General features: G+C 36.9%; 2 protein-coding genes and 1 long non-coding RNA gene across 3 annotated transcripts; all 3 read right to left on the bottom strand.

The window, feature by feature from the left end:
- Positions 1 to 66,294: 66,294 nt before the first annotated feature.
- On the bottom strand, positions 66,295 to 102,282 carry LOC127237914 (uncharacterized). Its single transcript, XR_007835886.1, has 3 exons — positions 102,126 to 102,282; positions 99,850 to 99,991; positions 66,295 to 66,406 (listed from the first exon to the last, which is right to left on the bottom strand). It is a non-coding gene; the product is annotated as an uncharacterized LOC127237914 (long non-coding RNA).
- Positions 100,464 to 102,196, bottom strand: Ccer1 (coiled-coil glutamate rich protein 1). The gene has a single exon (XM_051206336.1). It carries the CDS (start codon positions 101,778 to 101,780, stop codon positions 100,581 to 100,583), a length of 1,200 nt encoding a protein of 399 aa, XP_051062293.1. The 5' UTR covers positions 101,781 to 102,196; the 3' UTR covers positions 100,464 to 100,580.
- A 7,202-nt stretch (positions 102,283 to 109,484) lies between the features above and the next one.
- On the bottom strand, positions 109,485 to 140,557 carry Epyc (epiphycan). The gene is made up of 6 exons (XM_051206296.1): positions 140,384 to 140,557; positions 121,978 to 122,152; positions 115,353 to 115,511; positions 115,027 to 115,229; positions 113,814 to 113,909; positions 109,485 to 109,728 (listed from the first exon to the last, which is right to left on the bottom strand). The coding sequence occupies exons 1-6, from the start codon at positions 140,546 to 140,548 to the stop codon at positions 109,558 to 109,560; spliced, it is 969 nt and encodes a 322-aa protein (XP_051062253.1). The 5' UTR covers positions 140,549 to 140,557; the 3' UTR covers positions 109,485 to 109,557.
- Positions 140,558 to 144,179: the final 3,622 nt, after the last annotated feature.

Here is a 144,179-nt window from a genome sequence, read left to right as displayed (position 1 = left end):
GAGGTAAGAGTAGAAATAAATATCTATTTTTAAAATAATACAAATAAGAGAAAACAAGTTATTTTTAAAGAGAGACTGAAACTAGTGGAATTAGAAATTAGAAGGACTCATTGCAGCTAACACAGGACACAGAGTAATTGACACTTCCCCTGATGCCTGAACACCAACACACTTGTCAATAAGTGCTCTACTTTTACACATTACCAACATTGAGTCATAGAGGAAACCTGAGCAAACTATTAATGAGCAAAGAGGATGGAACCAGATGGAAAGTCCAAACAAGAGAAATTCCTGGGCTGGATGACTTCACTGGTGTATTCTATCAAATGTCTAAAGAACAAATAATGAGGATTCTTCTCTGAATAGCTTAGTATTTTTGTGAAAGGATTCTATATTTAGGCATGTTACATTTTGCACTGTTTTTTATTTGTTGGTTTGTTTTGCTTTTGCAAGACGGGGTTTCTCTGTCTAGCCTTGGCTGTTCTCCAACTCACTCTGCAGACCTGGCTAGCTTCAAACTCAGAAGTCTGACTGCCTCCTGAGTACTGGGATTAAAAAAGTGAATCACTAGCCCCTGGCCCATTGTTTGTTTGGGGTTTGTTTTCAGACTGGGTCTCTTGTAGCTCAGGCTATCCTCAAGCACATTATGTAGTTAGATGTTCCTTGCAATTATTGCTCCTATTAACCCTACATCCTGAATAACAGGTATGTGTCACAGCCTGGTTGCTATAAGATCTTGACAGTGACATATCTCCCAAAAACACACTATGATGCCTCAATATCAAAAACAGACAATGAAACAATTATAACCCAGTGCCCCTTATGGATATTAATGTAGGAAGGCATCCTTAACAGAGTACACTGGGTCCATCAGACCACAGAAATGATTGCTCACCGTGATCATGTAGGATTCATTGCAGGGCTGTAAGGATGAGTCAGTATATGCAAACCAATCAGCATGGAACATTACATCAAACAGGTTGAATAACAGAAATCTTAAGACCATCTGAATGATGCAGAAAAGACATTTGGTAAATTTCAATAAGTATTTATGATTAGAAAAATGCTTAACAAATTGGTTACAGGTTGGATATAGTAAAGTCTATATACATTAATGCCAGCATTAACCCACACTGAATGGGGAAAAGTGGAAAACTGGAAGGAAACAAAGATGCTCATTTTATCACCTTTATTCAAGTCTTAGCAGAGAAATGAAAGCAGAGGAAGGGACAAAAGTCATTCACACAAGAAAGAAATCCAGCTGCTGCTGTACACAGATGACATTATCCTATGTGCAGGAAAACATCAGTGACTCCACCGCAAATTATTAGAACTAATAAACAAATTTAACAAAGTTAAGGGCTAAAGATATAACATAAAAAACCAACAGCATTCCTATGTGCTAAGAGCAAATGACCTGTAACATAAATAAAATAAATCAGCCCCATTTACAGTAGCTAATAATCTTAAATTACCTAGATACATATTTAACTAAAGGGGTGCGAAATCTCCAAAATGAAAGCTTCTTTATTAGTTACCTTTCTGTTGCTGTGATAAAACACCATGGCTGGAGGAACTTGCATAGAGAAGTGTATTTTGGATTAGGGTACAAGACTGATAAAAGTCTACCATGGCAGGGAGGAGTAGCAACAAGTTGGAGAGTAAAGCAAAAAGCTCACATCTTCAAAAGCAAGAAGTTGCTTGAGGCTTTTAACTTGAAAGCCAGGCTTACCCAACCCAAATCACATCAAACAGCACCTTTGACTGGGGACAAAGTCTTCACACTCATGAGACTACAAGAGACGTTTTTTCCCCAATCATGACATTGTGATAAGAGTAAATTTAGATAACCTTGGAAAAGTCAGTATTATTTAGTCAATGTAGTTTGTAGATTAAATACAGTTCTTGTCAAAATATCAATAGCCTCCCTAATAGAGGGCATAAAGATTTTTATAAATGTATACAAATAGGCCTATGTTCAGAAAATGGTGCATGAAAATTAAAAATCTATGCACCTTTCTTTAAAGTTTTATCTTCACATAAATTATTTCAAAAAAGTTTTTAAGTGTTTGAAAATGGAAATAGGATAAAAATGACAGACTTTTTCTTAAATTTATGCATTTTCCTTAAAATTGAATAAAAATCCTGACTATTTTAAAATTGAAAAAAAGTGGTGGGAAATATTCAAAGTTGTCAAAAATCTCTTATGGCTATGTAAGTTGTACTTCTGAATAAATAAATATTAAATCTATGCTTTCTCGTCAAACTTAATTTCATAAATGCTTTAAAGCTGAAGTTATCATTTTCCATCCTCGTCATTGTCATAAGTTTTCTTGCCTATGCAACTTTTTACTTCTTCATTCTATTAATTTGAAGCATCATATTATTAAAAATGATTGGGGGGCACAGTCGAGGGAGAGAAATGTTGTGTTGGTATTCCCTGAAGGAGTACTAACCTATGACAGGAGACATGATCCATAACACCAAGAAGTTCTGTTTAGAGGGTATACTGTTCTACCTCATAATATCCAGAGAATAAAAGATAAGGCTATGTCAAAAATAAACCGATTTCCTTGAAGAGGGGATTAGCATCTTGATAGTGCAAGTTCAAAGTGTATTGGGATGACTGCAAGGACTTTTGGCAAAAGGAAAGCATGCATCAGATCAGATTGCCAATTTAAATACAAAGCTGATGGTGATACTGAGGGCTTTCAGGTCAGCCAATCTGGCTGAAGCAGTGGACTCCAGGTTCAATGAAAGAGATTATCTCAAAAAGACAACATGGAACATGACAGAGGAGAACATGTAATATAAAACTGACTTCCAAACATTCATGAATAGGTTGGTTAAACTCCTTATTGAAGAAGGTATGTCACTGGGCTGGTTTTGAGTCCTCAAAAGTTCATGCAATTCCAAGTTAGCTCTTTCCCATCCCCACCTCTAGCTTGTGGGTGGGTCATAAGATTTAAGTTCTCAGCTTCTTCTCTATCATGGGTCTGCTTGCTTGATACTATGTTCCCTTCCATGATGGTCATAGATTCATTCTTTGAAACTCTAAGATCCCAATAGACTTTTTTCCCCTAAAAGTTACCATGATCATGGTGTATCATCATAGCAACAGAAAATAACTAACACAGGTGGGTACATTGCATTTAAAGATTCACTTGATATATTTTAACAACAAGTGTGTACAAACACATAAAGTCATAAAGTTTGAAGTCGGTTGAATCCCTATTACCATGTTTTCCTTGTCTTTCATGTCTGTCTTCTGCAGAGAAGTATCTTCTGTTCAATTCTGTTTCTTGAGATTTTCTCTGACACACATTGAACTTGCATAGTCATTTTCTACTTGCCTGTTCTTTTTTGGACTCAGGGACCACAGCAAGAAATGCCTGCTGTATGATCAGTTTTCTTATTGTCTCCATCTTTGCCTAGGCATTTCTTACATTCAAAAACCAAAACCAAAGACTTTTTCAGGATCTAGTGAAATGATCCTGTGGTTTTTCTTTTTCAGTCTGCCTTATATGCCATTCTAGAGCCTTCATGTAGTAGCTGATGGAAGCAAAATCAGACACTCACAGCTAAACTCTGAGACGAACTCTTGGAATCCAATTGTAGATAGGGAGGAGTGATGAGCAAAGGGGTCAAGACCAGGCTGGAGAAACCCACAGAAACTGCTGACCTGAACAAGGAGGAGCTCTTGGGAAAACAACATAGGACCGACCCAGCCCCCCTGAATGTGGTGTTAGTTGGAAGGACTGGGCAGTCTATGGGGCCTCTGGTAGTAGATCAATAGTTATTCCTATTATACAAATGGACGTTGGGAGCCCATTCCACATAGAGGGATACTATCTCAGCCTAGACACATGGGGAGGACCTAGGCCCTGCTCCATATGATATGACAGACTTTGAAGACTCTCCATGGAAGGCCTCACCCTCCCTGTGGAGCAGAAAGTGCATTGGAAAAGTCTAACTATTCTTTGCTAACTCCACATCACATGATGTACCATTAGTATATCACAGGGTTAACATCCATTAAGGTTTTCCATCTCTAACTTTCCTGGATGTAATGGTTTAAATAAATATGGTCCCATTGACTCAGGTGTTTAAATGCTTGGCCTATAGGAAGTAGCAGTGGCCTAGGAGGAAGTGTGTCACTATGGAAGCAGGCTATGAGATCGCATATATACGCTGGCTATGCAAAGTACGCGTTATCTCCTTCTGTTCCCTGCAGATCAAGACGTAGAACTCTCGGTTTCTTTTCCAGCACCGTGTCTGCCTGCATGCAACTATATCCCACTGTGATAATAAGGGACTATACCCCTGAAACTGTAACCCAGCCCCACTTTAATACTTTCCTTTATAAGAATTGCCATGGTCATGTTGTCAAATCACAATAATAGAACACTTACTAAGACAATGGAGTTCTTCATTTGGCACTGGCCATTTTCTGTTTGTTTAAAGATTAGTGGCTCATATCCTCTGAGTGTATCATGGCAAGGATATCCTTAAAATCTATGTTCTAACCATTAGTGTCAATTTTACTATAGTTAACATGTATGTTCATGTATGTTTTTTTTTTCCTCTCAACTTGTGCTCCAGCTTGCATCTGTTCCTAGAGTTGTGCTATGTATCTGTTCAGTCAAGCTCCAGAGAATATCATGAAGTCCTGTTTTCCCTTTTGCATGAGTATTTTCCAAAGCAACATTTGCCCATGCTAGCTGAATCTATGCCATGAACACAAGCAGTCTTTTTTTCCCTATATTTATTTTTATTATACATATTGGTCCCAGTTCCCTTTCCCTCCCTTCCTCCCTTCTCCCTTCCTCTCTCCCCCCTCCCTTATCTTTCTCCCTCCCTCCCATGCCCCACTGACCACCCTACCCTCCTATCCCTCCCCCACTCCACATGTAGGGTGATGCCTTCCAGGAGGGGTCATCTGAATCTGTCAAGTCATTTGTTGTAGGGACTAGGCCTTCCTTCCTACCTCTAGGTTAAGGAGTATCCCTCCATGGGGAACGTGCTCCCAAAGTCCTTTTGTGCACCAGGAATGCATCCTGGTTCCATGGACAGAGGTCCCTTAGACTACCCAGGCCTTCTAGCTGAGACGCATGTTCAAGGAGTCTGAGTCAGTCCCATGCTGGATTCCCAGCTATAAGTCTGGGGATCCATTAGCTCCTCCTTGTTCAGGTCAGCTGTCTCTATGGATCACAAACATTCTTATTGTCCAGTCTGCTGTCATTCTACTGAGATGTTGCTGCCAATGGCACACTACACTGATGGCTGTGTCCTTCTGATGATTCTTGAAAGTAGACAAAACTTCCAGTTTAATTTATTATTTAAAAATTGCTTTGGGTCTTTAACAAAATCATCTGTGTTTCCCCATTTAAATTTTACTTTTAATACTCTTTTAATTTTCTAAAAACTTCTAGGAACTTTATTAGGCTTGTATTGCTTAAGAAAACTTTACTTAATGACTTCAGACCAAAAATGACTTTACTGATATAAATTAAAAACCATCCAATTAGAGAGACAAAGATTACCTAATTAGAAAAAATATGAGAAACATGTGGGAATTCTGTGAGGTTTTAATGAACTGAAATAAGAAATATTCTTATTTTGTTCTGTTCTCAAAGTTAAAATAGGGCACAAATCTGACTTGGTTATAATCAATCAAAAGAGACTTAATTTAAGCAGTGCTAGCTTTCAGCATGGCAGTAGGTTTGTACAATTATTCCAGAACGATTTCTTTAAAATCACTCATCTATTAGTCTACTATGGAATTGATTTTCCCAGTGTCATATAGCCTCAAGCTACTATAAGCAAATGGATAGGACAACTTGAAATACTTTAGAATAAGAGCCCTGCTAAATCTACAAGCCAGATTTATAACACACAGAAGCATTTTTTAAACAGTTATGTGGCTTTGATAAAAAACAGTCCTGAATTTCTGGCACATTTTCCTAGTAGTGATAACAGCTGAAATCAGAGTTCCCAAAAGATCAACTTTTCTGAAAACATGGTGACATCTTCTGATTAAGAAGATAATAATGAAGATCATAGTGTTGGTAATTCAATCATCTTAAGAATTTCAGAGTAATTATAATCATCACAAAGGTTCTTATAACTGCATCACCCTGACGACTCCATGGGCTCAAATAATCATGTTATTGCCTTTATTTAAATATTTAAGCATTTATTCCAGCAATAAAAGAACAAGATTATTAACATAATAAATAAGCAGGGTCAGGATTATATTACACTAAGGGGAAACGGAAAGGTGGTTGCAAGTAAAGTACATAAAGTACATGCAGAGAAAATCATAAAAATTTGCAAAATAGAATTAGATAATGGGAATAAGTTCTAATTATTTATAGCACAATGCAGTGGCTATAGTTTACAATTATATATTTTGTGAAAATTTAGAAGAGTTCAAAGACTCTGAATATAGTTATTATAAGGGGAAGGTGCTAGTTATGCAGACTTGGTTATTACAAATTGTATATATTATAAAATGACCACACTGTATTGCATAAATATTTATAAATATTATGATAGTTGAAAAGAGAAATCACACACCCAGATATATAGTCACACCTAATTATTCATACCAGCATTTTTCACAAGAGATACAAATAGTAAATTATTCAAAAGTGTTTCAAGAATGGAAAAATAATTACTATTTTCCCAATATAATATTATACAGCATTAAAATGAATGTACTGTGTCTTCATTGACAACATAAACTTCATTGAAAATAATCCATTGCAAAATAAAAGGCTAAAGCTCAACATTAATAAGTTTTATTTTGAAGATCTCAAATTGTTTGTTGGAACTGTTGGCTTTAAAAGCTAGAAAATTTAAGTTGACAAGTCAATAAAAGTTCTCTACCTGAGAAATGGACTGTGACATGAATTCATCAAGAGGTAGGACATTTGGTTGCCCAAGACATCTTAAAACTGAACTAGTGCGACTGGAGAGATTGTTCTGGGACTTACTGCTTCCATCAATCAATGTTAGCTCACAACTTCCTGTGACTCTAACTTCAGGGGATCCAACACTGTATTCTGCCCTCCACAGATGTATGCACAGGCATGCTACATGTACACACATACAGCCAAATCAGTGATACATATAAAATAATAAAAAGAAATGAATAAATTATCTTTACAAAGAGTACTCTAAAAATGCTAATTTGTGTTTATATAAGAACTTATTTGTCCCAATGGCATGCTGTAGTGGATCCTGGACCTTGCTTACACATGTCTGTAAGCTGCTAACTGACTTGTTAAAGGTGATACCTGAAGCTGACATTATCCTGTCTTTTATCAGGAATGGCATTACTGACTCATTAATTTGTATAGTGACTGTGCACTGACAGGAATGCATTAGCTACCTGGGACAAGGCTGATCTTGGCAGAGAATTTCATTTTTTTTAACTCAAATGCTAGGTAACTCTTAGAAAGGAGGTAGTTGAGTAGAACAGGCAGTTCTGCCACTATATTTGAAACTATAGCTTCCATTTTATGATGTATTTCACATACTGTTCAATGAATATCACAGAATATGGATTGTCTCTGTGATGATATAGTAAGAATAACTTACTGTTTTCCTTTTTAATTTTAGGCAGAATATACACAGTAGATTACTTGAACTTGAAAGTTGTGTTCGTTTCTTTCTTTTGAGAATAGTCTTGCTATGTAGTCTTTGTTGGCCTGGCACCCACTATGTAGTCTAGGCTGATCTCATACCTCGTGCCCCAGTCTACAGAACATAGGGTTTACCTGCTCGCACATCATATGCAATGGCTGGTGCTATCACCTTATATGCAGAAAAATGAATTTCTCTGAAGCACAAAGCTGTGAATGATGACAGCCTGTCAAGGCTGTATCTATTGCTTCTTTTAGGACAACCTTATTGTGAGTCTTAATCCTTGTCCTGTTAACTGATGATGCTTTTCTTGAGTTCTACTGTTTGCAGAAAAAAATGGAAACAAATCTTCAGTGAGCCACAATGCCTATCAATTTGGTTATCAATGACTATTTTCACTCATAAGACCAAAACGCCTAAGCATTTGTGGTGTGTGACGTTAGCTATTGTATGAGTATCACTGTTATTGTTGACTTTCATTTTGCATTCATGCTCTTGACAATTGAACGTTTTAGGACTCTGTGTAGCCAACAAAAAGCCTATTTATTATTTTTCTATATATGCACATACCTTTGTGCGGAAGGTGAACTGAAGTGCACCATCCGGATTTAAATAATTATTTCAAAACATTTCTCTTTTGTCATCAGTATCTGCTTTTCTTAGTTGCACGGCGTGTTTATTTTAACCAAACAGTGCAGTCACAGCAGACTGCCAAGGGGAGACTTGAAAGACTCCACAGGATCAGACAGAACTCAAAATGAGCGTATTGAATGATAAAAGCACAGCACAGTAGAATGAAATAATTTTAGATTCACATTTTCTAACCCTTTAGCCTTTCATAGAAAGGTAAATGGCTTAAAATATCTTTTTAAAAATTGTCTAGAATATAAATAACTACACAGGGATTTTCAAATGTGCAAAACAAACACCAGAAAGTCTTTTATTTCTTTCTTCTAAGACATTATAGTATGGAATGGGAAGGAAGCAATAAATTTGCTTTATAATTTCAGGAAAAGAGCCTCTTTAAATGTTCCCCCCACACACACACACCGTTGTCTCTTTCCTGTCATATGGGTCTTGAGAACGGACTGTTTAATTTGTCCTTTTATCTCTTAAACTGCACATAGAGATGTATTAAAGTCAGTTTTTCAAATTTTCCTCTAATGGGTACAAATAATTTGGTCTTTTATTAGACATGTAGCCTTAAACAATTCTGATACCTTATTTTTTTCCTCTGTATGTCTCCAAGGATACATCTATAGGAGTACTTTTTTAATTCTGAATAAAACTGTTAGTTTTGTACCTTGAAGACTGCCTGCTACATTATTAATAGCATTGATTTATTATATATTAATATAATTATTAATTCAAATTTAAATAAACTCATGTCTTTTCTTTTTTCTTTTCGATGACCCAGGTGATCCATATCCAGGTTCTTATATTCTTATCAAAACATTTTGAGAATTTTATAAATGAATAACATATTTACATATTTTCCTCTCTTCTGTTTCCTCTGCAATTTCTCCCACGTCGCTCTCACTCCTCATTGAAGTATCCTCTCTGAAGAAAGCTGATTCTTCCTGTCTAAGAAACCAGTGACTGCCTGAAGTTCTTAATCTAGGGTTGAGTTGAGTGGAATTTTCCCTGTCCAATTTGGCATGGCTTAATGGTATGATTGTTGTAGACATCGTGTTTAGGCAACCATATTGAGAGAAATTTCCTAGGTGTAGCATCCAGGTCCTCAGGCTCTTAGATCTTTCCAGATCATCTTTCTCAGGGTCCCCTGAGGAATATACTGCTGACATTATTCTATACCAACATAATTTCTATTGCTTATCTTTGGACAGACAGCTAAGTGTAGTTCTCATGTATCACCAAAGAAACAGATTTTGTTTGTTTGCTTTCCACCAGATGGAGGCTACTGCAGAGATTTTCAACACAGAGAATGCCTGACTTTAGGGAGAGAGGTACAATTTGGAACTTATTGTTTTCAAGTGACTCAATTATTTCTCTTAAGCACATCATTTTAGATACTGTTCGTGTAACAGGTTATTAAAATAACCTGTTTAATTAATGGTGCTAGAGGCATTACAGTTCCATGTCCTAGTCATAGTATATTTGTTAGAAAAACTCATTGATAATGAAGTTCCCATGACTTTCTATATATAAAGTCAATGCCTAATGAATTTTCAGGAAAGTCATAGTATTACTGAAAACTCAGAGATATAGAAGCAGACCCAAAATATATATCCATCTAGTCTTGGCATAGAGTTGGGTTTCAGAAGTTTCTTCCTGGTGATGTGAACCTTAATTAATAATCCACCTGACTCCAAAACTTCTAACAGTCAACATTATTTTTTAGGTACCTAGGAGAAAACAACAACAACAAAAAATGAAACTTTATATTCACCAAAAGTAGACACAGTGATGAGAATTACAGTAGACCATGGATAGGATCCATGGGAAGCAACTTCCAGGGACAGCTAAACAAAGCAAAACATAAGAGATGAATAGGAAGTACTAACCAAAAATTGGGGAAAAATTGAGTTATGTTGAAATACTAAGCAAACAGAAGTTGTCAATTGTACTGACAGCTATGATTTTCAAAAATACAACAATAAATAAATAAATCCATAACTATTGTGTTCAGTAATTAGGAATTCACTAGAAATAACTATATGTGGTTGGATGTTTTGAGTGTCTTTTATGTTTGACTACACATTTTTCTGAGCTACATAAAATTAAAATGACACAAGCTTATTTTGTAGTTGTGTGAATTGAAAGAACTAAGAACACTAGTCTATCTTAATTTACAGCATATTTTATAATATATGGTAGATCAAACTTAAATGCTTATTCAGTTGTAACCAATATATGAAGTTTCTATGATTTTGGCACCACATTTCTTTTCCTATTCTCAGCTTTCTGTTATTATTTTCTATAACCCAAATACATAGCATTTTTATTTATTTGTAACCTGGTTGAATGTAGGTATTATTATTCCTAGAATCATTAATTTTTGTTGTTTCAATAGATATAAAGAAAGAACTTCTAGTCCAAAGACTTTTATAAGTTAATTCATGCTATACTTTGGCACTAACTGATTCTTGCCAAAGAATTCCAGTTGTCATAACTTCTCACGCCCTTGTTATAGAATGTCAGATTTCAGCAGCTAGTGGTGACTGAAGTCTGTGGCTATCTATATAGAACAACATAGAAAGATACTGTTGTTTAGGCAAGTAGTTGAGAAAACTTGACAATAGAATCAATCTGAAGTGGCAATCAGAACCAACAGATTTGGCCATTACTTCATAGGTCATACGTTTTGTGTTTATTAGCTTAATATTTTTATCTTGGGATGATTTGTTTGATTATCAGTTGTAACAAGGAAGCCAAGGAGTGTTTGATTTTTTTCTTTTAGGTCTCTACCACAGTGTCTCCAAATCCTGTCTTCTTTGTTTGTTTACACTGATACAAATATTTTGGTGATGAAGTTACATAAAAAAGGATAAGCCATTATCACAATAATGGTAAGTCTATTTAAATGAAAAAATAAAGGGTTCCATGTTTTATTACTGTTTATTTAACTCTTTGACATTTTATGTATCCATTATAACTTAGAAAGAATTATTCCCTAAAATATTGTATAATATTGAAAATATGTGATATCTTAATCTATTTTTAAATACACCATTTTTAAAGAACTAATTTTTAAGTTATAGCCTTATTGGTTATTGTGATACTGGGTGTGGAAGCAAGCCAATATATTTTTCCACTATTACATATAATATAGTAATTAGATACCAGATAAATTTTTATGCAATTTATATTATAAAATTATTGTTAGAGAAACCGAAATTGGTTAATTTTAACCCTCTTTTCAATGACATTTCACGTAATTATAGTCAAGATAAAAGACAGATGTATTGTTTTTTTAATGCAATAACTAAATCATCTACAATGATACCAATAAATTCCATAAAAATCCTCATACTTCATTGGAACCAAAATGGATACTATTTCTGAAATTCTAGTATGATATTAATCAGTCTGTTTTAAATATAACTGTTATTTGGGCAAAAGCAGGGCCCTCTCATATGGGGACAAATAAGCATTATGGAAGAAGACAAGACTAAAACATTGTACTTGTACCTATATAGCTCTTTTACTGGTTCTATAAGTGACTTAGCAAATTTATCTCCATGGCACTTGTTACATGATTGCTATACTAATGCATCTGAGAAGTACACATTGTTCCTGATTAAATATTTATGCTCATTTTTAAAAGTTTACTACTAATACTACTGGGATTTTTTTTTATAGATAAACAATATTCACCACAGATTTCAGAACTGGTACACGGGAGGGCAAAGATTTAAACTGGGACCTGTAAGACTATATGCATGTTCTCAATCACTAATGCATCTGATGGTTGAGTTTTGCTTCATAATTGACACAAATTTATATGAAGATCTAACATCTACTCTGGGATTCCAAAGTATTGTCATAGATAAGTGCGGAAAAAATGGACTTGTCGGTGGGACCTATTTCAGTTTGTGTTTTTCTTGTTAATATGGCATAAGAACATATATGAACAAACAATTTAATGTGATTGGAGTAGATCAACATGATGTCATGTAACTTGACTCTCCACTATAATGAGACTATTCAAGATTGATAGAATTTCAAACAGAGGAAGAAATGCCAAATGATACCAACCTTCTTTTAATCCATGCATCTGAGACAAAATAGACAAGCTAAAGATTCATGTAAATTGCAAAATAACAGATGGCTGCTTTTAAAGACATTCTCACTTTGTAAATTGCCACCATAGCCAAAGCTAACAAATAAAAATGAAGATAAAGTGTTCCAATGGGTAGATCATTACATAAGTAAACAGTTGAATTATTTTCTTACCACTCAAACAATTAGAAAAAAATCAATTATATAAAGACAAGGGGAACCATTGTCTTTTTTAAGTAGAGCTCAAAGGACATAACTTGCCTAAGTCATTACTGACTCTTAAATCTTCAGCCTCCTTCTCATCTATCTAACCCTTCTGTCTGTTTATCATTCTGTCTGTCTGTCTGCTATTTATCCATCCATCCATCCATCCATCCATCCATCCATCTATCATCTATCTATAACATTGTTATTATTATCATCAATAATAATTTGTGGCTATAAGTAATTCACAAAGGTTTTCAAATGCACTTACTGCTGCATCTAAATAGATTTATTATTTCCTGAAATAAAACCTATAGAATGATGCAGGTTAAAATTATGTTTTCAAGTCATATCCACTATTGCTTCAGGAAGGGGGCACCTTGGATTATGATAAGATTCAATCGCAAATATTAATTAGTTTATTGGAAAACTCAGTACTATTGACAATTTTCTCTCTGTTATGAATAAACTAATTGCACTGAGATTTTTATTCATAAACTTTCAGTGCTAGGATAGCATGGTGCACTTTTCATTTTCATATGTTCTATTCTGCTCACAAAAACTAATTCAGAGGAACAATTAATAACTGAGAGAAAGTGAGGTTATTTCAACCCAGAAACATTAATTTCAAGGAAAGTTAATGGCATCGGTAGTGATGTCTATTTGTGTTTTGTGTTGATTTGATTGTGCAATACTAGCATTTTATCCTGCTTAATGATGTGAAAATAATTATTATGTCGTAGCTCCTCTGGTCTTCATGTCTATGAACTCTGCAGGCTGTGTATATTTTAGATTGATAGAAGTATGTTCAGAATTCTAGCCTAATACCCCTATGACAGGTCTTACAAACCTGGATTGATGGCTTCTTCCTTCATAACCTGGGTTTACTGTTCGATTACATTGCTCAGAAGTGAATATTAAGGGATTAAATAGAGTCAAAATGAAAGAATTCTATTTTTTGTGTTTTCTCAAATTTGTGTAGTGAATTGAGAAGTGTATATTCACAGACTAAATTGAAACTATATTCACAAACATCCTAATTTTACAAACATTGGGGCATTTCTTTGTGTAGATTATATTTGTAATGTGGAATAAAAATTCGGAGTCCATTTTCCAGGAGTTATTGAAAATCTTAAAGCAAATGCCAATGATATTTCTGTAAGCTTTACAAATGTTAGGCATTTTAGAGATAAAGTAAACCTAAGAGAAGAATAAATACAGTAAAGAATTTTAAATGCCTGTTCAGTTAGAAGAACAAAACCTGTTAAGAATGGTCTTTCAAAAAAAAAAAAAAGTAGTATCACCTGTTATTGCTTATCACAGTTCTAAACTATATTTAACAGCCCAAAGATAGATCAATATATGCAAGTTTTGCCGATATACTCAATAAGGTAAAGCCTTTTAAAGATATATATGACATGATGAAAATTAATGTGTAAGTTCTGGAAAAGTTGTTCTTTTAAAAATTATCATTAACTTGAAAGACTCCAATCAGTTAAGTTGTTATGAAATATCTGTACACTGTGTGAAGGTGTATTACTGTGATTGATGTAATAACAAGCTGAACAGCCAATAGCTAGTATGGAGTTATAGGTAGGATTTCCAGGGAAAGGAAGGAAAGAAGAATAGGAATGTAGGTGATGTAGGTGTGCAGGAGATGCCAGGAGACATAGATAGGAAACAAGGGTATAAGACGGAAGAGAGTTAAGGCCACATGATAGAATATAGATTAATATAAATGGGTTAATTTAAGTTATAAGCACCTAAGCTAAAGCCTGAGCTTTCATAATTAATAATAAATCTCTATGTCATTATTTGGGAGCAAGACTCATTACACTAACTAAATGTATTGCAGGCTTTCTGTTCGATAGATGGATGTCCACATAGACATCCTTACTGTGAATGTCACTGTACAATTGCTTTCTGTTAAATGTAACTTGGATCTAGTGATTTTGTTAAACAAACCGAGTAAGACAAAAGCCAGAGGAAGACACAATCCTCCATTCCCCACTACTGGGATTGCAAACATGAGCCACCCCATTTGAGTACAATGCTTGCTCTTCAGAGAGGCATGAGGTACAGATCAATGCCTTTAGCCGATTACTTTTAGACCTTTTCAATATCTGTGTGAATTATGTTAGACTAAAATTCAACCAAAATATAGTTTTCAATTGCAAATGACCGTAACTCAGTATTCTGAATAATTCTTAAAAATATGTGAACTAACCTAAACTTAGATTATTAAGAAACACCCATTGTAAAATCATGTCTTTGCTATTTTCATGTAAGATTTCAGTAATTTTTATGCAGCAATGACGACTAATATACGCAGTATTGTTCATCTCCAGAAGACCTTAATAATAAACAAATAGTTTATTTAAACATCACACTTAATCAACAAGAGAAAGAAATTACTGTTGATGTTTCTGATATTTAGAAATATTTATTATAAGAAGATAGATTTTCTTCTTTTATTTTTAATATTTTTAGTTTAGTCTATAATTCACACCTGCAGTTAATCTCCATTGCAAACTACCTTGTCCAGACCTTATCTCACTATACTACTTTTCTGACCTTATATCCTATCATTTACTATACTATAGTCTGTTGAGGAGTGTCATATCACACCACAGCCTCATGGTCTTTGAACCTGACGTTTCTGCACTCAGGAATGTGTTCCTCTCTGTTTAGGAAAGGGCAGGTCTCTCATGAGTTTCAACAAAGCATGCCATATATAGTTGCACTAAGACTAAGCACCTTTCCATGTATTAAGGCTTGGCAATATGACCCAGTATGAGGAGTAGAGTTCCAAAAAGCTAGCAAAAGAATCAGAGACAGCCCCTATACCCACACTTAGGAGTCCCACAAGAGGACAAAACTACATACTGTAACATGTATGCAGATTGCCTAGATCAATCAGTTTCATGCAGGCTGCCTGGTTGTCGGTTCAGTCTCTGTGAGCCACTATGACCCCAGTTAGTTGATTCTGTGAGGGTTTGTGTGTGTGTGTGTGTGTGTGTGTGTGTGTGTGTGTGTGTGTGTGTGTGTGTATGTGTCTGTGTGTGTGTGTGTGTGTGTGTGTGTATGTGTTGTCCTTGACTACTTAGACTTCTAGAATCCTTTATCTCCCTCTTCTGCAGGATTCTCTGAACTCCTATTACCAGACATGACTTCAATTAGAGGGAGTAGGTAAGTATCCTAGCCATAAAACCTTCTACCTTCAATCTGTCCTGCCAATGGGATGCATCGGGGCAAGGGTGGCCTAGAGATGGTTGAAGTGACCAACCAATGACTGTTCTAACTTTAAACCCATGACAAGAGAGTAAGACCACACCTGACCCTGCCTGGAGAACAAGGATCCACAGACTAGATGACTCAGAGTCTTAGGATAAAACCAAACCTGACTGGAGGAAAAATATATCAATGTAATGATGCCTAACATCATGCTGCTATACACATATTGGTGCCTAGCCAATCATCAGAGAGGCTTCCTCCAGCAACTTATGGAAACAAATGAGGATCCATAGGCAAACATTAGGCAGAGGTTGTATCATATATCAGCATCTTCACCTAGGAAAACCATCTCCAAGAAATTACTGATTCATCAAATAATTGCACAAAAGTGTCTACTGTGTGTGATTGCAATAAAATAATATATCAGAGAAGCACCGAGTATAGTCCAAGAAGTTGGGAACATTTTTCTCTAAAAGACAGGTAAAACTTTTATGTTCATATGAGCTGGATGTTAAAGGACAGATCTCAAAGCATCAATCAGGTCCATAGCATGCAAGAAAAGTGCTGATCCATCAAGTACTCACATCTGTATCAGGGTCTGCATGCATCATTGCATTCACTATTCTCTGCAGCCCAAAGACTGCAGAGATTAGTGGCAAGTATTAGCAACAAGACCTAATTAAAGAGGTGAGTGGGCTCGTCTCAAAAAAATTTCACTGAAGCCCAATATTCTACTTTTAACCAGATTTCATTTTAAGTTTTGCTTTCTCATTGTAGCTAAAGAAATCATGTGTTAGCATAGACAAACTTTCTCAGTAAGCTAACATTTTATTCTAACATGATTCATACTTCTGTGTTATGGTCTAATAAGATCACACCCCTTTCATTAGCAGAAATTACAAACATGACTTTTTCTTACTATATGATATCTGTGAATAACAAAAAAATATTTTAAGAGAAGTATCTTTGAAATATGTAATATAAGCATGCTATCTCACAACTGTTCTGGCAGATGGACTTATGCAGAACTTCAGAATGGCAATCATATTAGTCATTTAAATAAGACCAGAGATTAATCAAATAAGATTTAAGTGAATGATATTTAATAATGTGAATTCCTTTACAACAACTGTCAGTCTAATATCTGCAGAGTTTTTATTTTGAAAGTAAATTTAATTTGCATCATACTAAGAATTTAGCTTTAGACCAATTTTAAGTTTACTGAAAGATTGGCAAAACCCACAATATTCTCATTTTTCTCTGTATTTCCTCTATCATAATGAACATTTTTTTTTCTTATTTTGCCATCATGATTAGTGTGGTAGAGTTATAATCTCCAAAGTAATAATCGTGTTATTAATGTCAGTCCACATTTTACACCAGGCTTCATCCTACATGGTGTGATATATGGACTGTGCCACTGCCACTATATCATACATATATACCAGTTATAATAACATGCAGAATATTTTTACCACCTTAAAAAAATCCCATATCCTATTTGAGGCCCTGGTTTAAAAAAATATGAAAACGATTGTATGCTCTATTTATATTTTCTAATAAATTATTAAGTACTTGCTTTTACTAGTGATCTCTAACCTCCTGCCTATCTAAAAGTCAAGTAGAGAGGATATCGAATAAGAAAATACATATTTTGTGGCAGAGGTTATTGTCTTACAAGTGGAAAGGGGATAGTCAAATAAAAATAAGCAAGCCAGTTTAAATGTTCAGTACCAATAAATATCTCGTAGACTAACTGAACCAGAAAGACCTAGTACTGGGTGACGTTTATCTGGGAAATACTGTGATATAATGTTAAAGGAACAAAGCAATGATAGGATGATGGGGGCATTTATTTCAAAGATCAGGGTATTCGAACCTGACAAGGCAACTCTGGGTATTCACACTACTCTCTTGTTGCCCTTAAAACACCAGCACTGATTATGTGTTCTCTGTTAAAACAGAAACAAGTGACTGCCACCACCCCAGTACCCCATGCTCTATGTACATGTCCTATACCATTTGATGATAATATGCCAACCTGTATATAAGAAAATAAGAGTTAAGTTTGAAAGTTGGTCCATACATAAACTACATTAAAGAAGTCTCTAATGTCCTGATTCGTTTGTTGTTATTTGCTGTGCTGACAAATTTTGTATCATCTGGACCCAGGCCAGAGTCAGCCGAGAGGAGGAACTGCTAACTGAGAAAATGCCTCCATAAAACTGGACTGTAGGCAAGCTTGTGGGTAATTTTCTTACTTAGTGATTCAAGTGAGAGGGCCCAGCCCATTGTGGGTGGAGTTATCATTGGGGTGGTGGTCCTTGGTTCTACAAGAAAGCAGACTGAGCAAGCCAGAAGAAGCAAGTCAGTAAGTAGCATCCTTCCATGTTCTCTGCATGAGCTCCTGCCTCCAGGGTCCTTTGTTGCCCTACTGCTTTTGATGATGAATTATTATTGAATGGAACTGTCAATGAAATAAGACCTTTTCTCCCTGAGTTTCTTTGTCCATGACTTTCATCACAGCAATAGTCACCCTAAGACATTTACATGATTTTAATTGGTGTGTGTCTGTGTGTGTGTGTGTGTGTGTGTGTGTGTGTGTGTGTGTGTGTGATGACTGACAAATGACCCATATGACTCCTACAAAAAAGATAATGGGACCAATTCTAATACTTTTGTTTCCTTTCAGAGTAATTCCCTCCCACTATGTTAACCTTTCTTCTCAATGCCTCTTCTCTATCCCTTGACTCATGTCTATTATTCATCACATTCTTTCTGTATTGAAAATCTACACAGTAATCTGTTTATGACTAATGCAGAAAAATTGCAGTGGGCTGTAAGGGCAGTCTCTAGACTACGAGAGTCAAGGCATTTGAGTAGGTGTGTTTGACTTACAAAATATCTCCACAAGTGCTACTCTACTTCACAGACACCCCTGTGAGATAGATTTAAAATGTGTTAGATGAAAAAAAAATCTAGGCTTAGGGGTGGTAAAGAGCTCAACTCTAAAGCACATGACACATTTTATAAAAATTTCCTGCTCTTGTTAAAACACTCTGTGTATCATTTTAGTGTGGGATAACCAAGTAATATCTACAAATCCCGAGGTTGTTGAAGCTTTCTGTTCCTACTGGGAGAGCACTTTAGTGCTTTGGCTAGCAGCAGAGAAACTTAGATTTGTTCATGTTACTATTTTAATTCATGTAATTCACATTTTTCCCTCTAATTCACAGTTTCTATTGTTGTTTAAGTTAGGGTCTATGAGCTAGAACATTCCTATATTAAGACCGACCCAAATTCATCTTTTATGTTAAGCTTGCTGGTTAATTTTGGCATGTCTCTATGTTCATCTTTCTACTACAGTATTCAAACAGAGAGGTTCTATCTCAACCTCTCAACCACAGTCTTCTCTTCCCTTTGTGATTCATCCTTTGCATCAATAAACAGCCCAAAGAGCATAACCCACATGTTGCTCATATCATTTTGCCGTTTTGAGATGCTACATTGATCATTTATTCTTCTGAGCCCAGATTCTCTTGTTTGTGTATAGAAGTTACCTGTTTTTTATTTATTTCTCATATTTGTTTAATTACAAGTATATGTCATCTTATATTTAGCTTATCCTGAGCTGATGACTACTTGTGGCTCTGAGGGTCATTTCTCATTCAAACCATAAGATACGGGTATTTGCAAGGACATAGATTATCTTTTTCTTTAAAAAAAAAATAGATAGAGGTATGATTGAAGAGCCATCTGATTGGTACATTTTTAATCTGATACAGAGTAAACTTTTAAATTGTCTTCCAATGTAATTGTCTTTCTTTATATCTCCACCCACAATGTGTGAGACTTTCAGTTACTTCTCATTTTTTTTCAATAGAACTTTCAATTTGTGATTTTAAATTTTATAGCTAATACATTTGATATGTATTGATAGAAAACGTTGGTCTTGACATGCTTTACTATAATGATTAGTGATGATGGATGTTTTCAAGGTTATGTTTGGCATCAGTATCTAAATATTGATGATTTAACTTTACAAATCTGTTGGTCATCTGTAAAATCAGGCTATTTTTCTTATGAGTCTAGACCAATGTTTCCTATGCATAGTAAATTAAAGATATTTATTAGATATTTAAACAGATATGTGTTTTGCTTATCTTTTATTTTAGCAAATGGCTTATATTTTTGTTTCCAATCTTTGAATTTTAATTTTAAAACGTAAAATCTTTAAAATGTATTTAAAAGATCTTTAATTAAGCAAGGTCACAAGAAATTCATCTTGTAATTATTCTGGCTATTTTATTCCTTGGATTTTAAATCTGTGTTTGTTTGTTTGTTTATTTGTTTTAATGTGTCTCCTTTTGTCTTCTTCTTTCTCATTTTGGTACAGATAAACAAAATAATTATTCCATCATCTTTTATTCAGATGATTACTCCTCTCTGTCAGCTTACTCTGAAACCATTTTTGGCACCATTCTAAAATCAACTGAGCTAACCAATTAGCCATTAGAAATTTTTATTGAAAAAAATCATCCATTTTGCATATGGGTTTATTTCTCTATGTTCTGTTGTATGTGATTTACTAATATCTCCTGTTTTTACATAAACACTATGGAACTTTATTAGTATAGTATAATAATATATTATTAAATCATGCTGCTCTTATTTTGAAAATTATTTGATTGTTATAATTTCTACATTTTGTGCATCTACCTTACATTCGGCTATCAATTTCATTTTAAAGTGAAACTTATTGGTCATAAGAGCCAATTTTGGATGAAATTGTCATTGTTATAACTTTGATACCTTTGTTCTTCTAATGCACATATATACCTTGATTTTTCATTTACTTTTTTTTTCTTCAACCTTTATGGTTTTAAGAACAAAAATTGTGACTAATTTGTTGATTTAAAGTTGATTAACTTGTTTTTAATGATCTTATAAATCTGAGTTACTCAAAAGCTCAGATGTCTTTTGACTCTGGCCATTAAGAGAGCATAATCATTCTATACATTCTAGAACATTCTAAGAAATTGCACTGTCTACATCTAATTACTCACTCTTCCAATGATACAGTATACTCATGCTGTACTATGGCGAATGAAAGTGTGAGGAACAGTCAAGAGAGAAGTGTTCTTACTTGTGAGGAAAAGTGGCTGTGTATACCTCCACTAGTACTTGAAGGGTAGCCCACACATGTGAGGGAGTGTAACTGGAGAAAAGCAGAGAAACACTACTGTTCTATATATCATTCTCAAACACCCAGAACAAGGGGAAGTCCTATTTATAAACACCATTGATTCTGGCCATCATTTTGGTTTGATGAAACTAGTTAGACTGATTCTTGTTGCTGCCTGCCAAGAGGGCTCTGAGCTATTAAGTGACACTGTTAATACCCATTTCTGTCCCAATCATGCCAATTTATAATGCATTACATTATTTTTATTCAATGAAACCAAAACTATACAAACAAAATTATGTTAACACAGCATTAAGTGAAAATATATTCACCATTCTTTAGATTCTAAATTTAGGTAGCCAAGCATGAATATTCATAGTATAATTAACTGGATTACATATTCTATTTGCTCTGAAAATTGATAGAGATAAATGAAACTGCCTTGCATATAAATTTGTCTGACTACTTGCTTTAATATTCTGTTGCATTCAAGTCTTTTGAAGCATGAATTATGTTGCTTTTTTCATAGGATGGAAACTTACCCAAGTTGATGGGGTGATGAGAGATGAATTCCATTATTCCATTTATAAATGAGAAAGGGAAAATTAGAAAACTTGAAAGAAAATGAAACAAACAAGAACATAATGGGAATGGATACACTAGGACTGGGGGTCTTTCATTACTGCCAATTATATATAATCAATGTTAAATTTCTAAAGCCAAAGTATCAAAAGAGTTTCACTCTGATGCATAGTAGAATTGAGAAGCGTTACGAGTAGTTTTCCCCGGCCGCCAATCCCACCACTGCGCCAGCCCCAATTAACACACAGAGACTCTGTATTAGATATAAATGTTGTTGGCCAGGTACTAGTTTCTTATCGGCTAGCTCTGTTTTAAGTATTTACTCATTTCTATTAATCTAAGTATTTCCACGTGGTCTCATCTTACTAGAGAGGAGCTGGTGTTGCACTCTCCCAGGTCTCTCCATGCTGACTGCTCCCTACTACTTTGTCAAATCCTCCGTGTCTCCTAGTCCTGCCTATCTTGCTTTCCTATTGGCCAACAGTGCTTTATTCATTAACCAGTATGAGAAACATGTTTACAGAATGCCATCTCCAATCAGAGAAACAAATTAACCAAAACCCAACCAAAGGGACACACACCATCTTTACTACCCATGTTAAGAAAATGCAGGGGCATTTGGTTTTTTACATTGTTTTGTTGCCTTTGTTGCTATGACAAAACAGCTGAGACAACCCCCTTATAGGAAGTCACTGTGGATGATGTTTTCGGGGAATTCTCCCACTGTCATTTGGTTCTGTTGATTCTGAGACTGTATTAAGGCAGACCATCATGTAGGGGACTGTGTGCTAGAGCAAACATTTTCATCACATGGTAGTTGGAAGGTGGGGAAGAGAACACAAGAGACCAGGGCACAAGATACACTTGTCCATGACTCCACCCTCCTATTCCTTCTTCCATAGCCTCCTCAGTGACCAGACAAAGACTTGAACACATGAATCTTTGCCAAACATTACAGATTCAAAGTAAAATACTTATATTGCTTTGGAGCATGTCCTGGAACTCACTCTGTAGACCAGGCTGGCCTTGAACTCACAGAGATCAGCCTGCATCTGCTTCCTGGGTGCTGGGATTAAAAACGTGCACCACCAATGCCCGACTCAAAGTAAAATACTTCTTAATGAGACAATGGAAGCTAAAATGTAGATTTGATGGCAAAATAATGATTTCAATGTCACATTTGTAAATTAGAGGAAAAAATGGTCACAATTGTCATTAAGTAACATTCTTAAATTATTATTTTTCCTGTAATCGATATAGTAACTGATATACCTCTTTAAATTTACTTTATAAAATTTGTTATTGTATACTTTGTATTTCATACTTTAAAATTTGAACCTAATTACTATATGCATTACTTTTGGCTTTTTATCTACCATGTTGAGGCCCTTCCCATTGCCAGGTTAGTATCAGCTACAACTATGGAAACAAGGTCCAGCTTAACAAACACAATTCAGTTCTACCACCTACATCATGCATGGAATGAGACTATGTTATCAAGGGTCTTTAGAATCAAAGATAAGCGCTTTACCAGACAGAGGGACATTGCTGACCTTTGAAAGGTCACAGGGCAAATAGCTATGATCTCATGGCTCTCAGGATTGCTGGATTTCACCATTATCACATTCTCTTTTCAAAGTGGTTGCAAAGCATTTTTCCAAAATGGGTTTAAAGATTATTCCAATTGGAAATTCTGAAAAATAATTTAGAATTCTAAATACATTTATTAGAATTTGGGATTTATAATAATGACTTGGCTCAAGCTTACATCTAAAATTAGAATGTCTTTTCAAATGGTGTTTGAATTCTTCTTTATTCAGCTGCATTCCACTTTTACTTTAAAAGGGAAAATTAAAAAGTGATCTATTTTTCTAATGCCTTCCAAATTGAATAGTGCTAATATTTTCAGCTACAAGAACATATGATTTTTTCTGTTTTATCATCCAAATTACTTTCCTGTTTCTATTTGTTTCATAAATTGAATAACAATCTGAGGGTTTCATATGGAATACATATATATATGTATATATACATATATATATGTATATATACATATATATATATGCATGTATGTGTGTGTTTATGCTGTCCCCCCCCCATTTGCCCCCTAGCTCTTGGCCATTTCCCGTGTAACCCCATTTTCCCTATATGTCACATGTATTACTCTTCTCTGCCTCTTTAAAACCTATGCCCACTCTTTAGCCCCTGTTCTAGTTACATGACCTATACCACACTCATTCCCACAGAAATACATGTTAGCACAAATTCAAAGCGCACATGAGGGATAACATTTGGCATTTTTCTCTCTGAGTCTATGTTACTCTAGTTAACATAATAACTTCAAGATCCACTCATTTTCCTGCCGTTTTAATAATTTCATTTTTCCTTATGTATGAATTAAATTCTGTTATGTGTATGTACCACATTTTCATTATTCATTCATCAGTGATGAACATCATGAATGATTCCATTCCATTTTTTGAATAGCCAACTAAACAAGGCTGTGAAAGCATCTCACTTGTAGGACTTAGAGCCCTTTGGGTATGTGCCCAAAACTTGTGTAGAAAGATCTTAGAGTATTTCAATATTTAGTTAGGTGCTTCTAAAACTTTCATACTTACTTTCATAGAGGCTATACCATTTTATACTGTCAGTGAATAAGATTTCCCCTTTATCCACATCCTGGCCAGTATTCATTGGCATTTGTTTCCTGTAGGATACACACTCTAACTTCAGAGTAGTAGAAATTCAAAACAGTCTTTATTTACATCTCCTTGATGGGTGAAGATGTTGAACAATTTTTAAAAATTGTTGTTCATTTGCTGCAACATTAGGAGTGAGCATAGCTGCATTCCAAACTATTTTCAAAATAGGAAGGCTTTCTGTGAAAAAAAAAATCAAAGCAGAACAAAGAAATAGAGACATTAAAATAGGAATGTAAAATTTTAAAATAATTCATTTCCTTCTGTGGGTTGCTATATGTAATACAATTATCAATTATCACAGTAATTTCTCATGAGTCATTTTGATTGAGCTTATATGAATTTAGGCATTACATGTAGTGTGTTTAATGGCTGTGCTAATGTTCTTTTGTTTCCCATAAAAGATGTTATTGTATCAATTTGTTTTCATTTGATGGTATTTGGAATATAGTAAGATGGTACTTGCTAAGGTTCATATATTCAAGGATATAGGTCCTTAACCACATAGTTCATTTTATCTGTCAATTTGACACAAACTTAAAGTTACCTGGGAAGAGGAACTTCATTTAAAGAATTACCTTTATCAGACTGGCTTATGTCCAAGTAAGCCTGTCACACATTTTCTTAATTACTAATTGGTGTAGGAAGACTTAAGCTATTGTGGGCAGTGCCTTCCCTAGGCATTTGGGTTTGGGCTGCAAAAGAAAGCTACATGAGCAATCAAGAGGCCCCAAGCCAGTAAACACAAGAATATTCAAGTACAGTTTGAAAGACGGTAGTGATATATGAATGAATTTAGACACTTTATGTTAATAATTGCTTTTGTATAGCATGCACAGGAAACATAATTTGAAAGCATTATTGTTTAGGCTCAACGTTAAAAGAAATATGAGTGGATGTCAATTGAAGTCATTGAAAAATACAAAGAAAATAATACTCAAGGGAGGACAGAAAAGTTAAGTCCCATAGTGATATGCGAAACATCTTGGGGGACTTAGGGTTTCATAATGAATGTGTTATTATATGCATTTGAAAGCTGAATTATTCGTCTCATTTTTAAAGACAGATTATGTGATTTAAATACTTCATCACACAGTGACATTTTGGGTTTGTAAAATACCTTTTTGAGTTTCCAAAGTGGAGGCATTAGAATCAACAGTTCAAGATCAGTTTCAGCTATGTAACAAGTTCAGGCCAGTTTGTGCTGGGTGAGATGCCACTTCTATAAACAAGCAAAGAAAAAATTTCAGTTACAGATATTTCTTGAGAGTGGAGCTAAATGAATAAGGAATGAAATAGGTTTCTGGTCTGTAGGTGAATACAGACATATTAACTGTTGAACAGAAACTCCCTTCCATTTGAGGAGTGGGTATTTATCATTTCAGTCACTAATCCATTCGTAACACTGCATACCTGAAGACCAAAATCATTTGTTACACTTCTCCTTTGGACGTCCTATACCCTCCTGTTAAAATACATGGAAATAGACTAAAGCAGAAGTTTTTACATTCATATATATTATGAACACCACTTCTACTGTATGGCATATAGAATGAAATATTTTAATTCTCAGGTTGATTGTAAGGCTTTATAATTTTCACTGTTTTTCTTGGCATCTGTCTCACTTCATTCTGCATATTATATTGAACACAAAAAAAAAATCATTCAATACTAAGTGAATGATGTCATAAGTCAATTAACCCCTCCCATATGCCATTGGAAGACTTGGGAAGGAACTATGGAAGTTCTCTTTTAACTTCAGCAGGTTTAAAGAAATCAGAGATGAATTATCACACCTAGATATAGAGCAGGATTTTATGCAACTCCTCCTATTTAGTGAGAGATGATTATTATAAAGGATACAGTCAGTTTTGGACTGGAAAGATGAACACATTCTTGCTTATACCATTGCTCTCCTATTCAAATTCACTCACTCTTCTGTATCTCAGCATCCTTGGTGAAACAAAGGCTTCATCCACATGATTTCTGAGGCTAAATTTCATCTTGAAGTTTCTCTGGTTCTATCACAGCTAACTCCTACACATTGGACAGGGAAAAGACAAAATACCAGCTATATTAGTCTTTTGCATGTCAGTTTAAAAAAAATCCCGTGTGCTATGGAATTGGGATACTCCTGACTCTTTCCCTGTCCCTCCCATTTTTTCCACAATGTTTTATATTCATGAATGAGGGTGAACAGACTGACAGCACCCATGAGTCTTCATCAAGTTCCCTGGAGGTTTGTATGGGATTAAACAGAATCCACACAGCACAGAAAATGGTAACGATTAAGAGCACAGTTGTGTAGCACAGCCATGGGTACATGTACATCTCTGTTGCAATTGCTCCCATTTATAGACACTATGAATAGCTGAAACATGTTCTCCTTCACAGAGGTCCTTTCAAGTAAATTTTCAAGTAGAACTCCAAATGGCTCTAGATTACAGCCAGACAGCCGCCTCCACCCCATCTCTGATGACAATTCAAGACAGCTGCTAAATTTAACATGCCTTTACTGGAACCCAGGGTTTCATGCACAATAGCAGCCTGTGTGCTGCCAATCCCCAGGATGTACTCAACTTTTGAATTGCTGCACAGCAGCCCCGCTGATCCTTAATCCTTGTGAATACAGCACTGACACGGGGCCAGAAATTTCAGAGGATTCACTTTTAAAGGGAAAAATTGGAACAAAAGGAAAGGAAAAGCTCAGCCCAACATGTTAAGACACATCCTGTGTGGCAACAAAGCAGGAGGATGAACAGGGATAGCTCAGTAAATACAAGCAGTCCTCAACATACAGATGCTTCTTGTTCTGAAAGCTCATTTACCGGCCTGTCATTTGGCAACCAGAATATATTTCTCTATAGAGACACCATTTTTCTTCTTGTCTCAGTGACTTTGCTGTTGCTGTGATAAAACACCAGAAACAAGGCAAATAACAGAAGGAAGAGCTTACCTGGCCTTCAGTTAGATGGCTAAGCAACTGTCATGTCAGGGAGGCATGGCGGCAAGCAAAATGCATGGTCGCAGGAGCAGGAAGCTGAGCCTGAGAGATCTGCATCCTTGACCACATGAAGCAGAGAGAGAGAGAGACAGAGAGACAGAGAGACAAAGTAGCAGGATACAGCTCCCACAGACTGAAGCTATAAGGCAACATAGTCCTTTCCTTTCTTCTTTATATGTTGGTCATCTTATAAGGTCTTTTGTCACAGTGACAGCTGATTACCACAAATTGGGTCATCAGTTGGTAGGTACTTGGATCAGTTGTTGAGGTGATAGCGTAGCACTCACTTAACCCTGCTTAACCCTAGGTTTGCTCACCAAGTAGAACCACTGTGGTGACACAGGGTAAACAAGGATGCCAGAGGAAAAAGAGTTAGAAGTTCAAGGTGATCCTTAGCTACAAAATGAGTTCCATGATAGACAGCTATTGCTTGATTCCAGTTTTTTAAAAAAAAAATTAAAAAATAAGTGCACATGTCTGCTTCCAAGCTAATTTTTTAAGCCCTGTTCATTCTTTAATTCAGAGTATCTTAGCATCATAATTAGTTGTAGGCAGAAGTGATATAGCCAAGGAAACAGGGCACATCGGGAATACTGGAATCTTTTTGCCCTGCCAAGATCCTAGCAGCATGTTCCATTTATGGAGTATAAAGAACGTATTCCAGTAGGCAGTGTTCATATGGATTCCCACAGGGTCTGGGTGGTCTGGATCTCAATTTGTGATAACCAGCTGTCCCTGTGATAAGGCACTAAAGATGACCAAATTTTAAAGAACTGTATATTACCTCAAGGTTTCAGTCTGTGGTAGTCACAGCCTATTGACTTTGGGCCTGTGTTGGCACCATGGATCCAGGCAAGTATGAATAGCTGCTCACTTTATGGCAGCCAGGATTGCAAAGAGAGAGAAGAAACTGAAGCTCCACTATCTCTTGCAGGCTCCTGTCACCAGAATCCTTACTTCTTTCTAGTAGTTAAGATCTCCCCAAGCTCCCTATACTTTGTTAGAGAGTTGGGGACAAGCCATCCACATATGACTATTTAGGGGAACATATGACATAAAGTTATGGGAAAAGTAGTGCTGCTGGTCTTAGGTAAAACTATCAAGAGGAGTAACAGTAATATGACTGGGAAAATCATGGAACTAAATGGTGGTAATCTATCCCAAATTACACATGGAACCATTCAGAGTTTAATTATCCATTACTTCTTACACCTTCAGAAGTTAAAGAACTAGAGTCCCGGAGCTTGTCTTTGTGTCTTGAGTCTGTTGAGTTTTCCCAAAGCAAAATCACTAGGGAAGAAAAAGTCAATTCTTTCTGTAGAAGAAACTTGACTTTACCAATGTTCTTTAACATGTGTTCGTTCTCACTTGTGACCTAGGATCCAATGTATCACCGCTGGGAATGATTTCCTTTCTATTAGCAGTCTCCACAGGCTTGCAAAAGATGTGTTCCTCCTGTGTTTCAAAGTCTCCCATTCAATCTCCCACTAAGTTCTTTTTGACAAGCTTTCAAACTACTAAATAATGAGACCATCTGGGCTTGGCATAATTCCCCTGTGTACTTCTCCAGGTTTCCATTAATGACTAAGGTCCCTTCAACCCTTAGCCCTCACCACCTAACTAGTCACCATAAAAGAACCCTGACCTGTCCAAGTTCTCAAGACACTGATAATAGAAACATGTTCTGCACATATAAAATCATCAGAGTATAAGTAAGTGGTCTTCCAGAGCTTGGGCTTTTTGATGTAGAAGTCTCATAGTAATCCAGGGCTTTGGCAGTGCGGAAGGGCTGGACTTGGCGATACAACCTTCTCAAGTGATTCCTTGTGAGTCCTGACTCCCTATGCCTAGCATTTGTCCTTCATAAAGGACACAAGAAGCAGCATTACCATTTTTCTTTAAAATTTCACCATTTCTGTCCTTTTTCTTTCTTTCTTTCTGCTGGGGCCAAGAATAGCCTTGGAACATTCCTCCTGTACTGTAATCCCAGAATTGGTCATTTTTGAAAATGCAAGGGACTTTTCTGCTACAAGAAAATAGAAATAGATGAGAGGTCAGAGGTCCCTGCCTGTACTATTTTTCTCATTTTTACCCCACTTAAACTCAGCAGAGGAAGACAAAGGCACAGATAAGAGAAAATAATGGGACTCGGAGTTCACAAAGAACAAATTAAAATGTAGCTGCTTCATTTCAGAAGAAATCCATAGTTCCGAGAATGAGCATGCTGGAGGTCACTTTTGTTGCTCTTCCTTTTCTGGATGAATCTCTGATTGGAAGATGAAGATATTTGTTTCAGAATAAGTATTTATCATACAGAGAACATGACAAAGTTTTCAGGGGAAAAGAATTTTTTTACCACCATACTCAGTTTGCAAGGGAAGAGATAGGCAAAAAAAAAAAAACAAAAACAAAAAACCTTAAAAATAGAATGAGATGCACTATGCACTACCAAGAACTTATGAGATGAAATTTAAGCTAAATAAGCAACAAACTCTAAATATCCTCTTGGCATCAGGCAGAAGTGAGTTCAGGAAAGTGTAAGTGAATATGTTTCTACTCATGGATCATTTAGGATCATACTAGGGCTAGGGAAGATTTTTTTCACTTCAGAAAGAACATGTAGGTTTTGCAGGTTACAAAAGTACTAACTGGACTCAAGGTCACTTAGTATAATATATATTAGTATACCTATTTATGAATTAGATATTTAAAAACACTGTGGATTTCTCTATTATAATTGTGAAAGGGCTTAGTGTTTCCATTACAATTGAGAAAGTATTGAAGTCCCAGAGCTTAAACATAATGTGCACAAAGTCATAGACCGAGAAAAAGATCAAACAACTTGAGCCCTGGTTATTTGGGACTGCAAAAACGTGTCATTATTTCATTGCTCTGTGCTAAGTCTGCTCATAAACTACAAAGCAATTAAATCGCATTGATGTACTAGGTTTTTTTTATGCTTTTCTTGTCTGAATACGCTTATGAGTTATGACAAGATAATATAGTTTGAATTTGAAATTCATGCCTTGAATTCTTTTCCATGCTTGTGGCCCTAATTTGAAGGTGGTAGAATCTTCGGATGGCGCTAGACTAGTTTACGGGCTTCTGAAGACTTTCTTTGCAGTTGATTTCAACTGCTCTGCAATGAACCCGGACTTTTTCATTGTTATATGACTTTTTTCAAAAAAAAAAAAAAAAAAAAAAAAAAAACAGAAAAACAGGTGCTAACTGATCAAAGAAAGGAACTCATACAAGTCTTAGGTGTGGAAATGATGTGTTTATTGAAGTTACAAAAGCATTACTAACTGAAAGTTTTAAGCTTGGAATTATAAGAATAATTTGAAGGCCACTGAGATGACTTGGATCTTTCCAATCTTGTAAATTTAGGAGTTTTCTGAGTCTTCTAAGTTTACTTACTTTCTAAGTCTTAAAGGTCTCTCTGTCTTAAAGTCCCTGTATTCATGAGGAGCTCGTCCAGTAATAACCAGGTATTCCCCATACATCATATGAAACAGTCTATGGCCTTATTTTTTTTCTGCGTCATTGCAAGTGACACAACCCTTGTCTCAAGGATAGATGGCTCAATTTTCCAGTTTTGAAGACATTCAGACTGCACTCACCCACTTCCATGTTCAGGAGCCTCATGATCCAGCTTGTGAGAGACTCTCCTGTTGCTTGGGTAAAAGTCTTTTCCATTCCCATTTAAAGAAGTTGAGAAAATATTCTCTCATCGTCATAGTTTCTTTTACTTGGCATGCTGAAGGGTGAATTCCCCCTCCTTGATAATCTCTCACTTCTACCTAATTCTCTTTCTCTTTGCTCTCCAGTTACTCCCACCCATTCTAAGATGTTGAAGCTCAAGAAAGGCTCTTTCAGCACAAATCCAATGTGGACTCTCTTGCATCTTATCTACTGTAGGAAATGCAAGCCAACATCTCCGCCAAAGGATTTCCCATATTCTGTTTGTTCTGACTGGCACATAATATTTGATTGACACATATTTGTGAGTCACCATGTAAAGTTTTGATATGTATACATAGTATAATACTGAACCAGAGGAAGCACCATAATATTATCACTATGAAGATTTCTATGTGCCTAGAACATTTGAAAAAATATATATAAATACTATTGTTCATTATATTAAACAATGGAGAATAAGTAAGCCCCAAAGAAAACTGTAACTGAGTAAAAGAGGTTTTTTTTTTTTTTTCTTTTCTTTTTTAAGTTATGAGTGGCCACTTGCATCCACGGATTTAAAATGCAATCAATCTGAACACTGTGTTGATTATACTAGCAATGTTCACATGTACAGGGTAAACAAAAATATACATAATTAGGTTGCTGCAAAATCAGGGTTATGCAAGTTCAGAACAACAGCAAGAACGAATAGAAAATCCCTTGCAAAGAAAGCAAAGTAAGTGCAGGGATGTAAGTAAGTTTTATTCCATTTTGAAGTGAGAGCAGTGCCAGCCCCAGCTCACTGGGCTGAAAATTGAAAGAAAGCATGGGAGATGCTTCAGCTTTCCTGGTACTCAAGATGCACCCAGTCAACCATTTCATTGTTGCTATCATGTTACCATGGCTTATCTATGGTGGACAATAAAGGAAGTTAAGTAGGTGGAAGGTGATGAATAATAAGAATGTTGTGGGCTGATGAGATGTTTTAGTGAGAGGAAACACATTTATACTGGGGACTTGAGTAAAGAAGAGCAAACTAAAGAGAACAGAAGGCCTGATTGTAGAGAGGCTGATGGGTCAATCAGGTAGGAGGAGTGGGCAACATGACCCAATAGCAACTTGTTTCAGATGAGCAAGTTGTTTGTATAAACCAAATGCTTTTGTTTCAAAGCTAGTTCAGTTCTTTCCTGGGGAATCTGTTGTGAAAGGGAGGGGAAACAATGTTATTTCTTTTTTAAAAAATATTTTTTCTTATTTTACGTATCAATCCCAGTTCCTTCTACCTCCCATTCTCCCATGCCTCCGAGGACTACCCATCCCATTTCCCATCCACTCCCCAGGGCTGGTGAGGACTTCAATGAGGGATCATCAAAGTCAGTCAAATCATTTAGGGTAGGACCTAGGCCCTGTCCCATGTCTCTATGCTAAGGGAGTACACCTCCATGGGGAATGGGCTCCTGAAGTCCCTTCCTGCACCAGGGATACATCCTGGTTCCATTGTCAGAGGTCTAATAGACTGCCTAGGCTTCCTAGGGTGTCTGGGTCAGTCTTCTGCTGGTTTCCCAGCTATCAGTCTGGGGTCCATGAGCTCTCCCTTGCTCAGGTCAGCTGTCTCAGCTGTCTCTGTGGGTTTCTTTAGCCTGGTCTTGATCCCTTCACTCATTACTCCTCTCTCTCTGCAAGTGAGTCCCAGGAGTTCTGCTCAGTGTTCATCTGTGGATGTCTGCTTCGGTTTCCATCAGCTACTGGGTGAAGGCTCTAGGATGGCATGTAAGGTAGTCATCAATCTCATTATCGGGGAAGGGCACATAAAGCCTCTCCACTGTTTCTTAGCTTGTTAGTTGGGGTCATCCTTGTAGGTCTCTGGACACTTCCCTAGTGTGATATTTCTCTTTAAACCTATAATGGCTTCCTCTATTATGGTATCTCGTGTGTGTGTGTGTGTGTGTGTGTGTGTTTATATTCTTCCTCCTGCTCAATTTTACTGCTCCCTCATGTTCTCTCCTCCTCTTTTACCTAATACCCCACCCCTGTAACAGTTTGCTCAGAAAATCTTGTCCCTTTCCGCTTCTGTGAGGGACCATGCATGTCTCTCTTAGGATCCTCCTTGTTTTCTAGCTTCTCTGGCAGTGTGGATTGTAGCCTGGTGATCCTTTCTCTATGTGTAAAATCCATATATGAGTGAACACATACCATGTTTATCTTTTTTTGTGACCGGGTTACCTCATTCAGGATGGTTTCTTCTAGTTCCATCCATTTGCTTGTGAATTTCAAGGTTCCATGTTTTGTTTGTTTGTTTTTCCACTTAGTACTCCATTGTGTAAATGTACCACATTTTATTTATCTATTCTTTAGTTGAGGGACATCTAGGTTGTTTTCAGGTTCTGGCTATAACAAATAATGCTGCTATGAACATAGTTGAACATATGTCTTTATTGCATGAATGTGCATCATTTGGGTATATGCCTAAGAGTAGAATTGCTAGATCTTGTGGTAGACTGATTCCCATCTTATTGTGGAAGGTGCAGTGTGATAAAGTCTACATTTTAGTCAATATATCTTTATTTGCATTTATTCATTGCAATGAGTTGTTGATTTGGTTGGAGGCCTCTGATTTCTGCTATACTATCAATGCTCAATTCTTGGATATCCTGTTCTTTCCCCTTGTCATGGAGATTCTTCAGTTTTGGATCTGTAGGACTGGCCGTTTTGTATGCTCCAGCAGATCATAGATGAAGTGGATGTTGGGATGGGCCAACTCATAGCCCTGGTTGTGGATTTGGGTGGTTGTAGGCTTGGTCATCCTGCCAGTTCTCTCTTATCCTCACCACCAGGGTGAGCTTTCCAGCACTACCTGGCTAGTTCACCCTATGCAGCAGGCAACAAAGGGCGGAGCTGGTTCTTCTGCTTGCCCCAACTCAAGGCCAGCTCACCAGCACTTGCACCACCATGGCCAGCTCTACCTTGCTGCAGCTGGTAAGAGGCGGAGTCAGATCTACTGATTTCATGAGATCAGGGCCAGGTCTCCCACCTGCCACAGGGAGCAGGGTTTGGGGGCACGTCTTTCCCTCACACACACCACTACATGACAGACAAGGCAGCCAGGACTAACTCTGCTCTTGTCATGTACTCAGGAGGGCCAGTTTGCCTGTGCCCCCAGGAACAGGGTCAGCTCTATTGTGCTGCCCAAGGGAGGTTCAGGACCTGTTCTCCCGAGTGCTACACACAGTGAGAGGCAGACCCAGTTCTCCCTAGCCCTGTACAGCCCTATCCTTTCAGCCTTCAGTGATAACAGGAGGCAGACATTGACACAGAGAGAGGCTACAGAAGGGCCACAGACTCAGACATAGGCCTTGACAGCAGCCCATCCTCAGACTTCACAGTGCCCAAGTGTCTAGCAGGCCACCCACCTTGGCCTACTCAAAACTGCCCTCATCCCTTCAGAGCTGCCTCTCTCTACAGGACATGAGCCATTCTGCCTCTCTCTCTCTCTTTATCCCATACCCCAACGTATAATGCCAGACCATCTGGTGCCATAGGTTTCTGGTGGGCCTCTGTTTTCTTCTTGCCACCCAGGGCAGTCACATGGGTCTCATCCTTCTGCTCAGTTATAATGACCAATTTGTTTTGATATTCATTGGGGTTTGGCAGGCAAGGAAGGAGAGATAGATAGATTATAGATAGATAGATGATACATAGAACATGAAATCGGATGGGTAGGTTGATGGGGATCTGGGAGGAGTATGAGGAAAAGAAAGAACATTATCAAAATAGGTGGAATAAAAATACTTTTTAAAATAAAATTATTTTAATGTGCAAAATTAGAAGAAAAACCTTCAACTTATAGTATGATCTTTTAAAAACATTGTTTAGACTCAGCCTTGACAACAAAATGGTATTTTAAGCAAAATTGTAGTAAACATTCACCAAAGACTTCAAATTATAAACATAGCCAGTTAATAAAATAAACTATGTAACTTCAACTCTTTCCAACCTTGTGAAATTATCATCCTGAAGAATACTTGGGGTGACAGTAAGCCAAGTAGTTCATTTTCTACCACTCCTGAATAACCCACACCTTATTTTCAGGTAGAGAAGATAATAAAAGCAAGTTTCCTCTACTGACATTCAGTCAATTTTGCTGCATTTTGGAGCTTAAAAAAATTTATGTTAAAAGCTTAATAAAAATGTTCATAGCCAAGTCATGATTTTTGTGAGTTTGAGTTAAAGGTACCTTAATGAAGTAGTGTGAACATTTGATTTTCTTTACTTAGTGAATACATAAATGGATTTTTAACTGATGAATAGCTTTGAAAAAAACTGAGATTCTTCATTTTTAAGAACAAACTGTTCTTCCCTCATTTTAGCAGATGCTTATACAACTGAACAGAAAGCAATGCCATCCAGATGAACATTTAGCAGTGGAGTGAATTATTTAGTAATTATTGCCGACTTGCTATTTATTAAAATATGCAATTATATTTGAGAATGACTTTTTGAAAGCACTGCTGGCATTATTATGGGTAAGACTAAAGGGAAGAGAACTTTGGGAGTTTGAAAATGAAATTGCTTGTCAACTTTCTTTCTAGAATGTGCTTGCTTGCATGTAGAGCAACCTCTCTCTCTCCTCTCTCTCACTCTCCCTCTCCCTCTGCCTCTCCTTTCCCCTCTCCCTCTGCCTCTCCTTCCCCCTCTCCCTCTCCCTCTTTTCCTCTCTGTCCCTCTATCCCTGCCCCCTCTCTCTGCCAGGTACTATGGCCCCATTTTGTAGAAAGAAGAACTGTGGATAAAACAGACACAGTAACTTTTCCAATGTCTTGCTTTCAGCAGAACTGATGCCCCCAGTTCTGACTCCTGATAACCTTGTTGCATTATTATCAAATCAATCCCCATCTATATACACTACCCATGAAGACACACTGTCATAAACCCTCAGCAATACAGTAGAGAATCATCTGCATTAGAGTATACAGATGACAGTTACACCACATAAGTGTTAGACATGCAAGGCTAGTAGCACCTTTCATGGGTTACAATGTCATTCTCCTTCAGGCCTACAAGCAAGAATGTAAGCACTGCATGGTAGCAGAGAAAGAATGTCTGCCCTACATCAACCTGTCTGCTCCCTAAACTTTCTGTTTGACAGCATTTACTGGAAAATGGCCTTTCCCAGAAATATGACATGCCTTTCTTGGTAATAAGAAAGTCAATATTTACCATGGTTGTTTCATCATTTCAAAGAAAGTTCCAACATTGGCCTTGATCCACAGGGTCTGTGTCTCCTCAGGTGTCTTTAATATTTATAAAAACAATAATAGCCATAATTTTAACAAAAACAAAATAATAATATGAAGCAAGCAACAACAAAATCCCACACTCAATAAAACAAAAACTAAGTAACATAAAATTCTTCGATTGTTTGTGGATCCATTCATTTTCTATCTTCACATATTTCCTCCATATAAAAAAGACATAAAGGTGTTGATAGGACTGGGGACCTCACACAGGTGGTGAGGTGCTTGCCTCATGTGCACAAAAACCAAATTTGCTCTTGAAGTTGGCATTAAAACTGAGTGCAATAACACTGACTATCCTGGGCCACATAGCTGGTTTGGGGCCAGCCTTGGATGCATACTACCTTGTCTCAATGACTCAGTGGATGAACAAACGAATGAACAAACGAATGAACGAACAAATGAATAAGTTAGTAGGGATGCAATTTTTGCTCTCAGTAAAACTCCACCTCTCTTTCTTACATGCTGTCCCTACCTTACTGACGGAACAGCCATTCTGGCCAATTATTTATATCTCATCCTGATGAGCTTAAGTCTGGCTGGCATTTTGGTGCCATATGATACCAAGTAGGGGTCTCTTTTTTGTTATGTGTAATTTAGTCTGCAGGGAGCATAACTCCTAAATTTAAATGCTAGAAACAGGTTGAAAGTAGGACTCCCTTCAGTTTTTCTTTCCAACTGGCCTCAGACTCATCACTTGGGCTCTCAAGCCAGGTGTCTATAAACTTCTCATGAAAAGCCAAAGGTTCCAAATGGAAATATTTCAAAGGTCACCTATCAAAACCTATCAACCTTTGCTGCTCACCTCTGAAATAACTCTCACAAGCACAATTAAATAATGATTGATGTATTGTCAAAAAAAGTAAGATTTTTAAGAAACAGGGACATACACCTTTTGGTTATGCTATGTTCTGGGTACTTGTCAAAAGTCCTGGAACAGTGATGATAAATATCTGGACCACTCCACTAATGAGTGAATGAAGTCAACAAAAAGGTATTAATAGTGTAAAATTTCTCTCTGTTGTAGTTTTTCTCTTGGTACTTCAGTTCTATGTCATGAATCATGGTTTAACATAATAAATGGAAAAGTCATCCAGGTGTAATGGGGCATTTTTTAATTCCCTGACTTCAAAGGTGGATGCAGGTAAAAATCTCTGTGAAGGTGGATGCAGGTAAAAATCTCTGTGATTTTGAGGACATCTTGTTCTACATGTTGAGTTAAGTTAGTTCCAGGACAGGAAGAGCTACAAAGTGAGACACTGTGTTAAAAAAATCATGATCTATCAATCAATCAATCAATCAATCATCCATTCAATCAATAAAAAAACCTTGAAAACTACAGAATGCTCCTAAGAGAGAAGTATTTCATGACTTCTTGTGAAAAAAGTGACTTTACACCTGGGATCTATAGTTTTGGAAATATTTTCAAATATTGGCAGTCATTGCTAGTAATTTAGATAGAATATTTCTTCAACTTATTAACATGTGTAGACTCAGAATGACCAGGAATTACCTTACAAATGTGATCATATGTTATGATTTTGAAATCTTAATAGCTGGAACAACAAGTGTTTTTGGCATGTCTAGCCTTCAACACATTGTATTATTAATTATGGTGATTTAGCATAAAGAGAATATGCTTTTTACTTTTTGACTTTTCCTCCTCAAACATTTGGAGAGGGAAAATTAACTTACAACTTTTAATCTTTCAATTCATTTCCACAGCATAAGGAAATTGAAGTCTATCACATATATTACACACACACACACACACACACACACACACACACACACACAGTATTGGTACTATCCATAGTTTCACACACAAGCAGTGGAGTCTTGAAAAGAATCCCCAGTGTAAAGTGTGACTATAATAGTAGTAGATAATATAGCAATAGCTACTAATTGCCTACTGAAAATTGTCACTTTGTTGGGTACAATAAACCTCTCTTGCCAGTTTGCCTTGGTAAGCATGTCAACATCTGTAAAGCTATATGCAAGTTTGTATTGTTTTAACAGTTCATTTCATTTATTCCTAAAGGCAAATGTGGAAGTAGGTACTATCACCTTATACTATAAATAATGTGATTGCAATAAGACAAAGTGATTTCTCTCAAGTTAAAGATATGTTTGGTGCATTAGGTCCTGGCCTTATGATGGATACATTCAGAAGTGGATTTTAGCTGTAAGACCCTCAGCACTTTACATTCTTTACCTTTACAGCCCTCAGTATCAAGTACTTAACCCATTGATTCTGGAAGTACTCAATTATCTGGCCCTCCAAAGAGATAAAACAAATTTCATAGGATAGAACTCATATAAGTGGCTTCCCAAAGAACTGGAATGGAAGTTACATTCCATACAAAGCAGCTTTGTATACAAGACAAGGGTCCAGAGAAAAGATGGAAAGATTAATAGTTCAAATGACTCATATTGGCATTTTAATTGGTAAGAAAATACTCTGGTTTCTTGAATATAATCCTTTCTACAATCTGATACCTAAAGGCTCTTACTATTTTATAACCCTTGGGTAACACCCATTTTTTTCAATTTTATTAGACTACCTTAGAAAATTCTGTGTATAAAACCTGCCAAAAACCTTCAATAGATTTAATAAATATGGGAACAAATGCTAATCTTAGAACTAAATTTGAGTTGCTTCCTTACAAAAAGAAGTTACAATTTCTATCCAATGAAGTTTACTGTCTATTAAGATAAATGCAACACATTAGTATTCCCAGGGAAATACAATTGATCTACAAAATGATTCATATACTTTAACTTAAACTTCTCCAAACAGGAAAATATGACTCATTCTCAGAAAAACAAGGCTTTCCAGGCATCGATGTTGAAAGATCCCAGATGTCTTACTGAGTATACAAAGAGAGTTTTAAATGATGTTACAACGGTATTCAATCAGACAAAGTTGGATCTCTTCACAATGAATGGAAAAAAACAGGAATCTGAGCATCAAGCAAGAAGCTATAAAAGAAAACGAAAGGAAATTTCTAGAACTTAATGATATTACGGACAAAGCCCAGCAACAATCATTGCATGGGGTATTGGGTGAAAATTAGGTTAGGTGAAAATCCCCCCACACACAATGATCAGTAAGTAGAATAATTAAACATAAAAAACAAAAAATATTCTGAATAAAATTGAATATTCATGGGCATGAAAAATTATCTTAAATTGGCTATAGAAGGCAACACAATGCATAAAAGAAAGCAACTAAAATAGCTACTGATTTTCCACCAGAAATTAAACTAAAGGATACAATATATAAAAGGTGACAAAAAGTATTTCATGATAGGGATTTGTATCAAAAAATCTCTATATACAATGAAATATTCTATAAAAATTACATTAGTCTTCTCAGGATGCCACAACAATATAGCACATGTTGAATGTAATAAACAGTAGACATTTATTTATTTTTCATGGTTTTGGAAGCTAGACATTCAAGATCAATGGGTGAATAGTTTTGGTTGGGGCGCTCAGTAGGAATTGCAGGTAGTTGCCTCCTCGTTGTATTCTGACATGGCCTCATTTCCTGCAGGTGTTTGATGATGTTTCTTGTTATAAGGTTACTAAACTTATTGGACCAAGACCCTACTCTTATTATTTTCATAACCATATTTCACATGATTTACTTCCTTTCTCAAAATATAGTCACATTAATGATGCAGGAAACAGCACCTGCATTTGTTGGAGGCATAAAGACTCAGCCATAAAATTAGTTGACAGTGCAAAGGTATTCTTTCATCTTTATGTAGAGAATTTATCCGTGGCAGATTGACACTTTAAGAAATCCTTTTAGAGTTTGCTGAGAAGGGAATACATAACATTCCAACAGAGTCACCTTTTTCTTTTAACTTCTTTTCAGTAGAACTGTATTTTTGTGTATAAATGAAATTCAGGAAATAATTAGAACATGACAAATGTGGCCATATAAGTAGGGTTCTGTGTTTCCATGGTACTTATATTCTGTTTGCTTCCTGAAAAACTCAGAGCCACATTGTAGGAAAATTAGAAATATATTAAAATACACAATGAATAGTTTCCCATAGAGTCAGAAATTGACCTAAACTCATCTGACATCTGTAGTATTTTATAGATTTCTCCCAAGAAGATAATATATATTCATGCCTGTGACCAGAATGCTGTTGTCTGATTACTCTCAGATGTATTTATTAGTTGGGTTAACATTCAGGATGGTAGTACTTTTCATGGTCCCACCCACATCTTCTGAGACCCTTTTTGTGTGCCTGACTTTGCTCTACATTCTGAAAATCAGCTTTGTAGCCAATGTGTAAATTAACACCTCTTTCCTCTATATCCACATCTCACTCTCCTTTCCCAACTTTGCCTAGTGTTTTCCACATGCACGTGGGTATTTCTTTATCCATTGTAGAATGGGCAACGTAACAGGGGCACCAACACTAAGGAAAACGTACTTTCCTTCATTAATGGCTGTTGATCACCTGTAGCTTCTCAATTATATATGGGGCTATGGGAGCCTACCCCATCCCTGCTGAAATACCTCCTAGTAGGCTGGAAAGTGAGAGAATGAACCGAAACGTCTGGCAGCTTTTTATGACAGTACTGTTGTGTCCTGTATACAGTAGACAAATAGTTTGATCTATTTTTACTCCTACACAAATAACTTCATAGCCCAAACAAAAGTAAAGCAGAATTTTCTGCCTCAGGTTCACAAGTAATTTAAAAGAAACTAAAAATAACTAAATCTTCATTAATGAAGAAGTTTAACAAAACAAATTGATTTAACAGATCTTCCCCTCTGTCGCAGCTAAGACCATATATGTTCTGGGCCCTGAAAATCCAACTGAAAGCAAAGCTGGCCTAACCTGAGCCCTATGAACTATTAACATGAACATTATAAACAAAAGAATGTAAGCAAAATTCTTACTATGTATTATGAAGTACTTGGAGATAACATCAAGTAGAAAACAGCAGAGGAGCTCTGCCAGGTCAGGTAGTCCCAAAAGTCATTGATATGGAACTTACTATACACTAGGCATTGTTCTCATTACTGTCCATGAATATTTGACCTAACAAGTAACTTAAGTGAGGGATCAAGTGAAGTCAATACTTGGGGAAAAAAAGGACTTCCAGTTTAAAATGTGACTGGGAAGGACTGGGAATATTTGAGGAACTGAAGGATCATAGCAAGGCAGGATTACGCTGGGCTTTGTGAGGTATCAGTGGACAATCTGGAGTGCAGTGGGAATCAGCGTGAGTATTTTGTAAGTGATGAGCTCCTGATTGGGTAGGTAATACTAAGTGCTCAGCCCTGAAACACGTACATATGTAAGCTCATCTGGAAAGACTCAGCAGGTTTTACGGGTATGTCGAATCGTTAATATGTGTATGTAATAACAATGGTTAAAGAAGATGGGGGAGAAATGATGTGATAATTGTAATAAAATAAGATAGAATTTAAGTTCTCAAAAAGCAGAGGCATGGTTTCTCTAGACAGTCATTTTGAAACTCAGTCTGGGTATGTGGAGAGAATAGACTAGAGGAAACAGGAGGCAAGTGGCATTGGCTAGTCCAGGAACTACTGCTCTGATCCAAAGAGTTGATAATGGCTTCTTAGAACAGAATATACATAGGGAAGTTTCAGACTCACTGATGCCTGAGTCTTCCTCTGCACATCTCAGGAATGCTGTTTATTGCCCTGCTTGCACTATAAACCCACATTCCCAGTTTAGACTCCTTGGTATCACAGAATGAATCTCACTCATCTCTGTTTTCCAGCTGGGTTCTCAGTATTTTATATGTAACAGGTAGTCAGTGATTATGTGTGAAAAGTAAACAAAGTTACAATGTCCTGTGTGCACAGTCCCACTTTTATCTGTGGATAGACACAATATAATTGCATTAAAATTACTTGTGACTCAAGATTTACATTGTATAATACTTCTTTTTTAACTTGGCTTGATTTTCTTTTCTCTTATATTACTGCCAAGGGTGTAGTTTATAACTCCTTTGACTTAAATCAGTGAAAACAAAGCTTAAAGCAATGTTTTAAGAGGTGGATATATTTCTAACCATCTCATAACTAAAAAAGAAAACATCCTATTAATTTTACTCTCTAAAGTGGGGGAATTGGGGAAGAAATGATAGAAATAAAATGTCAAACAAAATAGGACAACTTTATCCATCCACATTCTCAATCTCTCAATTACAAAGCGGTTCTTGGAATATTATAAAACAAGAAGCCTTAGACGCTGCCATCAGAATGCCCTTTGCTTTTGAAAGAAAGCTTCTGCAGTTTGACACCAAAATCCTAAAGGTGACATGAATCCGTTGGGGTTTTGAAAATAAAATAAAATAACAAAATAAACATTTCAGGAAACTATTGCCTGAGGAAGATTTATAAATGTGTCTAATAGATCTTTGGCAAGAAAACACTGTCTAACATATTGAGAAAAGAGAAAGATGAGAACAGCAGATGCTTCCAATGCTTTCTTTCTATATGTGCATGATTCTTTTTTACTGATTATAACTTCCGATCACATGCCCTACCCATCTTTCAGTAAGCACATCGTCAGTACTGGAAGGTTTCTTTATCCTGTATGATAAACATTAGTTCGCTGTGTGTGTAAATACATCACCCCCCAAATTATATAAACCTCAAGCTAATTTAAAGCACTCACATTTAACTTTATTCAAAAAGTGGAGCTTAGGCAAACACACAATTCACAGGAAATATTCATGAGATACTTAACCCTCTGAAGAGTACTCCAGAAAAAGACACACCAGAAGGATGTGTCTTGGCTGGAGGGGAGAGGCAGGAAGGAAATATTTATTAGATGTTGGTGTGAAGAATTTTGGCCAGCAGAAGCTGAAACCAACTCCATAAAGGAACTAAAATCTTTCATCACAGTTTTGCTTCCATCGCCCATCAAAATCCTTTAATGTCACCCAGAAACACTCACCATGGTGCTTTAAGAGCAGCTACTTCCTGTAAAGTTAGCTACATCAAAATGACTTTGCTACTTACATTTTGCATATTGATTAGCAAACGTTCTGGCTAGGCGAGCATTCTATTTCATATCCAGTCCCAGAACAGGGTTCCTAACCACATGTGTACCTGCTAAAGCTTCTTCTGATGCCAGTTATTCTATTTATAATGTCTGTTGCACTCACATGATTGCCAAGCTTGACTGACACTTCTCTCAACCCAATTTAGTAATGGACATTTGATATATTTTGCTGTTTACATCAATAATATGAATTATAGCTTGGAATTCTTAGCAAGATAGATATATAGGTTGAAGATAAGTGATAGCTAGATGATTGACAAATAATAGATTAAATAGATAATTTATAGGTAGAGATACATCTCCCCCAGAAGTTATTTTTATTGTAATTTTTATTATTATTTTGAATTTTGTTTTCTCTCTCAATCTCTCTCTTTCTCTCTCTTCTTGTTAGCATGTGTATGTAAGGCATGATTACAGGTATGCACATGTCACAGCACATGTATGGAGGTCAAATGACAACTTTACAGAGTGTCTCTGTTCTTCCACCTTTATGTGGGTTCTGAAGACTGAACTCAACTTGTCAGAACTGCAAGGAAGGTGGCTTTATTCTCTGAGGCATTTCAGCAGCCCACAAAAGCTTTCAATGCTTTTTCTATAATATAGCTATATAGAAAACCTTCTACAGTAATTAACATATTCTATTATATATAAAGCATTTAACGTACATAATAGATTATACATGATAATATATATTATATTATGCAATACATTATGCATTTGTATTCACTATATACAAAATTGGACTCATAACTATAAATAATATGGGGACATTTTTCTACAGGTTTGTTTGGTATACAGGTTTGCCATAAAACAATAGTCAAACAAATTTTAAAACATGAGACCACCCAGATTATCGACGTAACATAATGGAACTAAAATAACATGCAGTTAAAGAAAAACTGAGAGGATAATCTCCAAATTCTTGGTCACTCAACAATCTATATTTAAAATAATCCTCGGGTCAAAGAGTAAGGCACTGAGAAATTTAAAACAAGAAGTCTTAAAATGTTTTATAAATGTGAGATCAAAAACTATTGAAAAAGAGAACAGCATTGGAATGTAGAATGAGGCAGAACTTACTGGGTTCGACACACAAAGCTTAGCAGTGCAAGTTAGACTGCACAAAATCCAAACCCATTGCTCTAATGAAGTAGCATGTCAAAGGTCTCTTAAACATTTATTTAATTGTTTGCTCATTTATTTATGTACGAGGGTTTGCATGCCCTGATATGTATGGCTAATGTCAGGAAACTTGGAGATGACATTTCATTTTGCTCCCATGAGAGTGACAGGGAGCCACCTGAGGCTGTCAGGGTTGATGGCAAGTGCTTTGACCTGATGACCTATCACTGTCTTACTGACCTTGAAATATTATGTTCAAAGTATAATGATTATCTCTCTACCTGAATGCTGTGAGGAAATCCTTCATATAGGTTTGTGAATGGACTTTAGAAAGTCAGAGAGAGGTGAGCTAGCCAAATCCTACAATGCTTCACTTATAAGCCTGATTGGGTGATTGTGGTAGGTACTTAGAAGTTCAGGGTGATGGTGGGATGGGGAAATTAAGATGATGTTACACATAAAGAAAGATTCCGTGGCAAATTGGCCTATAGGATACCTTTATTATATTAGGTAAAAATTTGCCTAAATGTTGTTCTTGTCTTAAGACTTTGTAGTCAGCCCAGGCTTGAAGGTGATATTGCAGTTTGCTTAGTAAAGGACATTTCACTAAATGGAGCCTTCATGTACCAGCACAAGTATTATGAACTATTTTTATGGAGGGTTACCATGATAAATTGTAGAAAAAAGCAAGCAGATCAGAAATAAAATAGTTGATTTTTGATTAAAGTAAAGTAGTGTTTAAAAGTAAAGTCAAGTAGGTCACAATTGCTAAAGACAAAGGGTTTACTGTATGATCAATAAGAAATAATCTTGGAGGATGTCTGAGTTAAAAATTCTATTGCTGTGAAGGGACATGATGACCATGGCAGCTCTTATACAGGAAAACATTTAATTGGGGCTGGCTTACAGTTCAAAGGCTTAGTACAATACTGTCAAGGCAGGGAACTTGGCAGTGTTCAGGCAGACATGGTGATAGAGAAGGAACTGCGGGTCCTACATCTTAATGTGCAGGCTTCAGGAAAATACATGAGACAGCAGGCCTTGCTTGAGCTTCTGAAACCTCAAAACCCTCCCTCAGCGACACATCTCCTTCAACAAGACCACACTTAATTCCAACAAGGCTACATCTTCTATAGTGTCACTCCCTATTAAACAAATGTCCAAACACATGAATCTGTGGGAGCCATACCTATTCTAATCACCACAACTATCATAGCCCTACATAGTCTGATTTTAGTGTTGGGTGTAAGCACTGTTAGTGTAATGCCTCGCCTGCCACGAGCACCTTTAAACTCTCAGTAGAAGGCTCAATGATTCAATAATTTTTACATTTTGCATCGGTAATTCTTCTATTTTACATATAATAATAATAATAATAATAATAATAATAATCAGAGTTACTCATACCATGCTAGGCACTGAATTATATCAGCCTAAAAAAGAGACATTTTAAGTTAACCATCTTTGATCACTCTTTTCTGTAAACTAACAAGAGTATCAATTATACCCCACATGCATACTAATGATTATTTATTAATTAAAACTGGAATATGGATAAGATGGTTCAGGGATAAATTGAGATAGGAAGAAAATCTTGTAGCATCCCATGACACAGTAAAATCACTATGGTTGTCAACAACTAATGACTAATTTAACATGGCTAGCCGAGAAGAATTTTTTAAATTTCTAAATGGAAAATGGAAATTTTGTTATTATGCATTATATACATTTATTAAAAATTTCACATCCCTCCATAAATATTTATAATTGCTGTGTATGGCTTGGAAATAAAAAGTGAAAATAAGAGGATTTGGCATATGCAAATAGAGCTTAGGGGTGCCTATAGGAAAGCAAGAAAATAATGCTTCAATATAGTCTAAATGCAAAGTTATCTATGTAAAATTTGCTTCAGAAGTTATTTTTTGGAAAACTGCAGTTCAATAACAAACTTTGTATTAGTAGGCTTTTATGAAACAATACAGCATGTAAAGCAGTACTCTGAATGCAATTGAGGATATTCTTGAATCCCAAATGTTATGTTTTTAATAGGTGTGTTATGTATACTGTTTCTTTGCCTTTCTTTCTCAGGGTGTAAAGGAAATGCTACCAACACTTGTGGATTTTGCTTTTAACAAAAGGAAATAAGCATCTAGAATACAAAGCCAAGCTCCTGGCTCAATGGAAGTGACCAACCAATGGTAGGGTGCAAAATCACAGTGATCATCAAGAGTAACGAGTTTTATCAAACAAATAAGTAAAGAGAACTGTCACTAAGAAATAAAGTTGTGAGGTACTTTTGACTCAGTATGCCATCAACTGGTGACAAAAGTTAGTTCTTACAGGTTTAAAGACAAGGAATGCCAATTTTGTCTAGTTTTAGTGAGGAACTGGTATGTAGAAGCTTAGGGGATAGAATGGGCAACAGATGTAGCTGTGCAAATGAAGACCTAAGTACCTCTGGGTATGGCTGCACATCCTGTAAACACAACACCAGCAGAAGGTGATAGAAGGATCTTGAGAGTTAACTGGAGAGTCAGCCTTGCTGAAACAGCAAGCTTCCGGTTCTGTGAGAAACTCTGTCTCAAGGGAACATATATAGAGCAATAGAACAGAACATCCAATGTTCTCCAGTTTACATGCATGTGAATCAATTCATAGGGCATACACAACACACACACACACACACACCAAGTCTACAGTATTATTGTCAAAGTGTACATATTAGAAGAAATGTACTTTTATTGTTTCTACCATAATTAACCCATCTAGAACCTCATGGGGGAGAGAATAAAGGGGATCCTCTCTGGCTTAAAAAGTCTTAGTTCCCCTAGCTATTAAAATAATTAATTATAAAGTTTATATTATAAAAACAAAGGCAAGTATTTCTTTGCTCCCTCCGAATTATTATTAATAAAATTTAGCTCATGAAAAGAAAAGCACAAGCTGGGCATGGTGTTACATGCCTTTAATCTCAAGACTAGGGAGGCAGAGGCAGATGAATCTCTGTGAGTTTGGGGCCAGCCTTGTGAACAAACTGAGTTCCAGGACAGCCACGGCTACACAGAGAAACCCTGTCTCAAAAGAAAGAAAGGAAGGAAGGAGGGAAGGAAGGAAGGAAGGGAGAAAGAGAGATGGAAGGAGAGAGGGAGGAAGGGAGGAAGGAAGGGAAGAAAGAGGGAGGGAGGGAAAGCAAAGGAATATTATTCAGAGAAAAACAAAACAAAGCAGAACAAAAAACAATGAAGTCTTGAAATTCCCAGACAAATGGATGGAACTTGAAGAAATCATCCGGAGTGAGGTAACCCAGTTAAAAAAAAGAGGAACATGGTATGTACTCACTCATATATGGATTTTAGAAATAGAACAAAAGGTCACCAGCCTATAATTCACACTGCCAGAGAAGCTAGGATACAAGGAAGAATCTAAGAGATTCATACAAGGTCCCTCACAGAAGGGGAAAGGAACAAGATCTCCTAAGCATATTGGGAGTGGGGGGGGGCAGTGAGTGGAAAAGGAGTTAGGAGAAAGAGAAAGGAAGGAGGAAGGAGAGGAAAGCATGTGGGACCAGGAAGGTTGAGTTGGGAGATGAATAGACAAGAGCCCCCCCCCAAAAAAAAACAGAGAGAGAGCATAATAGAGGGAGCTATTACAAGTTTGAAGAGAAATGTTCAGAGACCTACAAGAATGACCCCAACTAACAATCTGAGAAAAAGTGAAAAGGCTACCTTAAATACCCTTGCCTGATAATGGATTGACAACTATGACAACTAAGTTATATGTCATCATAGAGCTCTCATCTAGTAGCTGATGGAAACAGAAGCAGACACCCTCAGGTAAACACTGAGCCGATCTCCTGGAATCCAGTTGCAGAAAAGGAGGAGTGATAAGAAAAGGGGTCAAGACCAGGCTACAGAAACACACAGAGACAGCTGAACTGAAAAAGGGGGGAGCCCAGACTGATAGCATTGTACCGACTCAGAGCCCTTAAACATGGATCTCAGAAGTCTAAGGGCAGTCTAAGGCACCTCTGATAGTGGAACCAGGATGTATCCCTGGTGCATGAAAGGACTTTAGGAGCACATTCCCCATGGAAAAATACTCTCTTAGCCTAGAGGCAGGAGAGAGGGCCTAGACCTACTCCAAATGAATTCACAGGTTTTGATGACCATCCCGGAAGGCATCACCCTCCCTGTGGAGTGGGGGGATGAGATGGGAGGGGTGATCAGGGGGTATGGAGGGATGGAAAGGGAACTGGGATCGATATGTAAAATAAGAAAAATAATAATATATAAAAATAAAAATTAAATAGGAAAACACCATTGTATTAAGGATTATTGTATTAAGGATTATTAGTAGATATCTTAAATTAGAAATAGCATAGCACTATTTTTCTTATTGTAGGGCAGCCTTTACAGTGCTGGCCTAGAACTTTCTATATAGTAGACAATGATTTTAAATTACTGGTCCTCCTGCCTCCATGTTTCAAGTACTAGGTTTATAAAGCTATACAACCACACTCAGAACATTTTGATAATGTTTGCCAGTGATCACTCTATTGTTTGTAACAGAAAAATTTAACGGTGTTACCTATTCATATTATAATATATTCTCATCTAGGAGGCTATCCCATGGAGCTTAGTCCATTCCAACAAGGAAAACAATATGATTCCTTAATGAGGAGGGGCCTTCAATTCTAGAGGAGAAGGGAGTCCAGTACAAATAAAAAAAGAAATATGAGAGACAAAGAATAAATAACTCCAAGGTTATTTGATAAAGACTCAAGGAATCATATTATTTTATATTTACTTAAATACTGTTGTGGGATAATTTTTATGCACTATGAAGATGTATCTTTGCCAATGTGCTTTCTAATTGATTTAATAAAGAGATGAATGGCCAATAGCTTGGCAGAAAAGAATAGGCATGATTTCTAGTGAAAGAGAGAAAGAAGAGGAGGAATCTAGGTGATTATATTTCACTAAAAGACTCAGAGCATTTCAGATGTTCAGTACCAAGGAGAGGTAACCCAGCCAGATAACAGATTACTTGGGGGCTGACAGTCCCAAAGAAAGCCTAGCAAAATTCCAATTACAATACATAATACATATAAGTGCTTGTACACACACACACACACACACACACACACACACACACACACACACACACACACACACACCTACCTTACTTGGACTGAATGCTCTACACAAGAATTGCAGACTAATGAAAACCCTAGCAGCAAGCAGGAGAAACCATCTTTCAAATGATTGCTTAGGATAATCAAAATAATACACATTATTGATTTAAAACTTCATTGGCCCTCAGGGTTAAATGCTGCTTCTATTTCTAAAGACACTGCTCAATTAAGACACAAGTCCACTGATTTGAGCTTAATCTGACCTGAAAGCCACTTTCCTGAATTCTGGCTTGCAACGTTCTAGAGATTACTATGCAAGTTACCAAGGGAGGGAAGAAATTGAACAGTTCTACCCAGCAGCAATACCTATGAACCAGAAAAACTGCAGCATGGCAAGATAACGTGTAATGGGGCAGCAAGTGACACTTCCATGTTGGTCCAATAGCTGTATCATTGGACTTAAAGCCTTTCCCATTGGAGGGAAATCATGCCTGTTACTGGACACTGGGTCAGCTTCCCAGGACTAGTGAGCCTATAGAGTCTACACTACAGACCATAGAAAAGAAGGGTAGATTGGTATAACTGCATTCTAAGTCAACCTTACACGGACAGATAAGTGTATTTACTCCCCTTCATAGAAGAAGCCTTTCTTCACAGCAAATGGAGACTATCACAGAAAAGCACAACACAGTACAACTCAGAGACTAACAGATCTCAGAAGCCAAGCCCCAGTGGACATACATCATCTACAATATAGTTTCTGTATCCTTGGCTCTGGGAACAACATAGAAGAGGGTAAGAAAGATTATAAGAGCCAGAATATGAAGGAGTCTTGTGTGGAGTAGTTTCTTGAAATGGCTATATATTCAAAACTGGAACATTGGTAATATCAATGGGCACATTAACATGGAATGGGGATGTCTCAGTCTCAGACAAAGAATATTAAACAACTACTGGAAGAAGAATTAACTCTCTGAGGAAAGGATAAGCCCCTTACTGTTGTGCAATGCAGAATGGTCAGCCTTGGAAACATATACATGTCAAAAGCAAATATGGTATCAATATGTTAATATATATGCTTATGCACATATGTGTGTGTGACAATAATAATCAAAGGGAAAAAGAGGTCACAGGGATGAGAAGGAGCGAATGTGGGAGAGTTCAAGGCAGGTAGCTGGTGGAGGAAGGAGAGGGGGAAAGTCGGGAAGAAGTGATGTAATTCTATCAATTGAAACACACTGAAAGAAAAACAGTAAATAATTCCTTCCCGTACTCATTGTTACCTTGATAATATTTTCATGTTTTTCTTTTTCAACTTCATACATTACGTTCCATCACAATGACTATTATTGTAAAATAATTTCTATAACTACACAGGGATATAATGATGTTTAGAATGGGAATATTATTGTAATCAATAACCATAAGTTTGTAGAATAAGATTCTAAATTCTGATGAAGTGGTTGAATTGAAAAAAAGTAATGAAAGAACTCCGTGGCATTACGAAAAAAGAAAAAGCAATGTCAAAAATGCAAACTATCATCTTAAATAATAAATTCCATTACTGATAAATGCATAGATGCAAAGTAAATCCCAGTGTTTATTCCTTTCACCTCCTGTCCCTAACCATTTACCCAGATAGCTAAGTGCTACTGGACCCCTAGTGGTGATGGTTCAAGTTATAGATTCTTCTACACTGAGGGTATAAAAGGAATCTTATTTCAGAAGCCCTAAAGTGAAACGTTTTCCTGTAAATGCCAAACTCCAGAAATGTATTTTTAAATCTCCGTGTGGGAAGCAAGTAGAATTTTCCTCAGCCAATGTGGGGTTTCTTCTTGTACCCCTCAATAAAAGATATGTCAAGAGAAGATGACAAATTGGGATCGCACATGGTACATCATAATAACTCAGTACTTGTGCCATGCTGAATTTTGCAAAAGGTTGCAGATGACTCATAGCACAAAGTTCTGCAAGCCTCGCCATGTAGATTGCTAGTGCACCTTAAGTTTTCACGGAGCCCTTCTCACTGGAGCTCTGGCATCTTCTTCAAGGGGGCCTATCCATTTTTCTCATTGTCATAGTGACACCCTGAAATCAAGTCTGCACAGGAATGAAGACCAGGTTTAGTTGCATTTGTCATTGCCCCCCTGTTAGCATGTTTGTTCCAATTTCTTGGATTGGGAGCAAACCCTCCTAGCCCTGACATTAAGTAAAAATATATTTAAAAAAAATACATTTCACACAGTGTACTGTTTATCATTGGTTCTTAGTCACAGCAAACAGTGCTTTCCAAAGAACATGTCTGAAGGAAGAAAGCATCACAAAGGTGGACTGTCACATATTCCTTGGTGCTACTGTGCATCTTCATGTAATTTTCACGAGCCACTACCCAGTCATCTTCTAATGAATCATGAACAGTCACAAGATTTCTTAAATGTTGTTTTAAACACCAAAATAAAAAAACTAAATATTTTATTAAAAAGCAACCCATCATCATATGCTAACACAGAGCAATATTTAATCAATTTGACTTCTAACTAATTAATTACTTGGGGTAACAGGATACTGTGTTGCAAAAGAAGAATGAGAATGTCTCTGATGTTCTGTGCCCAAACCAGGGCATCTACATGGACAGTATTGGCCCACAATGAACTATGTATAGAGAATGAAGTGAGGAAGAGGAGAGGCATGGAGAGAGAAAGAAAAGGAGGGAGGGTAGAGACAGAGAAAAGGAAGATGGCAGCAATTTTTCCTTTTTTAAGGCTCACGTTTTTGGCACAATACTATATTAAGACAAGTAGAGAATAGTCCTTTCCATTATTTCAAGGTGCTAAGATATCTACTTTCACTTTCCTCTTATTTTTATGAAGAGACATATAGATTGATTATAAACATTAAAGAGCCATAAGGTTTTAAAATTCAAATAGGCCAACATTTAATTCTTTTGAACACATGTCCATTATTGTTTATATGCACTTAAAAGCTTTCACAATTATTTTTGTATCATATTAAAACCAATATTATTTAACAACTCTGAAAGAACTATATTCACTGTAAATTCAGAGTGTTGTAGGGTTAGTCTTTAAATTTCATTTCATTTGCTTTGCTGATCTCATTTGTCTGTGCTCATTGTAATGTGTGGATATTGAAAGTGCTATGTTTCTGCCTTCGCTAAGCTTTATAATATTTATGGACTCTTTTCCTCAGAAAATTTAAAGAATATATGACACAGTTGTATACACCAGATATAATCGCAAATCCACATTTGTATTATTTGCATTCATACAATATTGATATACTGCCTGTACATATCCAAACATCCATATATGTTTTAAGTTCTGATATTTTCCTCAGTTCTTATGTCATTATATAATCTAGAAATGTTACTCATTTTGAAAAAGATAGAAACTATATTACATTTAAAAGCTAACTAATAACTTTACAATGTTTCTCTTGAACAATGTAATATAATTATGTGAGAAGAAATTCTTTTAGTGCTCTAAATACTTAGTAAAATCATCAATGTCAAGGATATATTCAGGGCTACAATTAAACACATTAAATACTTATTGGTGTATAAAAACATCTTTAAAAGACAGAGTTGTGCATTATGTTCAGATGTAAAATTTTAAATGAATATTTTAATCTAGCATTTTAACTCTTTTGGTTGGCACATTTCCAAGACTGTTTTCCAGACTGGTGGCTGGGAAAAATGGGAGAGTCAACTTACCTCAATGGACTTCTGGTATCGGTACTTAGTATCTTGATTCCCTTAATGCAAATACTGTGAGTCTGTGAACTCATTTACCTGACTGTAATGTACTATCTGAATGGTAACATAGATTTTCAGGCTTGAGTGATTCATTTGTTGAGCACTAGGAAAATAATCCATGATTTTCCAAAATATTAAATGAGACAGAATGTTCCAAGACATTCCTGACTGAAGGACGTACTTTATAAAAACTTGGTAAGTGCTCGTGAATTATTATTACCACTGTTATTGTTGTGGTTTACACAAAAAGTGTAAGTCTGGGACTAAGATAGTCTTAGGAAAGAAAGAGCAGGAAGATGCCAGGTCATGAGACAGAGATCAAGCCAATTCCCGACATTATGAAAAAAATGGTCTTCTTGGAAAATTTGAATGAGTGGAATGACGTCTTAATGCCACATTTTATTTTTGCTCATTTAGGTCACAGATTGTGCATTAGTTTGGTTCATGGTTAAAATTACTTTTATTCTTAGAAGACATTTTATAACAAATATAGATAAACAATTGATGAGAAACTAAGACCTTTATACACTTGGATAAGGATGTCAAATGGATGTTTGAAAAGTAAGTTATAATTATCAGCTTTTAGAGGAAGTCAAAATGGCCCAAACAAAATAACACTGAGACAAAGTCTCACTTAGCACCCTGATGTCTCGTCTTTTCCATTTTGCTATCCAAGTGCTGTCTGAACACCCCTCCCCCATGGCCTATGGAACTGATTTTAGAGTCCCTCCAGATTCCTCTATTTCAGAAATGAGAGGCACTCAAAAATCTGCTCTATTGCATGCCGATGTTGTAGGTCACAGGCAAAGAACTAAATGGAAACTTGAGACTCTGCAAACCTGTGCTCATTTCCCACCGTCCACAGTGTCTCTCATTATTTTCACCAACACACACGATTCAGAAATTCAGATGAACATGCTAGCTTAAATTGAACAAAGGTGAATGTAATTAAAACCTTACACTTATTCTCAAGGTGAGCGAACTTTAAGAGGACTCTCAGGTTTGGCAGAAAGTAATGAGTCATAAAGTTTAAGGCCATAACCTAAAGAACAACATTGCTTTTATTAAAAGTTTTATGGAAATCAATGGATAACAGTGTTTAAAAATAAAATTATGTCCAAATCTACTCATTGAGAACCCAGTGTAAACCAGTGCCTACCCAAATGTTCTATGTGAACTAGCTGAGTCACATGGTTGATCTTCCTAAGTGAAGGTTGCTTTTAAGAACTAGATCAAATGATCACCAGCCTATAATTCACATCACCAGAGGAACTAGGATACAATTTGTATTATAAGAGATTCACATAAAGTCCCTCACAGAACTGGGAAGGGACAAGTCCCCCAGAGCTCAGGTGAAGTGGGGGAGGACAGCGAATGGAGAGAGAAGTAGGAGGAAATGAGGGGGAGGAGAGGAAGGCATGTGCGACCAGGAGGATTGAGCCTGGTTAGGAATGGAAAATAGGAAAGAGAGAGAGAGACAGAGAGAGAGAGACAGAGAGAGAGACAGAGAGAGAGAACATAAAAGAGGGAGCCAATATTGGTTTGAAGATAAAGTTGAACACAAAGGTCGAGGGAACTACAAGACTGCTCCCAACTAACAATCTCAGCTTCCGTGGAAAGGCTATCATAAATGCCCTTCCCGGAGAGTGAGATCAATAACTAACTTCTCCATGGAGCCCTCAACTAATGCCTGTTGAAAATAGGAGCAAACACCCATACATAAACACTGAGTCAAACTAGAACCCAGAAGCAGATGGAGAGGACAAGACCATGCGGTAGAAGTACATAGAGACAGCTTACCTGAACAAGGAGGAGCTAAGGGCCACTAGACTGATAGCTGGGAAGCCAGCAGGGGACTGACTCGGACCCCCCTGAATATGGGTCTCAGCCAGAAGGTCTGAGCAGTCTAAGAGACCTCAGACAGTGGAGCCAGGATGTATCCCTGGTGCACAAAAGGACTTTGCAAACATATCCCCCATGGAGGGATAACTGCCTTATTCTAGAGATAGGAGAGAAGCCCTAGTCCCTACTTCACAGGACCTCTCAGATCCACATGACCCCAACTGGATGGCATTCCCCTACATTTGGTATTGTGGTGGGGGGTTGGGAGGGGAGGGTGTTTAGAGTGCATGTGAGAGGGCAGAGAGGGTAAAAGGGAGGGAAGGAGGAAGGGAGGACTGGAGGGGAGGGAGGGAGGGAGGGAGGGAGAGGGAACTGGGATCGACATGTAAAATAATAAATTAAAAAAAAAAAAACGCTTTGACTCCAAAATTTAAGTTGAAGAACAATAACTAATACATGCAAATGAGAGAGAGAGAGAGAAAGAGGAGAGAGGGAGAGGATGGGATGCAGGGAAGGGAGTAGAGAGGACAGAGAGAAAGAGACAGAGAAAAAGAGGCAGAGAGAGAGACTGAGAAAATACACTTGATGCTAATGGGTTCCTTTAATAAAGTCAATGTTCAAAACCCCAAGCTTGGGGAATAGAGATATCTGTTAAGGCTATTTTGGCAAGGAAACCACTTCTTTACTATTGAACTAATATTTTAAGAAGTGTACAGAACTGGAAATTTCCACTGTTTTCAGATAGTAGGCAGGCAGGAGCACAGCTAGCTTGGTAGAGATCACAGATCCATACTCCCTGCTCTGCCCATTGCTTCCCAGTCCCGGTGTCCATGGTGATCCATGAGAAACCCTGAGTCAGAGTGCTCACAGGGAAAGATCTACTGAATTGCGAAACTCAAAATCGCTGGTCTGTGTCTCTGCCCAAGTCTTCAAATTCCACAAGAGAAAAAATGTTGGAGCTCTTTAAGAGACCCTACATGGTAATTCTTGAGGGAAGGACAAGGAGGCAGCAGGCCATGGGGCCAGGTTTACAATGGGTTTCCAGCTTTGTGGAGGAAACAGAACTTTTGCCAGGTATGTAATGTTAGTGTTACACACTGAACAGGTGCTGAGTATCTAATGCACTGGTTGAGGTTCTGGTGTTGAGTTTTGCTGAATTATGCATGCCCTATTTCCCTTGACCTGGGGTGGTGTGGCCAGTGCTTTCCAGTTCAGTGTGGTGCTGAGCCTCTGTTTGTCAGGTTGAACAAAGGAAGACCACTTCTTGGCAATAAGGTACTGCCAATATTTTAAGGAACAGAGTGGTGACCTCCCATGCTTGTGGCTCCGTCATTCTTTTATCCCTTCCATATTTAAGATTTACTTCCCCAGAGAAATAAGAAAATGACATTTAGCTTTTTGGTTGTCAGGTAATCAATCTGTCTAACAGAAGAAGAAAGAAAGGGATTGTTAGAGAAGACAAATGGCATTACCAAGATATGTGTGTTATTTCAACTATCATTTTTGCCATCATTTAGTCTAGAGTTTTCTTTCCATATCTGCTGCTATTCTTGCACAAGACTCTGAAAACAATTTTTTTTAAATGCAGTTTGAAACTCTTCAGAGAACAGGCTCTTATTTTAACATCTTTGGAAGCCTGCAAAAATACAGAATTTAGCATCAGATTGAGAAAGTGAAGAAAATGCATGCAGGGATGACTCAGGGTGGTGGAACAGAGATCAGAATTATGACCGCTCAGGAAAATTCCCTGACGTAATTGTACAAAAGTAGAAGCCAAAGAACAGTAGTTTTTCTGCCTTTTTTGCATGCATCAAAATTGTCTTTTAAAATTATATTGTCATACTTAATCCTAGCTTCATTCACTAGGGTTTTTAAAATAATTTATATTTAGTTAATTTATTTAAAATAAAAATGCCTTGCTAAATAATACTTATTAATTTTTCTAATGGAAATCTTTCCAAACATGATACCATTCAAGGTATTAAACTATTTGAAGAAAATTTCCTCTTAATTCCATGGTTATTTATAATGGTAACTCCAGAATAATGCAAGTGGATAGTAAACTCTACATGTATGCTGTACTTCTTGTTTTTTAAATACACATTCTTCATGTAAAACCTACTGAATTTTAAGCGGGGTGTGTCCACTATTTCCCACTGTCTATGATGCTCTCCTAAAATACAGTAGAGCTATGATCTTCAAGCTAGATTTTCTTCTTGTCCTTGTGAGAGTCTGTAGTTATGAACCAATCTATTCCAATTAAAGCTTAATGAAGAACAATTAAGAAAAAAAATCCAAAATGACATTTCGATCTGTAGTCATGCATAAAATATTTGCTTCTGGCAAGTGACTATATGCCAATTAAAACTGAGTGCAGTAAGAATTATATAATATACTTATATATGCCTAAAATATTTTCCCACTGATCAGGATCCCTCTAAATACAGTTACTGATAGAGTGTATTGATTTTTTTATTAGTATACTTATCTTGGCTTTCATGAAAAATGTTGCATAAAATTTATTAGTAAATAATATTAATGAAGGATGATGGCCCTGGTATCATTGTAACATTTCTATGGTTGGGTCCTTTATGGTATTATCATACTATCCCTCCAGGACCCAATCTTTAACATATATTTCCTGTTTTAAGGCCATATGCTTTTGCTGTAAAGAAAACCTTATGATTCATGTGTTCAGACTTAACAATGAATGTGATAATGTCTGGTGAGCAACTTTGCAAAAATTTAACTCTTCTTGTTTCAATAAAGAAATTGTATATTACTATAAAATCTTGTTAGTATTAGGTTTTTGAATCATTGGTTACAAGGTGTCTAATATTAATGATCATCTCGAGGGTTTGCCATAGTGGGGGAGCCTTCATCTTGAGGATGAATTACAGATTTAATAATGAGCTTAACACTAACTAGATGAAATAAATTGAATGTCATGACAAAAGAAACATCCTAAACAATTTAGAATAAAGTGTCTTTGGTAAGTAGATGATTGTCCCCTACATCTAACATCAGAAGTCAATGTTTATGAAGTAACACCTAAGGCTTTGTGTTTGCTTGCAAATGTGTCATCCACTTTCTTGGTAACTGGGAACACGAAATAAAAATGTGGTTAAAAAAACATAGCTGCTTTAAGAGCACAGAAGAATATGTTATACAACTTCCAAGGCATTCCATTTTTTTTTTTTGTCCTGTTTTGTTTTTTAGTCAAGTGGAAGATATGAAGATAAGATTCCATTATCTTTTGAAGAGATGATATAAGATGGTTTTTTAATCATTTTGTAGAAAATTATAGGTGCTTTTCACATTTCATTAACTTCTGAAGTGCACACTTTAACTTGTAAACCAGTCAGGCTAATTCTTCTCTCTATTGAGGGATGTAATTATGAAAGATCGCCTCAAGTGAGAAAAGTAATTTGTAGACATATTTGCAGAGGAGCTGTGCTATGCCTATGACGACCTTTATTCTTTTCAGATAGTCTCAGAATCTAGCTGGGCTCTTTGCATCTCTGAGAAATTAGAGTAATCTCACTACCAGAAAATGTTCAATACTTGAAAATATAAGCTCTTTGAAGCAGAGAGAATCCTAGATGTTTATCTCTGGGGCCAGTCTCAGGATGATGAGTCACGTTTTGTTTTTTAAGCTCACTTGGAGATGTGCTTATTTGTGAGAACATGCAGAAGGACTGTTCCCACTCCCAGATGCATGCCTGGGAACAATGACTAAGTTGCTGTACTGGTGGTCACAGAGGAAGGAAGAATGAATGCATAAATAAATGGACACATCTTTGATGCACTGGTGAAATGAGTTAAACAGCTACTGAAATACACGAAGGAATCCTAAGTGTCTGCATATTAGTAAACATATAATAATGTAAATGTGTAGCTTACACTGCGATTCAAGTTAATAGCATTTCTGATATGCCAATTTTGCAGACAGTGGAAAGATCCAGTGTTTCTAGGATTTAAGGAGAAACAGATGAACATGTGAAACATAGTGGGTTGAGAGCCTGGAACTATTTTCATGTTGTTGGGGTGGATATATTCATCTATACACCTGCTAAGAGAATGTACAACACTGAGACTTTAGAGTTAATAATAATAATAGTTTGATGTATCTTCAGCTTAGTAGAAGAAGCATGAATCTGATGTAGGATATTGGTAATGGGTTGGGACGTGAATGTGCAGAGGCAAGAAGAATATGAAAAATCTCTGTTCCTTCTCTTCACTGTTCCATGAATCCAAAACTTCTCTAAGGTAGTTTATTTTTTAAGTAATGCAATGTTAGAGTTATTATATAAAAGATATTGTATGAAATTATGGAAAGCGACTCACACAAAAGGTTTTTTAACATCAGTAGGTAGAATTCTGCAACACATATGCAGAGTTGCATGTAATGAATGAAGAGACTTGATGTTCTCTGAGTCAGCTGACATTGTAACAAATACTTTGGGAGATCCTTGCCCATCTCATGCACCATCTGTTTCTCATGAATCCTACAGTGATCATCATGGGCAATGTTTTGCATCATCAGTGTACCCTTTTTCCTGTGGTCTGCTTGGTTAAATCCAAGGCCAAGCAAGCTCTCTGGCCAAGAACCTGTTATAGAAGGAGCATACATGATGAGCTACTGTTTCCATACCTACCATTCAGAGAGGCTAAGAGAGAACTGGGACACTATACCGAAAACAAAACAACAAAAACAAAGAGCAGAGATGTGAAAGCAAATGTCAACAGAGGTTAGCGGCTTCTAACTACAGTCTGCCTCCCTTGCGTTTCCATTAGACATCTCTAACCTAAAACACCTCTGCACCGTTTTTTACTTCCTAAGGTAGTTTATGTAGGTCACAGGTAGCTAATCCTGAGGCGTAACTAAGTTGCTTCTGTTACATAATTATTAGCTCAGGCTTTTACATTTCCTAATGCATTAAATATAGTTTTATCAATGCACCAAGCCTGCAGTTATGGAATTGCCTAATTGCATTCAATGGGAGGGATTTATCACTTAATATTAATCAAGATATGAAATACTTTTGTTATTGTCCATTTATTGCTTACTTGTTCTTAATTATTAATGTTCCAAAGTTAATACAAACTGCCGTTTAATTTCAATATTTCAGTTATTCAAACAAAAATGTATGAAATGTGATCTGAATTCAAGCGCAGATAATTTGTCTCATAAAAACAAGGAAAATATGAATGTAAGTAAATTGAGCAGTTGTTTTTGAAGAAATGTGACCATCTACTCTACTTTGACATGTGCAACAAGGACCAGAGAAGGTTTCTGAGAAGGTACAGCATGACAAACTGCCAGGCTTCTGTTTTAATTTAATTTAACTATTAAATCCATCGATAGGATGTTAGAGCCAAGTTCCTCGTCAGTGAGAGAGGAATTTGAATGTGAGAAAAGGCTGGAATGAGTCTGGTAGTTTGAAGATGTCAGTGAAATGCCATGCTTACCTTAAAGCAGATGCAGATGGGCACATATGAAGATATGTATAGATAGGTATTTATAAACAGGCTAACATAAATATATTCTCTTGATAGGTCAGCTAAGAATGCTTAAAAGAAATATGCCAATTGCAGCAAACACATCCCAGCACAGGCTCTCTGATGTCCAATCCTATTCTCTACTAAAGAAACAAGTGTAGAAGAGGGACAAGGAAATGGAGGGAAGGCATCCTGCATCGCTGGAAAGTAGGGAAATGAAGAAAAGTTCACCGTGTTTACAAGGAATGACAGCGGATCATAGGAGATAACCGTGTTCCCTTCAGCCAAAGAGGGAATGATTTCATCAATAAAGTAATTAAGATAGTATGGTGTTGTAACCCCCAGTATCAAGGATATATCCTTTAGCCCATACTCATCTAAATTATTGATGTAATAAACAGGAAAGTAGAGAAATCTTGTACGAATTTCAATAGGTCACATAGACACTCTGCCAAGGAAGACATTGTGCATAACCCATCCCTTTCTAAACTGGGCTACACAGTTCTTCCGAGTACAGTTTGGAGAGGAGGTGAAAAGGGAGGCAAGGGCCGTATCAGTGGTCAAAAGTCATGTGGTGGTTGTGCATGAACTGTGATAGAATTGTTAATCAGCCCCTTTCACCACTCCTTTTGCAAGCATTTTTAAAATGCTATTTTAGGTTCACTATGAAAAATGATTTTTTTAATTAATTAAATTGTTTACTGTTGTCTTATTTATTTAAATTAAAAACAGTATTATTTTACATACCAATCACAGTTCCCTCTCCCTCCAGTTCTCCCATTCCCCCCACCATCTCCCCATCCCACCCCCCATCCATTCCTTAGGGAGGGTGAGGCCCCCCACGGGGAATCATCAAAGGCCACCACATCATTTAGGGCAGGACCAATTTCCTCCCCCCACCCCTGTAATTAGGCTGAGACAGTATCTCTCCACAGGGAATGAGCTTCCAAAAAGCCAGTTCATGCACTAGGGATAAATCCTGGTTCCATTGCCTGTGGTTAAGATGGTCAAGACCATCAAAAACAGAAAAAGGAAAAGAAATTCTGAGGAACAGAGATGGCTCGGGTAGTAAAAGGCTTGTTGTGTGAACATGAAGACCTGAGTTTGGTTTTCAGAGCCCCTGTTAACGAGCTGTAAAAAAAAAAAAAAACCGTGAGTCACAAAAATTACAGTGAAGAAGGGATAAGGAAATAACTGGACATCGACCTGCATTCACAAACACATTCATGTATACCTTATCTGTGTGTGTGTGTGTGTGTGTGTGTGTGTGTGTGTGTGTGTGTGTGTGTGTGTGTGTATCTTTGGGATATTTCAGTCAATAATTTTCACGAACAGATGACTCTCTTTTAAACCTTTATTTGGTTTAAAACATCAAGTCAGAGCATAGCTCATTTCAACTGCTGAATTCATCTGGGGCAATGCCTAGGCTCTCCATCAGGACACAGAAACACCTCTATATTAAACTATCCCTTGGGCCCCAGCTTTCCATCTATAAAAATCAACCCTGTTAAAAACAAAACATAAATCATGTGGCAGATACTTCAGACTCAAAAATCCTAAGAATAAACCAGTTTTCAACATGACTAATATTCTTTTCACTCAAAGAATTGGAATATTTTGTAATCCACCTCATTTGCTGCCCACAGACTTATTCTACCTATGGAGAGGTGTAAACTGAGGAGACTCAGAGAGAAATTATTAAACTGAGGAGAGGAGCATGGAGTCTAGTTCATCTGTGAATGGTGAAAGCTTTCTGCTTAGACATCCAAGGTCAGAGGCATGCTCTGAAAGTCCTAGAGGCAAAAGAGCAGAATGACAGAGCTATTGGGTCAAGAAAACCTCCCCAACACCTGAACTAGAACATTCCTCACACAGGTGACTATTTGTTATTTCCCAGTTAACAATGTGTAAAAAAGCAAGTGGTAAGGGAATAATGCTAATGCTGGTGAGTAGGTTATGGGTGAAGCATCAGAAACTTATCTATATTATGTTACCACAATGCAAAGTCATAGCATATCTTAAGCAAAACATAAAGACTTTCATAGTCTAGGTTTACCGCTTTCAGGAGGATTTGTTTCCTGTAAGCATAAAATTGTTCCTAAATCTAGGAAGGGAAAAGGGGGGGGGTTAATTTTTCATTTAGTAACTATTGTTCCCAGATGGTGGATATATCAATCCACCCTTGAAGAGCCCCTGATGGAGGTGATAATTATTGCCCTTTCATAGACTTGGACCATAAGGGTTCAAGGAAAATGAATACATCACAGAAGCGCAGAATTGCAATGTCTCCCATTCTCACCGCCATTTTAACCCAATCTCCTGCCATATTGATCTCTTTACAGCCCACCAATTAATCTAGAAGCTTGTTTTCATTGTACAGAACACAGTTCAAGCCTTTGGTACTTGGCCCTCAAGGTGCCAGCTTCTTTCTATCGTTTGCTTCATGGAATACAAGTTTCCATTATCTCTGCTGAAACCCATGAATTACTCCAGCTACCAATGAGTTGCACATAACCTTTTCATTTTTTCCTGTACATTGTGTAATTTTGGTCTCTAAAAACATAGCTCTCCACAACAGTTTGAAAGATACAAGTGTATAGTCTCTCTATTAAAGATAGTGTCACACTATCAGCAAAACATATCTCCATGCTGTTAATTACAAAAGGGTTCCAAGAGTGCAAAATAATGAAGCAAATCACAATGTTCTATCTTCAGGGGAAAAAAAACTACGATGAAAAGAAGAGAAAACATTTTTTGTTTGTTTTAGTTTTTGTTCAAGCTTGACCTACGCTAAAATGATAGATTGAAATGACCCAAAATGTTGACAGAATGCCTTTGTGCAGATCACCAGATACCAGTTCCTGGAGTAATTATAGCTATGAAACAAAGCTGAGTGAAGTATCCATCCAGTCTATATATGGAGAGGAAGGCAAATTGTTCTGTTTATTTTAACTTATATGGCTGTCTTTTGGCCGAATAGCCAAGTAAGTAAAATTACAGTTGCTTTGCTTTGTTGGTCTGACATCTAACAACATAAACATATGTGGCATTTTAAGAATTACCTTTGCATAAAATCTCCTAAAGGCTTTGGCTATAAATTCCTTTGAGAACATTGTTTAATCACATGATTTAAGGCATCATAATTATAAAAATGCTTCCCAAATCTTTATCTTATTATTCTTTTCTGGAAACAGCACTAAACATCTAACACAAATTAAGTATGTTTCATGTTATCACCTTTCACTCAAAGTCTTCTCTGGACTTGACTGTACTTTCAAAACTTCTATTAGTGTTCTTTTAGTAACTGATGCTTAGCACCTGAAAGGACTCTCTCACATGCCTCAAATTCCTACCACTCACATTTAATTAATTTTTTATGCTATTTAAATCTTTGCTGCACATATTTCTAATTTCCCACTCTGTGACTCCAGAAATCTGGAACCTTTGTTCTACTATAGTAAATTTAAGATTGTCTTATCAATTTTCTGTGAATTATTCTGAAATTTTGGTGAGGATTGCATTGCATGTGTAGACTGGTTTTGGTAGAATGCTCAATATCACTTTATTGATCCTACTGCCCAAGTATGAGGTAGGTCCTTCTGTCTTCTGGTATCTTCTTCAAATTCTTCAGCACCTTAAGGTTTTTATTACACCAATCTATAACTTTCTTGGTTAGAGTTATATAATTATATTTTTGAGTTTCTGTGAAAGATACAGTTTTCTTGATTTGCTTCTCAATATGGTTGTCCTTTACACATAGAAAGCTAATGAGTTCTTTTGTGTTATTCTTGTATCTTGCTACTTTGCTGATAGTGATCATCGACTGTAGTTTCCTGATGGATTCTTTGGGTTTTTTTATGCAAAAAAAAAATTTATCTGCAAATAAAGATACTTTGACTACTTCAGTTGCCTTGATTTAGCAAAGACATTAAGTACTAGATCTATAGCTATGAGAGACTGGATATCCTTGTCTTTTTCTACTGAAAATGTTTTGAGTTTCCTTCTATGAATATTTATATGGGCTCCAAGCTTGCTTTAATTTTCCTTTATTATGTTCAGACAGAGGGATCTCTTCTATCTCTAGATATAATTGCCAGGATTTTAACATGAAGAGGTGGTTGATTCTGTCCAAGGTTTTCTCTGCCTCTAATAATATGATTATGTGGTATTTGGTTTTTAGTCTGTTTATATGTTAGACTATATGTACCTGTGTGTGTGTGTATGCGTGCATGTGCATGTGCGTGTGCATGTGCATGTGTGTGTGTGTGTGTGTGTGTGTGTGTGTGTGTATGATGGGAGATGTCATTCTGTAAATATGTTTCTCTTATTGGTTAATGAATAAAGCACTGTTGGTTAATAATAAGAAAGCAAGATAGGCAGGACTAGGAGACAAGGAGGATTTGAGGAGGAGGTAGGGGGGATTCAAAATGTAGGGCTGAGAGAGAAGAACTCTGTACCCTCTCTCTGGTAAGATAAGACCACGTGGACGCATTTAGAGTAATAGAAACGGGTTAATATTTAAGGCAGAGCTAGCCAAGAAGAAACATTAGTAACAGGCCAACAGCTTTGTATCTAGTACAGCATCTCTGCATGTTATTTGGGGCTAACGTACCTGTGGGATCAGGCCAGGGGAAAACCACTTGTAACATATGTGTGTGTGTGTGTGTGTGTGTGTGTGTGTGTGTGTGTGTGTGTGTGTGTGTATGCTCTGACATAAAGCCAACATGGTTAGTTTTTAAATGTGATTTATAAGTATTTAATTGAGAACTATGCATCTGTGTTCATAAGGAATATTGCTTCTATACTGTGGCTTTGGTATCAAGGTCATAATTGTTTTATAAAAGACATAGACAATTTTCCTCTAATTTCCATTCTGTTTGTATTAACTCTTCCTTGAAAATTTGTAGAAGTTTGTGCTGAACCAATCTGTCTCTAGGCTTTTATCGGTTAGATGATTTTTAATTACTGTTTCTTCATCAGAAGATATCAGAAGCTTAAACTATTTAATTTTAGTTTTTAACCAAGTAGATCATATTTATCAATAAATCTATTTCTTTTATATTTTTCTGTTATGCGTAATATAGATTTTTAGAGTACATCCTTATTCTTTTAATTTTCTCAATGTCTGCTGTATTCTTTTCTTTTTAATTCTAACTTTATTAATTTGGATTCTCTCATTGTTTATTTCGCTAAAGGCTTATAAATCTTATAGTTTTTTTCAAAAAGCCAACCTTTCATTTATTGATTCTCTTGTTTGTTTATATTGTATTCACTTGCAAGTTTAATTATTCCCTACTCCCTATTTCTTTTAGATACTATTTCTTCTTGAACACATAGAGCTTAAAAGTATGTTACTATTTTAAAAAGCTGTCTCTAGTTTGTTTTTTTTTTTTTTTGATACAGGTACTTAGTGTTATATGAACTTGCCTCGTATGACTGCCATGTGTCCCCTAGATTTGGGCATGTTGTGCTTGCTCTTTTATTCTGTTCTGAAAAAAGGTCTTAATTTCCTTCTTGGTTTCTATTCAGCTTTTAAGGTTGGTATGCTTTATACCTCTTCTGTGGTTGACATCCAGCTTGAATCCATGGTGGTAAGAGAAGATGCAAAGTGATATTCAGTTGTCCTGTTTCTCTCAGGATGCAGAGAACAAATTGATGAGCTCAAGTGCAGAAGTGCAGAGACTAGAGCAGAATGAAAAAAAATATATACTATGGTGAGAAGTTGGTGGACAGTGGCAAAGGCCAAAGTAGCAAGACTGTTGCCTTGGTGGCATTGAACAAACTATTTCTTTTTCATTATAGCTTTTGAGTAACTTGTAGCTCTAGAGTAACTATAGAAAATACTGGAAAAGCAACATTGTAAGAGAGAACTGGTCAGAACAACCCAGACCCTTAGTTATTGTTCAGGCCAAAGCTATTGTGTGCTGTCAGTTGTGGCAATATGAGAATGTGTGCACATTGAGACTCTAATGAGTAAACCAAGCCGAAGATTTTCTCCTACTATGCTCTACAAATTAAATGGCTTCCAGAAAGGCACACATGTAAGCTTAAGGAAAGACATGGATGCAACGCTGGTGACTAAAACAGAGAGCCAACTTAAATTAGGAATATATGATTACCTTTGCATTTTAAAGAGATCTGGTGGTCACAGCCTGAAGGTTGTATTAACTGTACTGTATGTAATGGTCTTGCATGTAGATACTGACTTTGCTTGACAAAAGAAAAAAAAATGTAGTAGGTTTCTTTAGGGAAAATTCTTTAGGGATTTAATGTCATCTATAGTTTGGTATGTGTGTGTGTGTGTATGTGTGTGTGTGTGTGTGTGTGTGTGTGTGTGAGAGAGAGAGAGAGAGAGAGAGATACCATGGTGTTAAATGAAATGCCAGGTGCAGATGGACTAGTTATAAAGCAATTAAGTTAGCATGAATACCATTTCTTACAGAGTAATCTGTTGCTAGGAAAGGCAATCATGGTTTGCAGATGGTCCAGAGATATTTATATTGCTAAATGTTAATGAACTGATTTCTAATGATTTACCCATTTCCAATTAAACACTGACCTGAGGTTTTATTAACCATGCAGACTATTTTCAGTTTGAATATGTACTTCTACTTGTACTTAGCATGGCATACACTGCAAGGTACCAATGCCATTATTCATCTTGGACCACTCACCATACTGGATAAACCTTAAGGAAAAAAAATAGGACAAATATCCAACACATGCCTACCTCTCACAAGTTCAGTGCAAAGGACTTTCAAGTATGGTCGCAGAAGGTGTTCCTGCTAGTCACTAGGTGGCATAGTTGTCTGAATCTACTAAATTAAATGCACTCCAAGCTCCTTTAAAAGAATATTTGGGTCATTCATGGCTATACCTTGTGAGTAGAAAAACTTACACTGGCTTATGACTTCTCCAGGTTGAGAACTAACCAGCGCCACCTGTTTTCTATTCTCAGAAACCTTCCTCACTCTTCTGGAACCCTTTCTAGAATAAGTCATTATTAAAATTGTATCAAAGCTCCATAGCTATCAACAGAGATACTGAGCAATTATCTTTGAGAAGGTTGAATTCTGTTGCCCTAATTTTGCTGCTAATAATATGGTAATGTTTCAATTTAACTAAAATGGGTTAGATAGTACCACGTGGTCAGTCCTGAAATCATATACATATAAGTAACATCATATGTACTGAGAAAAATTGTAGTTAAACATTTAGTATAGATATTAATATTTATAGATAGATATTAATGATATGTAGATATGTAGGATTAGTATAGCTACAGATATAGATAGATGTTAAGTTTAAAATGGGTTGACAAATAAGTCCATAGGTGATTCTATAATTTTGTAACCATTGTGATTTATTTGCTTATATACCATCATTAACTAGGATTTCTTTCTTCAGTTAAGAGACTAGATGCACAAAATATATAATGATATTACTGGAGTAGTGAAGCATATTGTTTTGTAGTAAACCTAATCTGTAATGTAAGAGTTTAGCTATTTCAGAATATATATATAAAAACAAAACATAGTACTTTAGACCAGTAAAATACTATTTGTCAGTTTCAAGTATGTATTTTACACATCACATATTTAAGACCGGTAGTATTAATTGAATGTTAATTTATACTACAATCACTACAAATGTGTGAGTTGGGCATATGCTATAACATTACTATGTTGATAATGTCACTAAGTTATAGATATTTTTCTACTCTACTATAGTAAAATGGAACCACTGTTATGTATGTCTTCCCTTTTTGATAGACACCGTTATGAACTGCATAGAAAAATTGAGGAGCAATTTGGACTGAAGAGCAGGTTTATCCACAAAGAAATACAGTAATGAATTAGGAAGAACTTTTGTATGAAACAGATAATAAAGTGTGTGCATAGGAAACCCAAAGCACTCTTGGTAGGAAGACTAAATCTCAAGAGTCATGAAAATAAAGAACAAATATAAATGGATCTGAAATCTAGAAAGGGTTATAAAATAAATTTAGATCTCTAAGAGCCCTGGGAGCAGTATGGAAATGCAGTCCTCATTAGAAGACCCCTGTTTTCACATGAATGGATCTCTGTAATTGACATTTCAGAATTAGAAAATTAGCATTTCAAGAAAATCATCTCTATCCTCCCACCCCCACAGGATCCTTTTCTGCAGAATCCCCTCATTCCAATTTCAATCCTGAACATTATTAAGTCCTTAAAGCTGCTTTTCTAGACCCTGTTGTGTGTAAGGAGTGTAAGGAATGTCTGCCTGACCCAGAACTTAGAGGGTGAAATGACAATATTAAGATAGAAACAGCAGTGAAAATGGTTACCATTTCATACTGAGAACATTTTTTAAATTGACACAGCTAATTATCATTTGCAGTCACAAGAGCTGAATTTAGATATACCTAGTTATAGAGACCCCATGGACATATGAGGGTTTATGCTTGTCATCTACAGCACAACTGTGTATAATGTTGAACAGCTTACAAATTATTAGACAAATTTTTATGTGACTTAGCTATATCAGCAAGTACTTTTTTCCTACTTAAACTAAAGAGAGTATGCATGATGAGACTTCACTTCTAACCTTAAAATCAAGTTGATCTTAGCTGTATCAATAAACCCATCTATCTAACAAAGGGCTTTGTGGCATATTGACTTTAAGCAGAATATATCCTATTGAAAGACAAAAAAATAAAGTTAAAGAAACCCCCACTTGAAATGAAAGACAGACTAACCTGGAAAGCTAACCCAGACCAATATCTGTTCCTTGGAATTTGCTAACTTCCCCTCACAACGCCATGAGATAACAAGATACCAAGAATTCACACTGCCCCTCCTTTCTTGTGAGTCAGCAGGTGGTGAATAGGGTCCTTAAGAAACAAAGACATAGCTGTACTTCCATTTACCCAGACAAGATTAATTAGCACACCTTGAGGCTCTAAGGTCTGTTGACTCTAATAGGGAGACCATCTGGCCTCAAAGGGTCATGTACTTAATGGACAGAGGGTTCCACCTCCTCCCTAAGCTTGTGGGTTTTGCCTTTTAAAACGCCTGTGCCCAGGGGATGGTGCTTCTCTCTAGCCTGCATGCTGGAGGAGCCCGTTTGCGCAAACATTTCATGTTCATTAAAGCCTCTTGCGTGTTGCAGCAACTGGACTGGACATTGAGTTCTTGGGGGTACCGACTAAAACTGGGAGACTCCTCATTCTGAGGTTCTTACACTATTAATAATAAAAAGTATAAATGAATTTTTGTGAGTGATAATCCAGCTGATTGGTACCAAAAATGACTGACTAACTTCATCTTTTGGATTTCTAGGTCACGGGTCTAACATTTATGAATAATATGCTAGCATTTTCTGTCAGAAAAAAAAACAATGATAGTGTCTCCCATAAGGCATTGCTGAACAACAACTAGTATTTACTAAAAATAACTTTCTCAATAACCTGGCTCAGTGTTTTAGGGTTTTTTATTTTGCATGAGCTGTTGGGAGAGAAACTGGGAATTTCACTCAATGAAAACTCAAACTATAAAAATATCCCATTGAGTTTACAGATTAGCCATTGAAGCAGAGAACATTTCCCAAAGGAATAAATACAATATACCATGTGCAAAATATGGGTAAAATGGTATCCATGTCAAATTAGAATGTCATTAGCAAGCACAAAATAGTGAAGTCAAGAAATATTTCTACTCTAAATTGAGAAGTCAGGGATGTATGGTTGGAAAGAATAACACATGGAGTTGATTACACTAAATCATTGGCATAAATTTCTGTCTGGATACTAATTAGGAAAGATTGCAATCCATTATTCCCTTGGCTATGTTAAGAAGACCTTCATGGAAAGAGAGTATTAATGTCAATGGCTCTTAAGGCCAGCATGCATCAGCAGTGTGTCCAACACACAGAACAGAGGTTCATTATAATATAGATTGCTTGACCTTGTCGCCGGAGTTCTTAGTCAGTAGGCTTGTGTTGGATGGACATCTACCACTTGAACTGTCTAAATTCATTACTAATATTCATAGTATAGTTTCTGAAACCACATTAAATAAATCATGCCCCTTTAGATCATACTGGACTTCATATTTTGAACACTCCAATAACTAGAATATGGTGTTGACAAACATCTAATTGGAAAATAAAAGACATGTTTTTTTACATTCTAGGTTTTTATATTTTTCTCACTCAATATGCCAGTATTCTTGAGCAAAGATTTTTCAGTAACCAGCACAGCATAGGAACAAAATGCTTAAAGCTGAAATATTTAGTGTCTTTTTTTTTAACTACTATTCAAAGATTAGTTTGATACTTAGAAAAATTTAGGAAACATGTAACTGTTTATATACTTCTGCATTTTCAAAGTGATAAAAGATGCAAATGGTTCACAAAGCAAACCAAAAACTCTTCCCTTCTGCATTCTAAAAGAAACATCTGACCTGAACAAGGGGGAGCTCATGGACTCCAGTCTGATAGCTGGGAAACGAGCATAGGACCAACCCAGACTGCCTGAATGTGGATTTTACTTAGGAGGACGGAACAGTCTGTGGGGCCTCTGGTAGTGGAACAGTATTTATTCCTAGTGTATTAATGGACTTTGGGAGCCCATTCCACAAAGAGGGATACTCCCTCAGCCTAGACACATGGGGGGAGGGCTTAGGCCCTGCTCCAAATGATATGACAGACTTTGAACACCCCCCATGGAAGCTTCACCCTCCCTGAGGAGCAGAAAGGGGGTGGGGGCTGGGAGTGGACAGGGGAGGAGGGAAGGGGGGGGAACTGGGACATGTAAAACAAGCTTGTTTCAAATTTGAATAAAAAATATTATAAAAAAACAGAAAAAGATAAAAAGGACACTACACTATAACATGGAAAATAAAAGACCCAGAGATAGTTTGTGGTCCTTTATGCATGCAGTGAATTAAATTCAGTATTAAAGTTGATTTATGTATTTTTTTAATCATCCAAAATCAGATATTTCTCAAACTTAGAGTTCAGTGTACACTTTCCTGAATGCATTCAAAGGTCACATGTATGGAACAAAATTATGTTAGTTGAGTGGCTTTCACAATTATGCTTAATTTCCTCAAAATTTTAATTCATATTGTAAGAATTCAGGCATGATGCTGGCAGAATGCACTCAGGCGTTACTCTGGTCAGCCCAGGTGCAAAGGACCCCTTTAAAAGAAAGGCTTCCATCTACTTCTATTCTTTCCTTCTCTCTTCCCTGCTCTCTTTCTGCTCTCTCCTTCTGCTCTTCCTTTTCTCCTCTCTGCTCTCTTTCCTGCTGTTCCCCTGGGTCAAATAGGACTTTTACTGTCTCTCTCTTCTCTTCTGTCCTCTCTCTGTCTCTGTGTCTCTTTACCCCTTTCTAATAAAACTTCCCACATTAGCCCTGTTTGCCTGGCATATTTGTCCCTCTGCCGAGGTCACCCTTGCCTGCCATGGAATCTGCCAAGGTTCCCCATGCAAGGCACCCCACACGCTTTATCATAACACATATAGCATGAATTTTTTTTTTGTTTGTTTGAAAATCACAAATAAATGAAGGCCTGTATGATTCAAGCCCGTGGTATATTTAACAAATAATTATCTTTATAAAATAAAAAGGATTATCTCCTGTAACTTTCAGTTTTATAAGTCATTTCAAAATGTAGTTATTGAAAAGTTATAAGTTAAGAAGCTAGACCATAAAGACTGAGGTCCAATGACTGGTGTGTTCTTTAGTGTTGCTCTGATGACTGTAGACACTTGATCTAAAGGCTTTAGGGGGAAAGTAGATACAGTGTTTATGGAGAGTGGTTCCAAATACCCTAATAATTTTCTTTCAATTTTTGGAAGAACTGAAAGGAAAGGAACGGAAGGCAGAAAGGTGGTAACTAAACCATGTGAGAGTGTGCTATAGCTCATTTCTGGACAAAGCTGTAAAGGAAGTAGACTGATGTATGGTTTATAACCTACATGGAATGACTTTTTTGTTAATCACTTTGGATGTATGAGTAAAGGATCATTGGATATTGTATATTAGGCCTTAGATAGAGAAGAGAAAAATGTGATTATATTATTTTCATCCTTAATAACTGCTTAAAACTGTTGTTTGCATCCTAATAAATAAATCTCTTTCCAAGTTAGTGTGTAATACTGAGAAGAAATAAAAAGACCTTATGGGTCTTTTTGTTTTGTTTTAGTTTTTTTGTTTTTTTGAGACATGGTTTCTCTCTGGCTTTTGGAAGTTGTCCTGGAACTAGCTGTTGTAGACCAGGCTGGCCTTGAACTCACTACACGGAATCTTATGGGAAATTTATACCTCTGCTCAGGACAAGAGTTCTCAGTGAGTCTAAACTGAGTTCTATATACACTCCTTCTAGGTCAACAGAATGACTCAATTACCATGTTACATAATTCCTGTTTGTCTTTCTCTTTGTTATATGACTCTTAAGATTCACCACTGTAGATTTCCCAGTCAAGATCATTATGGAAAAATCTACAGAGGCAGCTGAACCAAGCTCCTGGGAACTCAAGATCTCTAGACTGTCAGTTGAGCTTGCATGGGACCTAACTAGACCCTCTGCATGTGTGTGACAGTTGTGTAGCTTGGGATTGGTCTGTTTGAGGGGCTCCTACAGTGGGACCAAAATCTATTCTTGATGTATGAGCTGGCTTTTTGGAGGCCCTTCCCTACAGTATGATGCCATGCTCAGCCTTAAAACAGTGGGGAGGGGCTTGGTCCTGTCTCAACTTGAGGTACCAGGCTTTGTTGACTTCCCATGTGAGGCCTTACCTTTCCTAGGACTGGATGGTCAGTGGGTTTGTGGGAGGTAGAGGTGAGCAAGAGGAGGGGAAGGAGGAGTAACTGTGGTTGGTATGTGAAATGAATAAAAGATTTTTTTAAAAAATTCGGTCACCATAGGAAGAGCATAAGGAGTTTGTGTCAGCACAGGACTCAGCTCTTAAGCCTGCAAAGTATGTCAAGAAGCTGTCCTTGGATGTTGTGAAACCAAAGTCTCTTTCTACAGAGCATTCTTAAGCTGTTGCTATTACAGACAATATCTCTCCTGTCTGTGAGAAAAGTTTGAAGACATGGGGAGCAGAATAAGAGTACATACGCGCTTGTGCCAAGACGCCGCTCCAAGCTCTTGACTTCTTCATCTTATTATCTGTCCCATTTGCTTCCACCACAGGGTTATTTCTACTCTCACTGTGGATCTACTTAACATTCTGTCACCTGGAACTGGAGTAGCTCTAGGTCTCTGCTCCCAGAAGACTTTTTGGCATCAATATTACTCTTATTTCTTATCTCCTGCTCAGGCTGCATTTAATAATGTAGTTCTTCCCCTGGAATGTCTCTCTGTAATAAAACTTATTTTCCTTGGCTCACCTCCCAAGGGCTTAACTCTGTTTTTCTGTTGCCCAGACTTGAGTTTTTAAGATTCTTACAGAACTGAGGATAGATGTCTTAGTGGTTAAGCATTAGTCAAGCAGGTTAGTCCATAGGCAGGAAGATGAACAGGTCAAAGTCATTCTGTACTGTATAATGTGACAGGGTCTCAAAATACCCAAAGCACCCAACAAATGAAACAAAATGACAGAAAAATAAACCAGAGTTCTTAACATGTTTTACTGAGACCATCAGTGCAGACCTTGTTCATGTTTCATGCTTCTATCTCTGTACCTACAGATCTCAACAGCCTTCCTCCTTAGCTGAAGGTTCTCAAATTCTTTTTTCTATATATGGTTTGCTCTCTATTCCTGACTTGTGGCACATATACTGGGGTTCTGTGTTAAAATCTTCTAGTGGGACATTTCCCAACCTTACCTTTTATACAGTAGCACATACAGCCTTCTGTACTGATGTCATATGATATATAGAATCTTCTCTGGAACACACATCCAGATTTCATCTATAAGGATCAACACAGTCACTGATACGTGAACTGCCAGTGGCCCCTCAGAAGTAATTAGATGATAGGTTGGAACATGTACTAGTTCATTACTAGTATTATATTCCTAAACACACACACACAATCAATTAATGAGCAAAACGGGCCATACATTTGAAAAAGAACAAGGAGTGGTTATTGGAGGGTTTGTGGGAAAGAAAGCGAAGAGGGAAATGATGGAACTATATTATAAACTCAAAAAAACTAAAGATTTTTTTTAAAAGAAAAATTAGATCTTTAAAGAAAGAGAGAAATGGAAGTCTTGATCCTGTTGTCCCTTTTCTCCATCATATTTAAACACAAAAGAATTCAGCTGTCTTCGCACCAGGAACATGGTACTTCTTAGAATCCAAATCTGCAGGTAGGTTGATGTTGAACTTCCCCACCATTAGCTCTGAAGACGTTAATGTTTGATATTTAGACCACTCACCTCTCTAGTTTTCTAGCACATCCTTAGGCATGTTCTGACAATGGGAGCAGCGATGAGCTTTTAAGATCTCTTACACTGGAATTGGCAGAACTTAGAAATGTTCAAGGAGCTGAGCATTTAACTGTGCCAGTGGTGAACTGATGAAAAAAGTTGAGAAGTGATTACTACTGAAGTAAATGATTACTGCTGCAGAGAACGCTTCCTGCAAAAGTCTACATATTCTAGGTGTTTCAGAGTGTGTCTAAGTGGCAGTATTGAAATGAAGATCATCTGCGATTAGCAAGATAGGTGTGCTGAGTTTAGTACTAAGTGATCTCCACATACCTTGAATTATTTGCTTATTTTCTTTTGGTTTTTCGAGATGGTTTTTCTGTATAGGTTTGGAACCTGCCCGGAAACTCACTCTGCAGACCAGGCTGTCCTTGAACTCACAGAGATCTGCCTGCCTCTACCTCCCTAGTGCTGGTATTTTTAATATCGTAAGTCATGAGAGAGTATGCCTATTAAGTAATTCTGTGGGAATTGGGGATTTTGTTGTATGAAAATAATACAATGAACAGATTAAAGAAAAGACATGTGAGAGGAAATTGCTAATGGTGACTCTCAATAATACAACATGGGATTTGTATATAGATGGCATTCAAAACAGGGAAGTTTACTTTGGCTCACAGCTCAAGAGTGCAGTCCATCTTAGGAGATGTGTGGTAACAGGAGCATGAGGCACCTGGTCATATTACATCCAGCCAAGAAATGGGCCAATGGAGTTCTCAGCTCACATTCTTCTTTTTATACTGTCCGGGATATCAGCTCATATAATTTGTGCTCTCTCACACTTAGTGTGGGTCTTCTCATCTCTATTAATTCAATGTAGAAGTTCTCACAGACCAGCCCACAGATGTGTTTCCTCGGTAATTCCGAGTCCTATCAAGCCGATCAGAGCATCTCTCTGCTTAGTCTTGTGGATACCATTAAGCATGGACTCAATCAGGAGTGATTTGTTTTTTCCTCGCTGCATTTTAATCCCTTCCTTTTAGGTCTCACATTTTAATTTTCACTGTAGTAAATAAGCGCCTTAACCTCTAAAATTCAGTAGACCGCACACTCACCCACAGAGGCTGCACTGTGCCTAACTGATCATAGCTCAGAGCAAAGCACGTAGAAGCACTTCAGTGACTGCCAACTATCTAACTGGGTTGGATTTACCCTGAAAGCAAGAGCTTTCCCAATTTCCACTGCAGCTGCTTCCTTTGCATCATTTGCTCATGCACCTTCCTGCTTTTACTTATCGACATCATCACCACCATATTCAACAGCTGTAAAGTTTGAATGACAGCTTCAACTAGGCAAGATATGCATGTTATACATCTTTAATGCAGATAAAAACTTTTTTTTCCATCAGCAAACTACTTCAGTTGCTTGGCAATGCTGACAATAGACTTAAAATTTTGAGAAGACGTCTTCCTCTACCCTCATATTGTTGTAATTTGCAAGTTTGGGTACTGTCATGCTTTTGTTTGGAAATGCATCTTACTTCTAGTTACCTTAGCATTTTTAATTGCTTTCTGCTTTACCAGCTGGCATATTGCATAAAACACAGTTGATTCTCATTATTCATGGTAGTTGTACATTCAATAAGTAGCTGAAAATAGTGAATTAGTAAATGGTGAGTACTGATCCTAGTCATTTCTGCCAACCACTTGCCATAGGATGTTTGACAATCAATGAATATGTAATGCTGTGTATATTTGTTTCTATTCAAACATATTTTGTTTCATATGTATTTTTGTCTCATTATTGTTGAACTTACTCCATTGTAACCCTTGCCTGAGGAAATATACCTAACATTAGGGTTTTCCCCACAACTCATATTATTCTTTGATTCAGGTCACTAGACATCATTTCAGAAATATATTTCTGATCTGGCCTCTCCTAGTAATGTACAGGTTGGAGAAAAAAAACCTCACCACTGTTCTATAAATTATTCGAGTAATCACAAAAGTGCTGGCAGTGTTGTTTCTGAAGTTATGATTTCACATGTATATGAATTAACAATCAGGATATAGTATGTGAAGAAACTACTTTCAATTTAAAAAAATGAAAAAAAAATCTGGAAAGCGTGTATGATGATGAAACCTGTATTTAATAGTGATTGGATATACTAGCTGAAAACAATATTAGTTAATTCAAGATGTTAAGTGTTGTTTAAGTTTCTCATTATTTTATCCACTTGCATTTTCTATTAGTTTTAAGAAGCAAACTTTTTAACAGGGCTGGAGAAATGATTCAATGGTTAAGAGAATTTACTGTTCTTACAGAGGATCCTTGTCTGGATCCCAACAACCACATTGTGGCTCACAACTATCTCTAATTGCAGTGTCAGAAGATTCAACAGTCTTTTAGTTTCTACATGTACCAGACCTGCAATTATATTGTGGACTAACATGTATGGAGACAAAGCACATAAAACACATGCATATAGGATATTGCTTTTCTCTTTTTAATTTTTTTTTCCATTTTTAAAATTTTTTTAATTTTATTTTACATTTAACCACAGTTCTCCCTTCCATGCCTCCTCCCAGCCTCCTTGCCTCCTCACACTCCCTAGTCCACTCCTCCTCACAGATAAGGGCTCTCCTGAGGAGTCAACATAGTCTGGCACAAGAGGTTGGGGCAGGGCCCAGCCCCTCTTCTATCATAATGAACGGTCTCCAACAAGCTAACTCATATACTGGGATTATATTGTGGTCCTACTGCTACTGAGCATGGTATCCCACCCTAAGAAATGGGCTTCAACAGGCTAGCTCATGTACCAGGTTTGTATTGTGGTCCTACTGCCAGGGGCCCCTTGATAATCCAAGCTTCACAACTGTTTCCCATGTATAGAGGGTTTGGTTCCCTGGAGTCTGCACAGTTGTAGGTCTAGAGCCCATGAATTTCCATGAGCTTAAATCAGCTGTTTCTGTAGACTTCTCCATTATGACCTTGACTTCCCCAGTGCATATGTTCTTTCCTCCCTCTCCTTGTCTGCATTCCCAGAGCTCATCCTGGTTCTTGGTTGTGGGTCTGGCTCCATCAATTACTGGATGGGGTCTCTATGATGACAGATGTGATATTCATCAATCTGATTACAGGGGTAGGGTAGTTCAGATATCCTGCCTACTGTTGCTAGAACTCTTAGTTGGGGTCCTCCTTCTGGATTCTTGGAGATTAAATAAAATACTTTTTTTTAAAAAAAGAAACTCTTTTTAATGCCACATATGTTTATTATTGTGTACCCCAAGCTTCTAATTGCATAGGTTCTTCTCTCTAAAAAGCAACAGTCCTGTGTTCTGTATTAATTAGTTCACAATTAACCCAAATAAGCTCAGTTTAGCATTATCTCCACCAGAAAGTCTACCTTCCAAACCTCATTCAACAATTTCCTTCAGATTTAGTTAGTTTTTCTATCTTGGCATTTGAAATTTAGAACATTTTTTTTTCAGTTCTAGAATAATGCCTGTATCTACATTTTGCTAATTTAAATATCTAGCATAATTTCTGTTTTGTAAAATAGGAAGCGAAATGGATGCATGCATGAAAGTATACCAAACTAGGAAGGGGGCAAGAGTCACTCATTTCTTTCTCAAGGAAAAACATGGTTTTTAACTCAAACAATTTTTACAGAGTTAAGAAAAATCAGAGTTTGATATAGCTGAATGAGAAATTACAATAGGAATAAAGTCCACTGATTTAAGGAAGGAAACCTTCAGTGTGTCCAAGTGTAAGGGAGAAATGCTTTAAACTTTCCATGCAATAAAAGTTACATGATTCAGCAGCATAAAGCAATTATTTTAAAAGCTAACATCATGCTACAATATATTAATAGAAGCCGGTCCAGTTTATCACAATAATCTTACTTCCATATTTGGCACTAACCAAGCCTTTGCTGAAGTATTTATGAAAGTGGTGGAGAAACTGGATTTCATTCAAGGATAAACAAAATGGAAAGGAGACTCTTAGAAAAGATGAAAGGGCCCCCGGGCCTCCATGGGGGTCAGAGGAGACTGAAAAGGGCCATGGATTAAAAATTGTAATCAAGCTCAGACCAGTACTTGGCCAAAGACTCAATAAAAATGGTGCTTGATTAATTAAAGTACTTAAATTAAGGCTTAAAGGACAGAGATCAGTAGTCATACATTATTAGTACACTGGCCAAAACTGCATGAAATAAATTAAAGTTCTAGAAATACATTAGGGATGATTTATAAGAGAGTTTCCTGAGTCTTGCAAGCGGTAAAACACTGGAACAGAATGCATGGGTAGAATGTGAATGTCCTGCTTCTATATCTATTCGAGACACTTAGATAAGAAACTGCATTGAGCTGCGTAAGTCCAGCCTAGTCATGGGTGGCTCAATTGCTTGCTCATCTTGGCTTCTCAAGCCGATTTGCAATGCTTATTGATGTCTAGAGCCATTAATATTCTTTCATCTAGTCATTAACTATAGTTTTGCTTAACGTTTAACCTGTACATAACATAATGGTATATACATATTTCTAAATTTTGCTTCCACATTAAAAAAAAAGTGTGTCCACTTGGAGGTTTCTTGGGATTTCTCTTGAAGGATTTGAACTAAGCTATTAAAAAAAAGAAGAATGAATTAGATATAGAAGCATTGATTACATTGATTTCATAGGATCTATTATTAACCTAAATTCCAAGCCCTAGGATGGGGATTCTAAATGTTTTATAGCATTTAATTCTTTCATGCTTTATCTTCCCCAAATTCTCTGAAAAATGGTTGCTGTTGTCATTTCTTCCATGGACGCTACTTGCTGTAAGTATGGGCATTCAGAACCATCTCCTCTTATTCACAGATTTTAAATTGTCATTTTATTGTATTCATATAGCCATCCACATTTCAAAAGGTATTTATTGAATGCCATGCTTTTCTGAGGTGCTGGGACCCAGGTTGAGTTTCTTGGGGAGCAAATATGATATAAAAACATGCTTACAAGAAGCCTGTGCAGGATGCTCTCAGGGAGAAGGATTTGAGTAAAACTAAAAGAAGTAGAGTTGAGTACAGGGAGGCCCTGAATTATAAACCAGTAGAAGAGGAGAAAAGCTAACCCACCTGTGTCTGAATGTGAACAGCTGAAGTTCGCAGTGGCTCATCAGAGTCCTACCAGACTGTGGGAGTGTCACCTGATATGTGGCAAAGGTAATTAACTTGGGAAGACCGATTTTCAAGAGATTCGACTGTAGGCCACATTTTGAATACAGTAATACACACAAATGTGTGGCTATCTACCCTCATAGTTATTTAGTGGTAAGGGAATGGGAGATGTTCAAATTTACCTTTTTTACAAGATGACACACAGAATGAACAAAAAATAAACACACAAAAAACTATAACCAAGATGGAGTTTCAGGCATAATGGCCGAGTGTTGGACAATTTAGGTAAGACTGAGGAGATGATTTTTCCCCAAACATCTGCAGTAGATAAGATCATACAGGTGACTTTATTGTGGAGAAAATAGATTCACGCAAAACTTTGGAAGAACATCCATAGACTGTCTGAGGTTTTGCAGAGAATCAGAGCAAGTAAGTGGCCAGTGTGGCAAGATCATAGCCTGCAAAGGGCAAAATGATAAGACCCAAAAGCCAGAGACATAATCACAAATAGGAACCCAGAGGGTGCATGGGCTGTATAACACACTGAGGATCTTGACATTTATTCTGAATGAGTTAAGAATCTGAGAGCTTTGAGGAGAGGTGTGAATGAGCTGACAAATGTTCCTGGTTCCCTCTTATGTGTTAAGAACAGACTGTGGGAGACAAAAGGCAAAAATAGGATGAAAATGAAATTACCAAAACAGTCCAGGCAATAACTGGTGGCATCAAGATAAAGTATTAGACTGTATTCACTGGAACCTGGAAACAACAGAACTAGCTGCCCAAGCTATGTAATTTACTTTAAAGTCATTTCCTATTACAATTTAAGCAAAGCATTACATTTCCCAGAGCCTTGGTACAATTTGTTTAGTTTAAGGACACTATCTACATTCTACTGAATAGGCTGTGAAGATTAAACAGGAAGTGTATGAAGTGTATGATGTGAAGAATGCCTAACAAACTCTATTGGACTCTAATCCATTGCCTTCCATCTTTTTCAATATGATTTTATTCTTTTTATCCTTCGTGTATTCTGGAAACACATACTCTTAATTGTGGCCTACAGGCTGAAGATATCGCAGACAGCTACAAATGAGCCCAACACATTAGTAGATGACAATGTCCTATCAAAAGTTACCTCTGTAAGTCTAATGCAAGCATAAGAATTAAGATTTTGTTTTAAATGAAAAACTAAAGTGTCATTAATTAATTAATATAATTCATAGAAAAGTTTATCATATGTTTATAAACACAACCCTTGATTTTACTCTTAGTTTGATGTGCCTTTAAGTGCAGGCTGAGGCTTGTTGACTTCTGAATCCTTCCAGATATAAGAAGTAAAACTTACCCTCTTGGATTTTGAAAATGTGTTCTCTGAATTTTAAAGGTTTCTTTCAAAGAAACATATGCTATCCCAGCTGCCTATGTCTAATAAAGCAACCACTGACAGAAGGGAATAAGAAGAAATTGGAATATAACATTTTAGGGTTGCCTCGCACACACTCAGGACTTTGTCACATGAATGCAGTTGAATTATGATGAGCATGCAAAGTGGGAATCATGGGAAAATGGAAGTCCCTACAATGTGTACAGGATTCATGACTTCCAAATGCAATACTATTTACAGCACATAAGTAGCAAGCCATAAAAATCATAGATTATCAAAGTAAAACAAACTGTGAGTTGTCTCAGTTATGGATAAATTATTGATAAGATTTCTTTTGTAAAAATCTGTAATATTTGATGTTTCTCTTAAAGTCTTTGTGTGCTAATATGCAGGTTTTACTTGTCCAAGAAAAGAGCTAAAATATATCAACAGTTTATACTGTTGTTCACTTGAATGTTTTTATCTAAGGTCACAGTGCTCCAAAGTATTGAAAAGGGGATAAAGCATTAAACTTACTAATAGCTAATACCATGCTTTCAAATTGGAGCTATGCCTTAAATAAAAGATTTTTTTTTATACAACAGCTGTTACTTATTAATTGTATGATTTGCCTTTGAAGGCCAGTGTGATTCTGGAAACAGACAATTCTAATCTAACATTTCTGTAAATAGGTCAAGGTTGACAGGACTGTTGGGACCCCTAAAATGGAACATGGATGCTGCCACCCTGTCTTTTCTTTCTAGAGACTCTTCTCTAAATGGGAAATGCTGCAATAAGAACATTAAAATTCTAGAAACCTTTACTAAATGTCCCTTTCAGAACCTTCCCAAGACGTAGCTGAACATACAGTTTCCTTGGCCATGTGCAAATCCTCCCACCTTCTGGATAGGGCCAAGAAATCCCATTTGAGATCTTTGAAGGCTATTTTTTTTTTTTTTTGGCAAAAATAATTCAAAAGCCACAGAACATACATTGGGGAGAGGACACAAACATATCATTCAGATTGGTTGTCTCTTGCTTTGCTCACATGTAAATTATGTAGAATTATATTCACATTATTAGGTCACATTATGATGGTCATGTTAGAAAAAGCTAGATTAAATACATACAGTATTTTGAATCACTATTTTTGACTCAGCATTTGTATTTCTGGAGTGTTTCAAAAGGAAGACAAGAGACAAGACAATGTTTTCAACTGATATATATTCCACTGATATATCATGAAGTTCAGACATGTTACTCATAACAATGAAGAAAAAACAACACCATTAAAAATCAGTGACTGACGGGTCTGACACGTTCAGTAAAATTAAATAAAAATGTTTAGTGCGTTTACATTACCAAATTTTTGGGATGGAAGTGTGTGTGTGTGTGTGTGTGTGTAGAGAGAGAGAGTTTAAGTGTGTGTACATATAAATGTGTACACTAGTACATAGTTATCATTTTTGGACTGATAATACTATTAAAAACATAAAAATCAACTACAGAACTGTGATGTAGATAACGCCAGACAATTTTACATGAGGCAAATTAATCTTCAAAGGGAAATAACTATTGCGTTTTTGCATTTATATATCCAGTGAACCTATTTCTCTTCCCTAAAACTTTGTCTTTGTAAGAAAAGATGGTAAAGGAAACTAAATGAAAATAAATAAATAAATAAATAAATAAATAAATAAATGAAGAAGCCAGCAAAGGAATTTACATTGTAGTTTATTTGTCTAAGGCAGTGGTTCTGAACCTATCCGTCATGACCCCTTTGGGGTATCTAAGGACGTTTTCATAGGGGTCACTCATAACAGTAGTTAAATTGCAGTTATAAATAGCAAGGAAAATAATTTTATGGCTGTAGATTTCCACAGCATGGTCACAGGATCTGGAAGATGGAGAGCCACTGGTCTAAGGGATCCTTGTTACAGAAAGGCCCAGGATATGATCTCAGAAATATCCTTTAAAATTAATGAGCAATGGGTTAGCGAGGCCAAGGGGTCTGTAATGTCAATACACTGTGGGTGGAGGGCACAGTAAAGAGGGTGATAGTATCCCGGGAGGACATGAAAATGTTAGAGGTGATGGATGAAAAGAAGCGAAGGGACTTGGTGTCCCTACAGCTCATTTATATGGGGGTCGGAGTAATACTGCAAAGGGAGGCATCACTGTTCTCATGACCATAACAGAATAAATCCAGCACGCATTTGCCTCTGGAAGCTCCCGAGGTGGTCAAGTTTTTCTGAGGAACGTTAATATCCAGGAATACAGAGAGCTGAGCAGAGCAAAGGCAGGGAATGCCAGAGAAACATCCTGAAAGGGGTTACCCTGGCTTCAAACTGGTATTGACACCACGGTGGTCTCCCTAAACAGAGTCTCGTAAATGGGACTGCCAACTTGGGGACTCATGATTTGTGAACCTCCTCTCGAAATTCCTGGCGATACTATATTTGATTTTGTGTTTCAAGTGACACGTGGTAAAACACTGGAGAACGTGCAAAGTCGTCACAACTTGCCTCTTATGCCTTCTTGTCTCCAGCTCTTTCCAGAGCTTACTACCTACCCATTCAGCCTTGTAGGAGTGGGGGGGGGGCGCTGTGTAGGTGTGTGGGTGGGTGTGCGCGCCTGTGTGCATGCTCTCTGTGTGTATATGCTTTCTCCCTCATCTTTCTGCTATCTCCCCCATCTCTTTCTCTTTGGCAGTGGGGGAGCAGATGGAATTGTGGGCCACACATGGGCATGTGTGCCAGCCCATGCTCATTTCCACACATCTTTTTTTTTTTTTTAAATCAGGAGATGCATTCCAAAAGAACGAAGAAGCTTTCACCCTACTTCTTGTACATGGATCACTGGCCTTTTGTGCTGGGCCTCACGGACAGTGTTCTGGGCCTGATCTGAGGCGTCCATATCCTGCTGACAGGACACTGAAGGGTGGTGCGCAGCAGTGAGAAAGCTCATTTGCAATCATAGAGAGGATGGAGGAACACACTGGGGCTGTGGGGGCTGAGGTACTTTACATTCTGAGCAGTTGCCAAGGAAGCATTTGTGAGAGACAGCAAGGGTGCCCTGTCAAAGTTCCAAATGGAACTAGGCCAAACTTTTCATGAGTGCATTGAACCCCAGTGGTCATTTTTACAGGCAAAGGGCCCGCTCAGAGTCCCTGACAGAAAAGCTGAACGTTCATATGAGTTGATTCAGTAAAGCCTTTCCACTGGTCTATTTTTAAAAATTTCCTTTGATTCTGAAGCAGTTTCTTCTGTTGAATGCAGAGGGATCTTCAAGGTATGGTTATGCAAACAAAGGCCACAACAGAGCAATGGAGGCCTCATTTTTATTACATTTCATTTCTGTTATTATGTGTTTTTTTAGATAGTCTCTTAGTTTTTGGAATTTTACGTAAATTTTAAATCTAGGGTAGCCTAGAACTCACCGTGTGACAGAGAATGGCCTAGTGTGATTGAACTACTTTTACCTCTCAAGTGCTGACATTATAGACATGGGCCCTGGCTGGTTTCAGTTTCTCAAGCTGCTTACAGTAGAAACTCAGTGAGTTTTAAGCAACAAAGGAACAGCTGTTGGTGCCACAGTTTCAGTTACCAACTTTTGAACTGTGATGGGTGACCTTAGTTTTTCAGGTTCATCTAGAAAATGGAGGTTGTACTTATTGCTCCCCAGATGCTCAGTGCGTAATGTATGTTCAGTTTCCTTGCAAATGACTATAATAGTGCTGTGACTTTCATTGTAATTTCCTCCCCCCTCCCCCAACTTTGAAGGTCAGCAAAGGATTGTATACCAGGTTTAGGAGAAGTGTAGCAATGCTTCCTCTCAGCGAACTCCACATCTCTTGAAGGTTATAGCCTTAGGTGGAACCATGGAAAAATTGAAAATGAAGGCATAAATAGCAGGTGATGGTACAAAGCAAAGGAGGACGAGGTGGGACCTCTAAACATCAAGTATGTGGGATGTCTCAGGAGAGTTCTATGTTGAACCAAGGAGTCGCTCAGAAGGAAAGAAATAGCTTACTTTTCTGAACGTTAGGCAGGTTTTAAATTCCACATCACATCGACTTCTAAGTGGTTTGACTGTTTTATATAGTGTTCTTTCTTCCTTTTAATACAACATGGAAAAGCCTAATGTCTCAACAGGCTCAACCTTTCCAAAGTAAGGGCCTCTCATTGCTCAGCAGAAAACTGAGCACATGAAAGAAAGGTCTCAAAAGAACAATGGCGGGCCTGGTGAGATGGCTCAGGAGGGAAATGTGCATGCAGACAGGATGACAGTTCCACCCCCTAAGCCCACATAGGGGAAGGAAGGAACCTATCAATTGTGCCACCCACAAACCGCTTGTCCTCCACATCTCCACATAAAACTACCTCTGTCTGCCTGTCTGTCTCTCTCTCTGTCATCTCTCTCTCTCTCTCTCTCTCTCTCTCTCTCTCTCTCTCTCTCTCTCACACACACACACACACACACACACAAATATAGTAAAATGGTTTTAAAAACTGACAGATGCCAGCTGAGAAACCCACTGGCAATCTAAGGAGACCAACAAACATTGCAAGGTTTCTGAAAAGACCTATGGAATTTAACCAGAAACTAGCTTTCAAGTATAATTTTTTTCACAGCATTTTCCATAATTAACAAAAATTTCAGAATAAATGCTATTGAAATACCCTTTCTTATATTTGTATTTAAAGTAAATAACACACATCTTTATGATTTCAGCAAAACCAAGAAGAGATTTTAAAGTCATTTTGTTCATATCGTGTCTCAAAATTGTACCCCTCCACTAAGACATAAAAACAGCAGTTAGTGTAAGGTTTTTGTGTCAGCATTAGCTCAAGTCAAAGGAGGAAAAACAAATAGTGACTGTACAGCTTCTTGGAAAAGATCGCCATCTAGAGGAAACTGATAGAGCCAATACTACATCTGCAATGCACCACCTTGCTGCTTAATTCCAACGACAGACATAAAAAGAAAAGGAATAGGAAATGAGTACCACGTTGCGGTAAATGAGTTGAATTTTCTCAAAAGCACAGGATACCAATAGGGTCTACAAAGTATGTGTACACAGTTTTATTTCTATTCCTGTCATTAGACCTGCATATAGCTTTTGTTTACACATTAGGAGTTGCTTCCTCATTTCTTGTTTTATATCAAGAAAAGCAATTTGAATGGATAATTTTAGATAGTAAATATATATTGTTACAAGAATAAAACTTGTATTTAGGCCAAATATTGTGATTTAAAAACAGCAAGGAATGTCGATCAATATATAAAATGTCTGAAAGTACTAATGTGTTAAAAAAAAATCTGCACGAATGCAAACATAGTTATCTCTTCCTTAGACTCACTGTGTCTAGGAAGATTTTAGGCTTTTGACCATAGTTTCAGAGAAACTTAAATTTTTCTGAATGCATATTAAATGCAACATATGATTCATGTACTAATATTAACATGATTACTACAGATAAAAGATTTTGAAAAGAAAGCAACAAAGGACTTAGAAGGTTCAATGGTAACTTGGCAGCTAAAAATTGAATACCCTGTTTGAAATAGGTACTAATCTCAAGAGCTGACTTCTTTTCAAAAGATCCAAAATTAATTCTGACTTAAAATCACAGAATTTGTAGAGAAGAGTTGTTGGTAGTTGTAGATTTTTAAGTGTGCATTGTATGTTTGTATGCATCCTCACCTGTGTGAAAATGGGCAAGTTAAGTGTAGTACATCTGCATATAAGAATGTGGAAACCAGGTGTTGGCATCTGGGTATCTTCTTCAATTACTCTTCGGGATAGTTTTCAAGACAGAATACCTTTCTGACCCCAGAGCTCACTAGTTTGGTAGAGACTGGCTAGCCAGGGAGCTCCAAGGATCACCACCATATCTGCACACCCAAGCCTGGCCATCCACTATGCATGACTTTTTACATAGGAACTAGGAGTCTGAGCTCAGGTCTTCATGATTGTGCAGTAAGCACTTTATGGCCTGAGCCATCACCTTCTTGAATTATGAATTTTCATCAGCTCGATTATAGAGTGTAGGACCTAGCTATAGCACACCTGGGAATATGGCACAGACCTTTCTATCCCACTGCACATATACCAACATTCCCATGTTTATTATGGCTCGGTTCATAACAGGAGATGGAATCAATCAAGATGTCCATGTACAGATAAATAAATTGTCCATTAACAGAGGAATAGATAAGAAAAATGCTGGACCTATATACAATGGAATATTACTCAGATGTTTAAAAAAATGGAATGCAAACAAATGATAGACCTGAAAAATTATACTAAGTGAGGTCACCCAGGTCTCTAAAGACAAACATCTCATGATCTCTCTCATATGTGGATCATAGCTTCAGATCTTTTATGTATTTGAAGTGGAGTATATGTTCCTTCCAGAAAACTAGAAATGAGCCACCATGGGTAAGGAGTTACTCATTAAGGAGGGGGAAATAGGAGAATTAGATAAAATGAAAGAAAAGTGGAATCCTGGGAACAAAAAAAAAAAAAAAAATCAAACGTGGGGATGGGAGACTGAAGGGATTGGAAAGGCTTTGCCAAAATAAAAGGTGAATGGAGTGGTGTGTAGTCTGTTATCTTCCAGCCCAGGGGAAACACTAATGGGGGCACCCTTAGAACACAGGTGGCATGAAAGGAAAGAGGAGTGGGTTTATCTGTGTTAAAGGTTTAAGGACAGGGTAACCAGGAGGAAAAGAAGGCAAGTATGGGTTAGTCTAAACTAGATATAGACGAAGAAACTATATAGAAATCTATTTGGTTTGTAATCTAACAAAAGTATTATATACAAGCGTTTGAACAGAATGCCCTGCAAGATTAGACAGAAGTGATCCTAGAAGACATAATACATTATACGAAAATCTCACAGCCAGACACAAGATACCTCCCTACAAATTGGTTATAGGGGCCTTCAGAAGCACCCCAACAACACAGGCAAATGTTTGCCTACCATAACCAGGTGATAAGACCCTATTACAGAGGGTTTCCGGTCAGAAATTAGCCTCAAGCTTAACAGAAAACACTTTCAGGGATGGCTAACTAACTTAATGACAGAAGGTGCTGTGTAGTGTTGCCAATGCCTGACCTTACTTGTTCCAGTACTGACTTATGGGAAAGATGTGTCTATTGGTGCAAGGATGGCACATTGATTATGTGTTAATAACTGCTTTGTGATTGGCTATGAGGTCTGTCCACAGGAGAGATTTCATGCCTTGATTTAAAATCCTGTCCAAAAACTCATGACTAGAAAGGTCATAGACCCTACTAGGAAGCTTACTTTTGTTGTTTTTGCTAAGTGGTCATGCTGTCATACTAGCTCCTTTCTACCCATAGATTTGTGTGACACTCAACTTTCACTACAGAAGCTTCTTGATGCGGTTGATATAGAGACTAAATTGTCAAAGTACTAAGTATAAGTAACTGTCAGTGCTCAGATGTGGAAGGAGCATCTGTATCAACCTCTTAGCATTCAAGACTCAGGGAACATTCCAGAAGAAAGTTAGAAGAGATGTTGAAATGCTGACTTCTGGACATGACATAGATGTTGAACACATAAAGTCACTGGAGCGATCTATGATAAAATCTACATAGGGTCAAGCCAGCTGAAATTACAAGTTGGATGTGTGATATGTCTCCAAAACCCCATTCTTATAAGCTGTGGGCAGTTGCTGTCATCTGTGAGAAGAAAAGTCATATTTCTTCAAGGATGTGGATATTGATAAGCCCATACCTTGTGGACAGCCACACACCCATGCATATCTGAGAAACACTAACTGAATTCATAGTTATTGACAACAAAAATGGGCATGAAGTTGGGAGTGGCCCAGCCTTGGATGCAAGAGGGAAGGTGGATGGGAGTCATAGTAGACAGATATGAGAAGCATACTTTGTACATGTGTATGGAATTTTAAAAGAACAAATAACAGTATTTTTAAAATGAATTAGGTTGATTTTTCTAAGGCTCTAATCATTGTTTGTGAATCTTTTGTGAATATATGTATTGTGCCTTCTTTCATTTTATGTTTACAAAACTACTTCTAATAGATACCTTCTGATGGGTAGATATTAAATATATTAATGTTCAGTTGCATACTCCCAGTAAACTAGGAGGAATGTTATAACTAAGTTTCTTTTTCAAGTTAAATCTGTGGTGCTTTTTAGTTTTAATTCTTCCCACTGGAATTTCTGATTCTTTCCCCAGGCCAAACATTCTCAGTTGGCACTTCAACTCTTCCTCTTGCTGTCTTTTCCTGACCTCCTGAAAATACAGTGTTTACTTCTTTCTTGGATTTTATTTATTTCTAGAGATGACTACACAGCTCCTTTTCTCTGGTAGCCAGCGACTCTCCATTTCATCCACTTCCATTAGTGATGGCTACATCTTACTTTAGAGAATTAAGGACTTCTCAATTAGAGTGATTGCTTTACTTTCACCTTAGAAGAAAGGGGAACAAGGCCAAGAAACCTCTCTTAATGATGTGCCACGACAATTTGGCACTCTGCTCCTTATTTCCCTCTTTTTAAAAATATCTCATTCTATAAATAATTTATCATAAAACCTTTGGACTTCAATTACAGAGACTCAGCACTTTGCAAAGACAGCATTACAATACACAGTATGACTAAAAATGCACTGTGGCTTTAAATATTGAATGAAAATTGCATACTTGAATAATCTGAAATGACTAACATTTGATCCACATCCTCTCCACTTCAGAATGGGAACTAATGACTTTAGCGAACAAAGCAGAGTTTTCCAAACTGACATCTAGTAGCCATATGGTCAAGGCAAGTCTTTCAGTAGTTCCTAGCTTGGGTCTTTTCATTGGTGAACTAAGAATATATAAGTAGTAAAAAGTTTCACCCAAGGTAAGTGTTTGGTAAAGTGAACATAGAACAAAGTAAGTTTTGACCGAAAGTTCTACACCAGGAACATTAATATCAACATGCCTTTTTGAATGCATTCTGGGAAGGAGTGTCATTCTGAGTGTTTTCAAATAGGGCCATTTTCATGATTATTTCATGGTCATTGGTCACTAAGATTGTGAGGCTATTGGCAGTGGGACCAGGAATGATCCCTAGTGTTTAAACTGTCTTTTGGGAGCCCATTCTTCTTGGAGAGATACCTTGCTCAGCATAGATATGGGGGGTGGCAAGGTCCTGTCTCAAAGTGATGGCAGACATTGTTGACTCCCCATGGGAAGCCTTACCCTCTCTGAGGAATGGATGGGGTGGGGTGGGGGAAAGGTGGGGAGAGCAGGAGGAGTAGAGTGAGTAGGAACTGGGATTAGTATGTAAATTAGAAAATATTATTTTAAAATTTAAAAAACAACATGTAAAAAAAAAGATTGTGGAGTCAGGAATTGCTTCTTACAGCTATAAATTTTATTTTTATTTCCTGTAAAAAATCTGTTTATTTACAAGGACCATACTAAGGCTTTGGAATGCCAGAGATGTGGTTGATAGCCCCGCCTACATTTCCCTGTCCTTATTTATCCTATCTAAGTGGACTAGTTTGCACTGGAGTAAGTCATTACGCTCCCCTGTTAGAACTAGTTAATGATCACCATTTGTTTCATGTATTTATTTTAATTTCTCTATGCTCCATAAACATTGATATCATTACAGAATTCAACACTACAAATAGATGATCCACAATCCACTTTCTGCCCTTTAGACTTTGCAAGAAGAAGGAATGGAGCCATAGAAAACTGACCACGGCTCACAAAGTATCCATGAGGTAGGATATGAAGATCATGGAAAGCTAGTGTCTGTTCTTGCTCAAGGGGCTCTGGGCTGAATGCATTGCCAAGAACCATGTAAGCACAGAGATTCCATGTCAGGCATATGTGCATTCCCCTAACACTGCATTAAACAGCTGCTAAGAGCTGAAAATAGGGCAGTAATAAAAATATCAATTACTGTTTGTCCAACCAGCTACAAACAAGTGGGTTTGTTGCTTCCCTTAGTAAGCTGTTGTTCTAATTAGTGGCTGGCACCATTAATGAATTAAATGATGTTCAGGTCCCAGAGGTGGCCAGCACAAATTTCTCTCTCTTAAAAGAAGGTCAAAGGAAGTACACATACTGTTATTTTTTTATTCCTTAAGATTAAGGTGTTAAGCATTATGTAGTTTCCAAATTTGTATTTCTTATTTAAGCATATAAATCACAAATTTGTGAATTGTCTTTCTTACTGACACCATTAAAAGAAAAAAAAAACATATACACACTGTTAGTGAAAGACATGATAAATAGTGGCCTGCATCTCAGAAGAGAAGCAGCAGATTCACAAGGAAAATTCTTTATATAAAATCTAAGTAGATAAAGTTAATGTAATTACATAAAAAATCTATGCAAAAATCTAAAATAAACACAAATCTAATGATTTTGTTAAACTTCCATTTTCCTTCCATATTTTATCCACACCTTTTGTTTGCTTGTTTGTTTGTTTTGGTTTTGTTTTTTCTAGACAGGGTTTCTCTGTATTGCTTTGGAGCCTGTCCTGTCCTGGGACTTGCTCTTTAGACAAGGCTGGCCTCGAACTCACAGAGATCTGCCATCTCTACCTCCTGAGTGCTCAGGTTAAAAGTGTGCACCACCAATGCCCCGCCGTTATCTTATTTTTGGATTAAAAAAAATCTATGGTGTCACACAGCAATATATTTAAATAAAAATATTATTATTGTACATTTTGTCACTATAATTACAAAATTTTATGTGTATTAATGGGTTATGTGGATTTTTTTCCTGAATGAGCTGTTTATTAAGATTAAATTAGGAAATCCACAGTTACCAGAATGTGACAATTTATTACCCCTGTGGATGAGTTATTAGTTAATGGTGACTGATGCATAAAGAACATGACCCATCTAATCTGTGCTGCCTTTCAAGAATGCTATTGTAAATAGCAGAAATCCATATGTAACATGTACCACGGCCACTAGGTGGCAGCTGTTTACTGAGCCAGGGAACATTTCTTAGATCAGGTGAGTCAAAGAGCCAGTTCTGTCAACAATATTTTCCATTTAGACATTTGTGCAGAAAGTAGTTTGAGACCACGTAACATTTTAAAGAAGAGAGAAAGATATTAACATTTTATTTATGTGTTGAACTGAGAACACTGGTTTTGGAAAAAAAATACATAGTCTATGAAGAGATTTCATCTTAACTTCATTTTGGCAGTCCGTATTATGATCTCCCAGTTCAAGGAAAGTCTACCACTAATAAGAAGTTAACAAAACACAAAACCCCTAACTGCATATGGAGTATTGGATTTCTGACTTTGGTAGCAATTATTAATGGTGTTTTTGATATAATTGAAGCATTTCAAGAAATAGTAAATTATATAGGCAAAATTTTAAATTAATTGAACTAAAAATACATGTGAAAATATAAATATATCCATAAGCAAGAACTATCCAAAAAAAAGCAAGAACTGTCCATCATAAATACTTCAAATGCCATGTGAAAAATGGCAGAGTACGGCAACATCAATAGCACCGATAGCTTCATACCTGCCAATTCATGTGTCTAAAATGTGCAAGAAGAAGTATAAGACTTGAACAGGCTGGAGAAATGAAAATGCACGATAGTATTTGCCCGGCTTGTGTCACGGCTATGCCTACTTGATTCTCTTCTTAGAGAGCAATTGCTGTATTATAATTCCTAAGTCACAATGCGTACAGCATTAACTTAGTGTGAGGTAGCAATATTAAGCTGACTCAAAATTCAGCATTCAGATCATGAGATGTGACTCTTGTATCCTGGAATCTGTGTCCTAAATCCAGAACAATCTATTTTAAAAGCATTGTCAAAGGAACCATTTCAGAATATAGAAACCTAGCAGGAAAATGTATAGGGACACATGCCCAAGAAGCAGTGGTCTAGCTTGTGAGGTGTCTATAAAAGATATTTTAAATACCTCACATCTTTATTTAAAATATATTACCTTTATTTTGTATTTTTCCTTAGAGAAAATTTGGGGCAAATTGATGTACAAAAGCCCATTGAATTTAGTGTGTGTGTGTGTGTGTGTGTGTGTGTGTGTGTGTGTGTGTGTGAGAGAGAGAGAGAGAGAGTTGAGAGAAATACAGAGACAGAGACAGAGAGAGAGAGACACAGAGAGAGAGTTCTTGTCTTTGCTCGTTTGAGGCATGCTAACTCACCTCAGAATGTGGAGCTCATCAGTAGTTGGCTATCTCTTCCTGTCCAGGCCTGGGGTTTCAGATATATATACACACATATATATGCACCCAGCTTTTTATATAGGTATTGGGGATCTGAACTCAGTGAGGCAAGTACTTTACTGAGCCATGTCCACCACCCCTGAGATTTCTCATGGATGGAAATTAGGCTATGACTTTCAGCAGGCAAGACATACCTCTGCAAGTGTCCTTCATGTGGGAAGTATCTGAGGATGGTTTACATAAAATGAGATCACAGATTCTCTTAGACCTATGACTTTTAAACACAACCATCTGTAAGCATTTGATTTAGGGTCATTTATCATGTAAAACTTTACAGTCACAAGTGAGTAATTCGAAAGCAAAGCGAGAACAGCTTCTCATTTAAAGGGAGACTCGCTCATGGGAGTAATCCTCTACCATGGCGAAATAGTCCTTTCTCATTACCGGAAAGCTTACAGAAGAAAAAGTTCAAAGTTATCAGAGTTAGTTATGGAAGACTGCTGTTCTGTAACAATCTATAGCTCTTTATCACCTGAAGGTCAGACTGTCTGCTTGGACAACCTTCTCAATGTCAGTATTCCTGTAGGAGGAAGTCGCCTGTGTGCAGAGCTCGGTTCGTGCATGCATGTATCTATATATAATGATTAAAAAAAAGAATGTCTACATGCTAAATACTGAATATATTCTGAAATAAAAAGATGAGTTCCCAAAAAAATAAAGTGAAGTTTGTTTCAGCAATATATTTGTCTCTAATCCTCCTTCTGTTTTCCCAGTAATAAAATAATTATAAGTATCTCTACACCAAATGTATGAAAGTAGATGAATATATCTTAATTATTTTTTCCTTTGTTTCTCCCCCCAAAGATCACCTTTAATTTTACTTGTCTACATGAGAAGAATAAACATTGACCTCTATCTAGAAGCCTGAGAGAATCAACCTTGCACATGACATAAACTTTTATGTATGTGGACAGAAGGTAGGAATGTTGGTACATCTCTTGGGTGCCATTTGTGTTGGTCTCATATGGAAAAGACCATTTGTTTTGCTACTTAGAATTCAAATCAAACTTAGGTTATTTCTAAATTGTTTTATTTACCTCCATACTTTTCTCCTTTCCTTCCTTTTCAACTTCTTCCATTTACATTTCTGTTTATTGATGTAGGGTCTCTCTCTCTCTCTCTCTCTCTCTCTCTCTCTCTCTCTCTCTCTCTCTCTCTCTCTCTGTGTGTGTGTTATAAATATATGGCCTATAGTTTACTAAACACATTTTTTGATAAAGTTCTAAATTGGCTACAGAGAAGTATATTTAAGTAAGAAATCATACCTACAATTCTGATCTCTAAATGTACAACTGGAAACCGGAAGCTATTTTCTCATGTAAAATTTCCTTCATATGCATCTAGTAAGTAAAACATTAATTGTGAGGGTGGTTATATGCTTAAAATTGATAATGTATGCAAAAGACCTTCTATGTGCTCAAATGTTTTTGATTTGTTCTATAGTCTCATGCTGGATAATGATATTCATCATTTTCACTGAATCTATATAATGAATTTTTAAAGTGTAACAGAAACAGAATTTCCAACCATTATCTTACAAATGATGTTGTAACTTTGCAAACTTACATTACCTATAGAGTTATGAGTATTTTTTAAATAGTTTATTTAAATTCATTTTTATGTTCATTGGTGTGAAGGTGTCAGATCCCCTGGAACTGGAGTTACAGACAGTTGTGAGCTGCCATGTTGGTGCTGGGAATTAAGCTCAGGTCCTCTCCCCTGGAAGAACAGCCAGTGTTCTTATCCACTGAGACATCTCTCTAGCCCCTCATGAATATTTTCAAGTGAATGTTTGTTGTAATTATTAAGAAGAAGTAATAAAATTAGACTATTTTACTTGGGTATTTTCTACCCAAAATATGTAATAATTTAAGCCTTTTATAAAAGCATATATATTATTGTTAATGTGTTCAGTTGTCTTTATATAACTTACACAAACCATTTAACAAGTATTAATTTAAATGCTTCCTTCAAATACCATCTTAGTTTTGGAAACCAATGCATTCTAATATCTCATGTTCATATAGAACATAATGGAGAAATCTTAGCACCAATTATCAAAATACAATATCAGCTCTAAAAATAAAGGACAGATCATTCAATAGAGGGAGGGGAATTTGCATAGTAATGAACAGGAAATGTCATTTGGGGAATGGATACAACTATAGAAATGTGAATTGTTCTCCTATTCTGTACAATAGTGTATTAAGTTCTGAGCTAGGCATTTGATTGTTTTTACTAGGAAAAATAGGACAGAGCCAACCAACCATTCTGTTCATTGAGAAATTTCATAGTATTAGTTTTAATCAGCAGCAAGTTACTAGTATTTACATAATACATGTCAATAGTCTTACTGAAAATTATTGAATATTAAAACTACCATGTATTGATATTACCATTCTTTGTATTTAATAAATATTGGTCACTTAGTTTGAATAATCTTACTAGATTTCATGTAAATAACATAGGTGAGGAAAACTAAAAGTCATAATTTGTTCTAACCTCTCTAAGGTCACACTACCAGTAAATGACATAATTTTAAGATGCATAAAACATGAGATTCCTCAAGCTTTCTTCAGTGCATGTAACTGCAGTTATTCAGTTGGTTCATGAAATTTACCTTAAATGTCAAAGCACTGGGCCTTTTCATTTGAATAATTTTACCAAATGCTAAACTAGATTTCAAGTTTAAACATGCTTGAGCTTATTTTTTGGTTATGTTATGATGGAATAATATTTCCTGGACTTTATTAGACTTTTGTAACATTCAGAATTCAAGCGTCATAACTTGGGCCATAAAATATAGTTCAGCATATTGTAATTTATATGATTTACTGGCCATAATTAAACCCATAAATATTGGGCATTTGTTCTTAACAGTAATTCTCTGTGATAGTGGAGTGTTATCACTACTGACACATGTCATGTAGGCACTAGGGTAACATAATCCAGGAGTTCTTATGATGTGACCAATACTTTCTCATCTCTCCTATCAGCTAACTTTGATTTTGAATACTGCCCCATTAATTATGCAAAATTAAGCAACACAAAACAGCTAGTACTAAACTCCTGATTCTTATTTGGCATATCCAGACAATCTGAATCAGAAGTGTTACATACAAATATATATTTTCCATTAGTATACACCTGACTGATACAAACATATTCACTCTAGAATTATTGTGTTATTATGAGCAATTCCAAATTACAATTAAGGAAGCCATCTTTTTGTCTCATCTACTCTCTTCTCAGTAAATACCTATAAATGATGCTTATATAATTTCCCAGATAAGTATAGTAAATGAAGCTGGCAAGACACCAGTTACGTTGTTTCCCTCCATTTAATGAAACTCAATGTGTTGGAAATAATGTCATTTTTATGTACAGAGTTATATATTTTATATTAAATCATATTCAGAGCTCAAAGTTGATTTGTGAATGTCAAATATGCTTACCCTTCTCAGAAAACTAACATTCCTACAGAATGTTTAGCTACTGTGGAGAAAAAATAAATTCTGTGATTCCATGGCTAGAAGCAGAAAATACTGGAGTATGTGCAATATCATATATAAATTGTTCTGAAAATCTTAACACACTTCTTTTTCTTCTTCCTCCCCATCTCCTTCTGTTTTTCAAGACAGGATTTCTCTTTCTATATGCTGTCTTGAATATTCGAGAACTAGACCATTCTAATCTCAAACCCACATAGGTCAACCTGTTGACAATGAGCTTCCTTGAGATATTTTTTTTCTTTCCACTACACCTTACCTCTAAATATAAACTACTTCGAGCCACATGGTACTCAGGCCTACTGAACCATCCCTAAGTTTCCTGAGTAAGCCTTGAGGAGTTCCAGAATGGGTAGTAAGAAGGAAGTGCAACAATCATGCTAAGCAAACTTAACACACTTCATTGCATGGTAGTGTGTGGTGGCCTGCTATATGAAATGTGTAATGATGGGTGTACTGTGGAGGCAATCACTCCAATTCTCCAGACAGTCTCATTGTTTCCTATTAGCTTATGGTATCATCACAGTGTCAGCTTATAAAACGAATTCAGCTGGGGAGTCACCAGTAACTAGTTTTGCCTTAAGTTTCGCTCATGTCTTTCAAAAGCTTTAGATAAGCACAGGGACTGAGTAGGTGATGTGGTGTCTGTCTACCTCTTTTGCTTCTCATTGTCTGTTTCATCCTCCAGTCCTCAGTTCCTCAGTTGCTCCTCCCAGATGCTGGACAGCTTAGACTCCGATCTTCCCACCCCCAGACATGCAGTAAATACCTCAGCCTCACTCTAAGGCTTCCTTAGAATTGAGCTTTCATGGTGTCCCTTCACATGAAAGGGTATTTTTTTTTTGATCATCATTGGGCCATTATTTTCCCCATTGTGTAGTGAACAAAAGTAATAGTAGTCCAGTAACTACTGAATGTCATTCCCTAGATTATAGTGCAAACTCCTGAACAATTGCTTACATCCCTGTGGTGGTGGTTGAGTCAGAAGGCCTCCCATACACTGTAGACTCATAGATTTGAATACTTAGTCAAAAGCAAGTGGCACTATTAGAAAGATTAGATGTAGCCTTGTTGGAGGAAATATGCCATCCGAGATGGGTTTTGAGGTCTTAAAAATCAATGATAGTCCCAGGTGCTCTCTCCCCCGAGATCAAGATTCAGCTCTCAACTACTTCTCTAGCACCTTGCCCCGCCATGCCTGTCACCTTGCTCCCTGTCATAATGGAATAAGCCTTTGAAGCTGTAAGAAAACCCCAAATTAAATGATCTTATAAGAATTGCCTTGGTCATAGTGTCTCTTTGTAGCAATAGGACAAAGACTAAGAAATCCCTAATAGTGATTTTAAAAATGTGCTGAATTTAGTTTTCTGGAAGCCACAAAGTTGGGTAGATGTTAAGATGATGTGCCAGGGAACCAAGAGGGAAAACTCAGTGGAATGGATATGATCTTAATATATCACATGGATAAAATTTGCAAATAACAAAAAATTAGAATTTTTAAATTTAAAAGAAGTATCATGAGAAAAAATTGAGAATTCCAGGTATTAGGCTGTAAAGACATCCAAACCCAAATGTCTTGAATGGAAAGTTATATGCATTTGAAACAGGGAATGACCAATATTAGGGGCAAAGGGTTTTTTCCCTATACAGACATACTTCCTATAGTAACTACAACAGGAAGGCATATGATAGCCGATTTAAACCAATTTGGTGGGGCATTTAAAAACTGAATGATATAGAAATCAATACTTCCTTTGCTTGCAATTAAATGTTTAATAATTACTGATGTGATTTGTAATGTTTGGTGTGATTTTTGGAATCTTTGGAGTTTTCTTTTTTCTTCTTCATCCTATTGGACACGAGTACAGCTGTGATATTTAAATACAAATGAGGACATTTTAAATAATTTTATTACTTAATAGGTTATAGTCCTGCGAGTAAAAAAAATCAATATCCAAGAAAGAGAACATGAAACTTTTCTGATCAGCCAACAAATACTTAGCGTTTCAAGTTAAGAAGCCTAGCTGACAAGGTAGAATTTTGAAGTCGTTGTTCTCAAATTCTTCATCTATCATGACTCTGGACAATGCTGTCAGCAGAACTTACCCAACTAGGGGAACACGTGTTTTTACTTCTTAAAACTGTTGGAACCAAAGTTGCTATTTGGAAGATGTATTCTCCATAGGTAATTGTTTACAGATTATCAGAAACTATTCACACGGGCACATATTTGTACATCATTTTTTTTTTTTTTACTCTCCTCTTTAAAGACAAACTGGGAAACAAAATTAGATAATTCCACCCCCGCAAAAGCCACCATCACGTCTTTAATCCACTCTGCAAAACTATGTTTCTATTTCCTCGGAACGTATGCAAGGAGTATATGCATGAACAAGGCTCCAAATTCTGAGCCAGGTGCGGTTGTTTGCAGTTACCTTGGATCTTAACTAGATGTGCAAGTTGACTTCTGACCATGGGGAAATCCTCTCCATGCATGGACTATGGATTGCTGAGGCCATGGCAGATAACCAGTTCCACAGAAGCAACTTCCTGTTCTTCTGAGGAAGATCCATAGCACTGCGGAGCAAGGAACATAGATGAGCAATGCCACACCAGACTGCAAACTGGGTCAGCGAAACACAGCCCTCAAAAGTGAATTCTGAAGGTGGGAAATCTACAGCTGCAGAGAAATATTGTTCAAAGTGCCCTCATTTACATGAGCACTGGTAAATATTCAGTGGCTACCATGCACGCTTCTTAAGCACACAACAATGAAACAAAACAAAACAAAACAAAAACAAAAAAACCTGTTTATTGCAAGCTCATAAGCTACTGTGTAAATTTGTGTTTTTTGATACTGCAAAAAATTGGAACTACCAAGTCTCAGTTGTCTGAAAATGGAGATAGCAAATGAAAATATTCAAACTGTAGTAATAAAATATTTGGCCTTTAATCGTTTCCAGTAAAATATATCTGAAATCTTCCCATCCCCCGCCCATAGTCATACACAAACACACCAATGTTTAAATATTTTATAGTGGCCAACGAAGGTGTTTACATTGATGTTTATTAATGGAACTCACTTTTGAATTTGTATTTAATAAGTTGTTAATCCGTATTAGCCTCAAATCAGTTCTGTTTCGTTTCTCAGTTCCCTTCCCGATGACTAATGGCTAATGTCCGGTACCATAAACAGATCTGCCTCTGGCACATTGGGAATCATTTGTTCTTGGCTTAAATAATCATAGTTTATAAAGTTCTCTCTCTCTTCTTCGTCCCCTACTAGGACTGACAAAGGCATTCCCAGAGGCAAGAATTTGTCTTCCTCTCTCTGCTCTCCCTCCTGCAGCCCCGCCTCTTCCAACATCATCTCTTCCTCTTGGTTCTCTTCTCCTTCTTCCCCATTGTCAGCCTCCTCGCCTTCTTCCTCATCCACATCTTCATCCTCTGTCTCTCTGTCTTCCTGGTCCTCCTCTTCGCTCTCCTCCTTTTCATCACAAACCTCGTCACACTCATCATCATCATTTTTCTCCTCCTCCTCTCCCCGCTGTGGGGTGGGAGACTGGATTTGCTGCACTGGCGCAGGACTTAAGGTTAGAGAGGGATCCTGCATGAAGCCATACAGATCTTCCGGCAACTGCGAGTCTTCCTCGACGCCTCTGTGAGGCGCCTCATTGGTAGTGGAGCCTCCCGGGGTGGTGCTGCTCGCCTGGGCTTGCTGTGCTCTCAAGGCTGCCTGCTGGCGCTCCAGCTTCTCTTGCTGCCTCATATCTTCATAGACCTGGTTCATAATGAACTGGGTGGTGTTCCTGGGCGCTCTCATCCCAGGTGCCCGCCACCCGTAAAGGTTGACTGGCCGCAGCAGCTTGCTCAGGTCTATAGGTGGGTTCCTCGGGAAGGGGCGACGAGGGTGGCGGCGCAGGCCACGGCCCCTGCGGCCCCAGCGTTTCTTTCTGCCCTGGGGTCTTTCCCAACAGGGGTTCCAGGGCCCATTCCAGCAGGAGCAGCAGCAAAGGCAGAGTGGGAGCAGACCATAGGCCCGGATCATCTGTGCTGGGCACAAGGGGCTCTGGAATGCCATCAGGGGTGGGCGCCAGGGCCCTCCGCAGCGCCCCCAGTTGGAGTACACAGCCCAATAGGGCCCTCTAGGTGGTTGGAACCAAGGGCCAGGGCTGTGCTGTTGCTTGGGTTGTTTCCTGGTAGCCTCATACTCAGCTTTGGGGCCATCGCGGTACCGCCGCTTGGACATCTGAGAGCCCCTCTGCCTTCGATGGTAGGAGGACCAGGTGCGCAATGGGATGGAGGATGCCCAGCCGCCGCCGCCCAGATTGAGGGGATCCTCCCTTTCATTGACCGTCTGGGTCATGGTTCAGGGATCTCCACGAGGTCTTAGTGGTGGCGTCCAGATCTGATGCCCAATCAGAAGAGCCTCCTCAGTTGGAGTCCTTAGGACCACGTGCTTGTGCCTGTGCCCTCGTCTTCTGCCTTCGCAAGGATCCCCCTCTTTCTTCTCCACTTGCTAGCTCTTCTTTCAGAATCACTGTCTTTCGCACCTGGGTTGTCTTGCCCAGGTGGTTTGGGTGGGGTAAGGATGGTGGGGGAGGAAGGTGTTGGTGGGCGATGAGCTGTGAGAGCCACTCCCGGATCCCACACACACCTGCCTCAGCTGAGGCGCGGGCTGGGGACGGGAGAGGCAGGGGTGGCTTGTTACCTTGCTCCTCCCTCTCAACCCAGGTGCTTCACCGTCGCCGTCCTGGCCGGACTGAATGGGCCTGGGCAGTGGCAGCCTTTAAATACCAGCTGGGACCCCTCCCCCCACCCCGCGTGCCCACCGCGTCCTTGGTTGCCCAGGACGACAGCCAATTGGGGTGGACATGGTGCTTTATGTGAGGAGAAGGGATTCCTGCCAGAACTAGATATCCCATGAACGTTCTCAAAGGGTCTTATGACGCAGGATTTGAGGCAGGCAGAGAGGTAAAGGTGGGCACACCCTGGCAACGCTTGAGAGAGGGGAATATTTGAAATTTCTATCTTAAGTCTGTTGAGGGATGTTGGAATATGGCCTTTCCCCTTCACAGAGTGGAAACTGGGAACCATATTTCTTCTCTATAGCTCTGTGGGCAGCTGCGGTCAAGGAAATCGGGCCACCATTTTGTCTCGACTCTTCTAAGCTTAGAAGTTAGGTTCATGGTCCATGAAACATTATCACAAAATATTTACTGTGTGTATGCATCCAAGCATGTAATGTCCCTTCCTCTTCAAGAGATGGTTAGTAGGTGTCACAGATTTTGGAACTGAGGTGACTTTACCCAAGGTCGTGGGGACGAATGAACTTTACAGCTAGCCTTGAAACGAACCTGTGTGACCACAGAGATAAGTTTATAACATCACTGTAATAAAAACTCATTTGTAGTAGACTCCTGGTGAGAAGTAATGGAATTCAAACGAGAAAGCACCCTATTAATTCTAGTATTCTACAGATGGATCTGTTGATTAAGCATTATTGTAGAGAATGACATGAACTCGATATTGAGAACAGGATTATTCCGGTTCGTGTCATAGTAAGAAATGGTGTTTGGCTCAGGTAAATTACTATGAGTCAGTTTCAACTTGCCTTGAAAGCTCTTAGGAAACCTGGTTCTGTTTTACATAGGACATATTCCCTAGGGTTTGAAGGAAGACTGAAAAACAAACAAACAAACAAACAAACCCCAATACTCGGTAACTTAACCATCATTTTTATATTGACTTTTCAAACAGAATATGCAAAAACACCCAGTTCAATGTCTGAGCAACAACAGACATTCCCACCCCCCACCTTGAACCCCTTTTTTGGTTAAAAAAAATCAAGAAAACTTGAACATAGAGGAGAAAAAAATTAAATATTACTCTCACGTTCCTGTGGAAAACAGAACACTGCCCACTGAGAATAGCAGTCAAGTAAATGCCAAAGGGCAATATATGCAAAAAGCCTGCAGCCTGCTAAGGTTGAGTGTAAACTGTCCAAACAGGCCATGTGGAGTCAGGACTCCAGTTGCCTTGGGATTGTAGATTCCATGGACATCATTCAATCTCACTTGTTCAGTAGCTGCTTAAGGCCGCCTACTTGAGTCAAGATGCAGAGTGATGACTCTTTTACTCCCCAAGGATCCTCTTCTAGGCACATATGTATAAGCTTGGCAGACATTGTTACCATTAACTCAAAAATGGCACAGTGCTAGCCAAGATCTGTTTGTTAAAGGGCTCAGTATGATGTTTAAATGTAAAATCAATCATCATGTAAATAATATAACATATAGATAAGTATAGCTAATATATACTATTTAAAATATATAAGATATATACATTACTAAAGTAAAAGCCCAATTTAAAAAGATGTTTATCATTTTACCAATAATTAATACTCATCAGTTTTTGATCAGTTGATGTGGCTGTCAGCCAAATATTATCAGAATATTTTTATTTGTTTCATTGTCTACTAAAATGTATTGAATCAGTAATGTTTGCTCTGTTCTTAAGAAAGCAAATATTGTAATTCATGATTAGTAAATTTGTTTCTTTTTTCAGAATTCAGTATTCATTATTTTTACTTTAATGTGAGTATATGTGAGTATATGTGAGAATATGACACATATGAGCAGATACCTACAGAAGTCAGAAGAAGGTGTTAGACCATCTGGAGCTAGAAGTCCAGGTTACTGTGAGCTAAATCGCGTAGGTGCTAGGCCCTGAACTGCGGTGCTCTGGAGGAACCAACACTACCCACTGAACCACCTCTCTAGCTTCTGAGTTTTCCGATCTTTCTAAACTTGGGGCAAATAATATAAGCTCCTTTATATATTGGAAGAAAGAATGCTCCTAAGGCTCAAGGTGATTTACTGACCCAATAAACATTACAGTCAGGAGTATAATGGGGGTTAGGAGAAGGCATTTGTGCTTCATTTATGTAATTAAATGATGACCAATGTAATATTCTCATTCAGACTTACAACAAAGATATGTTTATGATGGCCATATATTGTTTTAGTTTTCTGTCTCTGTATTATCAGGTCATGAAAAAATGAGGCTGCTTAAAGCAGCATGAGATTGTATGTCAGCTTCTAATCCTTGGAACCCCAGGAATAGTATAGTCCTCCTACTTACTGAGGATTGGCACAAACAGAAAGGACAGGGTCACTATAGATTACCACCTGAGAAACCAGTTTGGGAAGACCCAATGGCAAGATCATTTGTTATTAGCAGAAATCACTTCTTTGTGACTGTGGCTGAAGATACTGTTGTTTATCTGTCCATTAACTGGAAGTTACTGTCATAACTCAAAAGCCATCTACAAGACACTGGAAGGAATGTTAATTATTTGCAATGGACTCACTGTACATAGTTTCTCACTTTATTAAACCGGTAAAGAGAATTATTCTACTTCTGCCTGGCAAAATGTGTATTGTATGGTGTGTGTGTGTGTGTGTGTGTGTGTGTGTGTGTGTGTGTGTGTACGCGTGCGCGCACACGCACGCACGTGCATGTGTCTGTCTGTCTGCCTGTCAATCAGTCTGCCATAATAATGGCCATGTCATTTGTAGAAACAAAATTATTGGTGTTCATCTTATATTTTGCTTACTAAGTATATCAAGTAAATCCAGTAAAATACATTTTTACTGTTCACTAGTGTTCACTTTATTTGGACAGTTTTGTGCTGCTATACCGTGACATGGGTTGGCATGCTTTATGCTACAGTTTCAATTGAAAACATGTATGTGTGTGCTGAAATCCTAACACTTGGTGGCAGTAGTAGTTCATCCAAAACTCAGTAAGCATCAGTCTTCATTGAGAATAAACAGAGACACAAATGTCTCATTTAAAAAATATATACATTATAACTTACAACAGAATTGTTTCCTTCTTCCCCTTTTCTCCCTCAAGTCCTATCCATGTACACCCTCTCTAACCCCTTATGACACCCCCACTCTCCAACCAGTAGCTCTTTGCTTATTATTGCCACACACACATGCACACTCAAACACACAATATTAGTTTGTGTGTGTGTGTGTGTGTGTGTGTGTGTGTGTGTGTGTGTGTGTGTGTGTGTGCAGTTTCATGGCTAAGACCATATATTATTGTATTGGGTCAGCAATAAGAGATCTCATTCCTGGGACAGGCTAATTCTCCCCCTCCCAGCAGTCATTAGTTGTCTGTAGTTCTCTGTCTAAGAGTGGGACCTTGTCACATAATTCCTCCTTTTCACATTAGCATGTCTACTAATACTGACATTGTTCTGGTCTTCTTTGCAGAGCCATTTCACAGCAGGCTTCCTGGTATTCTGGCTCTTAAATTCTCTGTGTTCCTTCTTCTGTGATATTGGCAGGACCATAAATGCGGGAGCTGTGATATAGATATATCCATTGGGGTTTGACTCCCCATTATCTGTTCATCTCTGCATAGTGTGAAGTTGTAGTTTTCTCAGATGATCTCTATTTGCTGCAAAGAGAAGTTTCTTTGATGAAGGTTGGTAGCTATGCTTATCTATGGGTATAAGGTTTGGTATGTAGTAAGGAATTATCCCAGTCTAGCAGAGTGATGACAGTAGCTTCTCTTTTAGGGTCCCTGTATTAGTTAGGATTACTGTTGCCATGATGAAACACCATGAGCAAAGGCAAGTAGGAAGTGAAAGCGTTAATTTGAATTAAACTTCCACACCTTAGTACACCATTGAAGGAAGTTAGGACAGGAACTCAAACAGGTCAGGAACTCACTTGGAGTCAGAAGCTGAGCCAGAGGCCATGGAGGAGTGCCACTTACTGGCTTGCTCTCATGGTTTGCTCAGTTTGAAGAATCCAGGACTACTAGCCCAACGACGGCACCACACACAATGGGCTAGGCCCTTCTGCATCAACCACTAATTAAGAAAATGCCTTACAGGCTTGATTACAGCCCAATCTTAAGGAGACATTTTCTTAATTCAGGTTCCCTTCTCTCTGATGACTCTAGCTTATGTCGAGTTGACATCAAACTAGCCAGGACAATAGACCCCTTTGTCAACTAGGCTCAGGGATACATTACTGTTAAGCTACAAACATTCCTTTCTTGTTCATTTCCAAGATCACAAATTAATATCAGCATTACATGCTAAACATTCCAAATTTTAAACATCCTATGGTCTTTAAAAGTTCAAACACTTACAAATTCAGTCTTAAAAATATCCAGTCTCTTTTAAAAATTAAAAGACTTTAAAATTGTCTCTCAACTGTGGTCTCCTTCCAAAATTAAAAATTATTTAAATACTTTGATACTTTAAGAGGGGAGAAGAAAGGTACAGTAACAATCTGAACAAAGCAAAACCTCAGCAAAGGCTTAGGAATGGCTGAAGAAGAGGGGCCAGGAATAATGTAAGAGCATGAAGAAAGGCAGGAATGACTACAAGGAAATAGTATCTTCTGTACAAAGGAGGGTTGTTGCACATGTGAACTCACAGTGTTTTCAGCAGCTTGTTCAAAACCTGTGCAAACTCATGCTAAATCCCAGAATGAGGAGAGGAGTCGAGTCGGGCAAACATTGTACCCCAAGCTGTTGGCAGTTATTAGCTGTGGGGAGAGGGACAGGCAGACTGTATTCTTTAAGAGTGTAAACTCCTATTCTTCTCTCCCCTCCCCCTTCCCTTTGTGGCCCCTCCACCCCCTGTTTATGAAGGAGATTTCATTTATTTCCCCTTCCCAGGGCAATCCATGTGTCCCTCTCAGGAGGGATGATCTTGGTCCTGTCTCAACTGAATGTCCCAGGCTTTGTTGACTCTCCACAAGAAGCCTTACCTTTTCGGAAGAGTGGATGGGGGATGGGTTAGGGGAGGTGTGGGGCAGGGAGTGGAGGGGAAAACTGTGATTGGTACATAAAGTGAATAAAATTTTTAATAAAAATAAGTTTTTTTTTTCAAAAAAGTAATGCCAAAAATTAAAGAAAAAGAATGTATCCATTGGCAAGTTGACCACTCTCCAGTGCAGACCACACACCCAAGAATATTTGAGCAGCAAATATTAGTCCTGAAGGATTGAAAAAAAGCACACAAAGTTATGTGAATAAGAATGGTTAGTGGTGAATTGGGAATGATTTTCTGGGAGGGAGACTAGGCAGAAATGATCAAAAATATGTATGAACTCTCAATGATCTAACAAAAATATGTTTCAATTGTTTGGATACAGGTAATTATGTAGGGGGCTAGAAAAATGGGGATGGAATGGCTTTTGTTAAAAAGGGGAAAGGATGGACAAATAACACTAAAGATGTTTGAAAAAGACATAAAGAATCATATTTTTATATGTATCTAAAATTACACACACACACAGAGTTAAGTCTCTTGAGGTGGTAACACTTCTCCAAAGAGCCATAGAGTAACAAAAACCCCAGTACCAAGCATAAGAAACTTCCATTTCAGTTGTTGGTCAGGGGAGACCAAGAGACTGACAAAACATTATAGACTATTGCTTTTACCATTGGTTGCCACTTAAAAGTTCATTATAGGTCCCAATTGCTGCAAACACCATATAATTCAGAGGATTCAGGCTAGCTTTGACTCACCAACCTCATCCCTGAGAACTAGTTTCATAGTGCTAGAAGGTGCTGTGTCAGCTGCAAAGAAAGGAAAGCAATAGTCCTACCCAACTGTGCCTCTTGTGAACCATAACAAAGACTAGCATGGCAACATATCCCTAGAAATACAATAGTGATATTTAAAACTTGGCAGTAGCCAACAACTATCTAGTTGGACATAAGATCCACTTAAGAGAAGGGAAATAGTGTCTGATACTAGAAACTAATTAACTAACCATGGCCAGTGGGGGCATGGGTCTTAGAGAAAATCTTTCTATTGACTTGATCTAAATCAGTATAATTTCTAACTGCATTCTAAATAGTAAATCTTATACCCACAACTAAGTACTTCCAACTCAGAATCAAAGAAGGTTGGCAGTTTTTGTTTGTTTGTTTTGTTTGTTTGTTTGTTTGAGCAGATAGAGACCGTTACAGAAAGTCACAGCTGATCAAAATGAAATGAACAGTTCCCTCTCGGGTACCCATCCCAATGGGATACATGTACAATATAACCCATACCCTTGAGTGTCAAGGGATACTGAAGATGTAGTGGAAAGATGATAAAAGCCATAATAGGCCTAGGAAGTATGCCATAAGATTGAATCTCCCACATACAACAGGGAAGCTCTACACAGGAAAGCTCTATAGGATGGCTGCTAAAACAAGCCTGGAATAATATATATCCCATTTGCAAACATATACTTCTATGTTAGAAGGATTTTTTTTTTTTACTCCTTTACTCTTTTATGGAAGAAAAAAATTTATGGAGTTATAGAAGATCAGCGACTGGACCTTGGGTTTTTTGTTTGTTTGTTTGTTTGTTTTCCTGAAAGCAATTCTTTTTCACTCTTTCAGAGTTTAACCATGTACTTACATTATTATTCATTTTCAAGGATTTCAAAAAAAATCTTTTTAAAGTTTTCTTTCTGCTTGTTCCTAGTGTTTTTATCACAGCATCAATATCTTATATATTATTTCCAAAGGTAAAGAAATACAGATAGCTACTCAGGTAATCAAGGGTATAAAATGAGTTGATAGATCTTAAAGATGATAGAATAGATGTCATTAGAAAACTGCATACTGTGATTATAAGAAATACTTTCTCACAAGACCATGTATTTTTTCAAACACATTTATTATTTCCTTTGTGCTCTTAAATGAATTAGGTGAAAAGCATACATCAGTGAAAATAGACTAGAAAAGTTTAAGGAAAATGTGTACATCTTATTAATATATCCAAATTATTCATTTCAAATGTTTTCTTAATTACATAATTTAATATGAACTAAAATTTTCAAATTATATGTATGATTTGTAAGAGTAGCTGAAATATGTTGTCATTTTCATTTACTGTCTACATGTTTTATAAATTTATACCTAATTTATGTTTAGTTAAATTATTAAACTCTTATTTTATCTTAACACCTTACCTTGTTGTTTTATATAATTATGCCACATTTTTTTTTAACTCAGCTGAAATATACTGAGTGTTTTTCTGAAGAGAGATATGAGTCACTTGGCTACAAAAAGCATCACAATTCTGATGTTTGCCTAACATTATAACATTAGACGAAACTTCCAATGGGCAAACGAGGTAGACACATGTAGGCTTGAGGAGTTTTGCTGAGGTTGATAGGGTTTCCATCCAGTCGAATATCCTCTAATGCTTTACGAACATAAGTTAAATTTTTAACATTACAGAAAGTATCCTCATGCATTTCCAGAATGTTGTTATTCTAAAAAAGACAAAATAAAAGGGGGGGGGTGGGACAAGACTTAACACATTTCGAAGTATTGAATGAAACTGTAGTACGTTTTGAGTCACCTCTTAATTTGTTCCATCATCCAAGACTATTTAGAGTGTGATTATTATACACCAAAGCATTGTTTGTGCCATAGAGATGAATTAACTAAATATGTTCTTACCAGTATGGAGTGCATGGGAAATATATTAGGCAAGGAAGACTGATGAAAAATAAATGACTCTAAAAAGGATGAAAATTTGAAGGCAGTGTGGTGCAGCAAGAAGACATGGGCCTGGAGAGAGCCAAGAGGAGACTATACAGGAAAGAGAGAAACCACAAAGTCCCAGGCATCTGCATGGAACCCCTTCTGCACAATTAACATTCAAGTCAAGTGAAATAAGAGACTATGGAAGCAGATGTTAGGGAAATACACTTTTCTTCTTTCTCCCCCTTGTCCTAGGTGACATGCTTTCTGTTTTTTATAGATTTGTCTCTTCTGAACATTTTACATATGTGGAATTATGAAGTTTTTATCTTCTGAAAGCAATGCACATTTCCAAAAAAAGTATTGAATTCTGGAAGAGGAGGTGGTCATTTCAAGTTAGCTTAAAAGGTTTGTTTATTTAGTATGAGGTGTTAAAAATTCATGTAGGTTATAGTAGATGATGGTGTTTCTTATTTTCTAGTATCAGAGTATTGCATTAAATGTATTTATACTCATTAATTTACTCATCTGTCCATGAAAGAGTGGATTGTTATCTAATAAAGCAATGCGTTTATGGGCTTTTGTGAAAACTAGTTTCATGAATATTTGTGTGCAAGTTTTATATGGAGATATATGATTGCTATCTTTTAAGTGATGGGAGATGTCAGTCTGTAAATATGTTTCTCATACTGGTTAATGAAAAAAAGCACTGTTGGCCAATAGGAAAGCAAGATAGGCGTGACTAGGAGACATGGAGTATTTGAGGAGTAGTAAGGAGGAGTCAGCATGTAGAGATCGGAGAGAGAGCAGATGCCTGCCCCACTCTCCGGTAAGAAGAGACCATGTGGAAATACTTAGATTAATAGAAATGGGTTAATACTTAAGATAGCGCTAGCTGATAAGATACAAGTAGCTGGCCAACAGCATTTATATCTAATATAATGTCTCTGTGTATTATTTGGGGCTGGCGCTGTGGTGGGTCCAGGCCAGCAGGAAAAACCTTACTCGTAACACTTAAGCATATAAGCAGATATCAAATCTTTGATGTAACTGTATCTTTTTATTTGGAGGAACTCTTGATGCATTTGCCAAGTAGCTACAATATTTTTACACACCAAACAGCAGAATACACATTTCCTTGAAAGCTGACAAATAGTTTTACGTATGGCTGTTAGCTCATTGTAGACTTGTTTATTGCCAGTGTACAGTGATACAGTTGATCTTAAAATATTATAGAATATTATATTACAGATTATTGGTTTTATAATTATATGGAATAATACAGAGATATGCTCATCTTATAGTTTGCTTCACTGCTGAACTACTAGGTCGTGCCAAGGGCTTAGTAAGTTCCTTATAATTTTCTACATGTAAAACTTGTAAATGAGTCTGAGAAGTATATGCATCTTAATAACACCATTTTCTGGTGTGTGTTATTAGGGTATTCAGATTTTTTCTAGACCTTTTTACTTTTTACCAATATTTTGTTAAATGTACTCTATGTATTTAAGATTTGTGACATTTTTACCTAGTATACCAATGAACTTTGGGAGCCCATTCCACATAGAGGGATACTCCCTCAGCCTAGACACATTGGGGAGGGCCTGGGCCCTGCTGCAAATGAGATGGCAGACTTTAAAGACTCCCCATGGAAGGCCGTATCCTCCCTGGGGAGAAGAAAGGCCATGAGATGGGGGCTGGTAGGGGACAGGAGAGGAGGGGGTTGCAGGAACTGGGATTGATATGTAAAACAAGTTTGTTTCAAATTTAAATATAAAACATAAAATAAAAAATAAATAGATATGTGACTTTTTAAAAATGAATAGTTTTGTTGTGTGTGATAGCGTGCAACTAAAATTTGAACCCCTAGGACACAAAGGCAAGAGACTCTCTGGCACATTCAAGGTCAGTCTGTTATATATTGGCAATTCTAGGATAGCAAAGGCTACATAATAAGACTCTGTGCTAAAGACCAGGTAGATAGATAGATAGATAGATAGATAGATAGATAGATAGATGAATAGGTAGATCAATAGTTGAGAAATAGATTGATACATGATAGATAAGTAGATATTAGATATATGGATGACAGGTGATAGTGATAGATTATAGTAATAGATGATAAATAGTTAAAATAATTTCTTAATGCAGTTTTCAAGACAATTATTGCTAATATATAAGAAGTATAAATAACATTAGCATAATGATAATACAACTTGTCACATTGCTGAACTTACTCATGGGTTGTGATAATTTTTAATTGATTCTTTGAGATTTTCTGAATATAAGATCTTGTCATTTGAAAGTAAAATGAGAAAACCTACTTCTTTTGCTATTTGTGTGTTATTAGTTTAATTTACTGTTTTCTGTTTTCACCATCAGAACTTTTAAATATAATATTATTATGATACTACAACCAACCAGTCCCTATCTTCTTTCTGAACTCATCAAGAAAGTATTGTGTATTTCTCCATTAAATACTAACTTTCTGTGGGTTTGAATACATATTCTGTATTGGGTTGAGGAGTCTTCTGCATTATATTCATAACATGAATTGAGCTACAGTTTTCTCATCTGTTGATAGCTTATTCTAAGGCTAATTTTGTTATTGGGATAAAATTAACTTTAGGTGATGAATTAGGACATATTCTTCTTTTCCATAATTTGGGTGTTTGTAAGAGATCATAATATATTAAGGAAAAGAGTATGGTCAGAAAAATTCAAGAGTCAAGTATCCAGATTTCAGGTATTTGTAGAAATATGACAAAGTATAGAAATACAAGCATAATAAGAAAAATGCATAGGTAAATATTAACATAGTGTACAGAGAAAAATTATTAGAACTAGAGATTTCTAAGCACAAAGTAAAATTGCTTCTCATAATAGATTTTACTTCAGCAAATAATGGATATTTTTTCCTATTTGTTTGTTTTTCCTTTCTTTTATTTAAATTTGAAACAAGGTTGTTTTACATGTCAAGCCCAGTTCCCTTGCCTTACCATCCTCCCCTATCACCCCCACCAAACCCAAGCCCACCCCCTTTCTGCTCCCCAGGGAGGATGAAGCCTTCCACAGGGAATCTTCAAAGTTCATTTGTTTATCCTACCAAAAATTAGAATATATTGAGAAAGCTGATGATTATGGATATAAAAAAGTTACTTTTATGTAAGTAGCAAATTATTATAGTTTCAATAACTAAAAAAATTTTTACTGAGCATGTTATAATCATATGGATGACAATGAAATATATTTCAAAACTATTAGATCATAGCATTTTTGAAAATGTGTTTTACCTTATTCCTCTAAAAATAAAATGCTGTTCAATGGGAGTAGAAACAATGTAAACTTTTAAGTGTGTGTGTTGGTCTTTAAAAAGAGAAGATAAAAGTGAAAAAAGACTGCAGTTTTTTTATTGAAGAATTGGAGAATTGTCATTTTTTGTTCAGGACGTGTGGATGCCTTTGGACTGTACTGAATTCAATGTAAAATCTGATTTTTAGGAGAGAATAAAAATGACAGGTTTTTCTGAAAACTAGATACTAAGCTAGATTTTGCCTTGTCTTGTGATCTTTATGTATTTTTTTCATAGGTGAAGCTTCTGATATAAAAAAACCAAAACTCTTATCTAAATTTTATTTACAAAATAATAAAAATAATGACTGAAGTTACCAGCAGTTTAGTAGAATAGATAGCACCATAAGGGTGCAACCATTTTATTAGCTGATAGGATAAATGTGTGGAGAAATAGAAGCAGAAAATTGACACACATGTCAACATTGTCATGATAGATAAATTTGTTAGTCCTAGCTCCCTTCTGTTTGTGTTTCTTATCACTGAAGTTTTCAGGCTCCCCTTATCATTAGAAACCTACCTGGAGGTGTAGAGCCTGTAGGCTTTCTGGAAGTGGTAGAGGAATGTGGTCCAAGCTGTTATCCGTAATATAAAGATGGTGGAGATCGTACATGTCCTGTAAATGCCCATATGGAGACTTACTTAAAGCTTCTTCCACATGCAGTAATTTGTAAACTAGCATGTCCCGGAGAGGACCCTGTTTTCTAAGTCACTAGATAATTCAATTCAGTTTTGGAAAATTTGACAGCAAGCATATTTCTTTATGAAACTGAAAATTAGTTTTCAGTCTCTTAGAAAATACTTATGTTCATTATACTTTCTCAACTTACACAAGGCATCTCTTTTCCATGGAAAACTTTTTGGAATTAGATTTTTAAGATTTTGTTTTTTGATACTTTATTTGTAGGGTTGGATAAATAAAAATTTCATTTTAGTCAAATACTGGTTGCTTAGTAAGAAAATGGTAGCAAGCCAAGACAAAAAAAGCATGTAAAGAATTATTGGTCTACTTTAAGAACTTCACAGTAAAACAGTGCCTCATCTCCACCCATGCCCACTAGTTGCCATTCTTGCATGAGGTCTCATAACCCCTTTAGCCACCATTGACAGAATAATTAACAGAGAAACTTTAGAACAAATTCACCACCATCTCTCTGGTACAATAGATTTCCCTTTCAAGACCAAGTAAAAACTTACCATTTGACCTATATCTAGAAGTGAATTTTGAATGGGATGGGGAGTGTGTAAGAAAGCCAGCTGGTTTTTGTTCTTGGATTGTGACATTGTTCTAAGAAGGGTCTCCAAATTCAAAATTGTTTCATTCACTTACAAAACAAGTTCCCAAAAGATAACTCCATCTAGACGCCTTACGGCCTTGTGTCCTCAGCACACTAATGCTCGCTTCCTTCTCAGCCATCAAACATTTTATCTGCCTCTGGGATAGAGTTCTAAGGAAACCTAAGTTTCTGGCTTGAGCCTCTTCCAGGAGAGTTTTGCATGAGACCAAGAACAACTCACTTCCAGTTCAAGCTCCACTTTCCTTTCTTGGTGCTTGACCACTCTCAGAATGAACCAGAACATGTCATATTTTCTGTTTCCATGATACTACAGAGAAGTCTATTTTAGAAGTTAGAGGCACTGTCCCGGGAAATCCTTTTGGAGGCATGAAAATGCTAGTCCATAAGAGATGAGGAAGGGGAAGGGAGAGCTACTATGTGATGCCTAGAACTTACTTTAAATGCTTCTTGCTTAATCCCTTTCCTTCCCAGTCTGTTGTTGCTGATATCAATAAATGTCAAAGTGGTTGGTAATTCTGGAAGCTGTTTTATTTTATTGTCACGTAGGACAAGCTCTTGGAGATGAGGCAGCTTTCGAAATGCATCTTCATCAATCTCAGATATTAAGTTTGATGTCAGATCAATCCTTTTTAAATCACCTAGAAGAAAAAGTGATGTCAGTAGCTAAACATTCTTGAATGTGGTTTACTGAAATAAAACATGAATAAACACAAATATCCCAAATATAAACAATAATGTAATTCGCAATAAAATATCCATACTTAGGCTTGCAAAGTCATTTTTGTTGATCTTTTTAATTCTGTTAAAGCGCGAATAGAAATATGCAGTCTTCTTAGGGAGTGGAGGAATAGCATCAAGTTCATGGTCATCACAGTATACAGTGGTTCTTATACAAGTACACAGAAGGCAGGTTGGAAAGTCTGAAAGGTGTAGGTAAATAATTATATGTCAGTATAAGAATTCTAAGAATAATATAGCAGACATTATTTAGTGACAAAGATTAAAATACCACTCAGAGCTTCCTGACACGTTTGATATTTTTTCAAAGCATTTTAACAAGTGTTACATAAATCAAATCTACAATACTGAATTAACACTGCATCAACAACAATGCTTGTGAAACCTATTTTAATGGATAGATTATGGGTGTTATTTTAATAACTAGTAGGAACTCTGTTTTGAAAACATAAATATCGTAGTTATATCTTTTATAAAGTTTAAATACCATGCATTCATTACATATATGACCCAATGTTTAAACATTCCATAAAATGTGTTTCAAGATAAGATCATACAAATTGATATGTATTCATTCAACACATACATGTTTTATATAAATGATGTAATGTTGGCTACTGAAACAATGTTAAAAAGAAACACACAGCCATATTTGTGATCTATTCCATAAGATGAATGCTAACCACACAACTCTATATTTTCATGTATGATATGAGTCATTTGGCTTAGTTAGAGAATAATGAAAGGGAATCTCCGATGTAGCAAATGTCAACCTGCAACATACATAAAGAGATGGAGTTGAAATGTAGGTAAGAAAAACAAAAATGAATATGACAGGAAAAGAAAGGAACATTTGCCAAAGACCTTACTCTAAGACTCAAAGATAGTCCTTGAGGCTAAACTCAGAGGTGCAGAAGAGACCAACCACAATCCAGGTGAGCACCCTTTCGTATTAAGCTACAGGAGGCTTTTCCTCTCATATATGGACAGAGTTACAGTACAGTCTGACTTGTTAACAGCTCACCATTTTAAACTATATTCTTAGTATTTACCTAGAGAATGATATGCTTTAAAGGGCACAGAGAAACAATAATCAGAAAGAATGAAAAATGGGACATAGGGCCCTACTGATGGACACCAAGTGGAGGAAGAAGTAGAAGATCAGGAAATATAATTATCTTAGTTCGTTAGGTAGGTAAGACTTGAAAAGGTTCTTGAATTTGGTATTGCAGGGATATTCATGCTTTTGAAAGTCTGCGTCATGATGACAATGGATGTCAAATTATAATCGATTACAGATAACATTGGAGGAAAGAAAAACAAGAAAACGTTCCAGAGGTGTTCACTGAAAACAATGATGGGCAAAGTGGTGATAACTGAAATGTGTTTGTGCTTTTGTAAAGTGATGTGTTTTAGATTCATTTCTGCTGCTGTAATCAAATAAACCATCCAAAAAAGATAAAACGAAAGGACCACTGACTTCTGTCGGTTTAGAGTTCTAGGTTACAACCCCTCGCTGCAGAGAAGTCACAGCTGCAGGTGCTTATAGTAGCTTGTCACGTGGCATCCACAGCCAAGAGCATGGAGAAGTAAAAAGAAGCATGCTTGGTGCTCAAGTAGCCTTCTCTACTTCTATCCAAGCCTGGGCCCCATACTGGATAATGATGTCAGCCACTTTCATGCTGGATGTTCTGCCTTCTTTTGAGGTAATCAAGACTATCTCCATAGCTGCACACAAGGGCCAAAGATTGGATCTGATCTAGATCACCTTCATTGAGACTGCCTTTTCAAGTGATTCCCATTTGTTTCTAGTTGATAATTAAAATCAGTTATCACAGTAGGTGGTCATGGTGGGAGGGACTGTAAGAATGTATTCAGAGGACTGGAGGTTGGATGCTAAAGGGAGAGTAGTAGGAAATGGACCTTGTTGCCCAGGACAAAAAGGATCAACTCCCTGAAAGTGGGAAGACAATACAGTCAGTTATACCAGGAAGAAAAGGATGAAGGGGGCGATTGTCAACATAGGCAGAAGGTGAATCTGCTATGACTGGAAAGTGCATTTTCTCTGTAAAGTTAGAGATTGTCTGATGAGTTTGAGGGGTAAAAGATAGATGTGGATGGCAGTATGGTGTGAATAGAGAAGAGGAAGTAGTTTTAGGACAGATTAATGTCTGTGAGGTGAATGAAGCAATTTACATTCTAGACTAGGAGGGGAATTGGGGCAAATTAATAAGCAAACAAATGAATCAAGAGTTGCTCAGTCACCATTTCATCTCAGTTAACCTGGAACTCTTCTGGAATAATTATATCCAGACTAAGAGGACTATTCGGTCACTCTAGCTGAAGGGTCCTTTTTTGTGATCAAGAAGTATAATGTGTCCATTAGCATCTTAGTGTTTTCTTTAAATAAGTATATTACACATAGTAAGAACTTTAGAATAAATCGATTTAGCCAAGAAAAATAAAGAGAATTCTTTAAGAGGATGCTGCAAAGTATTTAATGTTTCCTGTGCCCTCTAATCATTAAGATTTCATTATTCCCACTAGTAAGGTTTAAATGAGGGTATTTGATTCTTTTTACAGTGTTGGTCTTGTATTTTAGCATTAATTGTGCATAATTTATACATATTCACATAGATTGTGATTTACTTTTCTTTTACTGCTCACAGATTGTGACCATTTGGATTGGATTAATTTGGTAAAAAAAAAAATGTTTTGAATTTTAAAATTTTCCAAGCTGTCAAACATTCATACATATATGCTTCTTTTCTGGAAATTAAAATGTAATTAAGTCTTAACTTAAATTACTCAGTTTACTTATAGTTATGGAAAGAAGAAAAATATCAATTTGTTGATATTCTCTCAAAAATTATTGAAACAAAACTTGACTATAGCTTTTAAAAGGATTGTGCCCAAGCTATGTAAACAGGGTTAGGCTTGGAAATATGAGGATGGAATGACTAAGAGAGGGATTGGGCCTGTCCACAGGTCTGGTACTATAAACCTAGACAGCTACCCATGACTTGCAAGGTCATAGACTCTAGAGGAGAACACACTAAAGCTATTTTCAGAAGCCAACACAATTTCTAACTTTCTAAATGTATCCTAAACACTTTTTTTATATCTAAAGATAAGAATAATTTTTAGTTATTATCAAAGAAGTTTCTGTTTGCAACAGATGGTGATTATTATGGAGATCCATACCTGGTTAAAAAGCATAGACTGAAAGGTACCCAACTACAACTGATACATTTACCATGCAACCCCTACATACCAGTCTGATGGGAGATGTCATTATGTATATATGTTTCTCATACTGGTTAATAATAAAGCACTGTTGGCCAATAGGAAAGGAAGATAGGAGGGACTAGGAGACAAGGAGGAAATAGGAAGGAGAGTAAGGAGGAGTCAAGATGGAGAGTCTGGAGAGAGCTGGACGCCAGCCACCTCCCCGGTAAGAGAAGGCCATGTGAAAATACATAGATCAACAGAAATGGGTTAATAATTAAGGCAGAGCTAGCCGTTAAGAAACAAGTAACCGGGCCAACAGCATTGTATCAAATACAGAGTCTCTGTGTATTATTTGGGGCTGGTGCAGCAGCAGGACAATACCAAGCGGCAGGCAGAAAAACAGTAATCGTTACACCAGTCTTAGGGAAAATTATGAAAGAGAATATAGAAAGATTCTATGAGCCAGAGGAATGGGATGCCTGCTACTGGGGAGGATCTTTTACAGAAGGTAGGGAAGATATTATCTATGAAATTTCAAAACATGGTTGTCCATACAAGTCCTGTGTAATGACAACACAGTAGACTAGCCAACATGAATGTAGGAAATTTCACAAGATGTCATCCCTAGAATTAAACCTATATGTAGTCAGTGGCTTTTGAGAGAGGGGGAGATCAATTTCATTCAGGGATGGGGCTCCCAGGTAGGTTATCCAACTGTAAGTGGTCAGTCCCACACAATTATGTTTAGGAGCAACACTAAATGGACTCAGGAGGATATATATAGAAACATGAATAGTGTGTGTGTGCATGCATGTTTGTGACAGTCAATAATAATTAAAGAAAAAGATCAAGTTGAGAGAGATTTGGAAAAGACTAAATGAGTAGTTGGAGAGAAGAGAGTAAGTTTGTGACAGTGATGCAAATATAGTCACCATGTATGAAACTTTCAAAAAAGTAAATAAGAGATTGTCTAGTATGCTTCTGCATTGTCCCTGGAGCACATTGATAGCATGGATGTGAGAGAAAGCAGGGGGGAGGGTAGATTTGGAGGGATTAAACAGAAGGGGGAAATGGTACAATTATAAACTAAAAATATCTTTAAAATCTCAAAGTACAACTGTTACCCCATGTGGCCAGCTTTTGAAAGACTGAAATCTCAAAACTGTACTGTTCTGGGCACATTTAGTTTTCCCTTGTGGGTGCTTTCTTTGAGGAATTTACACTGCTTCATTGTTCATGTATCTTCTTGCCCCTGTTTATTGACATTCTATTACATAGAAATTTAACTGTGTGGACAGAATTCGATGTATTTCTCAAAGAAAGTGGCTTGAGATTTTTGTGTCTGTTTCTGGATTCCATAACTACCATTTAACTTTGATCATTTTTTCATACATTTATAGTATGCCAGCATTTTCATTTTCTTGTCTATAAAAGAGGTTACCATCACTACTGTGTAGGTTTGTGATTTTTGAGACAAGATAACATTAATCTCTGTAAATGACTGGGTAGAAAGGATGAGACTTTATTGCACAACTCAATTTTAATAATTGAAAAAATTTAGACATGGAGTTGTGATGGGAGATGTCATTCTGTAAATATGTTTCTCTTATTGGTTAATAAATAAAGCACTGTTGGCCAATAGGAAAGCAAGATAGGCAGGACTAGGAGACAAGGAGAATTCCGGAAGTAGTAGAGGAGGAGATTCAAAATATAGGACAGAAGAGAAGAAGAATGCCAGGCCCTCTCTCCGGTAAGTTGAGACCACGTTGAAGTACTTAGATTAATAGAAATGGGTTAATATTTAAGACAGAGTTAGCCAATAAGAAATGCTAGTAACAGGCCACAGACTAGGAGACAAGGATGATTCAGGAAGTGGTAGGGAGGAGTTTCAAGATGTAGGACCAACAAGGTAGAACTCTAGGCCCTCTCTTCTATAAGTCCACATAGAAATACTTAGATTAATAGAAATGTGTTAATATTCAAGACAGAGCTAGCCAATAAGAAATGCTAGTAGCAGACCAACAGAGTTGTATAGTGTTTGCTAGGGCATAAGGAAATGTAGAAGGAAAACTATATATAAAATAGTGGCTATGTGGGATATGTAAGTTCTAGAGATCTACTTTCTAGGACTTAGGGGTGGGGAGAACCAACATTTTCCTACAAGTACAGCCTAGAATCCTAACAAGTTGACTTTCTAATTCTGTCTTTCTTAGTGAAGAAGAAAAAAGAAGTATTATTAACACCCTAGAGAGATATACAAGGGAAAGGAAGATTACTGTGTGCTGTTACTATAGTCCACATGCAGCAGATGCCCAACTAGCACATGTTATCCCTATTCTAATCAACATCATTATGTCTTATGACTTTGAACTGTGCTGGCTTGATCTCTGAGGAAGAGTTTTCAAAGACTCATCCAATGTTGTGTTCTGGAAATGCATATGCTGCCAGGCAAATATTTCCCTTCTGTGCCTTTGGTTATTTGATCATTTCCAACAGGCCAAGATGCATTATAAAAGCTATTGAATATTTGACAACAAAATGCATTATAACACCCTGCTTCAAAATATATTGCAACATTCTAAAATTTTATCTTTGGATTATTCACCTTTCTTTTGGAGTACAGTTGAAAATTGGCAAGTCATTTTAATTTTAGTTGTCTTTCTTTTTTGAAGGTTTCATGTATTTCAACCACGTATCTTGGTCATGTACACCCTTCACTCTTAACACCCCTCAGTGTTCTCCATCTCATCTCTCGCCTAACTTCATATCCTCTTATTTGTTTTTATTTATCTTGATTGACTGAGTTCAGTTAATGTTGCCAATGGGTGCATGGTTGTCGAGTTTATTCATGAAGGCACCAGGAACGTAATTGCTCCCTAGCTAGTAGAGGAAGGGTCTTTGGAGTGCTTCCCTCATCCATACTGGAACTTTAACTGTCTTGATTTCATGTAAGTAACTACTGCTGTGAGATTTTGTGTGCAACAACCATATCATGTCCAGAAGACAGCATTTCATCCTTAGGAACCTATATTTTTTAAGCTTCCCCCATCTAAGGTGTTTCCTGAGGCCTTGGTTGTGGAGGACATCTATGTAGCCATTCCACCCGTAGCTAAGCACTCACAACTGTTTATATTAAGCACAGTGAACAATAATGAGTTTGTATTACTATTTCCCACTGTAATAAGGAGCTTCTCTGACCAAGGCTGAGAACAGCAACAATCAATGGATACAAGCATACATCTTTAGAAGACTGATGGAAAACATGACTATTTAGCAATACACCATTAAGTTTCCCTTAGGGATTACAACGTCTTTAGACATGGGCAAGACAGACTCTTGTTGGAGTGGGATGAAACATGACATTTTTGAGAGATGGCAAAGTGTATTCAGTCATAATTCAGCATCAACTTATCTGACCTTCGTTGGTGTGTGGGCCCAGAAGCCCTGGGAATTCTGGCTCCTGTGGGGAAGAGCCATCTATCAGCCGAGGAGTGGATTCTTCATCTTTGTCTTCGTCCTGTGTGTCCTCCAGCTGTGGGCCTGGGGTGAGGAGTTCTCTGTTCCCGGAAAGTCTCTCTGTCACTTTTTCAGTCTGAAAACAAGCAGAATTTCACAGCAACCTCAACCACCCTCATGTCCGTGGCACAAATTTAAAATGTGCCTATTCGTGCCACAAGGTGTCACTCGTGTTCTTATGTTAAGCATTGTGCCTTGCCCACCAGTTTGAAGCAGCCATGCTTGCCTGAACTACTGTTTCCAATTAAGTTTGTTTCTCAAATCTTGGGAATTGGTTTCAATGCCATATTTTTTTCTTGCTATTTTCTTTTAGCTTCATATATTTTTTTTCATTTGATAGGTTTAAAAGTGTCTCGCTGTTTTCTAATGATACACATCTCTGTGATAACACATTGTTGTTAGGAATAATAATTTGCTTTAATCAGGGAGTGTGCAAAACAAAATTGAAAAGTCCTCATTCACTCCCGAGTCCAGTTCACTCTTCTCCCTCAAATAGCTGTTGAGATGCTAAGTAGTATCTTCTTCCTTTAGCTTTTCTACTTCTGGAATTTAAATCTTTCCTTCCTAACAATTAATGGCCTTTTAGTGAAAATTACCCTTCCTACTGAGGAAATGCCTATAGTGGCATGAAAACTATGTAATTTAATTATGGGATGCCATTTCTTACTTGTATTTCTTTCCACATGGATACTAAATACAGCAACAATATCTAATGTTAAATTTGATATTTTTGAGAGATTTGGCATTGGGGCAAAATGGTAAAAGAGTAAAAAGTATATTTTTCAAAATACTTTTTTTTTCAAATTTCACCATCTTTTCACTTTACAGCTTTTCTGTTACATGTTTTTGCTTCTAAAAATATTTAGAAGCACACTCATTTTCAGTACCTTTCTTTACGCTAGTGTTTATTCCTTTCTATTTCTTGATAAGTGTATTCTTCCTGATGACCTTGCAAGGTTCAGGTGGAAATTTGCTTAAGGCAATTAGAGCAGCAACAACCTGGATCCATTTCTTCTAGTCTGTTATTATCGTGATATCATCAGAAATCTTACATTCTTGACTGCTCAAATCAGTATGCACCCACCTGTATTTATTTTCACTCATTAACAAAGCAAAACCATGCAAATTACTTCTCAGTTATTTATTATTGGAATAGTGTAAAGACTACTTTCATTTTTAAAAGAGGAAAATAATTAGACTGGTTATTTATTGCTTGTGTTATATAACCGTCTGATTTTTATTTTTAAAGATTTACGTATTTTTAATGCCACTCTTGGTAGATCTGGATACATTTCATTACTAATGAAAGTAATATGTTTTAAGGAACAATTTCGTAAGTTCTGTATTTTAGCCCCTTTCTATCCCAGATTTCTGCTCTTTGATTAATGTATTGCACTGGCTTACAAATTAGAAAACTGAATTATGCCTTTGTCTTTGTATTCTAGACTTCAACATAATAACCAACCCATAAGATTGATGAATCATATTCTTCAAAGAAAAATTTTTTGAGATGCATTTAATTCATATCCACAGATAACATTAAGAATTGTCTGCAAAGAATCAATGAGTGTGTCCACGCCATATTTTCAAACATTCAGAACATGAAGTCTAAGAGAAATTGCTTCATAGTGTAGGAGCCATCCACGAGGATTCAGTAAAGCCTGGCCAGGAATCTGTGGTACATTTACAGAGACACACGGTTTGCATCAGTGTGGTCATAGTAAGGCAGCTGCAGAATGGCTTTTCAGAGACTAAAAGTAGGCTCCAGGAAGAGCGGAAATTGAGACAGATGTTTCATGGAATGGAGGAGCTGCCTAAAGGGAGGAACACATTCAGGACACATTACCTTGAATCTTTAACTGTGTAGGAGACTGCACATTACATCTCCCAGCCTTCCCCCCTCCCAGATAATTGTTTTTCCACTGATTTGATGTGAAGCTGTAGGGTCTCATATGTCATCCAATATAATGAGGCCAAACAGCTTTTGGTGTTCATCAGAAATTGTTTTGTTCATGCTTACTTGCAAATAAAAAGAACAACCTTTAAACCAAGGAAAGGGAATGCATTTTCATTTCCGCAAAATTGCAGAACTATAACCCCATTATACTGTGCCTGCAGAGTCTCCTGCATGGTAGACACATTTATTCTGGCTATTAAATAGAGGTTGTTTGGGTTCCCATCATTTCCACTCTTTTAACAATCTTCAAACTGCAATATGGAGTTAGAAGCAATTCATTCTAAAAAGTGTGGTCAGGGAATTATGAACACCTCTCTGCCAGAATGATAGATATCGTACTTATGTTTCAGAAACCTAAACGTGGACTTAAGCACAAAACTCACAAAATATTCTTCAACTATAATTGGTAACATTCAAATGAAAGTACAATTGAGTCTCTAATGTAAATGTTCATCGATTATTTCAGATTTTTTTCCTCTATTTTCCTTTCCTTTCTTTTCTTCTTCTTCTTCTTCTTCTTCTTCTTCTTCTTCTTCTTCTTCTTCTTCTTCTTCTTCTTCTTCTTCTTCCTTCTTCTTCTTCTTTCTTCTTCTTCCTGTGACTCAACTTTTTAATCTGGGCATCACGCCTCTCTGACTCTGCAAGCATTCAAAAACATTATCACTGCACTTGAAGAAATTAACTAGTACCAGGTAGCAAGACATACTTTTAACTTTTTTTCTTAATTTTGGCTTTGTGATAATTTGTGTGTCCATAGTACCTTGCATAAACTATAATATATGGTCATGGCGGATTATGTATAGGAGTATATTCTATTTCTACAAAAGAGTAGATACCAGAAATGACATAGAGCAGAAACAGTGGCATGGGTTTGGGAGAACTCAGCAGATGTTCTTGAGGAGAGATAACTTCCAAGTAAGTGAAGATATCCTCAGTGCTATTCAGAATCTGTACCCGGGACAGCTGGGTTTCCCGCTAGTGATCCCAGCACAAAATTCCCTCTCAGGGCACAGCACCTGACAATACAATATTGTAAGACCACATGTCTGCTGAATGAAGAAAGTGTCTGAATAAAAATAAATGCACTTTTGTTTTTTTAATATCAAAATGTTGAGATTTGTACTGAAATATTAATATCAATATGAGTAGTCCTGTAAAATATTTAATATTTGCATTTCTTGTTATTGGCAGTATAGTTCTTATACATAGAAGAATCTCAGAGTTCCTCTTCTCCTACGTTCTTGACAGTATCTCTTGTTATTTGTTTTCCTGACTAATGGTTTCACTGAGTTCTGATTTGTACAAGATAGCCTGTCAAAAAGTATTAAATTACACTTACCTAAGAGCTAAGGCTATGGAATGTTTGTGATTTGTGTTAAGCCTTTTGAGATGAAAAATCAGATTCATCAATAAATTACTTTGACAATATTGTATTTTTAATCACAGGAGATTGAAATTAGATCTTTATCTCTTACATTCCATAAAGAAACCAGTTCAAGAAGATCAAAAACATTAATTTAAAACCTGAAATCTTACAAATATTGGGGAAAACTTCAAGATACAAGTTTTTGGCAAGAAATTCCTGAACAGAGCCCTTATGGCATAGGATATTGACATGTGATTACATGGTATTCACATACTTCTACACAGCAAAGGAAGGTGGCATCAGAGTGAACAGGCCGCCTTCACTATAGACTTCTTGACGATCAGAATTTGCTTGCTCCTGTTGAACATTCTGTTTGAATTAATTAGAGCCAATATTCATTATTTTGTTGATATTTGTATTCTTTCAGCATCAGCACTTTATCTGCACCCAGGAATTAAATGAGGATGACAATTAAATGTGATGTATCTGTGATTAAAAAAGAAAAAAAATGCTAAGGAAGAATCTAGTGTATCCAAGTGTTGCTATTTTGGGATTCTGATCTCCTTTGCTCACACTAGAATTCCTGGATATTTTATGTAGTATTTCATGAAATTATTAGTTATTAAAGGTGAGTGAGTTAGCCATTGTATCAGCTTTCTTAACATTAACTCTCAGCATTAATTTACCACCTAAAATTAGTCATAATACTTTGAACAAATTTTTGAAAAAATTGAAAATTAAATTAAAAATAAAAAGTCAACATATCGTTAAAAATAGCAGAGAATTATCATATGTCATGGTAGCTTGTTAGCATTTTCCCTGGTCCTCTAGGATGCTCCTAAGGTCTTGCTAAGAGGAATGCATGAGGCTATGCATATATATTTGTTAATACTTCTATCAAATAAGCTAATGATGCATGAGCAAAATGCAGAAAGACATACTCAAGTGCTTTAAATGGTTAGAAATAATAAATGTTAGCATAGACATTAATGAAATTGGGACTAAAATGACAGTAACTAGAGTCAATCAGAGAGTTAGTGCTTTGAAGTATAAACAAGATTGACAACTCCATAAATATACTAATTCAAAGGAAGAGAGAAAAGAACTCAATGAAATTAGAGACAGCAAGGAAAACATTGCAGTAGTCTCCTATGAAACACATGAGATCATTAGAGAATGGCTTGAACATTAATTTTCAAAAAACTGGTAAGTCTTAAAGAAGTTGATATATCTGTAGATACACATACCCTGTCAAACTTAAACCAACAAAAATAATAATTTAAACAGACACATATCAACAAATGAGACTAAAGTAGTAGTTTAGTGTTCTGTATAAAAAAATTAATCATAGCATTCACAACTTCACAGTTGAATTATACCAAATGTTTTTTGAAGAGATAATACAAATACTTTTCAAAATGTTACACAAAAAGAATAGAGAAAATACTAGCAAACTCATTCAATGAGGCTGAATAAAAACAGAACAAGAAAAGGAAATCTATCAGCCATCAATAGCACCTAGAGCTCAATTAAGAGTCATCAGAAAACAAATGAACAAAATTTAACAAAAACTACCACCAAAATAAATAAAAACTAGAAATATGGCTTCCATGTAATCAAATTATACCATTTCTTAGGGGACACATACCCCTAAGATTCTCACATCTTGCCACACTATAAATGAGAGAGCTAATACTAGCTTATATGCCCATCAACAGATAAATGGATAAAGAAAATTTGACGTATATGCCCACTGTGGTTTTACCTAACTGAATAGAAGTGAAATGACATCTGCAAGGAAATGGATAAATGGAGGTTACTCTAAGGAAACTAAACTAGACTCAGAAAGCAGAACTCCACAATTTCTATCATATGTAGAGTCTAGATTTTACTTTGTGCGTGTGTGTGTGCGTGCATGTGTGCGTGTGTGTGTGCGGTGTGTGTGTGCGGTGTGTGTGTGCGTGTGTGTGTGTGTGTGTGTGTGTGTGTGTGTAAGTGAATAGACTTACACACATAAGACTACTAAGGTACAATGTGAGGAGAAGAGACTTTAAAGGATGTTGGGGGCGGGAGTAAGGTTACAGACAGCAATACGACAGAAGCAGTGCATGGCAGTAGCAAGGAGAACAAATAAGATTAAATATATTTGAAAATGCCAAAGCAAAACAGCCTACTTTGTATAGCAACTTAAAAGGTAATACCATAGAAATTATAATAACTTGCCAGGATATCATGTGATTAGTAATTCATGACATGTTAATTTTTTTAGGACATTTGCAAGTTGTCTCAATATATGCTTAGCATTCATTATTTTAGAACACTAAAATGTATCCAGTTTCTTGAAATCAGTTGAATGTTTAAGTAAAAATAATGCAAAAAAAGAAAAATCAAAAGTGGATTTAAAGGCCTTTCCAATGAAACTCTAATCTTTGTCTTTTGAGAGAATTTGCGATTCTCCACTTTAGTTCATATATTTATTTTATTTCCTTTTATTGTGTACAAAACAGCAATATTCCTTCTTTAATTGCCAGAAGAATTTCTCCTTGAGTTTTATACAAGTTTAGTCTACATTTTCTTTATCTTAGCTCCTTAGGCTCCAGAAACTTCTCAGCTTCTTGTATCCTCTCCTCAGTGCATCATCTGGTTCATATTGAAAATACTCAAATGACATTAGTAGGGCAGTTTGGCAAAGGAAAATATACCACTATCTCCTATCAGGTCCAGGTCAAACTTCATTTCTCCTTGTTGCCCAATTCTCCAAGTGAGAATGTCAGAGGGACAAGTTAGAAATGTCATTGTGTGCTACTATCAGTAATCTGGTGAAGACAGGACAGAAAGGGAATGAAAATACCATACATGGATCCTTCTAAATTCTAGTTATTTATTTCTAATGGGTTAATTTGACTGCATTGTTTTTATTTTGTAAATTTAACTTTTTCCTGTTCTAACATGAAACAAATACCTCTTCTAAACCAGCCCTTAATGAGTTTCATAGCTTAGTAAAACAATATGCACTGTTGACAAAGGGATCATACTCCACCTTTGCCATTGTAAGCATGAGAGAATTCAACTTGTCAACAGGAAAGATTGCAGAGTGATGGATTATTGGCCTTGATGTGAGTTTCTAATTTCTCCCTATTTGCATACCTTTGCATATTTGTTGATCCTCCTCCATCTTTATTCATTTGTTATATTTGTTGAAGAACGAATGTGACTACCGAGTAGCACTGTGAAAAATTATTTTCAATGTCATTTATTCACTTTATGTCTTTAATCTGTTTTCTATTGTAATGTTTTACTGTGATCAGCTGTGGCCCTCAAGAATTCCAGGGTGAGTCCACGCTGATAGCAAACTCCATGGAAGTTTGTTTACCAGCTCCTGCCCTAGGAGAGGAACAATTAGAAATCTGTGGAATCAGTGAAAATAAAAACACTATCAGTGAGTGGGGCAAGGAAAAGATAGGACTAGTCAAATCCCAGATCAGAAATTATAATCCCATGAGAAAAAAAATACTTATGTAGCATTACACAGCAGAGAAAAGGAAATATTCAAAATTATGTGTGTGTGTGTGTGTGTGTGTGTGTGTGTGTGTGTGTGTATGTGTTGGGAGATATGTGGATGTTCGTGCTGAGGACTGAGATCAACGCTGGTATGTTTTTAGTCATATTTAGTCATATTATTCACTGCATTTTAAGACATGGTCCCTTTGAACCTGGACTCTGCCAACTGGCTAGATGTGTTGCCCATCAAGCTCCAGAGATCCTCCTGTCATTGCTCCCCCCTCTCTGTGTTATAGCCAGGCCTTCCCCAATCCCTCTCTCTCCCTCCCCCCCCTCTTTCTGTGTGTGTGTTTATATTTTAAAAACGATGTAGTGCCTGGTGATTGAAACTAAGCTCATGGCAGCACTTAAGGCAATTTACCACGCCCTGGAATATGCAAACCTTTCTTAAGTGGTGGTAAATCCCTCAGTGTTCATTGCTTTTACACCATCACTTTGAAAATGTGAGATAATAAAAAAAAATCTAGAGCATGATGCTAGAAAGGTGAAAGAATAAACCTGAAAGGCAACGTAATGAAGAAGTGGAAGGAATTTCTGTACTCCCCTCCCCAACAAACAATACTAAGAGAAATAAATAGACCAGGGAACACGAGAGTATCTAAAGGAACAGTGCAGGAAAATGCCATATGTAAGTGTGCTGTTATACAACCCAACTGGAAATGTATTAGAGGGAAAGTGTATTCCCTATGATATGAACGAAGAAGGGGGCGAATTTGGGGGCTGAAGGATTAAGTAGGGATGAGGTGTGGGATAGAAGAGCAAAGTGCTAGTAGGTGGGCTAATGAAAACTAAGGATGTAAGAAAAGTTTACTGAAAATTCACTAATTACTAAATTCATTTCAAAGTACAACATGAAGTAAAAGAGTTTGTATGGAGCTATCTGATGATAGTGGACAAAACCACTGCCAGAAGACATGAATTATTAAATGAAAATCATAATGCAAGGCACAGGCTACCTATACAAGACTCCTGAGGTCTCCAAAGCAACACAGGCTTTTGCCATTGTCCTTCATTTTCCACTGGAGCTTCCTAGTAAGATGCAGTTGCTGAGGACAACACACATTTTGGCTATCAATCACAGAAAAAAGATCAATCTCAAGACAATTTGGAAACTTCTTCCATTCTGGCTAGTTTTAATAATACAGAAAGGTTGCTATGTCATCTACAGAGGAAGAAAAGATCTCAGTGGTTTTAACCTCTGGGTCCTCAACCCACCATCCCACAGGTTCCACCAACCTACCAGGGCAAAATGTGCCTCCAAGAGCAATAGGAGCAGATATGTTATGAGGTACATAACTATATTCTTATGGTAAAATGCTTCACAATAAGAAATTTCATGACTGGTATTGTAGTATTATTTAAAAACCTGGTCCTAGGAGATCATAGATCTTGGAATAGAACTTGATAGTATGAGTGTAGATGCTCATACTATCAAATTACCTCCTAAAACTTATATTTATATTAATAGGCCTGGGATCCTGTCATAGTTGGTCAGAGAAGCTTCATTTACCATTAGTAGAAGTCAGTGGCTAAGTTTGATATCTGGGTGGGCAGTGACGGCAAATGGCTTTAATCCCATCACTTGGGAGGCAGAGGCAGGTGGATCTCTTTGACTTGGAGGGCAACCTAGTCTACAGAGTTAGTTCCAGAACAGCTGGGATTGTTACACAGAGAAACTCTGTCTTGAAAAACCAAAACAAACAAACAAAAAAGATGTGTAACTGGTCCTAAATGGTTCATGTTCATGCCCTCAGTGAAGGCCCAGGAAATATTGTGGAAACAGAGGGAGGAAGACTATAAGATCTGGATAAGGGGAAACAGTGTTGAGATGTGCCATCTTCTGGACATGATGTAGCTATTAGCCTTCTAACTCACAGAGGATGTGTTTGTCAGCATAGGTTGTGGTAGAATATTATTTTAAGGTGTGTGATTTTTGTTTATGCTGCATTTGTTCAACTCTGTGAAGCTGTGATTCTTTACCTGTTTAAAACACCTGATGGTCTAACAAAGAGCTGAATGGCCAAAGGTGAGGCAGGAGCAGGGATAGGCAGGGCTGGCTGGTGGAGGGTGTAAATAGAAAAAGAAAGGAGGAAGAGAGGGAGAGGAGGACATCAGGGGCCGGCCAGTCACCCATCCCGCTACACAGCAATCCACAGAGTAAGAATAAGATTTACAAAAGTAAGAGAACAGGAAAATCCAAGAGGCAAAAGGTGGTTGGGATATTTTAAAAGCTGGCTAGCAACAAGCGAAGCTAAGACTGGACATTCATAGATAACAAGACTGTGTATGTTATCTATTGGGGAGCTGGGTGGAGGGTCCTTCAAAAAGCCAAAATCAAGTAAACCCTCACATTGCAACAGGTGACTGTGGTCTGCCCCTTACTAGGGTGCTATTAGCAGTTGTTAGCTGTGTGGAGAGGGAAAATCATTTTTCTTTGATGGTGTGGCCACAGGTATGGGCATCATTGATTAATTAATTATAGTCTACTATCCAACTAAAAAAGAAGACATAAATTTAGTATGAGAATATATTTGGGGGAAGGATAGAGATGGGGCTTAAAGGAGGAAAATGAGAGGTGGATATGAGCATTTTATATTTATATTATCAAAGGGAGAAAAGATTATGCACACAAATACATATGAAAATAACTTAAGAATACAACATAAGTGGCCCTGAATAAAACAGTAAAATACTTCAAAACGGAACCAGACTCTCACTGAACTGATTTCAGTATTGTGAGTGGGGATTCAACACTGGGAGATTTTGAAGCTATAGAAATAATTCAAGTCTGACAGGAGAGTCAGTTAGAAGGCATTCGCTATACAGGTTTGCAACATGAGTTTGAATTCCAAGAACCCACATGAAACTAGACATTGGGAACATCTGTAATCTTGTGGTTTATATTGGGAGTTGTGCAGGAGACAGCTAAGCCCTTATCTGCAGTAGAAAAACACAAAGGAGAGTCTGTCTTTACCAAAGCAGAAGGTGAGGGTTGATACCCTAGTTTTCTCTTAACTCCATGCATGTGCACCCATGTTTACACACACATACACACACACACACACACACACCACATGATTCAAATATTTGAACAAGTCGGAGAATCCCTGAGCCAGAGAAGCGTTTTCTAATTTAGAACAGGGGCTGTAGCAGGCAGGAAGGTTAATTCCATCCTGGAGAGTTGAAAATCTGAGAGAAAGAGGTTGTTTTCCACGACTCAACAAGAGTTGTATGAAATAGCCATGGCATCTTCTACTGAAGAATACGCTGAGGTGCATTGCTCAACTAAAGCTGAAAGAAGTTTGAGTCATAGGCAAATTCTCCAGAAGTCACACTGCTGACGTTACATGGAAAGATTCAAGAGGAGAAGAAACTAGGTATGCGGTGGGTGCCCATCCTTGAGAGCTCTCCTCTTTGATTTCAGCCAATTGTTCTTCATCTGACAGAAGACACGCTCACACACTCCACGCAACATTGAGGACCACAAATACAGGGTTTGTATGGAAAAAAGGCAATGGCAGTTCAGTGAATACGCAGAAATTAACATGAAATTGCCTGAGATTGCCACACAGTGTGCTCTTAAGCAAGGAGAGGAAGTTGCTTTGGTTGGGATGTGAGCTTCTCCATAGTGCACCAAAATGACCTTGAGTGAAGGTTACTAGAAACTCGACTGCAGTTTCTGATTCATTGGCATAGACAGTTCCTTCATACCCTTGTTTCTATGTGTGTCATTGTGTGTATATTTTCATATGAATGCTGGTGCCCATGGAAAGAGGCATCATATTCCTCTGGAGCTGGAGCTACAGGTGGTTTTAAGCTTACTGAAGTGGGTGCTGGAAACTCATCCCTCAGTTCTACTACAAAAACAATATACACTCTTCACTGCCGGGCTATCTTCCATGATATTTATGTTAGTGACCTTAGACACTGATCAGAAAAGATGGTAGAATGATCCATAGGTAAAATATTTTCACATTACATCAGCTGACAGATTCTTGATGATCAAAAATTCATGGGCAATTGATTAGCATGTGCACTTTGTCGGTAGAATATTATAAATTTTAAGACTACTAGACTGAAAGTTCTGAGGAACAGAGAGAAGTGGTCTGATCAGTTCCCCTGATATATCAATCCCAACACAGTGAAAGTTAGCACTCATTACTGCTCAAGGCCCATCCTTCCCATGAAGCCAAACTATATCATCGGAATATAAGCTGTAGTATATTACTTGAATGAGCCCATTATAAAACTACCTGTAATTATGAGATTTTCTCTCTGCCCCAGGCTCTCCATTAAACAGTTAACATGCTTATGTTACCCAATCTTCAAAAGATATAAGAGGAATCTGAGACTGAGAGGGATTTAAAGGCTTGGCTGAGGTCATGCAATTGTATGATAAGTATGTGTCCCGTTTCAAGGTAATTCATTTATTGTACATGGTGACCAACTGCATTCTGATACAGAAATGGGTTTATAATGCATAATATCTCCTGCCACCTCAAAAGTATACATGCTCAGCCTATACTCCCAGGGAAAACCAGATTTAGAAGCAAAACCATTTAACTGTATATTTATTTAGTTTATAATACCACTGTGCCACCCAATTCCTGACCAGTAACCCTTGATCGAAAGCATATCATTTTTTACCCTATAAATTCCCCTTCTGTTCATTCTTATAAAAACTGTTTGGAAATGTGTGCCATTTAGATATTTATTCAGACACAAAATAAAGATTATATTGATGATAAACGGATCTCTGGATTTACTTGTCTCTCCAAATATATGTCATAGTTGAGCAAATCAGTTTTGGCATTACTCAATAACTATGATGTCAACAGCTGGATTTCAGGGTATCAAATGGCTCTGAGCAATTCAGCCTGTATTGCTAATGATGCATTCTAATGAATCTGACACACTGGCACACAGACATGTTTGGCACCGTGGACTTCTACTTTAAACCTGAGCCTTGTGCTCAGATTTCCTGGAGTAATCTGTGTTAATTATTTGAAAGTAGTGATTTTGAACCCCTGACAGTAAAAACTATGCTTCCCTCTCTGTGTCTTGCAACGGCATCAGGGAGAAGTGCTTTTGGCAGCAGTCACTCCGCTCATATTCCTATGTACCGCTTTCAGGCCAGCATGATCTATTTTTCCTCTGTTGAGCCTTTAACAATGTTGACAGCTAAGACTTGTTGCAATAGCAGGCCAATTACAATCATTTGAAAGCTGCTATTTTTTTAATGACTTAATTTCATAGAAAATAAAGCTCTATTTGGACGTAGTTAAAAGAATTCAAGATTAGAGATCAAGCAGAAAAATAACAGAGGCTGTTGGTGCCAACGACTTCTTTCTTTGGCACTAAAAGAATCTTGCTTCAATTTCACTCCGAAACTTACCGGGCAAATAACCTTGAGCAAAATTTCGAGTTCTCAGTTGCTATTATTAAATGGACACAGTGATATCTTATTTTGAAGAGTAGTCTGAATCAGTTTGTTAGTATGGCCTCATAAAAATGTAAGACAAACACAAGTGAGTGATAGACGAAAATTATCAATAAATTTATCTTCCCAATGAGACACCATGATTGTGTATTTCTTGGTGTTCCTGTTTTACAGTTTTAAAATGGCTGACAATGAGAATCACATTATTTAGAATTTTCTATAAAGGAAAATTATAGGAAATAAGTCGGATTAATCTATTAAAGGCTTATTAGTAAAATTCTCCCCTCCTCTGTCAATCAGAGGCTTTTTGCTTAAAAGGGAGGTTGACTTTTACTTTTCATTAAACCTAGAAAAGAATGTTTAACTAAGGTTTATGAGTTAGGATGTTTCTTTTAATAGAAATACATTTCATATTAAATCTCCATGTTTGAAACTTTAACATGCACTATATAATTGGTTCAATTGAGGCAGTAATATTAAAACATAAAGGTTAATTCATAGCTTATATATTGTTACCCAAAGAAATAAATAACATTGATATTGAATGGAGCAGGCAATGGCACTTAGCCTGAATGCTGCCATTTTAATTTCAGACTCCATTTTACCTGCAGGGTAAAGTTCAGATTCTCAAGCTCTGGGGAAGCTGAGACCTTTCCAAAAGGTGATCAACTTCCTCCCTAAACCATAAAAATAGTTGTTATGCTGTTTTAGTTATCTAGAAGCGTGGCTGTTCCTAACCACAGAAGGCACAAATGAATCTGATTGGTTGGACTGAAAGGCTGCATTGTATGTCGGGTGACAATGATGAACACTCAAGGAAGCTCCTAATCTCTAAATCCTGATGGGTGGAAATTGGAACTGTAAACTGGCAAAAAATGTTCGTGATTTCTATGCTTATAAACCCCACTTCTGCCACAGCTCAGGGCTGTCAAGAGAAACAAGGCTCCCAAGCTCTTGTCCTGCAGCCCTGATTGATTAGTGACCTACTTAAATGGTGAATTAGTAAAATCTTTGGAACCCGTAAGTGGTGTCTATCTCCTTTCTCGTGATGAATAACAGGCTAAGTGGTAACAATCTTACTAATTTAAGCTTTTTTTATATCAGAAAAAAGAATATTTTTAATACAAACTATTTTTCTATATAACGAGTATAGTTCTGAGATGGAGCAATTTATCTTTCCCAGGCTTGAATCACCTAATTCATTATCCAATACAAAATGGTCAGCCCTGAAATCATATGCACAGAAATCATACATACACAAATAATGAAAACAGACTCAGCAGGTTGATTTATATGTTTGCGTATCTGTTTGTAACAGTAAGAATAGAAAAAGAATATCATTTAAGGTGATCGTGGGAGTTAGAGACTCAGGAGTGCCTGGGGAAAGGACAAGGAAGAGGAAATGATACAATCATATTTTAATTAAAATATATTACATCAAAAGGAAAGATTTTTGATCAATATTTATTCTTGACAACCTAATATATTTTTGCTATTTTATATCAAATTTGTCAATAAAGATCCCAGAATCAACTCAGTTCTTCTAAAAGTTGTATGTGCATAAACATCTGTGATTCGATCACTGAATGATATACTATATTTTTGGTTGTGAGCGTAGCCATCTCTCCAGCCCAAATGATACACTAATAATGACAGGAAGAAAAGCCATTTTTCACAGGTTTATCTCATACCTACAAAGTCACTGAAGTAATCTCACTCCCTTAGAGAATATTATTGCTCTACCATCTTCAAATGTCATTCTCAAACTTTATTTCAATTTTGAAACAATTTTTGTAAGAACAAATCATGCAGAATCATATTCTTTTGTTTTTCATTGATTGTTCATGTTTCTGGGATGCATAGTTGGGATATTGACTGTATTGGGATTAGTTATAATGAAACAAATGAACATTTGAAACATATGCCTACTCAGTGAACTAATGTTTTTCAAATAGCCAATGCATGGTAGTGATAAACCACGGCCAAGTAAGTCACTCATTCACACTGAGGACAGAGCAATGGATCTGAAAGGAATAGTGTGAGGGAATTTATCAATGACGATGAGGCTTCCGACTCTACATTACAATCAATCTCTGAAGGGAGACAAAATGCTAGGGTCTAGACTAGCAATGAAGATTATCTGTAACTCTCTTAAATGGTTACTGAAGTACTTCTGCACTTTGAACCACATATCTACATGATGGCTTACTTTAGAATCCAACCAAAGCAACTTACACTGAAGACCAGAGCAGATACAATGAGAAGCTGAGCTCTATTGGGCCAAGCACTAATGAGATTTGCAAAAACACAAAACAGTGCCATTGTTACCAAGAAATGATTTTTTTTCTTGAAAAAAAAAAAGACTCTATTTTCATAGAAATGTGTAATTTATTTTATGCATAATAGATTTATTTTTAATTTTAAATATGCACACAAAATAAACATAAAATATTCTTTAAAGAAAATGAAATAAACATCTGAAAACTCATGAAGAGAGAGGTGGTCCTCTGCCCTGAGGAATAAAGCAAGAAAATTATTCTATGAAGGAAGTTTTGCCAATATATCTTTTCTTGCTACTATTTACTTATGGATATATAATCCATCTCATTTCAGACATTAAGAAAGCAGTTTTAAGACAGCATATAGCAATTTTTCAATAATCTATATACAGTCTTAGGGTGACTGAAAAATAGAGGCGGAGGTCACAAGAAACTAAAGAAGGAGGTAAAATGAGTTCCAGAACTGTGAGCAGGCTAACAGGCTAACAGGGACACTCAGTTGCATATCATATGGTTGAAAGAGGAGCAAAGCCCTTAAACATTTGGGTGATGGAGAGACAATCCTGCTATACATCTTCAATAAGAACGTTGTCTATTACTATTGTACCCTCTACACACCACCTCACAGCAACCATAGTGTCCAATCCCATTGGGTTTAATAGTACAATGCTTCTGTTTGGTGAAGACATGGGGTCAATGCAGGCCAAATTAAGAAAAAGTTAAAGACATAGGGCTAAGTTGAAATTTATGTGGGGAGAAGTCTAGTTAGGTGAGAATTGGAGATTGCAATAGAAGAATGGAAGTTCAACCAGCACCATAATTTTCATGGATCATTTTTCTATGGTGATAAAATACTCTCGGGAGGTCTGTTATTTAGGGGGCAGTTTGTAGTTCCCTTTATCCTAGGAAAAATTAATATCCATAACATAAAAGTTGAATCATGGGAAAAAAATGAGCATATAACGACACTCATCAGGAGCAGTTAGCCACACAACAAAGAATACCAGCCCCTGAACACGGAAGTTTCTGATGAATAGTTTAAACAAGCAAAAAAAATGATTTCTCCTAACGACTAAACAAAGTACATGTGTGATATACACATAGTATGTGCATAATATATGACACAACATGTAAGTGTGTGATATATTTGCATACATATATGTGTGTAGACTGTAGTAAAGAAATGAGACATATTGCATTGGGCCCACATATGATTCTTTACAGCCTAAAGCCATCTTTTGTAGAAAAATCAGGTTGCAGACAGAGATATCTAAAAGCGCATTTCTAATTTATATTAACATCAACATGGGTGGATGCTTTTCCTGCCCTTGTATGCTTTTGAAGAATTTGGAATTCAATCACAGGATGAGGTTTGATGATGGTGTACCAGGAACCAGAGTCCTTGAACCAGACCAATGACTCATTGCAATGAACATTCTGCAGGTGAGGCTGATTGGACATAAGGCATATACTGCATGACACACTGCAGCCCCCGATGTCACCAGGATGAATGAAGAGGTGTTGGAAAGATGGAGGAGTGAGGTGAGTTTCTTGTTTGTTTGTTTATTTTGTTTTGTTTTCAATTAATTTTGGGGGCATACTGAAGGGGAAGGGAAAGATATGGAGGTACTGGGAAATGAGTAGGATTGGGGTACATGATGTGAAATTTTCAATGAATCAATAAAGAATTATGTTTAAAATAATAATAAAAAAGACTGATGTCTAGTCAAAAGAATAATTTGGAAAACTTTAGGAAGCAAAGGAAGGTGTATACAATCTCGAGTCCTCTGTTGGAAGTTATTTTCTGTTATGAGATAGTTTTGTTATATGTAGCCTTATGAAATCTTAGGCAAGTAATTGAAAAGCATTGTCTTCATAGTGACATCTGCTAGAAGGAAATAGTGCTAGCTCTTCAAAAAAATTTTGTTCAAGGATTAAAGTGAGTATGTATGAACTGTGCCTTAAAAGAAAATTCTGTCACAAATGAGGGTTATTAGCATGAGGCAAGAGCTGTGGCAGGAACCATCTGGTGGGAACATGGGAATGCATTCATATAGAATAATTCTCAACCTTCCTAACAACCCCAACTTTGAAATTCTTTTGTGGCTACTTCATAACTATAATTTTTCTAATGTTATGTAAATGCCTGATATGCAGGATATTTGATATACATCCCCCAAACGGGTCATGACCTATATAGGTTGAGAAGCACTGGATTAGAACATTCTGACCCAGAGGGAAGGTTGTATACCAAATCATCAAATTGCAGGAGGAACTCTACTCATTTATAAGAACATCTGGGACAGTTTGGTCAATGTGAAGAATTCTCACAGAGATGAGTAGGTTTTACATTTTATGTAGATGGTGTTATTTCCTTCACAATATCTCCTGAAACAGGCTCAGAATTAACCAGTATTTCTTAAACTGTTCACTGGGTTCTTCTGAAGGAAGTGACAAAACCCTTAGCTCTCTTCTCAACCATGCTTACACAGAATTCTTTGAGGATAAGCATTAAATGTTTAATCCCTGAATTCTTTTTCTTACTTTTCAATGTGGAATAAATAAAATAAGCCTGAAGTAAAGTATTTATCTTGGCAGATAACTGCTAAGAGACTGAGACTTTATTAAAAACAGAAGAAAAGGAGATAAAATATGAGGCAAGTCAGGCTGAGATAGAAGGAAAGAAGAAGTGTGAAAATTAGTCTGTTATGAAATCTGATTCTCATTTCATAAGGCAATATGAATGGTATCGAACATTGTGTCATCTTGTATTTTATACAAGTTCAATGTATCATCTAGATACTTTGTAGTCAAGCCCATATAAAACAGTAAGTCTAAGATTTACATTTGAAAGAGGGTCCAGAATTTGCAATGATCTTTTAAAGCTAATCTGATTTTCTCCCTTATTTATTTATATCTAATTTTTGCCAATGTTGTATATAAATCATGCTTCAAGGTCTGTTTGTGCTCTGACTCAAGAGAACTAGCCTGTATCCTTTAGTTATGTGAAAGTATAAGAAGCCCAGCATGTAATTAGAAATATGTCATGTCAGATTTATGTAATAGGCTGTAACCTTGCCAATGTCTCCTTTACTGCCAGGGAGAAAAATCAACCATTCAGAAATGCACATTTCCTCCTGGTACACAGCACAATTCTGAATCGGTGGGCTCCCTCTACACTCTTTTATTAATCTTCTTGTGTGTTTTAAAAGCATTACATAATGAGTGCTTTAATTCTTCCTTGCTTTAAAAAACTGTGTGTGTTGTAGCTTAATAGAACTATTGTTGCTTTATTCAGGCTAGTGAGGTGTGTTAATGGCTGAAGGCACTTACCTTTACCTGAGGTCAACAACCAGAGCTCAAATTGTGGAAGCAGACTACCAACTCTCTCAAATTTTCCTTTTATCTCCATATGTGTCCTGGTATACAAACATATGTGCATGTGCACACACACACACACACACACACACACACACACACAAACACACAATGAAAGTGTGCTATTATTTTTGTTTTTCCTGTTGGGAACAAAAAGATTGTCTCAGCATTCACATTGAAAAAGTTGTACATGTTGCAGGCAGATGTTATAGGAAATTGAGATCCAACCTTTGTAAGTAAGAAAAATATTTTGCAAAATCAAATAAGCTCTTATCAGTTATCACTCAATGCTTCTAAAAGTCTCAAGTATGGGAAGAAGACATTACCTCTACTTGGTTGATAGGTATCTGTTCAAAGTTATAAAAGTTTCCCACATCTTCCAAGATGGCATCGTAGACTTCTGAGTCATAGTTAAAGAGCTCCGTAGTGGGGGCAGTTAATGTAGCTTCAAAGATGATGAGTACCAGGACAATTCTTGCTAGCATTTTCATCTTTCAAACTTTCCTAACCCCAAAATATAAAATTGTGCAAATATGTAATTGATAATAGCTAAGAAATAGTTTGCATTACATAGAGATAATTTATTGATGACAGCATCAAGAAATTCAAGCTGGTAGTTTTGTTTATAGCAATAATTTAAAAGCATAACATATGCAAATTAGTAATTTCAAAGGGCCAGGTGAGACAAATGTTTCATTCAAACATATCTTCATACTTTTATAGTGTAAACCTCAGTGAAATGCATTTCATATTATTCACAGAAAGGAAAATATGTTGTGATATGTTGATTCACAAAACCTTATGCCACCTGGTGATTATGAGCATCACATCTCCCATTACCACTTAATGAGCTCTAGAACTCTCATTAATTTTGGGGTGTAGAGGTGAGATGATGATGATAATGATAATGATGACAATTGATTATGTTGTCATTTTATACATGAGAAGACTAAGTTCTTTACTAATATAATAATACTCATAACTCTTCCTTGTGTATCCAAGTCTGTGGCTTTTCCTTCCCCAAAACAAATTAATGAATGTCATTGTTCTTATCTGTCCTTTACTAACTCTGGAAATCTGATTGCATATATAATTCAAAGTATTTGTAAATTAATATTTAATGCAGTTTTTTCTAATGGTTTAGCAGAACATAAAAATTAACTTTTTTATTACTTAGTATTTTATTTTAATTATTAATAACTGAGACTTAGACTCAAAAAGCAACAAGAATATACATCAAAAAGGCAATATTTTCATAATTAGGAAGGGGTTTGAATGCACATAAAAATGGTGCAATCTTTTACTCTGTAATTGTTAGGAAGCATAATTTGTTTTCTGTTATAATGAAAGGCTTTGCAGCAGATCAAACGCTGTCTAATCCTTATCATCTCACACTCTTTAGTTGTGTGTGGACTTCTTTGACTACAGTTTAGCTTAAGAAGAAAAGTCTCATCTTTAATTTTAAGTGTTCACACTGGCCATATCAAGAGTATAAATTAATAATCAATTGTCCACTATGCAAAATAATACAGTCTCTTGCTTAGTGTGTAATATGAAAGGATTTTATGTTTTGGACGTTCTTTTTGAGTTTATATACAGTATTTGGTGTTACTGCCTCTGCACACAGACAGAAGGGAATTGGTTACTTTTTTACTTAAATGCAGTTTCAGTTACTTGAAACAATTCTCTTGGGAAGCTGATGAAAACAGAGACCATGGATCCCTCTGAGAATAAAAACAGGACAAAGAGTTCCTTCCTTTCTATCCTCTCCTATGATAATGCAAATATTTTTTTCCACACCGGATTAACTTGGCTCTATTTCAGTTGCCTTTGGATATACCCTTGCAAGTTGTGGATTTAGAATTGCTAGAAATAACCAATGGTCTTACTTAGTAGGACACATGGTTCACAAATCCTCCATGAACCATGCACTCACAGTCAAGTGTAAGGTATTAGAAGAGATATAACTGAAAAGTAAGTTTCCTTGTATATTTCTAGCAAATTACATCATTCAAAGAAAACACACAATTGCTAATTCTGTTTTTCATTTCATATTCTCTCTGTAATTACAAATGTCTGCATCTGAGAGGTCATTAGTATGTGATTTTCCCAGTAAAGAGACCAGGACAAGGACAATCAGCTTGTATGAAATAAAGTTGATGAGAGTATCTATGTATATTTTGCTACAAATATTTATGTTCCTCCAAGTAATTATGTTTGTATTCAATGTAGTTAAGTTTTTTTTCAGATTGTTATTCACTTTATATCATATTAAAATAATCCAAAATTACAAACTTACTTTAAACTTCAAAATATCTATTATCACAAAAAGACATTCTAAAAGGAAAGTACCATATAATTGTCAGTGCATTTTAAACACCTGAAGCATCACCACCTTCTAACTCATCATAATATTTCAGTCACTATCAATCAATACTGCCTGTCTCTACTGCCAAAGGCTGTGTTCAGTGTCAAGGCTATTGATTGCAAAGCATATATTGGAAACCAGTATAATTTTACTCACATCTGTTACAACTATTAAGACTAACTATTTTGCCCAATGTTATTGATTCTTAAGTAATCTACAATTTTGGATTTTCCAAGAAAAGTATCAATCCACAGTTAGCATTAAAATTAAACCAAACCCACTGGGTTAAAGTCCAGCAGGAGTTCTTAAAGCAAGTTGAATTATTTTTTTTAAAGGTTGTTATACTAGGGGTAAAAAACAAGTGTAAAAGCTTACCTTTGGCTCCGACTTGATGAAGCGGTACAATGTGTCTGAAGATGCAGAACCCTTGGTATTTGCCCCTGACCAATGGATGTGAACTCTAGTCTGTGGGAGGTGCAATTTATAACACTCAACTTTCTGTTTGGAAAAATCTAACCTGAAGAATGAGTCTCTGTCTTTAAAAACCACACATTATTTTATAGTCACACAAGCTAAGCTCCATAATCCCAATTACACAGTATACAATTCTTGCAACGATGTTAATTAGAGTTATCGTTGCCAATGTGTCACCTAAAAATATTTAAGTAGAAAAAAATGTTAGTTTTAATATGCCTCATCTATAAGAAATTCACCAGCTGTGAAAGGAAGGGAACGAACATGGGGTTATTGTAGGTGAGGGGTTCTTAAGTAAATAAATAGTCTAATAAATAATTCCCCCACACTTTGGATGTCTTGAATTACATTCTTCACTTTTCACTACTGTTAACTGAAATCTCAAATGTTACAAAAACCTTACCCATTTCATTTTGTGTAAGAAAAGATATCCAAAATTATCCTGATTGCCTAGACTACTTTGATAACAGCGAACAATGAACCTTTTGCATGAAAAATTTAAAAGCCTTATTTCTAGAAATAATGCATAAATATGATCTGAGTGTTCTAGAAATGCTCCTCTTTTATCTATCAGAGCCCAACAACTCAAATTACATAAGAAAAAATTGCCCTCCAAACAAGAAAAAGAAATGTTTTAAACGTTTCTTACAGGAAATGGTTTGTAAAGTGAGTTTCATTACAGACGGGGAGAAAAAAGAGCGTGGAGCATGTGTTAGTTTTCTATGCCTTACTTTCAAAGCTAGAGAAGTCTTGGAGAATGAGTTAAGTGGCATCCTCTATTCTGTTACATTTTATAGACTTTTAGAAGCTTGACTCTTGTGCATCAAGAATCTTTCCTATACGACCATGTAAATAGTTGTATTGGATTGAGAAAGCCTGTTTGGTTCTGGTCAAACTGATGTGGAATACAAAAGTCTATTTTTAGGATCTACCCCTTTTCTTTACACTACTTTCCCAAATTTCCCTACCCTCAAAACATCTTTCTCCACTTACTCTGCTGAGAGCTCTCTATCCTGTCATTCCCACCACCCACACTTGCTTCTAATTGATTGGTTTAGTTTGTGGTAGCTATCTTTTGTTGGTACCAACTTTATTCAGACTGGAAATAGTGATGGCAACTATGGCAGGAATCCTGTGAAGATCACCCAAGAAATATAGACTACCTTGCAGCAGGGCATTTCTCCTGATCCTTCTTCATATGAAGGAAACTTGCAGATTGTGGCTGAAAGACCAAATCTTGGTTCCTGAACCAGTTCTGTTTAGCAGCAAAACCCTGCACC

Source organism: Phodopus roborovskii, unplaced genomic scaffold, assembly GCF_943737965.1.
Source record: "Phodopus roborovskii unplaced genomic scaffold, PHOROB, whole genome shotgun sequence".
NCBI classification, from domain to species: Eukaryota; Metazoa; Chordata; class Mammalia; order Rodentia; family Cricetidae; genus Phodopus; species Phodopus roborovskii.
This window is presented reverse-complemented; position numbering and strand designations above follow the sequence as displayed.

What these genes read in the sequence shown, in the direction of transcription:
- Ccer1 (XM_051206336.1), bottom strand. Translation starts at nt 101,780, where the DNA reads ATGACCCAGACGGTCAATGAAAGGGAGGATCCCCTCAATCTGGGCGGC.
- Epyc (XM_051206296.1), bottom strand. Translation starts at nt 140,548, where the DNA reads ATGAAAATGCTAGCAAGAATTGTCCTGGTACTCATCATCTTTGAAGCT. An exon ending in TACCTATCAACCAAGTAGAG is followed by an intron (nt 122,153 to 140,383) that starts GTAATGTCTTCT and finishes GCTTGTTTTCAG; the next exon opens with ACTGAAAAAGTGACAGAGAG. An exon ending in GGGCCCACACACCAACGAAG is followed by an intron (nt 115,512 to 121,977) that starts GTCAGATAAGTT and finishes TACACCTTTCAG; the next exon opens with ACTTTCCAACCTGCCTTCTG.